The sequence below is a fragment of the Gadus morhua genome, chromosome 12, assembly GCF_902167405.1.
Source record: "Gadus morhua chromosome 12, gadMor3.0, whole genome shotgun sequence".
Classification (NCBI taxonomy): domain Eukaryota; kingdom Metazoa; phylum Chordata; class Actinopteri; order Gadiformes; family Gadidae; genus Gadus; species Gadus morhua.
This window is the reverse complement of record NC_044059.1, coordinates 18,462,984-18,607,162: the sequence shown is the minus strand read 5'-3', so window position 1 is coordinate 18,607,162 and position 144,179 is coordinate 18,462,984. Positions and strand designations below refer to the sequence as shown.

The 144,179-nt window shown below is 42.5% G+C and overlaps 8 protein-coding genes, 1 long non-coding RNA gene and 1 pseudogene across 10 annotated transcripts in view; 7 read left to right on the top strand and 3 right to left on the bottom strand.

Annotated features, from left to right (window-relative positions):
* The window catches only part of dsc2l (desmocollin 2 like), a 21,145-nt gene extending 19,378 nt beyond the window's left edge, over nt 1–1,767 (bottom strand). Inside the window, exons 1-3 of the mRNA XM_030372501.1 lie at nt 1,465–1,767; nt 632–722; nt 1–188 (exon numbers count right to left, since the gene is read on the bottom strand). The exon at nt 1–188 is cut by the window's left edge and continues 9 nt beyond it. Coding sequence (XP_030228361.1) covers nt 1–188; nt 632–722; nt 1,465–1,506 — 321 coding nt within the window. The 5' untranslated portion in view covers nt 1,507–1,767. The remainder of the gene's footprint in view (nt 189–631; nt 723–1,464) is intronic.
* Nucleotides 1,768–15,331: 13,564 nt separating this feature from the next.
* dsg2.1 (desmoglein 2, tandem duplicate 1) lies at nt 15,332–26,409 on the top strand. The gene is made up of 14 exons (XM_030372611.1): nt 15,332–15,614; nt 16,859–16,984; nt 17,188–17,346; nt 18,590–18,731; nt 18,836–18,996; nt 19,237–19,371; nt 19,973–20,158; nt 20,449–20,900; nt 21,074–21,216; nt 21,453–21,674; nt 22,182–22,424; nt 23,213–23,343; nt 23,647–23,958; nt 24,252–26,409. Exons 1-14 carry the CDS (start codon nt 15,561–15,563, stop codon nt 25,434–25,436), a joined length of 3,651 nt encoding a protein of 1,216 aa, XP_030228471.1. The 5' UTR covers nt 15,332–15,560; the 3' UTR covers nt 25,437–26,409.
* A 10,105-nt stretch (nt 26,410–36,514) lies between these two features.
* On the top strand, nt 36,515–36,633 carry LOC115556423 (uncharacterized; annotated as a pseudogene).
* Nucleotides 36,634–49,353: 12,720 nt separating this feature from the next.
* On the top strand, nt 49,354–67,404 carry LOC115555637 (uncharacterized). The gene is made up of 14 exons (XM_030372610.1): nt 49,354–49,602; nt 53,076–53,192; nt 53,338–53,493; nt 53,797–53,935; nt 55,488–55,657; nt 56,237–56,371; nt 56,901–57,086; nt 57,241–57,887; nt 59,841–59,983; nt 60,334–60,555; nt 61,772–62,017; nt 62,435–62,568; nt 63,136–63,453; nt 63,610–67,404. The coding sequence occupies exons 1-14, from the start codon at nt 49,546–49,548 to the stop codon at nt 66,703–66,705; spliced, it is 5,766 nt and encodes a 1,921-aa protein (XP_030228470.1). The 5' UTR covers nt 49,354–49,545; the 3' UTR covers nt 66,706–67,404.
* Nucleotides 67,405–68,749: 1,345 nt separating this feature from the next.
* ttr (transthyretin (prealbumin, amyloidosis type I)) lies at nt 68,750–71,907 on the top strand. Its single transcript, XM_030372612.1, has 4 exons — nt 68,750–68,944; nt 69,954–70,093; nt 70,783–70,918; nt 71,678–71,907. Exons 1-4 carry the CDS (start codon nt 68,879–68,881, stop codon nt 71,780–71,782), a joined length of 447 nt encoding a protein of 148 aa, XP_030228472.1. The 5' UTR covers nt 68,750–68,878; the 3' UTR covers nt 71,783–71,907.
* Nucleotides 71,908–75,409: 3,502 nt separating this feature from the next.
* On the top strand, nt 75,410–85,114 carry lrrc41 (leucine rich repeat containing 41). Of its 2 annotated transcripts, XM_030372969.1 has the most exons (10): nt 75,410–75,840; nt 77,877–77,963; nt 78,413–78,471; nt 78,554–79,325; nt 79,624–79,860; nt 80,105–80,269; nt 82,703–82,801; nt 83,141–83,269; nt 84,292–84,364; nt 84,873–85,114. In XM_030372969.1, exons 1-10 carry the CDS (start codon nt 75,702–75,704, stop codon nt 85,090–85,092), a joined length of 1,980 nt encoding a protein of 659 aa, XP_030228829.1. In that variant the 5' UTR covers nt 75,410–75,701; the 3' UTR covers nt 85,093–85,114. The 2 variants fall into 2 exon arrangements, with proteins under 2 accessions (XP_030228829.1, XP_030228830.1); XM_030372970.1 differs by lacking the exon at nt 83,141–83,269.
* Nucleotides 85,115–88,765: 3,651 nt separating this feature from the next.
* Nucleotides 88,766–94,317, bottom strand: rad54l (RAD54 like). The gene is made up of 18 exons (XM_030371714.1): nt 94,046–94,317; nt 93,869–93,952; nt 93,670–93,780; nt 93,508–93,568; nt 93,294–93,429; nt 93,142–93,211; nt 92,784–92,849; nt 92,550–92,678; nt 92,307–92,457; nt 92,071–92,197; nt 91,632–91,706; nt 91,421–91,551; nt 90,943–91,053; nt 90,533–90,656; nt 90,364–90,442; nt 90,093–90,272; nt 89,537–89,700; nt 88,766–89,205 (listed from the first exon to the last, which is right to left on the bottom strand). The coding sequence occupies exons 1-18, from the start codon at nt 94,046–94,048 to the stop codon at nt 89,004–89,006; spliced, it is 2,004 nt and encodes a 667-aa protein (XP_030227574.1). The 5' UTR covers nt 94,049–94,317; the 3' UTR covers nt 88,766–89,003.
* Nucleotides 94,318–111,034: 16,717 nt separating this feature from the next.
* LOC115555012 (uncharacterized) lies at nt 111,035–120,836 on the bottom strand. The gene is made up of 7 exons (XM_030371696.1): nt 120,794–120,836; nt 120,241–120,377; nt 119,617–119,710; nt 119,194–119,523; nt 118,701–118,875; nt 117,840–117,964; nt 111,035–112,490 (listed from the first exon to the last, which is right to left on the bottom strand). Exons 1-7 carry the CDS (start codon nt 120,803–120,805, stop codon nt 112,176–112,178), a joined length of 1,188 nt encoding a protein of 395 aa, XP_030227556.1. The 5' UTR covers nt 120,806–120,836; the 3' UTR covers nt 111,035–112,175.
* A 3,219-nt stretch (nt 120,837–124,055) lies between these two features.
* On the top strand, nt 124,056–126,773 carry LOC115555989 (uncharacterized). The gene is made up of 7 exons (XR_003978923.1): nt 124,056–124,390; nt 124,548–124,700; nt 124,843–124,986; nt 125,164–125,400; nt 125,511–126,079; nt 126,196–126,272; nt 126,472–126,773. It is a non-coding gene; the product is annotated as an uncharacterized LOC115555989 (long non-coding RNA).
* Nucleotides 126,774–135,925: 9,152 nt separating this feature from the next.
* LOC115555034 (uncharacterized) lies at nt 135,926–141,174 on the top strand. The gene is made up of 3 exons (XM_030371713.1): nt 135,926–135,991; nt 136,152–137,503; nt 141,067–141,174. Exons 1-2 carry the CDS (start codon nt 135,926–135,928, stop codon nt 137,085–137,087), a joined length of 1,002 nt encoding a protein of 333 aa, XP_030227573.1. The 3' UTR covers nt 137,088–137,503; nt 141,067–141,174.
* Nucleotides 141,175–144,179: the final 3,005 nt, after the last annotated feature.

The following is a 144,179-nucleotide window of genomic DNA, read 5'->3' as shown; positions in this document are numbered from 1 at the left end:
ATCTGGAATGAGCTGCACATCCACCCTCCGCGGTTGACCGCGCCCCGCCTTAACCCAGACTTGAAATGACCTGATTTTTGTCACCATGGAGACCACAGCAACCACTATGGTCCCATCCGTGTTCACCGTGAAATGTGGGTCAGAAGAGGAAAGACTCAGTCCAACATCCCCACAGTGATCTAAAGGAACTGGCCAGGGCATCGAAGAAACAGAGACAATCAGGTTGAGGACTTACCAAGTCAAAATACAACTTCATAGATACTAGACCATTCATAAATAAACAAATGTATAACTTTCATGAGGATCCACAATAATTATATTGCTTTCATTTTCTAAATCAATATGTGGCATCTGCTTTGGGTGGGTCTCTCGATATATATATATCATGACATTTGTCACAATTTTAGCTTGCAATACTGCTTTAACATACGCAATAATATCTAATAGATGTCTTAACACGAATCTAGTTCAAAGCAACAGTTAAGAATTGACAGCCCTCAACCACGACTACTACTATTACCACTACGACTCAAAATCACAGCTGCCTGTACAACCAAGACAAGAGCAGGGATCGTGGTAGGTAGGTTGTGTGGACCATGGCATGACATGACAGTTTGGCATAGTGTAAAACCTTGTGTGATGACATAGCCGGGGTCAATCTTCACCGGGACCTGGGATCTGATGGAGCGTGGAAAACAGGACTGAGCAGGTTGAGCTAAGATCTATTTAGGGGAGACAGAGAAAGATGGTGAATAAAGAATAGTTTTTTGTCTATCAAGAATAGTTATTCATGATAGACAAGCACCCATCAAAATGAAATGTATATTCTATATAATTTCAGTAGGCACCTTTATAGATCGAATAAAATATTTTACGCCAGTTTCTTAATAAGGAATGTAATGCCGCATTCCGTTGCATTAATACATTATCTTAGGAATCCTTAAAATGCTCCAGTTTAAAAACCTATCCTGGATGTGTAAATGATTGAACAGCTTCTGAAGGGGGCCATTGTATCTCGTAGATCTGGGTCTGGATAGAGTGTGTGAGTGTGCTGAGAACATGATAAGGAACTTCCCATTACGATGTGGTAGAAACGTGCAGTCTCTGCTAAAAGAGACGTCCACGCTGGCCACTTTAAAACGAGGAGAGCATCTTAAACGGGGGCACTTTATTGGAGTTCAACATGCTTGCGAGCCTACGGAGAAACGTGTGACGTGTAAACTAATGTTTTTCAAGGCAATGCATCAAACAACCCTTCCTCCCCCTAATGTTTGTTTCTGAGAGATTGTCACCGAGTTGCTCTAAAATGCATTGCCTAGCACCCATTAACAACAGAAACCAACCGAACCGGATACGTCGGAGCGAACCAACAGCAACAAGTCGCATATAACGGTTCAGAAGAGCCAACATCCCTTATAGGCCGCGATACTTTTGATGTGTCATAATTGGCTGAGTTCCACTCACCGTGACGATCAGGCAGAAGCGGAATATGCCACCCGGGGCCATCGTGTTGCAACACTGGGTCCGAGTTGTTAGGCACCCTGGATCGGTGGTTGAAGTCAGGGCAAAGTCCTTTCAAGAATGTTGTTTTCCAGGCAAAAGGGCCGATTTCATCGGAGCTCAAGTACACTCTGAGGGCGTGTCGACTCAAATCCGGGGGATATCTTCCCCCGGAAAAGTGAGTTTCACGTCTGACCGGTTTAAAAATGTAGCGTAGTCCATGGGTCTGAGCTGGCCCACAGCTGATTGTAAAACAACTTGTAGACTGCGCCCACCCAAGTGCGCGCTTGAGGCGTGTGTGCGTGTGTGCGTGTGTGCGTGTGTGCGTGCGTGTGTGCGTGTGTGTGTGTGTGTGTGTGTGTGCGTGTGTGTGCGCGCGCACACGCGCGCGCGAGCGTGTGTGTGTGTGGGAGAGAGAGAAAGAGGGAGAGAGCTGGAATGATAAGAAAACATGACTGGTGGACCTTCGCGGAGTGTTTTTTTCATGTGCTTCATTTACAGAAACCTTTCAAAATATCACATCTGGACTTCTTTATTTTTTGTCGGTGAGTGGAGGAACCCTGGTCAGTTTCCCTTATAGTCTCATGCCTGGTCAACACATTGTTTTCCCATTAGAAACAATGCACATACCTTGTCTGAAAGAGTAACAGATCTGACCAACACAATGGAAATCTATTAATAGCAATGTTCCAGTATCCACTGGAAGCCTGGCCAGCATCTTATCAGAAGTCTAACACCTGCAGTACTCTTGAACAAGAGATTGTTCACAGATGTTTGCATTTTTTGCATTCATTGTTGACTGTGAGACAAAACCTGCACAAAAGCATCTGTTTTCCTGTAAGAGTAACATTTTGAGCATGTTGATGTTTGAAGTTCAGCAGGTCTCTCTAGAAGGGGTCACTTGCCTCCTCAAGGCTGATGAGGCCACATTCCTCAGTCATGAGTTATTCTTTTCGTAATAATCATTTGCAATAATTAGGGGAAGTTGGGAGGAGATAACTGAAGAGACATCAACAACCGGTTTGGGTTCATTTGAGTGTAAGCATGATGTAGACCATGCTGCAATGAGTATTTTGGCTACAAACATTTCCTGAATAAATCCAGGGTCTTCAATTCAAACGTCTAATTCCCATGAGTCCTATTTTTCCTTATAACCCTTGTGCAATGTTGGAACTCATCATATTCGTGTCTCTGTGTCTGTTGTCTCTGTTGAGCAGAGGACAGGCCTTCCGGGAGTTCTGGCGGATTACAGAATGGCTGCCTGCCTGGCCAATTCTGCAGCAGTTTGAATTGAATTTAATTGAATTGATAAATGAATGAAGGAATAGTGAACATTCTAGCGGTTATCTATGTCAGTCAGACTCGCACAGGACCATTACTTCTTTGTAGTCTGTCCCTGTTGTTGATCCTTACATCTCTTAAAAGGTTTGTTTCCAAGGACACCAGAGAAAATTAATGGTTAAACACTGTGTGCTGCATATTATGCTCACATATCATCCTCATGATTGGTGCTTGAATGACAATATTACAGTGAGCATTTCATAGCGTTTCTTTAGTTATGTGAAAATGTTCATGCTGAATTCTGTGCAAACTACTGTTGGGAGTGCTTTGTTTGTGTGTGTGTGTGTGTGCGCGCGTGTGTGTGTGTGTGTGTGTGTGTGTGTGTGTGTGTGTGTGTGTGTGTGTGTGTGTGTGTGTGTGTGTGTGTGTGTGTGTGTGTGTGTGTGTGTGTGTGTGTGTGTGTGTGTGTGTGTGCGTAAGTGCGTGCGTAAGTGTGTTAGTACAGGCCCACATTCAAAACCAGGGTGGAGTAGTCAAAGGAATGTTGCATTGCTATGTTATGTCGGGAAAGAATTGCCCCCAACACCTCCCCACAGCCAGCATTCTGCTGATGTTAGCACCTCTCCCTCGCTATCTGTCACACACATCTTTAAGTCTATATCATTCCATTGTACCTCGTCTGTACTGTCACCTGTTCTTCTTTGTGTCGTTAATGCGTGTTCAAGCTCCACATCTGACATGTTATCTCAGTCTTAGTGTTCGACAGTATTGCTGTAGCGTTCTATTTGTTTTCAAATGCTGTACCAAATTCCCCAGGGTGGGGCCAAGGGTGGATTGGATTCAATGATTTACAATGTCCACAATAAAACCATTGCATGAGTGAGGCACTAGTAGAGCTAAATTCATCATTTTTATATAGTTTCTATGGTGCAGAGGGGATATTGTCACCACTCGAGTTGAGGGGGGAGGGAATCCCCCTTTGGAATTAAAATGATCATAATCCTCTAGGTCAGTCAGACTCACCCACAGGACCATTATTTCTTTGTAGTCGGTCCCTGTGGTTGATCCTTACGTCTCTTAAAAAGTTTGTTTCCAAGGACACCAGAGATAATGAATGGTTAAACACTGTGTGCTGCATATTATGCTCACATATCATCCTCATGATTGGTGCTTCAATGACAATATTACAGTGAGCATTTCATAGCGTTTCTTTAGTTCTATACAAATGTTCATGCTGAATTCTGTGCAAACTACTGTCGGAGTGCTTTGTTTGTGTGTGTGTGTGTGTGTGTGTGCGTGTGTGCGTGCGTGCGTGCGTGCGTGCGTGCGTGCGTGCGTGCGTAAGTCTGTAAGTGCGCGCGTGTGTGTGTGTGTGTGTGAGAGAGTGCGTAAGTCTGTAAGTGCGCGCGTAAGTGCGTGCGTAAGTGTGTTGTACAGGCCTACAATCAAAACCAGGGTGGAGAAGGCGAAGGAATGTTGCATTGCTATGTTATGTCGGGAAAGAATTGCCCCCAACACTTCCCAACAGCCCCCATTCTGCTGATGTTAGCACCTCTCCCTTGCTCTCTGTCACACCCATCTTTAAGTCAGACATGTTATCTCAGTCTTAGTGTCTGACAGGATTGCTGAGGGTGAGAAGCTCAGCCATCCGTGAGGAACTCGGATTAGAGCCGCTGCTCCTTTACTTAGAAAGGAGTCAGCTGAGGTGGTTCGGGCATCTGGTAAGGATGCCCACTGGGCGCCTTTCTTGGGAGGTGTTTCAGGCACGTCCAGTGGGGAGGAGACCTCGGGGAAGACCCAGGACTAGGTGGAGAGATTATATCTCAACACTGGCCTGGGAACGCCTCGGGATCCCCCCGTCAGAGCTGGTCAATGTGGCCCGGGAAAGGGAAGTCTGGGGCCCCCTGCTTGAGCTGCTCCCCCCGCGACCCGACCCCGGATAAGCGGATGACGATGAGGATGATGATGATGATGATGAGGATTGCTGTAGCGTTCCATTTGTTTTCAAATGCTGCACCCAATTTCTTAGGGTGGGGCCAAGGGTGGATTGGATTCAATGATTTACAATGTCAACAATAAAACCATTGCATGAGTGAGGCACTAGTAGAGCTACATCAATCATATTTATTTAGTTTCTATGGTGCAGAGGGGATATTGTCACCACTCGAGTTGAGGGGGGATGGCATCCTCCTTTGGAATTAAAGCCATCCGCGTGTGTGTGTGTGTGTGTGTGTGTGTGTGTGTGTGTGTGTGTGTGTGTGTGTGTGTGTGTGTGTGTGTGTGTGTGTGTGTGTGTGTGTGTGTCTTTAAGAGAAAGCAACACTGCCTGAACATCCTCCAAAAGTAGCCCAATCTGGCGGGAAAAACCGCACAATCTGGCAACACTACTGAACGTCATCACGCTGCGTAAATCAATGAGACCAACTGAAACTAAAACTGGGATTCTGAATAAAAGTTTAAATGATATCGAAATTCCGTTTCGATATTATGGAAGCATATATGTAGCAAGATTCAAATGGCAATGCAATTTGCAATTCAATGAGTATTACATTATGCAATTGACAATGCATTATGCAATTTCATAATGTAATTTGTAAATACGTTATTCAGAGTGTATTTTAATATGCAAAGTGACAATGCAATCCTCAATTAAATTTGCAAAAGTTATAACAATTAAAATACAATAACATTTTGTCAAATTCTTTGAGTTCCTTTATTCAAATTGAAAAGCTATAGTAGGGCCCTATGAAATCCGCGATAACGAAAACGCGGACGGAATCACGGAATTGGACAATAAAAACGGAATCAACTGATATTTTTTTAATTTATTTTTTTTATTATTTTATTAAGCACGAAAGTATTAAAAGTAACAAAAGTTACAATTTAAAACGGGCCTGTCTTAGTAAAATAACTGATTTCCAGCAGGTTCCTGTTCTTCAGCACATATAACATGCAACAGGGACAAGGCACATCAGATGTCACATTTACAATATGCAGCGAAATGGAGCGGAATTCGCCATTATTTTGGTGAAATTCAGTTTCGAGGGAAAAGGGAAACAACACAGGTGACATTAACATCACTGAATGTTTAGCAGTCACTCCCACAACAATGTTAAAAAAAAATCCCCGGTCCACCACACAAACAATAGGTCCCGCTCCTAACAAGAAGCCGAAGAAGAAGTTGAAGCGCCCGTAATTCGGTTCTAACCCCAAATTCAGAGCCGAACAATATCCAAAACACTTCTATCACTCAGGTGTTTTGTAGAATATGTCAACATACTATCGATTGGAAACGCAAAGATACGTGCGATGAGCACTTGAAATCCAAAATCCATATGAAAAACAATGAACGCCGTAGCCAGGGCACGCCCCTTCAAACCACAATTTGAGTTTATAAAAAAAGAGTTTATAAGCACTTTAATATTTATGTAATGTTTTTATTTGAAGCACTAAAAACAGTGCCATGTTGTGATGTTTTAATAAATGTAGTCTTCCATCTGATTAAATTGTATTCGTTCGCACTTATTTGACACTCGTTCTGAGGATTTTAAGTGTAAAAACGGAATTAATGAAAATTAAAACGGAAAAAACGGAATTTGGAAAAAAATAAAACGGAATTTGGAAAAAGATAAAACGGATTTCATATGGCCATACTATAGCGTCCTCGTGATTGCAATCCACTTCGCCACGCTCCGTGTGTTGCGATATTCAAATGACATTTCAATCTGCAAAACGAACGCTTTGCAAATATTTGGCAAAACGTTTTGCAAAACGTTTTCCAAAAAGTCAATATGCAAAGTGGCAAACGTATCAGCCAATCAGCGTCTGGGCGGGAACTACGTCACTTTCTATTGCTTCCAAGGGTATCTCCGCGGTGGGTCTCCCGACCCTATGTTTCGCACCCAGTGCCTGTAGCACTTGGGAAATCTTTGTGTTTACCACACTGGCGTCAAAACGTACCAGTGAGGATAAGTCGTCTATCCTATCTCCCAGAACACGCACTCTATCTACTGCATCTGTGTCTTCAACACGATTGTTCTCCACATCATCGGCCAAACTTCGGAGCGTATCAATTATCTCCATTGGTAACCATGGACCTGACACATACGAACTAGAAGTGAACGTGAACAAGGAAATTACGAGCAAGTGACGTAGTTCCCGCCTAGACGCTGATTGGCTGATACGTTTGCCACTTTGCATATTGACTTTTTGGAAAACGTTTTGGATTCCGTTTTGCCAAATCTTTTGCAAAGCGTTTTGCGGATTGAAATGTCATTTGAATATCACACGGAGCGTGGCGAAGTAGATTGCAATCACGGGGACGCTATAGCTTTTCAATTTGAATAAAGGAACTCAAAGAATTTGACAAAATGTTATTCTATTTGTATTGTTATAACTTTTGCAAATTTAATTGAGGATTGCATTGTCACTTTGCATATTAAAATACACTTTGAATAACATGTTTACAAATTACATTATAAAATTGCATAATGAATTGTCAATTGCATAATGTAATTGCAAATTGCATTGCCATTTGAATTTTGCTACATATATGCTTCCATAGGATATTATTGAAGTGTGTGGATTTGTTAAATGGTTTGAACGAAGGTAAACGGTTGAAATTTGACCGAGTTACGATGTCTTCAGTAATTTAAGTGTCAGAATGGGCAGACAGCTTCAATGGGACCAACTGTAGAATATGACGGTTTGAAACTAAAACTGAATCTGAAAAAAGTATAAATGATATCGAAATTCTGTTCAAATATTATTGAAGATACAAACGTGTAGATCTGTTTAATTGTTTGAATGATGGTAAACGGTTGAAATTTGACCAAGTTTTGTGAACCCAGAGGGGCAGGAGCTGTGGCCCACATCCATGTCCCGAAGATTGGGGAGGCGGACGATGCTGAGGCCTTCCTCGAGACCTTCCAGGGAGTGGCCGAGATCTCGAGATGGCCTTGTCAGGAGTGGGCTTACCGTCTCCTGCCACTCCTGACGGAGGAGGCCCAGCTCACAGCCCACAGTCTGCCGGCCGGGGCCCAACGGGATTTTGACACTGTCACCAAGGCCATCCGGGACCGGCTTGGCCTAAACCCCGAAGAACTTCGATGCCGGTTCAGTGCGTTGACATACACCGAGGGGGACTGACCCTTCGTCTATGCCCAGCAGCTGTGGGACTGAGCGAGGAGGTGGCTGGTCCCGGACCAGAACACGCCGGAGGAGGTTGTGGAACAGGTGAACCTAGAGAGGTTTATCGAGGGGCTTTCCGCCAGAACCTCCGCCTGGGTCCTGTACCACCGGCACGAGGGCTTCGCGGTGGCGGTCAACCTAGTGGAGAGCCACCTGGCCCCCCCTCCGACGGCCCAGCGACCACCAACACCGGGCCCGCCCACCGGTGCAGCCGCCCTGCGGTGAGACCGACCAACCCCAGCGCCGAGGGCGAAATGGGGGGCCTCCGGTTCAGAGTCGGCACGTGAATCGCCTTCTCTCCCCTCTCTGCAGATGGGCGCTCAGACGGCAGGGGAGGGGTGTTGGCGGTGTGGACGGCCTGGCCACTTTCGGCGAGAGTGCCCTATGATGGAGGTGGGTCAGGTCGTCTGCGTCAGTGGTGCCCCGTCTCCTCCCCACGGTCCTGGCGAGGCGTACAGTATCCCGGTGAGGATACAACGGGGTACGTACCAGGCGCTGTTGGATTCGGGCTGCATGCAGACCATGATCCATCAGCGCCTGGTGCGATCCGAGGCATTGGTGGAGGCATCGAGCGTTCGGGTGAGGTGTATACACAGGGATGTTCACGAGTATCCCTTGGTCCCCATCGAAATTCGTTATGGGGGGAAAAAGCATAGAGTCAAGGCGGTGGTTAGTCCGAGCCTCACGCATCCCCTGATTCTAGGGTTGGATTTGGCTGGGTTTCCACAGGCTGTTAGGGGGACTACGGGACACGACAGGTAGGGACATGTAAGTCGGGGGCTGTGTTCTGCGCCGATACGGGGGCGTCTGACGCTGTTCAGGGACCGGGGGCAGCGGGAGATCCTCAACCCGAGGTCCCAGCGCCGAGGTTCCCACCGGTGGAGGATTTCCCCCTCGAGCAGTCTCGTGACGCTACCCTACGCTCAGCCTACGACCAGGTGATAGCCGTTGATGGTACTCGGGTACAGCCAGACGCAGTGCTGACTTACCCACACTTTGTGGTAGTTAGGGATAGGCTTTATCGGGTGGGTCGTGACACTCAGAGTGAGGAGATTGTCACCCAATTGCTGGTACCGAGGAGCCATTTGGGGTACGATAAAACACTCAACCGGATAATGGCTCGTTTCTATTGGCTGGGGATTTGGGCGGAAGTGCGCAGGTGGTGCGCCTCCTGTCCCGAGTGTCAGTTGGTGAATCCCCCGGCCGTCCCCTGGGCTCCCTTGCGGCCCCTCCCCCTGGTAGAAGCCCCCTTCGACCGCATTGGCACGGACATTATCGGGCCATTAGAACGTTCCGCACAGGGGTATCGATTTGTGTTAGTCCTGATCGACTACGCAACCCGATACCCGGAAGCAATTCCGTTGCGCAACATCTCCGCGAAGCGTGTTGCGCAGGCGTTGTTTCATGTCATATCGCGGGTGGGAATCCCGAAAGAGATTCTCACTGACCAGGGCACCAATTTTATGTCACACACGATTAGGGAGCTTTGCGGGTTGTTGAAGGTCAAGGCCATCCGCACGAGCGTCTATCACCCAGCAACGGACGGCTTGTGTGAGAGGTTTAACCGGACGTTAAAGTCCATGATCCGTAAATTCGTACACGAGGATGCTCGGAATTGGCATCAATGGCTAGACCTTCTGTTGTTTGCAGTGCAGGAAGTGCCTCATGCTTCCACAGGGTTTTCCCCCATTTAAGTTGCTCTATGGGTGCAAGCCCAGGGGCGTCCTGGACCTCATTAAAGAAAACTTGGAGGAGGGGTCCAGTGACAGCAAAAACAAAATACAGTACGTCATGGACTTGCGTGCAAAGCTTCACTCACTAGGGGTATTGTCACGTGAGCACTTGCACCGAGCCCAGGAGAGTCAGAGATGCCTGTACGACAGAGGGACTAGATTACGCGATCTCACACCGGGGGACAAGGTCCTTGTGCTGCTGCCCACCTCTAGCACCAAATTACTCGCGAAGTGGCAAGGACCCTTTGTGGTCACACGGCGAGTCGGGGACGTGGATTACGAGGTAGCGCGGTCGAACAGGGGCGAAAACAAACTGATATACCATATCAATCTCCTTAAGAGGTGGAACAATGTGGTCCCTGTCGCGTTCGCGATGACGCTACCAGAGAGAGAGGAGCACAGTCCGGAAGTCCCTGCTCCAGACCCCACCCCTCCAGTCAAGGGGAGGATCTCTCGGTGAGTCAGGCGGAGGACGTTGCCAGGCTGCAAAGCCAGTTCGCCAATGTGTTTTCGCCCCTGCCCGGTCGCACCCCGTTAATCACTCATGACATCGAGACGCAACCCGGGTTAACGGTCCGGACACGCCCCTACAGGTTGCCCGTTGTAAGACGTGGTACGGTGCGAATTGGCCACAATGTTAGAATTGGGCGTGGTCGAGGAGTCCCACAGTGACTGGTCCAGCCCCGTTGTGCTTGTGGGGAAGCCGGACGGGTCTGTCCGGTTCTGTGTAGATTACCGTAGGGTGAACGCGGTGTCGAAGTTCGAGTAGAATTTACGTTGACCGACCCGTGGTTTGCTGGACTGCCGGGCGATCGCATCAGAATTCGCCAGGAACGCAGCCTGGGACCGTGTTGGAGCGGAGTTATAATTTATGTTGAAAGACTTGTCTTGTGTTGAACTGCTGGGGACCGAAATAAACAGTCTGCGGATTGCCAACACAAACCTGGTGTCCAAGCGCTCATTGACTCTTGTTAAAGCTAGATTTTCAAAACTGTCCGAAATCAATGTTTACCATTGTCATATATTTTTTTGACTCCAACAACTGCTTTCTCCATACTGGCACGTATCTAAGATAAGAACCTATAGCCACAGGCTAAAAAAAAATATTTTGTTGTGGTTAGATCGTTAAATTAGTTAATAAGCGAATGGATATACTTCCATTCGCAAGGCAAGTAAAAGAAAGGAATTAAGCAAGCTTTCTGTCTGAGCTCCACGTTAGTTTTTAAACTGAATATCTGGCACCCCCTAATGATGGTGTTGCATTATCGACATTGCATCATTAAATATGATTAATGGTATGTTCTATAGAATTGTAGTTTATAATCTGAAGTAAACAAATGTCGCCAATAGAAAATGTGGATAACTATTTCGTAGGACAATATATACATCTCTATAATCATTGGTACGTTTTTTGCCACAACTTGGTTAAATATGCCTTGCATGACATATGACAAATACAGTATTCTCACGTAACCTACTATCAGTTAAGTAGTTTTACCATATTCTGGTAAACTATGCATCAATTTATCAATGTAATCTTGAAGCCAAAATAAATAGTTTATAGTTAAACATAAAATGGTAAGTACAATTATAACAAGCAGCAATTCATATTATTGTTGACATCAAATTATTGAGTTCGTTTTTTTTATGAATATTGTGCTATATCTTGTTATGTCAAAGTACTTATCTTTAAGCATTCTATAAGATAAACCTACAAGATTATTATGACTGTGTGAATGTCATTATTGTGTCAATGTGAATGTTATTATCATTATCAGAAATGGTCAACGTTTTGCAATCTACTGAGGAGGTGTACAAAGTCATGAACTTTGACCTACTAGTTTTGTCTTGCAAAAAGGCAGGTACATTGTTAAACGGTCACGCCTGTCCACATCCCCTAAGGCAGAGAGAGTCATGTATGACTGGAAGTAGGCCTATGTCTCAACTTTTTTCATGGTCATTGCTGGTATGTTCATATGCCTCTAGCTTTCTTGTTATAATCTACCACCTTTTGTGAATTTGCCTGGACACTGCCTTATGTTTGTGAATATTAAGATCCCTTACATGCCATTTTCAAACACATTTGCTTTCCCATGGACATAAAACAGAAACATAAAGCACACACGCAGACAGCTTTGAGTCATTTAATTGATGTGTGACGTAATAGCGCTCCTCTCACTGGAGGTGTTGTCGTTTTGAATAATCTACCTGACATGTTGTTGCACTTTGTAGCTGATTATGTCGTACATGTGTTATCGGTTGTGATGAGAGTGGATACAAATGTTGAACTGAAGATATGCAATACACACACACAACATTTCCCCTCCAACTATTAACATATGTCCGGGCCGCAAGAAAGCTGGGAGATTTCCCCACTTTAAACTCGGAAGGCTGGTGTCCGAGGCATCTGGAACACACCATAAACTTACTAAACACAGGCTCTTTGTTTTCAATTGCTGAGCAGCTTCTCAGATTACAGTAGCAGGTCCACCGTAGCCTAAAGATTGTGTTTCAGGAAGAATGTTCAAAAAGGGGCAAAAGAGGAAGGGAGGGGCATAGGGCAGATGAGGAGAACATGAAAGATAGGAATGAAAAAGAAAAAACCTGCACCATTCATTACGCAGGTCAAACTGTCCTTGCGCTGTGTAAACAATATAGCGCATGTATTCTGAACATTACCTTGCCTTACCTTTTCCCTACCACTTTCTCTCCCTCCCTCTCTCTATCCCCCCACCTCTCTCTCTCTCTCCCTCTCCCTCTCCCTCTCTCTCTCTCTCTCTCTCTCAGAACACCCACACAAAAAGACTGACAACATTGCCGTTGTCAGGGTAACACGCAAATACAGGTTGCAAACCTGTCATGACCATTTTGAAATCGAATGGCTTTGTTCAGTTTCAAGGTGATTTTTCTTTTAGTTTGATTGAATTATTACTGAAAATACATCGTACAATGCAGATCCTATTTGATTACCTTTAAAAGCCTACATCACAAGCAGGCCTCCAGTAGTGCCCTTGGCTTTTGCTTCCCCACACATACAATGTGGGATAGTAAAAACAATAGACTACGGCAGTTAGCAATAGCTTTTAGGAGCAGATCCAGCTAGGTTTAAGGTGTGTCTCTCACTGAGAACTGGTTGTCTTTCAGTGCAGTTAAGCTCCACCAGCAATTCGTTCATTTCCCATCACGGGACATGTCTAAACTCATTGCACCAACTCATATACCCATTGGTTTAGTGTGTATTTAGTGTGTTTTGAGTGAGTATGTGTGCGTTTCTGCGAGTTTGCGTGTGTGCGTGCGTGTGTGTCAGACATCTTGCACTCATTTATGTATGATTCAGTGTTTGCGTGTCCACACAGTTCTGTTGTGGAAACAAATGCCAACGGAAGGATGGAAAGTAAAGGGTGTTACCTGTGGAACCTGTTCTCCAGTATAAATTGTAAGCATGCCAAAATCATGCCCTGGGAGTGTGATATCACACATTTGGGTAAATAAGATAATTGTATGACCAGACTATCATATGTGCGTTGATGAAACAAGCTACCTACAACTCCATAAGATCTGCAGAGTCCTGACTGATCTTCACAAAACCTTTAAAGACCCATCTCCTCCCAGAACCTCTTGTTGACTGACTTCTTCACTTCGAGGTTGTAGCACTATGCAGATCATGTATATAACCTTCCTGAGATGCATTCTGCACTTTTTTTAAAAGGCTTTTTTAACTAAGCCAAACCGGTTTGGATGCGTTTGTTTGGTGTCTGCTAAATGACTACGTAAAGTCAACGTAACTTGGCTAAGGTGTTTTCAGTCATTCAAGCTATACTCTGAGTCTGAATAGTTACGATTTTGCATCGTCTAAAGCTTTTCAGTGCCAAGTTTGATCCTGTGTTTCTCTGTGTGACTGGTAATAAAATACTCAAACTTGAACTTGCAATGCTGATACCATGCTGTCAATTTAGAAGCAAGTAACTTACAGTAAATGTCCTTCAAGGTATACCAACAAGAATTAAACATGTTTGAAAAATGTCTTATAGCAACCAGTCAATATAAACATAGAAGAAACTATAACACATGGCACAAAGAAGCCACTGGCAATTGTTGGGGTTGTTTCAACATCATGTGATTCAAAGCAGCTGACTTTGTATATTTCCACATGCAGTATGCATTATTGGCACTAACTGCCACCAAATGTGGCTGTGCTGCGCTATGAAACCACAGGCACCGCTGTCTTGTTCAGAATTGATATCTATGCTTATTCTTTGCTCTATTTTTGGTTCCATTTCTCCACCCTTCAGTGGGGAATTGGAACCCAGCTGACTACTGCAGGTTTCACATGTAGGAAGCAGTCTGAGATTCTCTGGGCCAAGTAGTCAATGGAGAATAGTTTACTACTTTTACTCTGTGTTTTTTCCTTGGTTTATTATTCCATGGCTTTTCATTTTTAATAAATATATATATTCTCTCTTTGTGTACTAGGCCTCAGAGCGTCTGTTCACACGCATCCTGACTGAAGGATAGTTTCTATTTTCAGACTGTGACTGCCCATTACATATTGATAATATATGCTGCCTTGCAGCATATATTATCCAACACATGCTGCTTGATATGTTGTTGTCCGTAAGATATGAGTATATATTTTATTTGATAGTAGTAAATATTGATATGTTTATGTACTATATTATGTGCAGGGGACAAGAGAGGAATAGGTGTTCACCGAGTTGGATTATATGACATGGTGCTCAGGGCTTGGGGCCTAATGCTAGTTCAATCCGGTAGGTTCCCGATGAAAATGTTACTAGTTTACTCATTAGTTTTCTTCAATAATATTCCATGGCTTTTCATTTCATTTTTAGTGAATATATATGTATACATTTGATATACTCCTAATTCAAGGAGTGCAACTCTTTTTCCCCCTATATTTTAAAATATTTGATAGCTAAACATTAGGCTGTATCGATGTTTTGCAGTGAAATGTACGTTTTTCCTAATACAGTCAAAGAATGATCACTACATTTTATATATAGGTATAAAATTGCGTGAGGCACTCACAAATGATCCAAACCACTAGTGTAACACCATGTGTTTTATGCCCAGGAGTATCTGTGCCAGGCTTTCTATATCTGTTTTTCATCTCTCTCTCTCTCTTCCTCTCTCCCCCCCGCCTCCCCCCACTTGCACGAAACAGTGCCAGGGGTGACTCATCCTTGCCTTTCCAGACACGCCTTCAGCTAGAACCACACCTCGCCACGCCCTTCTTTCTCTTTCTCTCTTTCTGTCTGTGCCAAACAAACAAATGATCAAAGTCAATATTTCAAGTAGGTTTTATGACAAATCCATACCATTGATATGTCTTAATGAATACATCATTAGTAATATTATCATACTGTAAAGCACAAAATCCATCACATTAGGCCTACTTTGGAACAAAATAAGACTAACAAGAAAGATTCACACGCCATAGCATACCCCCCTTCTTTGACGTGACCGAGTTTGTGCCATGCCTGAGGGCCATGATGAATGGCATGATTATTAGATGAGTATGTCTGGATGTTTGAAGTTATCTGTACACAGACTGCTATGCCTCTCTCTCGCTCTCTCTCTCGCTCTCTCTCTCTCTCTGTCTGTGTCAGAGACGCACAAACCCGTTCTGCCCCACAGGTGAGGGTGTGTGTCGAGAGTCCGTGACGCTGTTGACATGACACGCGGGTGTCCTCATATTACCGTCGTAGCATCACAACCTGCTCACACACTCTGCTCGGGACTTCTGCACTAAAGACACAACCGTGGAGTAAGACTGGCAGTGGATTTCCGATTGGACCCTGTAATTTCTTCAGACGTTTATAGGACACCATTTCGGTCATGATTAGAGTTTTTTCGTTGATTTCTGTTTTGTCGGTGTTGGCGGCGCTGGCGGTGAGTTTCTAAAACATTTGAATTGAACCAGAAGTAGCCTAATAGGCTCATGTTTACCTTGATCGTTTGTTCTGTTTCTGTTCAATACGTCTTACATTCAGCGACTTTAGTTATTTAGCCTGTCGATTGATGACAATAAGCGACTTTATCGATGTCACTTCATCGACACGGAATACCTTTCAGGCAGGTTGGTAACGCTGCCTGCCGGAATCCAATCCCTCTCTTCCTGTTGTACGCTCAGTGATAGGTTGCCATAGCAACGCAAGTGAAGGAGGCCTGAAGCCAGAACATAAAGCATATTGTACTGCAGAAGACAGTGCTCAACACGTCCTCACCCAGGGGAAAACAGCAACCCCTGCTTGGATATGTTAGCTGTTGTTCACCGTGTATTCAGACTGTGGTCCATGGTATCCGGCATACTTCTAACGAGAAATAAGGATGGATAATGGATAATTTAGATCAGTGTTACTCAACTGGTGGGTCACGCCCCAAATGTCGGTCAGGGACTGGGTGTCCGTGACCCACATTTGTGTGCAAGAAATGAATAGTCCTAAAGAAATTGATGTGCTTTGAATGCAGGCATGAAAGTATTTGTTTGTTTATGTTTAAATAATGACGTGTATGTGTATGAGCGTTTACTAACCCATTTTCTGATCAAAACATTTACTTGGTTTGAATTGTAGAAAAGTGGGTCCTGACTTAATGAACATGGTCAATTGTGGGTCCCAAGCCCAGAACAGTGGAGAACCACTGATTAAGATGATAAAATGAATGTAAAACTAGCCGCAACTTAATACATAACTTACTTATGCCATGCTACAGATGATATGTCCTTTGACCAAATACCACACGACTTTCCTTAAAGTTGCCACTCCTTAACTTAACCCACAACCAGTTTTTCTTTCCTTTGTCATATTCAACATATCCGTATGTTAGTCGAGAAATAAGCCCTTAATTTTAGGAGTGGCAGGGTGGTGCCAGACATGCCTCAAAGAATTAGTCGTTCAGTAAGTGTTTTGACCAAACAAAGACTTCTTTGTCTGTGTTGAAACAGCATTCTGATACATAGATACCTATAAATGCATCTTACTTATAACATTACCAAGCGCTTTTATATAACATAAGACACAAATAAATCATGACACAAAAATACATTTGTTGCCCAACCAGGGGTCATCCTTATCAAGATGATCTCAATCAAGGCATATCTTAACCTATAACATTCTTCTCCATTTTGGTTGCAGATTCTTGCCGATGTGGTAAAGGGTAATTTCCCAGACCAACTTGTGAGAAATAAAAGAGAATGGATCATTCCTCCAACCAAACTCAAGGAAAACAAAGACTACAGCAGAGAAAAGTATATTGCCAAGGTAGTAAAAAACAGTTAGGTAACGGTCTCTAAGCTCTGACTTGAGTATGTGAGGTATGTTCAGCAGCAGGCTTTAACCACTCAAGCTGGCACTGCCAATTTTAAGATAAATCTGATTAAAATGTGAAACCTGTCATCATGTAAATGTATACTTACAAAACACATTACAAAGACTGCATCAGAAAAATTGTCTTTCTTTTTCAGATTCGATCAGACAACCAATACACCATTGGGGATGTACGGTACTCTCTGCATGGAGTGGGGGCTGACCAGTATCCCTACAACGTGTTTTTTGTAGACGAAAACACTGGATTTGTGAAGATGACGCGTTCTCTAGACCGAGAGATTTTCCATCAGTACAATGTATGTAGCTTTAATGTTCATTAACATTAATAATTTGACATTAGCCCATACATTAACTCAATCAGGTGCATGTCACTCATGTTACATGTACCCAGAAGCGGATCTTCCATTAGGCAAACCTAGGCAAGTGCCTAGGGCCCCAACCAAATCTGTCTTTATTAGGGGCCCCCAAATCTGACCCCCCCAGCCATTACTTATGTAAAGTACAAAAGAAAAACACATTTCTAGTAGAAAAAAAAACAAAAATATCAACATAACGCCAAACTAATGCCTAAATAATATTTTTCGAGCACACATGCCCCCCTCCATTGTGCATTGGACTAGTCCAGAATATGATTACGTAGTAACGCGCGCAGCGCGAAATAACGTACTTCAAACCAAAGCAGAGGGATGCGACTCGGTGAAAATGAAGCGGCGGAATTATGACACACACACACACAAAGTTTTACTCACATGAAATGGTGAAGGCAATAGGGAAAATGGACATTTGAAGATGGAGAACTTAACCACTTGCACACCTAAACACCCCCCCCCCCCCCCCCCCTCTGTCTGTCTCTGTCTCTGTCTCTGTCTCTCTCTCTCTCTCTCTCTCTCTCTCTCTCTCTCTCTCTCTCCTGTCACTCACTCACTCACACTGAACCACTGCTTTGCCTGTCTCTCACTCACTCACACAGCCACTGTTATTCCTGTCCACACACAAAATCTTTTCATTGGTCCTGTTTAAATGTAAATGGTGGTTTTCATAGACTCATATCCATTTTGTATTTTAGTTCTGTTAAGTGCAAGATCATTTTGTATCTCTGGCAGAGAATGGAAATTCTTCTCTCTCTCTCTCTCTCTCTCTCTCTCTCTCTCTCTCTCTCTCTCTCTCTCTCTCTCTCTCTCTCTCTCTCTCTCGTTTGAGTAACAAACATGTAATTTTGGCAAAGGCTGGAGAAATCTGAAACTGATTTTACTGTGGAGAGTTGAGTGGCAGTGCACTATGGGTTTATTGCGATTCTAAGAGTATTGGGATGGTTATTTGTTTTGTGTACGTGTTTCAAAAATGAGGGCCCCATGTCTATATTTTGCCTAGGGCCCCAAAATGGCTAGATCCGCCCCTGCATGTACCCATTGTGTAATAACCAAGTGATTTGATGAAAAATACAAATAAATAAATACGAGTGTGAAAGATAAACGGTGGTTGGAGGGATGAAGCGGTTATATGGATGATTATGACAATTCTTGTCCCAATGTTTTTTAGCTATCCGGCATGGCAACATGGAAAAATGGCACGAAGGCAGAGTCTGAAATCGATCTCAGGGTTGTCGTACTGGATGAAAACGACTGCCCGCCCGTTTTTCCTAAAAGCCAAGATGGGTCGGTCTCTGAACTCAGCCAACCAGGCAAGTGTTTGAAACTCTTCAAAATAGTTTGCAATAAGATGAACTACACAAAGAACAATTGAATGACCAGTCAATTTATATTGACTTTATTCCTATTTTCGCAGGTACATTCGTAATGCAAATAAAAGCAACGGACAATGACGAGGCTAATAATCCAAACTCTCAGATCCGTTACAGCATAATAGCGCAAGACCCACCAGGAGACATGTTTTACATTGATGACCAAGGACAGCTCCTAGTCAAAGAGTCCACCCTTGACAGAGAGGTACACATCAGTATTCCAAGGCAGATATAAAAACATACTGCTAATGTCTCTAACAGACAATAGTATTTGTTTAACATAGAGTTGGATGTATTATGATGAGCACAAGTGGGGATGTCACAGTACAGATGCAAACCTCAAAGCTAGGACAACTTGCTGGAAAGTTGCAGGAATTTGGCACTTTGGAAACAGTGGACAGACTTTAATACTTCTGTTAAATTAAAAGATTGTCTTTGGTTTCAGCATCAAGACACTTACACCCTGAAGGTGCTTGGAAAGGACTTGAACGGTGCAGCAGGAGGGAATGAGGGAACAGGAACCATCGTAATAAAGATCAAGGATGTGAATGACAACGTCCCGACTCTGGAAAAAGAAGAGGTAGCTTTGTTTGATACAAGGCCTTCTATATATCTATAGTCTGGTTGTTGCACTATCTAGACAGCAGAAAAATCTCAGCCGGGTTTGTGTGTGTGTGTCTGTGATTAGCCATTATACACTGTTTCAAAATCGACCCTGCCTTTGACTTGTTGACAAGTGGGAGACTACACATAGATCTATGCTGGATAGATCCGTTAACCAGCCTACCCTTTGGACTGTAGCAAATGTTGCTTCTCTATCCATCATACATCTAGGCGGACTCTTCCATCTGTGATGTCCACGGGCAAGGCAGAATTTGTAATTGCTAATCACTTTCACATCTGGTGGGTAATAGGGCCCCTTTTACACCCATAAACCTTTTGATCAAGGATTACCATGTTCACTTTACAAATAAAGTGGGGTTATAGCTTTGACATAATTGAGACACACACAAACACACACATACAGATATTTCCGTGCAGACCTCTCTATTCTTAATTTCAAAACTTTAAGCACATTGAGACAAAGAAATTGAGTACCGAAATATACTGGGTGGTATCACCTCAATGTTGAATACTGACATTAGGATTGTCCTATTTGAAACATGTGTTTCACCCTGCAGTACTCTGGTAGCATTAAGGAAAACACAAAAGGCGTGGAGGTTATGAGAATAAAAGCACAGGACCTGGACATTGAAAATACTGAAAACTGGGAAGCTGTGTTCGATATTGTCAAAGGCAACGAGGCTGGCTACTTCAGCATCAAAACAGATCCTATAACCAACGAGGGTATCCTCATGCTTGACAAGGTAGGCGATTTTGTGCCAAAAGTTGAGTGTAACTATGCATTTAATATTTGGTTGTACAATTAGCATTTTCCGTATTTGACATAATATGGTGTAAAAATGTTAAATATACCTAACTTACCTTACCTCAAAACGAATATAAAAATCATCAATAGAATTAACTGAACAATACTGATGTATTTAGTCATGTATAGGCTACTATCAATCAATGTCCTAATTTTTAACCATATTTTTTTGTTTTTGTTAATCAAGTTTTTGTATTGGTGGTGTCTGATTTTGTGTCACTAAAATAGGCTGTGGACTTCGAGGACGTAAAGGATATTCAACTAGGATTGGCTGTGAAAAACAAAGCCGAGATGTACGGCGGTGGTGGTGGGTCAGGTGCTGGAGTGGGTTTAGGCGGGGGTGGAGGCACGGGTGGAGGCACGGGTGGAGGCACGGGTGGAGGCACGGGTGGAGCCACGGGTGGAGGTGGAGGTGGAGGTGCTGGAGGAGGAACTGGTGCAGGAGGAGGAACTGGTGCAGGAGGAGGAACAGGTGGAACAGGAGGCACCAGTGGAACTACCTCAACCAAGTCCTACCCAATAAAGATCAATGTTTTGAACGAACCCGAGGGACCACGTTTCGACCCTCAAGTCAAAGCCATTCCCATCTCTGAGGGCGGAAGCACTTTTAACCTTAACGATGTCGTCGGCAAATACCCAGCGATAGATGGAGATACCGGAAAAGAGGCTGAGAATGTCAGGTCAGCACAAGTATATGAACATATTAGATATACAATATATATTCTATGTCTTCCACCCCACCTGTACGGCAGCCAATACATTCATCTGTATAATATTAAGCCTTTTGTATTAGACTACAGGAAATACATTTGTTCATGACAATATTCTGAAGTATTTTTCCGCCTCTTCACAGATATGCAAAAGGACTTGACCCTGGCAACTGGCTAACTATTGACCCATTTACATCAGAGATTAGACTCAACAAGATGCCCGACAGAGAGTCTAAGTATCTGCAGAACGGGACATACTACGCCAAAGTGCTCTGCATTACAGAAGGTATATGCTGCCACCTTGTGGCATTCCTTGACTCAATGATTTAGGTAATAGCGTCATGTCATCAGAGGGATAGTACAAAATGGGATATTACAAAACGGCATGTGATAAATAAAGGGGAATACAATCAAAATAGCAAAAAAATTACAACTCGACGTTATCTGAACTGCAGTAAAAATTATAAAAAGTAGATTGATATTGATATTATGTCCTTCATTGCCTTGTTGTGCCGGTTCTAGACATGCCCTCAGTAACAGCCACGGGAACCATAGCCATCCAGGTGGAGGACTTCAACGATCACTGCCCCAAGCTGACAAGCAATGTAGAGAGCATGTGCACCACCGCTGATGCCGTCACTGTGTCTGCCGTGGACGAGGACGCAGACCCTAACTCGGCTCCTTTCACCTTCTTAATCCTCCCAGAGGGGACCAAGGGCAAGTGGGTTGCTGAGCATTTAAATGGTAAGGGGACCAGGATGGTATTCTAATCATGCCGCTATCCCCCCAAAAGGGGTTTGCAGGCTCATATTTAGTCAGACAAATCAGACTATAGCTTAATATCTAAAGTCTGGGTTATCGAGCAGCGCCCCTTGCAGTTTTTGTTCTCCTGTGCGAATCCTACACACAAATCATGTACATTAACCCCCTAATCCTAAACAAACTCTAGACTAAAAAAACATTGGGACAAGAAAACAATCTTGAGAAGCATCTCCCAATCTGAGGAAGATTTATTTACTGCTATGGATGCCAATTGGGCAGGCATAAAATAGTAACAAGATAACAAAAGTTAGGGGAAAACAGATTGATGGTAGTTAATAATAATCAAATCCTTTTATTAGTGTTATTAATGTTTGATGATGAGAAGTGCTGAGATGAATAGACACGAGACCACAATAAAGCAAAGGTGCTTAAGAGGATAATTCCGAGCTCTGCAACCATAACAACATGAATGAATGCCTGTCCTGGCAGGAACCTCAGCTATCCTGAGGTCTCAGGAGACCATGTGGCCGGGCTCCTACGAGGTGTACGTGGAGGTACAAGACCAGCAGGGCGAGGTGTGCCCCGAGCGGCAGAAGGTGAAGGTGGAGGTGTGCACCTGTGAGGATGGGAAGACATGCGGCCCACTAGGCCTTGGCGGTCAAGTCGGCAAATCGTCAGTGCTGGGGCCGGCGGCCATCGGCCTGATCTTTTTGGGATTGCTCATGCTGCTGCGTGAGTGACATTTACATGGTATAACGTACAGTTTAGCATAACCTTCTTCCAGAGGAAATTTTTTCCAAATTAATTATGAGAAGATATGCCCTACAAACAAAAAAAGTATGGTTTTGAAATCTTCCTTTGCTCCATGGTATCACACATGAAATACCATGAAATGATTTATTGAATCTTAATGATCAGTTTATTCTTTGACACTCAATTCAGTTTTTTTCAAGTTCAAAACACATCACAGGAGCATAGACAGATGTGTCACACTGACGTCCTAATTGACTTTGCGCAACAAACACAATTTGAATCCAACCAGCCTAGCTGGTGTTTTTCAGCCCCACCCTTCCTTCAAGTCCAAACAAGTAGTGCAAAAGTACAACTGCCATGTGTCGGTTGCATTTCCCATGCTGTTGGATTTGGGATATGTGTAGGAACAAGAAAAATTATAAAATAAGCTTAAAGGAACATTACACAAAGTTGACAAATTAACCTACAAGGTCAAATGAGACCACATGATTGATTTTATGACACATTTTTCATGAGTAGATGTTTTGATATTTAAAACACAATTAATCATGCATCTTGAAGAAATGTGTTTCCACATTTACATTGGTTACATACAAATATTCTATTCTATTATATTCTTATTTTACCAACAAATTATTTTGCACAAGCTGCTGACATTGGGATTGAAACACAGAAACTTTTGTCTTGCAGTCCTTAAAATAGACTAACCTGAATAATTATGTGGTACTGATTGTATCCCAGAAACTGATTTTCTTTTTGATCCATAGTCATGGCTCTGTTACTGCTGTTCTGCCACTGTGGAGGCCCAGGGACTTTCCCAGGGGGCTTTGCCGAGATGCCCTTTGACACCAAACCAAACCTCATGACATACCACACAGAGGGACAGGGCGAAAACACGGTAATGCTTGACTTTGTTTGAAACCATTTGCTGCCAAAAGCAGTTTAGGATAGAGTGATCTGAGTTCTTGCAATGACATAGCAACCCAATCCAATGTTATGAGTACCTGTGACAACATATGCTCATATTCAAGATTTGCATGACGTTAGTTTGGCCTACTGCAGATTGGGATGGACTCCAATGTTAATGAAAGTCTTAGGAGATCTCTCCTGCATGATTTGACTTTTATGTAAAGAATAAGACTCCCCATGATTGGACAATTTCTGGAGTTCTAATGTTTATGTTTGCTCTTTGTTTCAACAGGAAGTCCCGTTGCTCAATATGCCAACACATATGGATACTGAGGTTACCAAAATGGCTGGGATGGGAACCCAGCAGCCGCCACCTGATTTCATGATGGGAGGGAAGTTCCAACAATCCACTTCCTCCATGGGAGGTGTGCTCTACCAAGACGGCAATTCCGTATCAGGCGGCTACGGAAATTCGACGTTGAGAAGAGCTCAGGAGGCGAACGGCTACTACTCCGAGTTTGACGGGAGGGAAAGCGCTGCAGCGGTAGAGAAGTTCAGTGGATTCGCTTTACCAGAGAGCTATCTAGGAAACTATTATACACAGGTGAGGAAAAGTGACAGTTTGGACGAGAAGATCATTGAAGTATTTCGAAAAATCCCATTTTACACGGGGATTGCAAACCTCCTTTCCACCATTGATTGCCAACCTGTTGTGGTCTTATTAGTGTGGTTGCAAAGCAAGTCCCACTATTATTATCATGTTTCTGATTATTGTCTGATTATTGTTGACATGTCAGTTTTATTTGTGTGCATGTCTACAGTATTAATACAACATTCCTGAAGTTTTACTGTCTGCTAAAATTTCTGTTCTTGTAAATTGTGTTTTTCTTTTTATAGAAGGCAAGCTTTGCACCAGAAAACCAAGCTGTGAAGGACAGCCTGCTTGTGTACGACTATGAGGGCCAGGACTCCCCTGTTGGGTCCATTGGCTGCTGCAGTCTCCTGGAAGCTGACAATGACCTGCAGTTCCTGGACAACTTGGGACCCAAGTTTAAAACCCTTGCCGAGGTGTGCGGTGGCAAGGAGGAGACAACTGAAGTCAAACCAATGCTCCGCACTCCTCTGAACACGATGACCACTCCAAGAACCATTGACACCACGGCCACACTGAGAAGTACCATCTCTACTCAGCAGCAGCCTCAACCCCAACCCCAACCCAAACCTCAACCATTGCCCCCACCCCAGCCCCAGACGATTACTCAGAACACAGAACACAGAGCGGTTCGGAACACAACCCACAAATCAAAAACCGTGTTGGAAGGTGTAAACTCAGTGGGAGGAGGCATGGCCGGCCAAGGCCAGACGCTTCTGATGCAACAGCCACCTGTCTACTACACCACCGCACCTGTAATGCAGCCAATGCATTACATAATGCAGCCGCAAATGCAAAACACCATGTACCTAGCAAACAGCCCAGCGACCACCAACATGCAGGGAATGATGTTGGTGAATGGAGGCGCCCCCGGAGCTACTCAGGGGCTGATAATGCAGGGCCAGAGTGTGGGCCAAGGTGGCGGTGCTGTGATCCAGACAGGCCCCCTTCCCCAGGGCATGATGGTGGTAGAGGGCCAGGTCCCTGCGGGCTCCCAGCAATTGCTTCAGGGGCAAACATACCTGGTCCAAGGTGGTACACTCAAACATGGTCTGTCGGCTTCCCAAAGCAGGTTGGTGGTGGAGGGGCAGAACATGACCCCCGTTGGCCAGGGGATTCGCATAGAAGGGGGCGGTCGTGCCATCCAAACAGGAAGCCTGCCCCATGGCGTGATGGTGGTTGAAGGGCACGGCGGCTCCCAGCAGATGCTCCAGGGTCATGGACAGACGTACATGGTTCAGGGTGGTTCACGCCAAGGGGGTCTGTCTACCGTTGGCCAAAGCAGGATGGTGGTGGAGGGGCAGAACATCGGTGAAGGGTCACTGGTCCACAACAACGGCACGGCCTTCGATCCCTTGCTACAGATGGGTTCTATCAAATCCGTTGTGCACAAAAAAAGAGTGGTTACTACTGAGAAAATAACTCAGTAAAAAGTGGGATGCTATCGTGAGTCAATATTGATGTTGGAACATTATTAAGCATTCTGGCAAGTTTAAAGTATTCTGGCAAGTTCAGGCAATATAAGTTCTCGTTTTTTATAAGATTTTCAGAGGTTGCAATAAAACTTGGCATGTTTCTTTAATTGGTTGAGGGCAAGTTACAGCATATTTTTGTTGAAATATTTATCATGCACGCAGAGCTAATTCTTGGTATATGTGGGTAGATAATCATTTAATATGTCACATGTCTATAATAAATATAGACATATTTTTTATGCTTTAATCTTTTTAGACAAGGTAAACATGTACTATGCAATGCGTTCGTCTGACTTTTTTGTATTCGTATCCAAGGATTTTAATGGAGAGCATTTCTTAACCAAACCAATGCCTTGCATTGTAAAAAATAGTAGCTCCTGCGTTTTATAATGTCTTTGTACACATTGAAACGTGTTATATTTCATTCATGAACTGAAAGGTGTATTTTAATACCCAAATCAACTGTAATGTAAAATGCAGATCGAGCTCTTGAGCTATGTTGCCTCATCATAAATTGTATAATAGTCATTTCCAAAGCCATCAACAATCAGATTAGAATAAGCAGTTCAATAATGGGAATAACATTCCGGAACAGACGCCACACATTATCCAGCCAATGTGTGCAACAGGCAGTTATTTATAAATGTATTTAACTGTCAATCACAGTTTTGAATCGTTACTCAGCAAATTATGTTTACTGTATGCATATTATTATTTTAAGAATATTTTATACATGTACATTAGTCTATGCTGAACTGGGAAATGTTAACAGCATGATGCCTTTTTTTGTAGATCATTTCTCTAGTTTGCGGCAAGCAAACTAAAGATACATATACAGCTCTGTTACAAAACTTTTTTTTTCAGCACTAAAAAGCTTCAGTAATTTTTCGAATTTTGCCAAATTGCAATAAAAGATAATCAAACTACAGATTGCTATACCAATTATTAGACTATTTTCAAAATTGCTGAAGGGGAACCTTTTTTCAATCATCTAATGATGTTTTCTGCCTCCTGCTCGATCAGTAGAGTGACTCTATCTGGCAGCTAATGTATCTCGCAGCTGATCTCCCCAATGATGCTTGAGTATAGGTTAGTCCCTGAAGGATATACATTTATTGGCAGGGTTTGGAGACTCAGTGAATCCCCCAAAAGCCATGAAAAGTGTTCAAGACAGGGCTTGCACAATGGAGAATACAGCTTCTTCTTAAACTTCATCTCAATGGGATAATGTAAATTGGGGAATACTCCTGCATGTATGCATGAGAAACTAGTACAATAGCATTTTAAGTATGAGGAGTTAATGGGTATTGTTAAAGCCTCGCTGGAGAAGGTAATAGTAGTAGCAGTTTAATTAGCGAAGAAGTCTCTAAAAGTCTGCAACGTAAAAGTGCCAAGAACTTCAGTATTAAAATCAACCTTACAAGGAAAACTCAAATTTGTATAGTAACAGAAACGTATAGGCTAGAATAGATAAATCAATGTCCAGCCCCTCCATGTCACATGTTTTTACCCTTTCCTTTGCCAAGTTACATCAAAGTCACAGGTAAATGAAGGTTGCTGACTTGGTCACATATGGGAGGGGATAGGTTGTGTAAGATGGAACGACTACAATGAGGGCAAGAAATGGGTGGGAGGCAAACAATGTGGGTGGGAATCTGAGAGAAGCAGAGGAGGGTCTAGTGACTATACTTAAAAGGAGAAATTGTTTTGGTGAACAATCATTGAAACCGAGATGTTCCACTAGCAAAAAAGCCTTGTTCACCATCTGCGAACAAATAGAAACATAGCCCTGAGGTGTGCCTGCAGCAGCAGGGCCATGATGTCTTTTCCAGCAAACCTTTTGGTGGTTTATCTGGCTATGATGGTGAGTTTTCCCTTATATTTATCTGATTACATCATTCCTCAGGCATTAATAAAATTGTAAGTTACCTTATTGGTATAAATGGTATTTTATACAATTTAAGATAAATTTAAGATACGAACTTGAAAGAAATGTAAAATACTTTGGATCATTTAAGTTAAAAGTGTGTTATTTGTAATACTAGCCATCAACACTAGCTATATATATATATATATATATATATATATATATATATATATATATATATATATATATATATATATATAGGCCTACTGTTGATATGTTTTATTTATTCATATCAAATTGTATACAAACAATATGAAATATTGTTTGAGTAGCAGTGGCCCCTCCCTGCTCTGAGGCCACTGCAGCAAGCTCTTATCATAGTGGACCTTCAAAATTATTTGCTTTATTTATCAAACCAGGAGAAAAAAAAAAAAGTTGTCAATTCGCAGTTTTGTTTTATACTTCCTTATAGTATTATTTTTATAGAATATTCAGATTTGTGCACCTTTATCTTAGTGAGTTCACTTTGATACACATGAAATATTGATGATGACTTTTTAATTAATATTGAGATAGGAAATATTTAATATTATATCAATGAAAGAATAAAGGCAAGTTTTAATGGTCAGGTGGTGGTTGGGCAGATGGAATAAGGAGGGATAGGACATCTCATGAAACATAACAAAAAATATTCTTTAATAAAAAAATAAAATAATTCCAAATCCATGAAAACAGAAAAACTCTTAGAATTTAGGAAACCACGTGGAACAAGAGACATGACAAAAAACAAAGAACTGACGAGGGAACAAGTGAAGTGAACTGGTATATATAGGGAGAAACTATTGAATGAGGTGGAAATATTGACAAGGAGGTTCAGGTGAGGGGAATGAAGTGATTGCAGCTGGGAGTGGCAGGATCTGTGAACTGAGGGAAAAGTCGAAAGACATCTTTTGGATGGGGAGAATAAAACAAGGAACGAAATAAAGAAAGACAGAACATGACAGTTGAACTATCAAATAAGCACATATAGGGCTATTAATTACTGTTCCTGCAGCTCTCTGGGGCAACCAGAGGTGGGGAGAGCCATGTGCGTGGTGTGTTGAGACGACAAAAAAGGAACTGGATTATCCCAGCGCAAAAACTCAGAGAAAATATGGACTACACGGATAGACTATATGTGACCAAGGTAGGGATCCATTTGTAATGATGATGTATGAGCTGTTTCTCTAATGCCAGGTTGAAAAAAAAGTTTTATTAAAGTCCAAATAGGTAAGATTGAGCCTCTCAAGACTAGAATACTGTCCAATTGTTGTTGTTTTTATTTTTATTAATGATCCACACAGATCTTCCTTTTTTGACATTGCTATTGGCTATTGCCAACTTTCTACTTGCTTTTGGTTCTTTATTTTCAAACAAGCCATTTTTATGTTATCCAATTCTGTAGTCACCAAAGTGACATGTGTGCCTGATCTCCAGATAAGGTCCGACATGGATGGCACCATGTACTACACTCTGTTGGGCCACGGGGCCAGTGAGGAGCCCTATAATCTGTTTGTTGTGGAAGAAACCACCGGGCAGGTCCGCATCTTTGACGTTCTCGACAGAGAGGAAAGAGCTTCTTACATTGTGAGTGCAATCCGATTATGTGAATCAATAATGTATGATCACTATATGACATGATTAAAGGGTTTAAAGGGTGGTTCAACTCTTCGGTTTTCACATATACTTTCTAAATCTCAAATTAATTGGTGCTGCAGTGCTGCCCATCTACTGCTGTGATCAAAACTCATTTCCCGCTAAAACTCATTTCCCATATGTTTTCGCTTGGAAATATAGCAGGCATTTACTTTCTCTGAGAATAGTTTGTCTTCTGTGCGACAGCTCACTGGAGTGACCCGATTCCGCAACGGGACTGTGGCCGAGAGGATCGAGCTGATGATTGAGGTGGAGGATGAGAACGACAACCCACCTGTTTTTGTGCCAGTGCCTGCAGCTAGAGTCATTGAGTCGAACCCAGCTGGTAGGGCCCTTACAAGTGTACCATACAGTCCATTACATGTCGATATATATATATATATATATATATATATATACATATTTTTAGAGCGTGTGTATTTCTTCTGTTCAATGATATCAATGAGCTGTCAAATAGGTTGGAGAGCGTAGGCATTGTGAAAAAACCGACCATGGCTGTTTCCTGACCATTAAATTCTAAAACGAGAGTCATACACACACACACCTACACACAAACACACACACACACACACACACACACACACACACTAACACACACACACACACACACACACACACACACACACACACACACACACACACACACACACACATCACACATCATCTCACCGGCAGATATTTCAGGCACATCTTTGTATATTTAATCAAAAGCTAGGTTCAGTCAGAACACATTGATTTTCACTCCAAACGTGTTGCTGCATGTGGTTGATGTGTAGGCTGTAGAGGTTTTCCAAATCATATTTTTTATTTCCTGCTTCCTTGCAGTAACACTGGTTTATTCAAAGCATAGCACAGCTTCAGTTTTGCTGTGAGCTTTGTTTACAGGTGTTACAAGGTTTAATTACGTTCCGAATTTGAATTCTGAGTAAGAGCGTATTTCATATCCGCCCATCATTTTGTATAGAGAAGCCCTTTTCTGTAAATTATAGTGCATTTGCTTAAAGCAAATCATTCAGTTTGGCTGCAGATTTTAAAACCTTGACTTGCATTACTGTAAGGCAAAATATTTCCATTTGTCCAAACAGGCACTCTGGTGGCCCAGCTGAACGCAACAGATGCTGACAAGATCAACACGCTCCACTCAAAGATTGCCTACAGCATTATAAAGCAAGAGCCCATAGACAGCTCCAACCATTTCTACATAGAAAGAGGCACAGGATTAATCTATGTCACAGATGCAACCTTAGACAGAGAGGTAGGCCAAACTTTCTCAAACTTTTCAAAGGTTCTATAAAGTCAGAAGGCCTTTTTCTAACTTATTTCATGAGGCATCTCCATAAACTGAATGTTAGGGCAGGAAAAAGTGGGAGGGTTGGCACGGTAGCAAGGGTAGAGCCAGCTTACTGTGGTTTACCATAGGGCAAAGCTAATGAATAAAAAACATTGTCAGCTAACGCCGGTGGAGGCAATTTGCGGTTAATACATAATATATCTATAATGTGCTATCCATTGGCGTCCCTAGGCTGTTTTATTCGCCTATATCCGGGGCTAAAGCCCCGGATATTATTTAATTAGACCCGAATATAATAAAAAAAGAAGAAAAAAAAAATAATGGTATATTTACTGGTAACTATGGAATGCAATAATTCAATTCAGTCTAGAAGTCATGAAATGATTCTAGTCACTGATGGTAGTTAGTTATTTTGAAAGAAACATTGGGATTCCAGGGACATCTCAAAATAAAGTAGGCTAGTCCTTCTGGCAAGAGAATAAACTGTTTAAAAACATAACCAGACTGTTTACCACCTCAAGGCAAGGCAAGGCAACTTTATTTATATAGCACTTTTCATACACAAGGCAGACTCAAAGTGCCTCAAGTAAATTAACCTATCCTATCCCCAGTCAGATCTTTATTTATATATATATATATATACATATATATATATATATATATATATATATATATATATATATATATATATATATATATATATATATATATATATATACATATATATATATATATATATATATATATATATATATATATATATATATATATATATATATATATATATATATATATATAACATAATATATACATATACATATATGTAAGGTCTGTCTCACTTGTATTTATTTTACTCTAAAATAACTTGAATGGAACTTTAGATGTTTGGGGATAAGCAGCACAGCAGTCAGGTTGCTATTTAAAGCTATAATAAACTGCGTATTTTGTTTATATAGGTTAGGCATTATGAAAATGTTGCATGCACAATAAGCATACAACATTTTCCTTTTCCCTCTGGGCTAAGCCCAGGATGTTTATGAAACCTAGAAATGCCCCTGGTGCTATCGTCAAGTCATTCAACTCAAGGTAACCAATTAAATCCACCATTCATTTTGTGTTGGCCCCATTAAGATATGAAATAGCATTGAGAGTGAATCATGATCAACATGACACATTTCCAAATAAAACAGGTCATTAGTGCATGACCAAATGTAGGATGAAGAATGTTGCCAATGTTCACTACATTTAAAAAAAAAAGTTTTACTTTTAATATGCAAGTCTGGGTTCAAGCAACACATGTGGCAGTTGGACATTGACCTATATGACACCAAAAAGGTCCTTCAATTCAATGTTTTTTTTTTCCTGTCATATATTTTTGTCTGCAGCGAGTGGGTTTCTATTCGTTGACCATCGAGGGAGCCGACATGGACGGAGCGCCGGGGGGGAATACCGCCACTGCCACGGTCAATATCAAGGTGACAGACATCAACGACAACATACCAACCTTAGAGGAAGATGAGGTTCAACCGCTTTTCTTACCTCTAGATTCATTAGATAAAAGGGATTGGGAGTTAGGATTTAGTGTAAAAGGAATGAATGTTGGTGCAGCCAAGTGTGCTTTCGAATTTAATTACTTTGCTGAAAAGGGTGCTAAATAAATTAGTTAAGAGTCAAATGTTGATTTGATTCTCTTTAAAGATTTTCTTCCCTTTTGTTTTGGTGTCTGCAGTACTCGTGCAGCATTGTTGAAAACGTAGCCCACATAGAGGTTATCAGACTGAAAGCGCTGGACCTTGATGAGGAAAACACAGAAAACTGGCTTGGTGTTTTTGATATTATCACTGGAAATTATGACAACATTTTTAGCATTAAAACTGATCCTGTAACCAACGAAGGAATTCTCTGGCTGGAAAAGGTAGTTATGCGCCTTTGAAAATGTGCAGACCATACATTATAATACTGTGCTAAATGCTTACAAACCGTACCCTATCCGTGATATACTATGTTACTGGGTCACATAATGATCCAATTGACAGCCAACTTGATCAACCAATGAAACAATTGAGTACACCATTGGCCAACAAGTGGCCTATCTAATACATATGTGTTATGCATATTTTGCTACCATGTTGAGAGCATACTTGCATTGATGTTGAAAAAACTTTCAAGTAAAATTACTATGCTACTATATATAAAATACAAAAAAATCAGATATATCTTTTACTCATCATATATTGTGTATATATTCCCACCCATTTCAAACATTACTGTATAATAACTTAATATTAACAGTGCAACCCGGCCAACCTGTTTATATCATTGGAAAGATGAGCTATATGATTTGCATTACAAAATATTATATTTTGTGTGTTTAAATGTGTGCAGTCAGTAATAACGTTTTTGGTATGGCCTTGCTTTGGTAACAGATTTTACAGTATTTATCAGGTTGCTACATTGAAGACCAATACATAGCCTTCGTGATTTTGAAGAGAGCCCTGATATTAAGCTTGGTGTGGTTGTGTCCAACAAGGCTTCACCTGCTGTTGGTTTGGGCGGCACTACAGAAGGGGGCGGGGGACTAGGAGTAGGTGAAGGACTGGAAGGAGAAGGTGGAGGAGGAGTGGGAGGAGCTGGAGAAGGAGAGGGTGAAGGAGAAGGACTAGGAGTAGGAGGAGGAGAGTCGGGTGTAGGGGTTGGCAATGTTGCAGGGGGAAAGGGTGACAGAGTAGGATGGGCAGACGGTGCTGTAGCAGCAAGTGGAGTCGGGGTTGGGGCTGGAGCATCCATTGGAACTATCACATCAATAAAAAAGAATAAGCCAAAGGTTAAAAGTTACCCAGTGAACATAGTAGTGGGAAATAAGCCAGAGGGGGCAGCCTTCACACCCAAAGTAAAGTCTCTGCAAGTCTCAGAGAACCCAGACTCAGATATATTGGCAGAAGTAATCGGCATCTACTCAGCTACTGATGAAGATTCTGGAAAGCCTGCAGAGAATGTCCAGTGAGTTGAACTGATTCCTTGGTGATCTATCACAGTAGGAGACAACTTTAGCTTGGATGGCATAAACTATTTGTTAGACACTGATTTACAGTAGATACATAAACGTACAATTAAGAATTACGAGATGATGGTGATTTGTTTTATTATTATTTATTTATGTTATTACAGGTATTCAGGAAAATATTTATATTTTTAAATGCTTCCCTTAAATACCACAGATATGCCAAAGGTGAGGACAAGGACAACTGGCTGACTGTCGACCCTGTGACAGCAGAGATTCGAATTAATAAGGTCCCAGACAGAGAATCCCCATTCTTGAACAATGGAACGTACTACGCTACAATACTTTGCTTGTCACATGGTAAGTTGACATGAAAGAATGTTACGAATGTTAAAAATGGAAAATATAGATTGCAACAACCCTTTGCCACTCACAAATGGTTCATCATGGTAAATAGTATCTTATGAAAGGGCCTCTTAGTGGATGGGCTTCAGATTCCACCTCTTTGCATGCATTACATCAGTTAATGGTATACAATAGGGCGATCAGGGCTTTTTATAAGATTTACTTGAACTGTTGATCATCAAACATCTCCCTGTTCTTACTTGTCTTATTCTAAGTGGTATTGGTGAAATTATTGAATTAGTTCCCCCTTTATTATTCCACCTTTGTGAGTTAAAGGTGAGGCACTAATCAGAAGTTACACACTGCCATTCATTTGCTTAAATTCCAACCTGGATGTAATCCACTAGACCTGAGAACTTGAGAGTAGAATGACCTTTGGCTGCTTGGCACCTTTAGCCATTGAAGTCGATTTGTGGTCCTCCATGGTCCAGTATAATATGTACCTGTACTTCCACTGTCAATAAAGGCTTATGTATTCACAACCTTGTTTACTTTTCACCAGCCTCAGTAGTTCCGCGGCTATTAAGACAATTGCACTGGACAAGCCGACAAGCAGTTATGTGACAGTTATTGCTCATATTTACTTGTAAGGCCCTTTTCTTTTGAAGTATTCAACAGTTCCTTGTTAAATCTGTGCTTCAACTTCAGACATATTTCATTCTTCAGACAGCAACCTGTTTTGCATTTGTCACAAAACTTGAAAGAAAGCTTTGAGGCCATTTTCCTCGGATTGGCTTTATTCTCAGACTCTAATATGATGCATGTTTTCCGTTGTGTGGCATCACTTTGTATCCTCTCCATGAGTTAACAGAGTTGTTTACCAAGCACAGATACTTGGTGAGATCATTACATTTGAGGGTTGGATGACAAACAAAAGTTTGGACACACAGACCATTAATGCTGACTTAAAGGGCTGTGTATTAACAAATGATTGTTGTTATTCATCTTTTTGCTGTTTACCTATAGATGTTCCCTCCAAGACAGCAACAGGGACCATAGCAATTCATGTGGCAGATGCCAACGACAATTGCCCCACATTGACCAAGAACCTGGAAGACATCTGCTCCAACACTCAGGTGGTTATAGTTACAGCAACGGACAACGATGCAGAGCCCAACGGTGGCCCATTTCTTTTCAGCATTGTACCTAAAGAAACCACAGGATTATGGGGTCTTGAACCACGCACTGGTAGGAACCCTCCATTTAAAATATGCTTTAGACTAAATCAATTATAGTTTTAATTGAATAAGCACAAATTACCATTAAAGGATTTGGAAGGCTTGCTAATACTTCAGATTAATTGTTGATATTTTCTGTGTCAAAAGTTAATTCAGCACATCAACTCAACCCCTTTCAGGGTGTTTGTTTTTTTCAAACAGAAATAAGCAGATACAACCTGTCCTGGATAGGTTGTTTTATGCAATAGACCCCACAAACAAATGCAGATGTTTTGATCATGTGTTTAATTGCCCATGCTCACAGACTTAGATCTAGAAGACACACAGTTTGAATTCTGATTGAATATTAGGGGTAGGGGGAAAAAATATGCAGAGCCCAGGTAAGACAAACAAAACTTATCTTCTATGAATTTCCAACTTCCAAAAATCCCCAAAACTTATTTTCGGGGATTTAAAATAAAGAAAAGAAAAAAAAAGATTAAAGAGAATATGTTTTTTTATTTGAACACGACTCTACTTTCGACACAGTGTATATGCACACCAATATACTGAATTGAGTATCGATTTTTAATAAGAAATTGTTTTGAATTAAGATTCTAATTTTGAATCGAATCATAAAGATTCCTAATGATATACACCTAGCATTTCAATATCACATGCATACATGTATTATCTAGACTGTTCAAGCAAATCGATTTGCTGTGTCCGTATGTCTGAGCATGCGCAGTGGCATGTAAACACAGAATCAACACTTTTAGATTATTCCGTTCTTTGGTGCTATTATTATAAACAACATATAGTCTGGGAGGTTTTCTATGCACTTACCTGTGTTAGATGAAATTAATATACAGCCATAAAGAGCTGCTAAACACTTGTTTGAATAGAATGGATGTCAATGGCTCACTAACTGCCCAATTTCAGAACATGTGCGAGAGAGGGGATGAGGTGGAAAGAATCATGGCTGATTAGCAGCTCGACATAGACAACGTCAACAATGAACCAGGGGTCTTAAAAGAGCGGCCAATACTCTAAGCAATTATGGCTGGTTCAGACTACATGATTCTCAGATATTCCTTCACGATTTAACCTGTCACACTATGTGATCACAGAGCCAGGAAATTGGGCCTTGTCTCGGCAGAAGACTGGCCAAACTACAAGATTCGAGGGTGCGATGCTCTAGAATCTTTAGGCCCTTTCCACACTAACCCGGGTAAATATAAAAACGCACATTCGTAATGAAATTAAACTATCGTTTTCATATCGTTTTCGGAATGTTTTGCATCCACATTCCACACTGAAATGATTTTGATACCAGTGGTTGTCATGGTTACGTGACTCCCGCCATGCCTCTCTGTTTATATTACAAGCGTGATCAGCTGTGATAGTTGCAGTTGATCAGCTGGCTAATCATTTTCACTCACAAGCAAAAGTATGGCTCAAGCAAAAAGTACAAAGGCGAGTTTTCTTTGTATCGTTCACGATACACGCAGCAACAAAGTGTAGATAACAATGGATCCCGAGTTCCTATAGGCATTATGATGGCGGTCCTCTGCGTAGTGCAGTAAAGTTTAGTAAGTAGATACGCGGCTCAGTTAGTAATACGGCCATACCACCCTGAACACGCCCGATCTCGTCTGATCTCGAAAGCTGAACAGGGTCGGGCCTGGTTAGTACTTGGATGGGGGACCGCCTGGGAGTACCAGGTGCCGTAAGTGGTGTCGGGTGGTGGCCAATAGGTGGCACTCTTCACTCTGGCCCCTTTCCTCATCAATCCCGATGCCCCAGTGCAGTGACGGGGACACTGTGCTGTGGAAGGTGCTGTCCTTCGGAGGAAATGTAAAACCGAGGTCTTGACTCACTGTGGTCATAAAAGATCCCAGGACACTTATCGCAAAGAGTAGGGGCTTCCCCGGTGTCATGGCCCAACCAGGCTAATTCGATCTGGCCCCCCTAATAATCCTCCTGTACATTTGGCTGACTCATTAATTCTCTCACTCTCAAGCTGGTGTGTGGTGAGTGTTCTGGCGCAGATTGGCTGGCGTGCACCACCCAAGTAGGTGCTACACACTGGTGGTGAGTTAGGTCCCCCCCTTCACTGTAAGCGTCTTTGGGCCATTGAAAAGCGCTACATAAATATTATGAATTATTATTAATAAAGATGCGCAGATGAGCTGTAATGTCATCCCGATTTTGAGTTGCGTGTTCCGCGTCCCAACAAAAGCCTGTCGGCTCGCTAAAATGTCCATGACCCCTGTTGTCAGCAAACTTAGCCAATGTAGTTTTATTCAAGCCTGATCATTAACTAAAAGCCACATAGAAAGAATAAAGCATCCAGCATATGATTTCAACAATGTGTGAGAACATACGCAGCAGGGCTGATCGCACAGTAGAATGCTTATGGAAAACGGACGAGCGCTGGGCGGAGATTTCCGAAGCAGGGAGATTATAGAAAATATGTCAAATTTGTCAGTTTGCCGTTTGTCTAGTCAATATGTTAACCTACTTATTATTTATTTATTTCAACCGCGATCCGCCCGCAATTCCTCCAAGTATTACTTTTTTTCACGCAATCCACCCAACCCGTGGATTATTCACGGTGTCCGCCAACCGCGCATCTCTACTAGTCTTTACTTTACTAGTTAGTTCTTTACTAGTTAGTAAACACTGCCTGTAAGCTCCATCTGTTCTCGGGATTCCCTCCATGTCAACAATGGATAGGTCATGCGATACCCCCAAATTTCTGGCATGCCAAACTTTCGTCGTGGCATTTTCGAACGTTGCAGGCTAAAAAATCGCATATCGCAAGCATGTCACATTACAAGACCTTGTCTCGTCGCTGACTTTTCAAAATCCTGTACGACTCGCAAATTTGTTTGCGACAAACGAATCGGGGCAAAATCGGGCTGAAATCATGTAGTCTGAACCAGCCATTAAGGGGAAGCATTACACTCAGCTACTTAATCATTTTAATAATCCCAAAATATTGGTTTACTGGTTAATTTAATTGTTGTTTATTGATTTATTGACGCATCACATGTCTTTTCATGATTTTAATGTTTATTCATGTTGCAAAATTTCTGGCGTTTTGCCAACATCGACCCAAGAAGCTTTTTTCTTATCGCAGATACTAGCGCTACCCTGACGCCCTCTGAATCCATCTGGCCCGGCCGCTACACTGTAGGGCTCATGATCCGTGACAAGCAGGGGATGTCATGCCCCGATACCCAACTCCTGGATCTGAATGTGTGTTCTTGTATTGAGGAAAAAATATGTGTTGGTGGAAGTGCTGCCATCAGAGCTAAACCTTCATCGTTTAAATTTGGGCTCTCCGGAATAATGGTCCTGTTCCTCGGAGTTCTGCTTCTACTTTGTGAGTATAGCAGTCAAATAAAATCAGTGGCAATGAAAAAAAAATTACTAGAGTTGAGACGAGATGGTGGAAGCTGGAAATTTTGTTTGTGTAACCTATACAACTCATACAGCTCAGTCCAATATAAGAGACCTTTCCCCAAACGCAAATGAATGCTAATTGTTTCCGCAAAACAGAGCATGCTGGTGTAGAATGAAGGTGTATTATAGTGTTTCTCTCTTTTCTCGCTAATACTGACTTCCCAGGCAGCTAACCCTATTGAACTCCATTACAATTAACCTAAAGTAGTTTTAGATGTTTGGTTGCGTTCGCACCCGGTTGCATCTTGCCGCACATGTAGAGGACTTAATTTGGTTTACTGTTGTCCAGGTTAATAACTTGACACTGCCACTGGCTGAAAGATTTGGGCCATACTGTGTGTGTGTGTGTGTGTGTGTGTGTGTGTGTGTGTGTGTGTGTGTGTGTGTGTGTGTGTGTGTGTGTGTGTGTGTGTGTGTGTGTGTGTCTGCGGGAATCCTGCAAACAACACCAACGATTGTGCATAGTTATTTCTGCCAATGAAGTAGAAAATGCTGGACGGATAAAAATCTACATTAAATCTAAATCTAAAACATACATTAACAGGAATCAGAACCCAGAAATCAAAGTTTGGCCGAACCCTTAAAGTCATCAACCTGCTCGACTGAGGAAGGCTGCCCTCCCGATTCTGGCTGATCTAGAGTGCATTTGCTCCTGGCCACACACTGATCCTGTGGCCACACGCTCCTCCCACAGTCTACTTCCACTATTTCCAATCGCTCTTCACTTCATTCCCATCCTATTCACCTATTAATAGGGAACAACACACCCGCAAACTCCTCTCCTACTTCCCATGGTACCTCACCCCGTAGGCTCCTAGCTGTCCTCTTGGTCCAACAAAACACTATGCCCCCCTGCGACATAGACCCCGTCCGTAAAAGTAATCTGTTATTTTAGTAGATTCAGAAAGTGAGATGAATAAGTGTCGGCAACATGGTTCAACATGGAGTAACTAGCACTGGCATTTTTTGCTCACTCTGCAGTACATTGTTTTTGGTATTGTAGTATGTACTAAGGTTTTTCTATGTTTGGTGGCCATTTTGTTGCAGTTGTAGGTGTGACACTGATCACCTGTTTGTGTGGTGTGCCTGGGACCTTCACTGAACTTCCTTATGACACCAGAGAACATCTGATTGCCTACCACACAGAGGGCCAAGGAGAGGACAAGGTCAATACAAGTGCACTATTGAGACTTTTTCTTTTCCTTTTTTTTTCAAGTCAAAATTCTGTTTATCATCTGTATTATTTGTTAAGTTAACAATAACTAAATTTCAGATATGAACATGGTACTGTCGGTTGAACAGAAACAACATAACTAGATTGTCATGTGACAAACATTTCAAGTCTTAGATTTGATTCACTCAAATAAGTATTTTTACCAACATTATTAGCCAGATGAGTTTATCGAGGTAAACAGTGGTTTTATCTATTTTCTCTTTAACAAACAGAACCTTTCTTGTCTTGATTTACAGGATGTCCCTCCATTGAGCTCTCTGAGCCTGAAAACAGATGCCAGGCCTTTTGCCCACATGGCCAGAAACTATACATCCAATATAACGTTGAATACGACGACTGGCAACTACCAACTGGCCAATAGCATGAAATCTGTTCATAAGTCAAAGTCTTTAGGCAATTTGAAAATAGACAGAGGTAACAAAGAGACCCATCGGTGGGATATGACTTCATTTACAAAGGAAGATGAGAAGTCCTGTTGTGAAGGCATTGCCCTCTCAAATACGTATGTATATGAATACAACTCACAGGTGAGGGATTGCTATAGCCCAGCCACCCATTTTGATAATAGGTAAAAGGTAAACGTTGGTAAAAATACAGAAACATACCACATGGATTTATACATTATACATAGTAACAGGTATGTAACATTTTGTTGCCGTCTTTTCACAGAGGGCTAGCCATTCGCCTGATAGCCATTTTGCAAGTGACATGCCGTTGGTCTACGACTATGAAGGAAAAGGCTCTTCAGTTGGCTCTGTAGGCTGCTGCTTCAGCCTCCCGGAATATGACAATGACCTGAAGTTCCTAGACGACCTGGATTGGAAGTTCAAGACTTTGGCTGGAATGTGCTTACCAGAACCCCTGCATCCTCCAAATCCCCATAAAACTGTTCTCACACACATAACAGGGCAGCTCAAGGCTGAATCTAGGCAGGTTCAGCATAGGGCAGCTAGGCCTGAAGTCAAAGAGTTAAAAACAGTTAACACAAACAATGACATCATCACCAACAGCAACAGCACTAACTTTACACAATCGTCAACCGACAATACATGCTACATCACCACATCATCCACTGTCAAGAGCGCCGACTGCAACATCACATCATCCGCTGTCAAACACATCAACAGCAACAGCACTTACTTCAGAAAATCATCCGCCGTTTATCCGTCCTACGCATCGTCCACTCTCAAAAGCACTAGTAACACTGCTCCACCACCAGGCCCTCGGGCCGCTGTTAGCATGGCTGTGCTCCCTTCCGCCAATCAGCTAGTCATGGTACAACAGCAGCCCATCTTCTACTCCACCACTTCGATACCTGTGGCCTGCTTCATTCAACCACAGATCCAGTGCAATGCCCTGCTGGCAAAAGGGCCAACTGATGGAAGCTTGCCAAGTGTAGCACTATTCAACAGTAACCATCAACACATGGAGTATATCTCAGGTGGAAGACAGGCAGTGGGGGGTATTGACTTTGCCCAGAGCAACAGCAAGGAAAACAGATAGACACAAGGTCAGATCTAGCAGCCAAAGGCATGAGGATATCAGGCTTGTAGTAGATGTAGATCATGGGTATCAGTGCATGGCATCTTCCATGTCAATTGCCGGCAACTCATTGTATGGGTGTTAGATATTGATATTTTATTTTCCTTTACTGTAAAAACGTGATCGAAACTAGAAAATGCATTTCCTGCAGAAAATGCAGTGAGTTGAAAATATGTTTTAGTAAAGCAACATAGATGTTAAGAAATGTTAAATTGTGTGTGTGTGTGTGTGTGTGTGTGTGTGTGTGTGTGTGTGTGTGTGTGTGTGTGTGTGTGTGTGTGTGTGTGTGTGTGTGTGTGTGTGTGTGTGTGTGTGTGTGCAGGGACACAGCCACAGAAAATGTATGTTTGGTACATGAGGTCAAATAAAACAACCCTCAAAATAGTCATGCAGAAAATGATCTTACATTTATGTAGAACTTCAACTTCAAATAATCTTAAAATAACTTAAAGAACATCAACCTTACAGTCAACACCAGCTCGACTAAACATCATGAATCAAATCTCCTTATGACTGGTGCAGAGGTGTGAATGACTGGTGCAGTGGTTTGAATGAATCGAATTGCCCTCCCTCGTCCCTAATTACTATTGGACATTAGCGGCATTTACATGGACTCTTCTGTTCCGATTAGATTTCTAATTGGGATAGATCTTTTCCTATCATGCATCCGAATGTACTGTATATATGGCATGTACAAAATTGGTAAGCGTAAGTTCGTATGCATCTCACGCACAACTGTAATGTTGGTCTGGACTTATATGATATATGTAAGGGATAATGTTGTGCAGAACGCCGGTCATTATCGGGAAAATAAGCCCCAACAGGGTGAACCGGACCCTGATGCGAAGCGGAGGTGTCTTGCTTTGCCCTGAAGGGTATTATTTTCACCGGTCTATTATAATGTATAGACCGGCGACGTCCTATACATTATTACACTTATTACACGGCTCCTTATCAAAACGAAACAACATCTTCACACAGTGTGTCTTTTTACAATTACCATTCGTAGTGTTGATCAGTATGTATTCCGATTGAGGCATATATATGATCCTTTTCTATTCCGATTGAGCAGTTCTTCCACTTCTAATCTAATCAGATGTGTCCATGTATACGCGGCTTTTGTTTTTAGCATTTAGCTTCTACCGGGAGTACACCTGTAGAAAGCACCTAGCCTCTAGCCATATAAACGGGGGTCCCCACAGACAAACGCCCGATGTATAACAATGATATTTCCAATCGATTAATAATTTTAACCTATAACGTAACCGTTTAGGCTTGACATGATGTTTCTAGGTTCAATATTGACGTTGTTTAGGCTCTGCGACGTCTGCAATGGTTAGCTGTGTCTATGGTCATGCCTGGATTTCGTGGAAAGGAACGTTAAAAGGAAAGGAACGACAGGTTTTTGAAATGTAGTGGAGTAAAAAGTTAGATTTTCCCCTACGAAATATAGTTCAGTAAAAGTATAAAGTCTGACAAAATAATGATACTCAAGTAAAGTACTGATACGCTAAAAAGTAACTTAAGTACAGTAACAAATTACTTGTACTTTGTTACTGTCCACCACTGCCTGAGCTGCTATATGTGATGTGTTCTTTTCGATTTTCTAAAAAAAGGTTGACTTCTCCTGTTCTTTCGGATGGACTAGGACAGGCATCTCCAAACGGCGGACCGCGGTCCGGGTCCGGACCAAGTGACGGTCCTATCTGGACCACTGACCAATTTAAAATTATAAGAAAAAAAGAAAAGTTTATTTTTTTTATTTTTATGATTTCACTATACAAAGCATGATTATGTTAGTAAAATCATTTCTCACTGAAATACAAATTGAAAGGCAGAATAGTCTGTAGTACAGCATAAAAACAGCAAAAATCAATGATCTTCACAGAGCAAAGATCATGCACTGACAGAACTCCCCCCCTCCCTCCGTCTGTCACGGCATGTGCGTAATTGCGTCACTCAAAAAGTAGCCAATCAATTTTTTTGTTTACTGAAACAGCGATTTGGAATGAGAAAATGGCTTGCTCGAAAATAAGGAAAGTTGACCCGAAAACAGACATCTCAAAGATGAATGGACTGACCAATAAATGTTCATTCTCCCGCAAGGCAGTACAAAACCTTTGTTGGGTCTTTTATGTGTTGAAACCGTGGCGCTGATAAAAAGCGGGAATATTAAACGGCATTACGAATCCAAACACAGATCCTTGGAGGAAAAAGCATCCCCAGAAGTAAGAGCGTGGAAAATATCCGAGCTGAGAGCTCAGTATGAGAGGTCTATGCGTGTCTTCACACACTCATTTACAGGCCAGCAACATGCAAATGAATGCTCACTTAAGATTGCATGGATGTGGGGCAACATAAAAAAACTTTCAGTGACACGACTGTTGTGAAGGAGTGCTTGAACGCCGCTGCCGAGACGTTACTTGAAGGTAAACAAAGGGATGAATTGTGTGAAAAAATAAAGCAAATCCCAATGTGAGCTGCAACGACAACCAGAAAATCTGAAATGTTATCAGATGACGCACTGTCACAGCTTCATGCGGCTGTTCAGAGTGCCCCATCCTTAGCCATTGATGAGTCTTCAGATGTAACGGATAATGCCCAGCTTTTGGTTTATGTGCGATTGTTTCATCAAGACAAGAAAGATCTGTGAGGACCTGTTGGGTCTAACACCACTTGAGACACTGTTTTGCTTACTTGAAATGAAGGCCTAATGCTCTTTTTGTGTTTATTTGAAATGTAGGCCTGGTGTACCTGTTTTGCTTACTTGAAATGTAGGCCTAATGCATTTTGTGTTTATTTGAAGTGTAGGCCTAGTGTTCCTGTTCTGCTTACTTCACATGTAGGCCTTATGCACTTTTTATGTTTACTTGAATTGCAGGCCTAATGTATCTGTTTTGTTTACTTTAAATGTTAATATGCGTTACTTTGACTTACTAGTTTTTCATGGTTAAAAGTAAGCTATTTGGAAATTGAAAATAAATACATCTGAAAATATAAGGTAATATGCCGTGTTGATTGTATTTGACAAAAGAAGGCTATTAGGACGTGGTAGGTTCGGACCTTTCTTAGAAGGAATTTTTAGTAACTGGACCTTGTTCAATTTTAATTGAAGACCCCTGGACTAGGACAACGTATTTTTGTTGCGCACAACAGAAGTTTATGTTCGCATTGCTTCCGCAGAAAAATCTATTGCAAATGTTAATTTTATGCATACATTTTGTTTAACAGGATAATCAGGACAAGTAATACCACTGTTCGATTTTTCTTTGTTTCGATAATGATGCGACGGACAACTAGGGTGTTTATGTCTGCTTTGCTTCCGCCATATCAATTTGATACATACATTTTGTGATACAAGATAATCATGACATGACATTGAATCAATAAAGTAAAAGGAAGACAAATTTTATTTTCAAAAGACTACTGAAATGATGAGCATGGGGGTTGTAGACCTACAGGAAATGATGCAAACGCACCATTCCCGGGGTTACAGAATGAATAATACTTTATTTTGACTCAACAGATGAGTGGAAAGCAGGAAGACGTTGGAAAGAACAATGCAGGCAAGAAGAGAAAAGAACGAAGCAGCCACACATTTACATTCATATTTAGGGCATTTAGCAGACACTTTTATCCAAAACGACTTAAGTACATTTGTCATAAGAGGGTGAAAAAATATATCACTGTCGGTGCAGTAAGGATGTTCATAGCAAAAGCACCAATAATCGCTAGGTTAACCCATTCCCTATATGCAACAAAGGTAGCTAAGATGCTCCATAACAGTACTATAACTAAATTCGAAAACACAGTAATTGCGTACATTAAGTGTCAGGGCGTACAACATACAACAAGAAGGAGGGGTGGGACGGGATGGCTATGTAGAGGTGAGTCTTGACTGATCTGCGGTAGCTTGTGAGCGACTCTGCAGTTCTTGTAAATTGCAGTTAATTTCGTCTATAAGTTATGCCTCTTTAATTGTTGTACTTTTATTTGACGAGCACCACTCTTATTTTGTTACTCCCTGTTATCGAAGACGCTAGACTTCCTGCTCCTGTCTCGGCAAAAACCACATGCTCACGATGCTACAGAGTTGGTAAACATGCCAACGAACTATTAACATGTTGCATCCTGTGTTAAAACTTGTCAAAGGTTATTTTACTGTGGTTCGCTCCATGTTTTTTGCGTCATTGTATTTCTCGGGTAAGGACTGTAACCGCGAGGTGTGTGTGTGAGGAAGACGGGCTGCTAGCAGGCTGAGCTCAAACTTAGACCCTTGGAAGCAGAAGGAGGTAGTAGGAGACTAATGGTGTATTCATTGTAAAAAGATTGGTCCATTTATTTAAAACTGAGAGAAACTATCATTATTTTTATTTGAATAAGAGCTGCAACTCATAGCGGTTTAAAAACGGTACAATTCATAGCTTAAGTTTACTAAAAATGTATTTGTTCAAGTTTAAAATATGAACATGATTCCTATGTATTATTTACTGAAATCTGGCACTATGGCATTTGTATTTCTGTCCATTTTCATAGTTTTCATGGTGTCAGAAGGTGTTAAAATGCCAGTGGTGAAAGGAGGAGGGAATTAAAGTCGGAACACCAGTTGAAGCTCTCTGCATCCTATGTGGTAATTCCAAGTGGTCAGCTACAGTTCTTACATCAGCAGGGAGCTCGTTTCACCACTGCATTGACCACCTTGTATGCCAGTACCATCATCTTGAATCTGATACGAGCTACAACAGGGAGCCAATGGAGGTCCCGGAAGAGGGGGGTCACATGGGAGAATTTAGGTAGGTTGAACACAAGGCGCACTGCAGCGTTCTGGATACGCTGCAAAGGTTTAATCGCGCAGGCAGGGAGTCCAGCCAGGAGTGGCTTGCAGTAGTCGAGGAGCGAGATAACGAGCGCTTAGAACAGGAGTTGAGCTGCTTCCTTCGTGAGGAATGGCCGGATACTGCGGATGTTGCAGAGGGTAAATCTGCAGGATCGGGCCACCTTAATGATGTTTGCGGTACAGCACAACTGATTGTCCAGTACCACACTGAGGTTTCTGGCAGTTGGTGTTGGAGATACAGCGATGTTCTCGACAGTGACCAGTAGGTCCATGTGAGGGAACTCTTTCCCTGGCATTAGGAGGAGCTCAGTCTTGTTGAGCTTAAGCTTCAGGTGATGGGCAGTCGGCCAAGTGCTGACGTCTGCCAGACATTCTGAGATGCGTGTTGCAATCAGGGTGTTGTCAGAGGAGGTGAAAGAGGATGAATTGCTGAGTGCCATCAGCGTAGTAATGATAGGAAAACCGTGTGATGGAATTACAGAGCCCATGGATCTGGTATATTTGGAGAACAGAAAGGGTCCCAGTACAGAGCCTTGAGGGACACCAGTGTCAAGAGTGCAGGGTTTGGACAAGGAGCCATTCCACTTGACCTGATAGGTAGGATGATCTGGTGGTTCACGTGTTGAACGCCTCGGACAGGTCGAGAAGAATGAGAACCGATGAGAGGGATGAGGCTCTGGCAGCACGGAGTGATTCAGTCACCACAAGGAGAGCTGTCTCACTGGAGTGTGCAGTCTAGAAGCCTGACTGATGAGGGTCAAGCAGATTGTTTTGTGAGAGATAGAAGGACAGTTGGCTAGAGATGGCATGTTCCAGTGTTTTAGAAGGGAAAGAAAGAAGAGATACCGTTATGTAGTTCTGGATGTCGGCGGTGTCAAGGGTCGGTTACTTGAGGAGTGGCTATATTCTGGCAGTCTTGAAGGACGCCGGAACAAGGCCTGAAGTGAGGGGGGAGTTGATAAGGGCGTCGGGAAATAGCAGGATGTCGCTCGAGACGGCCAGGAGGAGTGAGGAGAGGATTAGGTCAAGGGGGCAGGTGGTGGCGTGGTTAGACGTAACTAGTCTGTTCATCTTCGGAGGAGAGAGGGATAAAGTGGGGAAAACAGGTGGGGTAGGGTGTGGGAGGATGGTGGCATTGGTAAAAGAGGAGCTTTACTTAGATAGAAACTCCATCAATAATCAGCAACACGCCCGGCTCAAAGTTATGACCTAGGGCTCAAGGACACTGCCAAGTGTCCTTGTTGTCCAGGTTCTGTAATAAGTAGGTCCCCTACTAATTTCCTGTAGGGATAGATTTATACTATGTAACCTAAAAAGTGTATTAAACCTAAATCCCCTGATTCATATAAAAGAGACCAGAGCTCTCTCTCTCACTCCGAGGTCATTATGTGCCAAAACATACAATAATAAGCCTTTCACACATGAACTCCGGATTAGCTCCAGAACTATCAATAATGCATATATTTAGACGGATCAACAATATCAACAGAAGAGTGGAAAGCAGAAATAGTTTAGAAAGTTTAATACAGGCAAGAAGAGAAAGGAGCAATGCAACTACACTCTGTGCTCCCGGTTGCATGATAGAAACACCTTCAACACATCAGCAACACACCCGATTCTCCAGACTTTACACTATGACAGTTGTGTTAACACATACATGCCCAGTGGGTTTAACCTGGAGATATCCGATTTACAGTGCATGTGTCAAATGTATTTATAAAAGGAACCTTTTGAATGGATTTCTTTCGGAAAATATTTGCGTCAAAATCTGTATGATATAGCCATTAGGATATTTAATTGCATAGAAAAGAATACAATTACGATTTTTAATTGTAACGGCAAAATTTGATTTTATTCAATATTTTTCAAAATAGATTCAGTATTATATTATGTGGTGTATTAGTTGTACTTGACATTTGTGTATTTACAATCATTAACATCAATCACATTAAAAAAGTGAACACTAAGGTTCCGTTTGAAATTCATTTTCTCAGACCCAGGGGGTACTACAACACCACTTTGGGTATGCCTGAAAGGTAACATCTCCAAACAACTTTCTCCAGAGCTGACTCTTGATAGGTCCAAGATTTTATGAAAACAAGCTTACTCCTCCCATAACTGCTGTTATGTAAAGAAGACGTTTTATGGATGAGTAAAGTAAAGCGACCGAGATGCCACAGGGAAGCTTGTCCTGTTTTAACTTGAAATGCATTCTTTTGTAATAGCACTTTCTTATGGTGGATTTTGTATGATCATACAATGAATTACAATAAATAATAAACAAAAAAAGATCAGCATAGGATTAATATTATTACTGCTATTCTGTACAACTAAACTTAATAAAACAAGAATAGTAACACTATGGTGTTGGGTATGACTTTTAATGTTTAGAAGAGAAAAATGTTTAGAAATCTATTCATGCTAATATCTATCGCCTTGCTATTTCTATGTCTATGTCTACCTATTCTTTGCTAAAACCCAACACTCTGAGTCCAAACCAAACACAATGAGTTGTCTGGTGTCAAGTCGTTTTTGCGCGAGTTAAAAGGTTTGAATGTGCTGGGGAACTAGCTTTGTATTGTTTGTATTGTAAACGCAAGTTTAAAAATATCTTTCCAAGATTTTTTGCAGTGGTCAAAAAAAAAAAAGAAGCTGATAGACATGTTGACCTCTGCAGTAAACTGTTTAACCTATACAAGTATGCACAACTTGTTGGAACTTGAACGCTGGGCCGAGTTAAGAAAAGAAGACTGCCTTTCGAAATTCAGACATCCTATACATAATGGTGGTGGTTTTATGAGCTGCGTGAGGCAAGTTCCCACGGCATACATTGGATTCCTCTAGGGTTTCCCACAGCACGGTACGAATTAGGCGGCCACCTAAGCAACACACGCCTGTCGCCTTAACTACAACGTCAAAAATATTGAATTGTAAATATTATACACAAGTATCAAATGATCTAAACTTCATTCACTCTGTGTATAGATGAAGCTGCAGGGCAAAAGTCTGATAGCCTGCATGAAAATAAGCATAAATGGTCCACCTTTAAAAGAGTGCATCCAGGCATCTGTCTTCAAGGCAAATACATAAAATACATCATAATACTAACAGATAAATAATAGATGATTTCTAAACTATGATTTGCACATACATTTTTTGTTGTTGGCATATCATTTTGAATCATGCAGATGATCGAAAGAGCCGAGCCTCAAAGTGTCATGGCTCGAGGCCATCGCGTTGCACCTGTTACACCAGCGACACACCTTCTCGAAGCATGCAGGGGTGTTCCATGGAACGATGAAGGGAGTGGTGGGAAGGGGGGGATGGGGGATTGAACGGGGTGGGTTAATACTTTAGGGGGCTGTACGTTAGGAGTGGTTGGAGCCTCTCAAAGGAGGAGGCCAAGGTTTACATAGGTGTGTCTTAACTTAAGGTGACATTTATTTAAGGGTTTAGATGCCACTCTTTGTGACCATCCCCCAGAACACACAAACAGGATTCTGCAGAGCCGCTGCACCTAAAAGCAGCGGAGAGAAGGACTGGAGTGGTGGATGTTAAGTTGTTATGCACAGGACGATGGCGAGAGTGTTTGGCTTGCTGTTTCTGTTATTCCTAGCCGTGGTAAGTACACATACACGCACAAACAAGCACAAAGATGCAGACATGCACGCCCACACGGACACGCATGTGCACACACACACACACACACATACACACACGCACAGACTTAAACGTCTTAACATGGAATGAAGCCAGTGAAAGAGCAAATGTTGTGTATTGTCAATGGTGTTAAAGGATAATGGTAGAGATTAGGGATTGCATGGGTGTTAGAGTTACATACAAAGTGTCAATGGCCATGATGCTATTGTGTTAAGAAAAGGATTACTAGTAAATGTGTTTGTGATTTAATTTGAAAAATATAGATTTTGAACGAACAGACAAAAAAAGGGCAATTCCACTAGATGAGGGAACATAACTTTTTGTCTGCATTGAAAAAAATATCAAGCATTTTCCTGATACTGCTTCAGTTGTTGTTGAAGTAACTAGTTGAACCATCATAGATTTACATATTATAATGTCACAGACTTCTAGTCTCACATTAAAGGGTAAAGGTATAACCCCACTGATGAATTTCCGACTGGGAAAACAGTATTTTCTCAGTCAGCTAATAACCTTTGCATACGAGTTGTCTTTATCAAACTTATCTAAACCCAAAAACAAAGACTAAAGTTAACTCCTTGATTTTTAGGAGTACAAATAAACCTATGACATTGCAGTAAAACCTTCCGAAAAAGTATTTGCTGTGTTTATTATGTGTTTTATTATAAATCATTGGGCTGTACAGGCTAAATGGAACTATGTGGAGTGGCAATACAAAGCATCATGAATGTTTGCGAAAGTTGTACACTGTGTTCTAAAATTTTCAACACCTGTCAAAGTCTGAAACCCCAAGGCAGAATATTGCCTGAGTAGTTTTCCTCCGTCTCTATGCTTGATTCACTGTCGGCAAGGAAGAGAGTCCATAATTCTGTGCCTTCCAGCCTCAGAATTTTGGCATTACATTTTCCCGTCATGCAATTTAATTGAAAATTGTGTTTTCATCAAATTTACCAGCATTGTAAACCATGGTAAACCCATGAAAAAAGCCATCTTAACCCATTAATCACATCATGATGTCCATTTCATGTATGATATATAATTATCTTAACCCGAAGGATAGTTCTCTTAAGATAAACCATTGCCTAAAATAATCTATCATAAATAAAAGGAGAAGGAAGCTGAGGAATGAATGCAGAAGGAGCACAACAAGTGTTACGGAAGTTCCATGGTTTTTGTTGCATTTGAGCAGTGGCGTCATTAGGCTGTATTATTCGGGGCTAAAGCCCCGGATATTATTTAATTAGCCCTGAATATAATCTTTGGGTAAAAAAACTATGGAATGCATTAATTCAATTAATTCAATCATGATGAAATGATTCTAGTCAATAATGGTAGTTGGTAATTTAGAAAGAAACATGGGGATTCCAGTGACATCTCAAAATAAAGTAGCCTAGTCCTTCCTTCTGGCAAGAGAATAAACTCTGGCCAGTCTGGTTATGTTTAAAATCATAACCAGACTGTTTACCACCTCAAGGGAATTAACCTATCCTATCCCCAGTCAGATCCATATATATATATATATATATATATATATATGTATGGTCTGTCTCACTTGCATTCACATGCACTTTTTTTATTCTATAAAAAAATTATATAGGGTATTCCAGAATATCGGACATTTGGAATATCTTCCGGACGTTATTCACTAATAATTAAATAATCACCAAAAGTCCACATTTAAACGACAAACGACACAAACTAAGTTGCTTCAATAAATGCCATTTATTAAATTAGCCTAGGTAAAAAACACTAGAACTGCAAGCAGTTATGCAGGGGTCCAAGAAGTGTGCATTTCGCCGGCACAACGCAACAAGAAATGTGCGTTTCGCCGGCACAACGCGAAGCATGTGTTTAAAACGCTACCCTGAACCTGTGGATACAAAGGATTTGACTGTGGTAGGAGTAGCGAGAAGTCAGTGTAGCGTTTTCTCGGCGAAATTCTGTAGAAGATATACAATTCCCTCGTTTATTGCGCCCCCTAATGGCGGAATTTTCCGAATTTTTTAACGGACGACATTAAGGTTGGCACCAACATGTGTGTAAAATTTGGACTCGATCCGATGTCTAATTTTGGATTTCTTTGGATTTTTGTTATTCCACGTCTAATTTAGCTCATAAACCAATATTCAAAACGCTACCGTTTCGTCGTCGAAGGTCGGATAATTTCTTTGCGCGTGCGTCTGAAGATGTCGTGTGCAAAGTTTGGTGTCGATTGGTCAAGAAATGTGGGAGGAGTAGGGAAAAAACAGTTTTGCGGTTTTCGCGATTTAGCGAAAAATATTCATAGACGCAAATGGGCATGGCCTGGGCCAACAGATGCAGCAGACTCCAGTGCATCTGTGGGTATAAGGTTTTGGACTGTGGGAGGTTCGGTGTGGGAGTTATAGCCCCAAACGCGTATTCCTTGGTATAGCGCCACCTAGTGGCCGGCATGTCTGGATTTTGTCGTCTGCCGTCACCTCACGGACCTGGATCTAGTCAAGCAATTGGCGTGTCGGCACCATTTACGGTTTGGGCTGTGGGCACACTTTTAGGTGCTGGAATAAAAATCCTTACAAAAACAATAGGGATCCAACCTGTTGGCTTGGACCCCTAACAACCTGTTGGCTTGGACCCCTAATAACAGTCATTCTGGGCAAAATTGGTAAACGGGTAAAAAATAATTAATTCGATAATTGCAATTCTTGCAGGTTACTTTCGGCGCAACTTCATGGCATGGAAGTGCTCCGCTGCTCGCGAAAAGTTGAAGTCTTTCAACCCCGGCCCATGGCTCGATATGCGCATCAGCCTCGTCACCTTTTCCTCAGCTAGGCGGTTTCCGATAGATGTTTTAATCCTGTTTTGGAGAGAAAAGCACGAGTTGAAATGTTTCAACTTTGACGTGAATTTCGCGTGATGACAGCCAAACAGCGTTCAATAGCGTGGCCACTGAGCGACATGTGTATGCATGTGCGGGTGCACTGTGCGCGTTCATGAATGCACGTTCGTGTTTGCCTCCCTGGTGAGCTCGGCCAGGAACCGCTACTGGTTTTCATATGATACTGATTAATTCATACATAAATGCGATCTTCTTTCTTGTTTTTCTCGGACATGCGGGCATTTTATTATACCGGCCATGTGTGCGTGCAATCGGCCATGTCCTGCTATAGCCGGCTAACGTGAACACTGACTCTGATATAACTTGAATGGAACTTTAGATGTTAGGGGATAAGCAACACAATAGTCAGGTAGCTATTTAAGCTATAATAAACTGCGTATTTTGTTTATTTAGGTTAAGCATTCTGAAAAAAATTGCATGCACAATATAGCATACAAAAAATGTGTCGCACATTTTCATTTTCCCTCTGGGTTAAGCCCGGATGATAATGAAACCTAGAAACGCCCCATTCTAAACTACTCTTGTAAATCCAAAGTGGTGTATTATTATCTTCCAGATTCTAGGAACTAATGCCGAGGCAAGTAAAAAAAGAAGGAGGAAGAGGGAGTGGATCCTTCCTCCTGCTATGCTTATGGAAGGAAAGGACTACACTAACAGAGAATATATTGCCAAGGTAAATACATGGACATGCTCAGCTTTGGCTGAATCTCCTCACTGACTTTAGATCACTTACTTTTCCAGCAATATGAATTACCCCCCCCCCCCCCCCCCGCTTGTTCATACTGTTATATACTAAAAGCTAATATTTGGTCAACCAGATCCGCTCAGACATGGACGTAAGAGACAAAGTGGAATACTCTCTTACTGGAGAAGGAGCTGACAAGCCACCCTATAACCGGTTCACTGTAGACGCAGCCACCGGCTTTGTACGCATCCATGATATCTTGGACCGAGAGGAAAGAGCGTGCTACAATGTAAGTTCAACTGGGATCAATCAACCAAAAGACTGAGCCTGAATTTCAGAAAAGTACAACATTGTGATTATTTAAATATATATGAATATTAACTGAAATCTGATTCAAGGCAAAAAACTGGACAAATAACTTAGTTTTAAAAGTAAATTATTATTATTATTTCTGCCAGAAACCAGAAACCACACAGAAGCTCAATCAATGCCTAAATCAATTTTTCCATGAGAAACAAGCCTTAGATCATCATATTTCTAATCTCTACCTTCAGGCTTACATTGTTTCATTTATAAACGTGCCATTTTACAGCTTTTAGGAATAGCCAAGTACAGAAACGGGAGCGAGGCTGAAGATCACATCCCACTGAGGGTCATTGTTGGGGATGTGAACGACAATGAGCCAACTATAAGGTTGCATGAAGGCAACACCACAGAATCCAGTGAAAAAGGTACAGCTGAACTCTACTTCAATCATTCATCATTAAGAAAGCTAGCTGAAGTTTCACTTATGACAAAAAAAATTGAATATTCTTTCTTTCTTTCATGTTTATTTTGAATATGTAGACAAAACAAAAAGAACAAATTTTGCCAATTACACAATAAAGCCAATCAAGAATGAATAACAAAAAACAAAAATAATAATAGTAATAGCAAAAATAAAAAGCAAAAAGAAACAAGAAATAAAAATAAACATTAATGTAAACATATCCGAAAACGAGTGAGAAGAAGTAAAAACTTATGTACTCCCACCCCTCTTATTACTTACTCTGTATGTTTAATAATGATAATAATAATAAAAATAAATGAATATAAAAATGTTATGTTATATAAATAAATATATACATGTAAGTATGTACATAATATATATATATAAAACATACATTTAACAAGTAACAGTATGAATGTGACACAACAGCGTGTATACACAGTATACCTATACATACATACACAAACCTACTGACTCTTAGTGCAGTTCACTATATCCTGTGAACACTCAATTTTTGTACATTCTTTTAAAAACATTGATGCTTGGACATTGCTTATGTACTTCGCTCAGATTGTTCCACAACTTGACACCTGTGATGGAAATGCGAAAACTTTTCATGGTGGAATTACTCATCTGAATTTTGAAAGTGAATTCTCTCCTCAAATTATGCCCCCCCTCACGTTCACTAAACAAGTTTTGAATGTTCAATGGTAACAAATGGTACCTAGCCCTGTACATAGTTATTGCTGTTTGATATGAGACAATGTCTGTGAATTTTAATAATTTAGACTGTAGAAATAGTGGATTGGTATGTTCCAGATAGCCGACCCTGTGAATGATCCTTACCGCTCTTTTGGTAAAATTATTAGTGACTGTAATGAACTTTTGAAACTGTTTCCGTCTGTCCAAATAGCTTTTTATCCAGTCTATTGCCATGCCTCTTATACCAATTTTTTACAGTTTATTAATTAATATATTGTGATTGATAGTGTCAAAAGCTTTTCTGAGGTCAATGAAGATGCCAATTGCCTATTGATGATTATCAATTGCGTCTGTGATTCTTTCAATGGATTCCATTAATGCCTGAGAAGTTGATCTTTTAGTTCTAAAAGCATATTGACTCTCTGAGAGTACATTATGTCTTTCCAGGGATTAATCTAATCTGCTATTAAATAGTTTCTCCAGTATTTTTGAAAATTTAGGCAGTAGTGAGACAGGTCTGTAGTTTGTGAAGAGGTGTTTGCTCCCATTTTTATACAGTGGAATGACCTTTGCTATTTTCATTTGATTTGGAAATGAACCGGTTTGAAATGATAAATTGCATATGTGAGTAAGTGGCTTAGGAATCCCCTCAATGACCAGTTTGACCAGTGACATGTCAATATCATTCAAATCTGTTGATTGTTTATTTTTACAGTTTTTTACTATGTCCAATATTTCCTTCTCTTTATATATACTTGACAAGTGTCCTGCAAATAATATAATTTACAAACACATCCCTCCATTCATTGTAGGAACATTTATCATGCAAGTGGAAGGTGAAGATGCTGACGAAGAGGGAACTGTTAATGCTAAAATGGCCTATGCAATAATAAACCAAGAACCCAAAGGCCATGGGAATATGTTCAATATAGACAGGCATACAGGCAAATTATACGTCAAAGAGCCTACATTGGACAGAGAGGTAAGTGGCAGATGTATCAGACTGACGATGCCGTCAAAAAAAACATTACATTTTTTGCTGCAATCATGGGCTCTATTAAAAGTTGCAATGTCTAAAATTGAGCCCCTCCCAGTAAGTGCAGGAGACTTACAGAAGTTAAAAACTCAATAACATTGTTCTGTCCAATCTTACTGCAGCACAGCTGTGAGAGGTGAAGTAACGTAGCTCTGATGACTCAGTGGCGTGAGATGGTGGGGTTTTAGGAGATTCTTATACATATTTCTACAATTTATCAGATGTGGTTTTACTGATACAATTATTGTTACCCCTATCAATCAGCATTTCCTACAGATGTATCCAGGGAATATTTTGCCACGAGCATGTTCGATAGCTTCTAGTAGGCTACTATAATAACACAATTTTCATCTGTAATCTCTCGTGCAAAGTGGTAGTTGAGATGTCCCTGGAATCCCCATGTTTCTTTCTAAATTACCAAACTACAGAATCAACTATTTGGTCTTTGATGAAACAGGTATTTTGAGATGATGCAGAGAAGTAGATATTTTGGTATAATTAATCTTGTGCCTCTTCCCCTGCCAGACGATTGACTTCTATACACTCACTATAGAGGCAACTGATATGGGTGGGGCTAAAGATGGGAATAAAGGGACAGGATCCGTAAAGATCAAGGTGTTGGACATCAATGACAATGTGCCCGAATTGGAGCAAGAGGAGGTCAGAGGCACCGATATATGCATTATATCATATATACACACATATGTGTATATATATATATATATATATATATATATATACACACACACACACACACACACACACACACACACACACACACACACACACATATATATATATATATATATATATATATATATATATATATATATATATACACATATAAATATATATCCATACAAAAATATCCATAAATATACATACACACACATATACATAGATAGATATATACATATACACACACACACACTGACATCCTCACAAATCCCTGAGGCAGCTGATCTACACTTTAAGTAATCGCAAATCAACAATTTGCTATTTACAAGAGGACATTCAATTACCTTCAAGTAAATTAGACTGTTTATTACTATTACAATAGCAATTACTATATTGGTTTTAGCATTATATTTTAGATGTAACATTAGTGTATGGTATCTTTATTTCTTTAGCTGCTAATGCTTGATTTTGTTTGTCATGTTGTAACTATATGACGTATTTTTGTCCACAGTATGATGGTACAGTGGACGAGAATGTTGCTGATGTTGTTGTGATGAGAATCAAAGCCATAGATAAAGATTTGGAGCACACAGGCAACTGGCTGGCGGTATTTAATATCATCCAGGGAAACGAAGATGGCCTCTTCTCAATTGAAACAGATAACAAAACGAACGAGGGTATCCTTAAACTGATAAAGGTATTCCAAACCATGCAGCAATTCAAATCTAATCAGTTTAAGTTTCAACACATTGCTAGTATTAGTGTATGAGTGCTTGTTAACTAGTAGAATTTGCCTTGTTTTGATACACTTTTTTCAATTGGCTTGTCTCTTATGCCTTTTTATTGTACAGTCTGTGGACTTTGAAGAACTCCAGAAGCTCGAGCTGGGATTGAATATTTCGAATGTGAACCCTTTCATCAGTGGCATTCATGCCGTATCTATGGAGGTGCCAGTGGAGATTGGGGCTGGTGGACCAGTTGCTGCTGGTGCTGGGGCTGGTGCTGGGGCTGGTGCTGGGGCTGGTGCTGGGGCTGGTGCTGGGGCCGGGGCCGGGGCCGGGGCCGGGGCCGGGGCCGGGGCCGGGGCCGGGGCTGGAGTGGGCTTAGGTGCAGATTTAGATGTAGATTTGGGTGTGGATATAGGACTAGATATTGGACTCAATCCTGATTTGGGACTTGGACTGAAACCAGGACCAGGGCTTGGACTAGGACTAGGACCAGGACCAGGGCTTGGACTAGGACTAGGACCAGGACCAGGACCAGGGCTTGGAGTTGGGATAGGGCTCAAACCTGGGGGAAAACCTAGGCCCAAAAAGAAAAAACCAAAGAGCTATCCAGTTAAGATCTCCGTCAACAATATGCCTGAGACCCCCGTTTTCAAACCCAGCACAAAGCTAGTTCCTGTGTCAGAGGACCCCAATTTGATGACAGAGGACGGAGTGATTGTAGCGTACCCTGCCACTGATCCAGACACAGGGAAAAATGCTGAAAATGTCAGGTAATTTAAATTCATACATGCAACTTCCTTCAATCAATTTATCCATCTACCAGTCATTGCCAATAACTTTTCCCCCATTTATTTACTTTTCTTTTTGTTGTTGCAAGAAAAAAAAAAAAAAAAAAAATATATATATATATATATATATATATATTAGTGCTTTCAGTTAAACGCGTTATTAACGGCATTAACGCAAACCAATTTTAACGGAGTTAATTTTTTTATCGCGCGATTAACGCAATTTATATATTATATATTATTTTTTTCTTTGGCTCAAAAAAAAAAGAAACAGTAGCCTGACTGCTATGTTCAAGGCAGTATGTTTGTACGTTCATCGTTTAATTGCACAATGGGCTATTTTTTTGTATCGTCCTGTTTTGATCAGTATATGCCAATGTTGTTATCAATAAAAAAACATTTGCACAAGGCAAGCCGATGCACTTCTCCATGTTGATAAGAGCATTAAAATGAGAAAAATTAATTGGACAAAGAAATCAAGGGATATTTAGCATAAAAATCTTTTTGCGAGTTAACTACGGCATTATTATAAGCGATTAAATATTTTAATCGCTTGACAGCACTAATATATATATATATACTAGAGCTGTCAAGCGATTAAAATATTTAATCGCGATTAATCGCATTAATGCCATAGTTAACTCTAATTAATCGCGATTAATCGCGAATTATTTTTCTATGCTAAATATCCCTTGATTTTTTTGTCCCATAATTCTTCTCATTTTAATTCTCTTATCAACATGGTGAAGTGCATCGGCTTGCCTTGTGCAGATGATTTTTTATTGATAACAACATTGGCATATACACTGATCAAAACAGGACAATACAAATGCAATGTTCCATTCATTCATTATCATTCAAACGCAGAGGCTAGGCATTGACACACGGCTATTGCTGACCCGATTAGGAGAGCTTGGTCTAGATCCTGCCCATATTGTTGGGCAGGATGAAGTAGGATAGGCAGGGTTCGAGTTATGATTCCATCTCTGTGGGGGTCTCTTAAAGTTGTTGACGGGGGGGGGAGACCTTACCGGCCTTGCGCTGAGTTGTTGACGGGGGGCAAGTTAACCCCACTTATCCAAACAACTACCAAAAGGCAGACAAAGCCCCTTTGGTCAACATGCAACCTAACTATAGTAACTGAAGTAATGGACACTATTTTATTTTACTCAAACAAAGATACCTGCATAATAACAATAAGGCAGTGGTTCCAAACACAACATTGAATTGAATTAAATTAAATTCAATTTAATTTGTATAGCCCTTAACCACCATTACAGTCTCAAAGGGCTTAACAGGCCAAATATTTATGACTCCCCCCTGACCCAAACCCCGATACATTATTAACTATCGCCATGCCCATTCAAAATATGCCTGTTCAAAACATGCCTGTTCGGAACAGGCCTGTTGCATGGCCGCCTGTATTGCTGCTGTCAGCTTTCTCGAGGACAGCTCATCAAAACGTCACGCTTGACAATGCTCTTTCTTGGGTCCTCAGCCACACACCCGCCAAGTGTGAAGTCAATCGGATGAAAGATTGTATAGAAAATCTAAAGACAGAGTGACAGTCATACAGAGACTCAGAGATAAAGTTCAAGGCTTTCTAACGTAACCATTAATAGTCAACTACATTCTCACCTTCGCTTTGATATCTTTGAAATCTCTTGGCATTCACCCTGGAATACACAAGCCAATCTCTAGGGGTACACATGGAATGGATAAATGTGCAAAAGGAATTATGTCTATCTGTATGTTAAAAAGGATGTAGTCTAATCGGCAGATTGTTGCAAGAGCAATGTATTTCAAACAGATGCTCATGGCAATTTGGAATGACAGCACTAGAAATTTGAAGAAAATACAGAAAATGACAAAACATAACATACAAAAAATAAATAAATGTCCTATATTACTCAACTGTAAAACTCTTTCCTTTAGATATGCCAAAATCTATGATCCAGACAATTGGGTATCAATTGATGGAGAAACTGCTGAGATCAGACTCAACAAAGTCCCAGACAGAGAGTCAAAGTTTATAGTCAATGGAAGCTACGTTGCCAAGATACTCTGCATGACCCAAGGTAACGTGTTTTCCATCTAATTCAAATAAAGATTTGCTAGGCTAAACTAATTCTATGATATTTCTCGTATCACTATCATGTTTCAAATACCAAGATTTGTAATAGGTGCAGTAAATGTGTGAACATTTCCTGCAAACTAACTAACTCATTATTTTAGAGTTCAGATGGTGTTTACTTGCCAAAATAGTTAACTACCTCTAACATCAAAAAGACTGTTAGATTCAACCAGTTGTACTTTCAGTGTAACATAAACTTGGATTTAGGATTAAAATCAATTGTGCAAAAATTGTGTATGTCATATTAAAAGTAATGAATAAAAACTATTAACTATAATAACTGTGATTCTACAGACAACCCATCTAAGACATCAACCGGAACGATAGCTATTCATGTGTTCGATTCAAATGACCACTGCCCTACGCTGACAACCAGAAAAGATTCTGTGTGCTCTGATGAAAAGACGGTATACATCACCGGCTTTGATGAGGACGTGAAGCCCAATGGGGCTCCTCTGAGCTTTAGAATTGTCCCTGAAGGAACGCGTGGCGATTGGGACATTGAAATAATCAACGGTAAGTACACTTCAAGTCAAGTCAAGTAAATTATGTCCTGCCACTTTAACCATGGTTGTGGTCTCAATTGGCTTTACAATGCACTCCCCTAATCATGTTCCTCCGAAGAGCAAAGAAAAACTCCCTTGCCCTGCATGTTATACTACAAAACCATATTTGTATAGTTTCCATAAAGTTAGACACTGATGGTTGGATATTCAACTTATGGTTGAATATGATTAGGAAATGAAATCATTTGTGACTCAGAAGCCTGACCAAGACCTATACTAGAAACCCAGCATAGGTATCAGAGCCTACACTTAAGTGTATGCTTTAAGTGAAAATGGAATGGCGCCAAAACATGTTCGGACAGGTCTCAGTATGTTACCAATTTATCGTGGGAAATCAGGCTTATAGATAAGACTAGTTGATTGCGTGGCTGTTACACATTGACAATGTTTATAGATCGGTTAAATATCACATTGGCCTAGAGCAAAAAAAAATTTAATTTGTCTCTGACATGCTATGTCAATACACAGCATGTATGGACATTTCAAAAGATATGACGTAAATAAGCACAAATAGATCATGTGCGTTCTTACTATAGGGGGAAGGGATACAGTACTTTAGAGGCACTGGCTAAAATGTTTGACTACAAGACAAATGTTAAGGGTCTGATTTCCAAAGTGCACAGAACAGCTGTAGTCATGAGTAATCATGAATCATAATATATTGTAGGACCCTTCTTGACGGCAAAGTGTTTAATAGTGCATGATCGTGGGAGGACACACTGGGACCATTGGCCAAGCATCTTCAAATAGACAATGAGGAGGATTAGAAAAAAACATTCCCTTTGGGAGCAGTAACAGCAAAGGATTTGAGGTTGGATTTTATTCTGGCTACAAAAAGGTGAGGGAAGTGACCATCATGGATAGTTAAGGATAAGCTTCCATAGGGGAAGAGGACATTTCTGCAAATATGCCAGAAAACTTGCCAGACAAGAATCAACAAAATTAAATAGTTCAAGGCTGCTTAAATTTGAGGTTACAGTGGCAATGCAAATGTTTACTAACGTAACGCCTTTAAGTTGGAAAGAGAAGAAAAAAAAAACTATCTCTAGGCACAAGGCTAATTGAAAGGGCCTTCTTGGGATCGATATTTCCACAAGAGGTAAGACGCCCTAACCTCTCTTTGCTCTTTACTGAATCGTTCATGTCGGTTCTCTCCTTCTCTGCAGAGACCACCGCAGCACTCCACTCCCATGAGTGGCTTTGGCCCGGGGTCTACAAGCTTGAGGTGGAGGTAGCAGATGAGCAGGGCCTATCCTGCCCTGACAATGAGGAATTTGAGCTGGAGGTCTGCACCTGTGGACCATCGCAGCATTGTGTGCCAAAAACAGCAGAAAGAATTGGCCAGACCACATCCACACAGCTCTCTGCCCCAGCACTCGGACTACTTCTTTCTGTTATGTGTCTGCTTCTGTGTGAGTGAACCAAGTGCATTTGTCCTATTTATCATGGGAGAATAACTTTCAATACACAGAAAGAGATTTGAGGCTTGTTTTAACATCCGCTGGAAAAATGGAACATTCATCGATGAAAGACAATAGTGTGCTGTAGGGAGGGAATATTTTTTTCACAATTCAAGCGAACCTTAGAGAGCGAGAGAGAGCGAGAGAGAGCGAGAGAGAGAGCGAGAGCTTCTCTTGAATGATTCTCTCAAACCGAAACCACATAAGTTACATTTATACAGATTTATTAGACATTAAAAACATAAATATTTATTAGAGTTAGCGCTTTAAAAAGTTAGCTCTTTAGAAAAAAACAGTCCTTATAGCTGGAGATAACTAAAATTAATTACATTGCTGGAACATTATCTCATTAAATTGTCTTCTTTGCAGTCATCCCTTTATTGCTCCTGTTCTGCCAGTGTGGTGGCGCAAACTATATCTTCCCCGAACAATTTGCCGACCTACCATTTGACGCAAAAGAGCACCTCATATCCTATCATACAGAGGGAAAAGGCGATGACAAGGTGAGCATGTACTTTGATTGTACAATCCGGCCAAGGAATACTTTAAATACATACAGTGCATTTCAATGCATACAGGAAAGGACATGAAAACCCATTACTGGCCTAAACAGGTTTCTCATCTGACTTGTAAACACAGAAGTGTGGTAACCCGGTTTCTACCCAGAGCGAAACCCGGTTAAACTGAACCTTATCCTATATAGAAAATAGTTTCACAACTCAGCCACGGGTAAATGCACTTAAATACATAAATATAGTTTACACTAGTTGCTCTATGACAGCTTGAAATTCCAGACAATTCCGCAGAAGGAAGAAGCATTTTTTAATTCATTGTATCTCTTTTTTCCTGTTAATTGATAACAAATATATATGCCAGCATAATAATACTTAGATTAATAATATACAACCTTAAATTAATCTGTGGAATGGGTTTGAGATTGTTAGGTTACCAGGCACCCAATCATTATCAATCTGTTAGACTTCTGAGAATAAATTGTTTCCCTCAATTTCCCTCTGATTTGACTTTATACCTATCTATCTACTGACACCGGTCTGTTATGATATCTACAGGAGGTTCCTCTTCAAAGTATCCCAATCATGATGGGGTCACAAAAGACCAAAGGGGCCATACAGGCAAAAGAATTCAATATGGTCTCCTCAACAATAACGGCATCTCATGAAACAAATTACGAATCAAGAACTCACAATGCAAACCAGAGTTTGATGGACGTGGACAATGCTTTTGGTACCTCAAGTGATCCATTCGACCTTCGATATGCCAGTGCATCATTCAGCGGACACACAATGACAAGGTCACAAATGCATGCCTCAGACATGTATGAGGAAATAGCCCTTCCTGACATTTTCCTTGATGACTACTACTCCCAGGTACTTGAACTTGTTGTTCATACAATGGAGATATTCTAATATTGTTATAAAAAAAGAGGCACATTTTTTTATTGCTACATAATAGAGCTCAGCATAGGGAGAGAGATATTGAAAAAAGGATTTACCTCACCATATTTTCCTTTTGTTCCATTACAGAAAGCGCAATGTGCTCTCCCAATGAAGGACAGTCTGTTGGTATTTGACTATGAGGGCCAGGGATCCCCTGCCGGGTCCGTGGGCAGTGGCAGCCTTGTGGAATCTGATGATGACCTGCAATTCCTTGATGACCTTGGAGCAAAATTCAAGACCCTTTCTGAAATCTGCATTCCTAAAATGCCCGAGCCACCTGCATCCAAAGTTGAACATGATTTCAAACAAACGGTTAATCGTACCATTGAGACACCTATTGTAAAGCCAAAAATAGAGCATGGGAACAAGACCATCGATGTAAAAATGACTACAGTAAACAAAATCTCTTCCGCCAGTAATGTTAATATTTCCAAATCATCAAGGAACACCTTAAATACTTCCCGGCAGTCCCAAAAGCAATCACCCTCAACTAGCACTAGCTCTCAAGTCACCAACGTTAAAAACATTCAGTCTGCCCCCTTTTCCCCTCCCGGTCAGATGGTTATGTACCAACAGCAACCTATATACTATGCGACCATGCCTATGATGCAGCCTTTGCAATACATTCCTATGGGCCAACCCCAGCTTCAGAATATGCTATTTGCTGGGTCCGCTACAGGGTCCGTTGGGGCACAGAGTGTATTTGTAGTCAATGGATCTCAGAACCCACTCCCTGGAATGGTGATGAATGATGTCAAAGGCTCTGCAGGCTCTTCAGTAGTCTCATCAAGTGCAGTCAGCCCCACAGTGTTTGCACTACCAGGGAGCCCTGGAAGTCCAAGCTGGAATATGATCGCACCAGGGGCTGGTGGGGCCTATACATTTGTGGAGGCTAAGATCAGTTCAAGTGGGGCACAAGGGTTAAGCCCTTTGTCAGCTCATGGTACTTTACCCGGTGGTGAATTAGTTGGCCCTACAATGATGCAGGGCAATCCAAACTGGAATCTAACTGCACCAGGGGCTGGTGGGGCCTATACACTTGTAGAGACTAAGCTCAGTTCAAGGGAGGCACAAGGGTTAAGCTCTGTGTCATCCCAGGGTACTTTACCCAGAGGTGAATTAGTCAGCCCTACAATTCTGATGCAGGGCAGCCCAAGCTTGAATCTAATGGCACCAGGGGCTGGTGGGGCCTATACACTTGTGGAGACTAAGCTCAGTTCAAGGGAGGCACAAGGGTTAAGCCTTGTGTCAGCCCAGGGTACTTTAACCAGAGGTGAATTTGTCAGCCCTACAACGCTGATGCAGGGCAGTCCAAGCTTGAATCTGATTGCACCAGGTTCATCTCAAGTGTCATCTCAGGGTAATTTGCCAGGAGGTGGCAACTTGGTAAAAGAGGCTGCTCCCCCTCAGTGGGCATTAAGCAAAGCAGCCAAGGTCGGTGTAAATGGCATTCTGCCAGAACATACCATTAGTACAGCGGGGCAAGTTAATTTTAAAAATAATGTAGGGGTTGATTTGGTTGGGAATACAGGAGAGATAATGTTGGAGTCATGTAGGGAAGTTGTGCCTTGTGCTAAGCAGTCAGGGGAAGGCAATTTTTGGGCTCGGGAGTTGCAGATTGCAGAGGCTGAAGTTTGTCCAGCTGACATTAGCCATTCAGTACCAGAAACGTTAATTTCTTTACAAAATGAGCTCACTCCCAGGCCAGTGGATACAGAAGAATCAGCGCAAACTTTTGAGTCTTCAGATACAAATTTAAAGAAAAAAATACCACTTGATAACCCTGTTCATTCCAATACGGAAATCTGTGAACCTCTCGAAGACTCATTAGAATTTAAAGGAATGTCTATATCCGAGCGTAAAACACTGGAAGATGATGTGAGTCTAGTAGTAATAGAGTCAACTCAGCACGTCACACCCACATCTGTCATGGCCGTGTCTGGAGAGTTTAAAGTAAACATTCAGGAATCCCTTTCAGATGTAATACTCCAGGAGACAGAAACACACACACTGGGAGAGGAAAATGCTGATCATGGTTCCCCACTGAATGAAACTATGTCCAACCAACAGAAAAACCAAATACCAGAGGAGCCATGTGATCAATTAACAATTATACAAAGTCCAATTACCGAAGAAGCGTTGATGGGGATCCCCAAAGAAGAACCAGAGCTCTTATTACCCTCTCCGAGTCTCTCAGAAGATGCACCGATTGTTGCAGAAGTGTCCCCAATAGAAGGTTCCTTGGATTTGGCTGATATGGCAGATAGCACATTATTGCTTACTCCAGAAGATGAATTAGGTTTGCCTGTAAAGTACCAAGAAATATTGCAGTATCAAGAAGCTGATGAACATGTAGTAACTAGTGAAGCTAATGAGCTTATACTTGAGAAAGTGCAGAGTAAACCTTGCATCCCTCCAAATTCAAATGATTCCACAGCCTTTAGATGTGCCATTGAATGTGCAGATGATGAATCAGAAGGATTTGAGAATGACCCGAAGAGCAGACAAATTGTTGAGAATATTAACGAAATCCAAGCTTCAGCTCTTGATGAGGGGGTAAACATTGAAGACAAAGCAATCATTGCGCCTCCCTTAAACCAGATAGACACAGATACCGAAAAGGATTCACAGGAGGCTAGCGACAGTGAGGAGAATGCAATGCCTGAATTGCAGTTGGATCAACGTTTAGAAGACAATATGTGCAAAGGTCATGCAATAGAGTATTTTGATGAGGTAAATGCAAAGGCAACATCACTGCAAAATCGGACTCAGTTGAATACTGTCTCAGATGATCAAAGAGAAGATTGTGACAGTGATTGCATGTTAGAATCAGCTCAATTAATAGCTGATGAAAGCATTGAAGAAGAAGTTAAGGGATCCCTCAATGACATGACAATGTTAGAACAATATCAGCACACTGTGGACATTACTGGTATTTGCTCAGAGAAGACTAGCTTAGAGTTGAATATAGCACAAAACGTGGCAATGAAACCCGACATGCACTTATCAATTGATGAGGTGAAAGAAGGCAGTCTGACATCGAAGCTTGACTCCCCAGTTCCCCAAACATGCTCAGATATCAAAGAGAATGACACTAAAATGAATGTTCAGGTAGAAGAGTACAACATGCTGGCAGAAAAACTTGATAGTGATGCTGTTGAATACCAGGAATTACCTAAATAATTATCTCAATCACCAGGTTGTCAGGCATTGATGAATTTGAATCAGGTAGGAGGACGTCAGATGTTTGGAAGATGAAGCAGAAAGAGGTGAACCCAATCATGGTTTGGTAACTGCAAATTATTCTGAGTGACAAGAGATAATTTGCGAAATAATCGAAAGGCCAGCTATAGTTGACACATTGCTGACATTGCGAAAGATTGCCAACAGACACGGGGACAGATTTAGACATTGACTTAGTCGATTAGCTTTAAGGATGGACAAAATGTATAATCAACTATTTAGTACTTTCCCTTTCTCTTGCAATATACAAGGCAATTACAATGTGGAGTTGGAGAAGGTGGTGTGGGTGTATTCTGACTTTATTCTGCATTCATATAATCAATTATTTGCTGGTCAAGTGTGAAGTGTATTGAGTGCCAGAGCATATTTTTTTTCAGTAATTTCAAATTTATTCAGATGTACTTTAAGGGATTTTTTCCATCTTTGTTTTTGTATATCATTTGGTAAACATTTGTGTGCTTGATGTTTCTTTTGTGAAGAATTTTAACTTTGTTTTGAAACAAGTGCCTTTAATAAAACATAACTTTGTCACACCTCTGTGCAAATCTTTACTGCATCGAGATTCTGGTTATTATGCATTTAACTATTTGTGTTCTCGTCAGTGCAAAATGTATTAAAGACTAAACGACTCAAAGTAAATCACAAAGTGCCTGTGCTTTTTTCATTGTGTTGACAACACCTCTAGCTATCCTCACAGACACTGAAGATCGTTTTTCCCTGAGGGCTGTGACATGTTGTTATCTTAGGTTCAGATCTGTTACGCATAACTACCTGCTCCAACAAAGTTCAAAGTACGCCAAGGGGAGTGGTGAAAAACAAAGGATTCTGTCTTCAGAACTGGTTTTTCGGCGTGGTAGAGACATCCAGACGTCACCCAACCATCACAATAATGCATGCATAAGTTAATTTGGCAGTAGCAGTGTCTGCTTTTGTGGTAACTTCTTCAGTCAGTGGATAAAACCAATGAATTAATTTTAAAAGTTGCAAAGAAATGTTAAAGAAAACCAAGTAGACATATTTATTTATATTATTTTCATTTTTTTTGTCTCTATACCTTTTATAGTAATAATAAACTCACAAGAGTAGTAACTTAACTGTTTAGCTTTCAGTCAATTATATGGCAATAGACATGTGCAACCTTCTCAAATTTCATACCTTTCCCATATTTCATAACTCGCATGCATGAACCAAATGGAAAGGTCCAGGCTTAAGTAAATCATTGCTGACTTCAACTGAATTGTACCGCAATCTAGGTCACACAGAAACACTTTTTAACCCGAAGTAACAATCGATGAAACACAACTTATCGTAAAAAAATCATTGCGGTCATCATTCATATTGTAGCAGCTGCAGTTTCTTAATGGGTAACTATACTCTTGTCAAACCAAGGCCATAAATCGTTTGTTAGCAAGGCACTGGAAGTAGCTGGAACACAACCATTAAAACACGACAGACATTAATTTTTTCCAGACATTTGCTGGTATGATGTCAAATACTGAAATAAACACTGCAGGATAAGTGATAAATTGGTGAGGAATGGAGGTCAAGGGCACCGGTTGAGGTAGGTGTGTAGTGCCCAGTGGGTCTATTGCCAGCTAGTCCCCCCATAACCAAAGCATTATTACGCTTTTATATGATAATACACAGACATTAAAATGCTGTTACATTTTGTTGTTCAATAAAATAAAGCAAATTTCAAACAAACAATAACATATATAGGTAATGATAAATGCAGATTGTTAAATAAATGCCGTTATACTATAAGATTTAGCTCTAGACTGCTTGTCATTTATATGCTTACTTGCTTTTCTTTGTATTAGTTTAAGTATCCAATATAATGTGCTAATGGTATATGCTAAGAAATGATGAGCCCCCTATATTTATATATTTATGTTCTAAAATATAAACCCTAAAATATACAAGAGGAGATTTATAAAGAGACCTACTAGTCTGTGTAATCCCTGTGTGGGTATCTGGGTAGGGTATTTCTCACTGATTTCTACAGAGTTACTGGGTAACTGGGTAGGCGGGGGTAGAGATTGGGTACCTTGTTAGAAAGCGGGGTGGTGTTGGAGCGTGTGGGTTTTCATCTGTGGACTTCAGAAGCTGTGAGATGATGAGGCCACTGCTCTGGCTGCTTCTAGCCTCTATTTCCCTTCCCTGTGACACGGCCCCTGTGGTAAGAGTGTGTATTTTTTGTTAGAAAAAAGGGTTCATTACTATAATTAAAACAAATTGTATTATTATAATATACTCTAATATATATGCTTTGTGCGGTATTACGCATGTTTATTTTTGTTTAATTTACTACCATTTTGTATTTCAGTCATTTTCCAACATGATTCAAACAAAGTCTGTCATCACAGTGGACTAAATACGTATAAACCATGTAAAACGTACAATATAATATCATCTGATGCTGTGTATCTATCAAAATGTTGACCTGATCCACTCTCAAGCAAGATAGGAAGTGTTTTGGAATCATAGCCCGTTGTTCAACACGAACATGCAGTTGGTGTTGACATACCAACATTTTAAAAAAAGCGGTGTAGAATGCGTCATGTGAGGCAGTCAAGATCTATGCAATTGAAGGTTTAATGTTAATGTTAAGTGTCAGTTATTTTGAGCATATATCTTTAATTCTCTTTAATATGTATCATGTATCTTCTTCCAAACAATGAATTTAGATCAGGGCAACAGGTGAAAAGGTTGGCTTAACATGTCTTAATAAATGTAACCCTGGTATCACAGAGTCCTTAACCCTTATTGAGAGCATTGCTACTCACCGTTTTTGTGGTTTCGATCATTGCTGAGGAACTCGTTTTGATTTTAGCACAAGCCTGAAGGCTTTTGCTTGTTATTGCACATCACATGACGCATCCAATACAAATAATCTGTCCATAATAAATTATTCAATAAGTAGATTTAACGATCTCTCCGATTACAATAATAAAAGGCTTTCCACATAAAGTTGGATCGGTTCCTAAAATGTTTTGTGTACCACTAAATAGCACATTGTGTACAAGTTTGAGAACCACTGCAGTAAAGAATTGTGTGCTTAACCAAATTGTGATCAATGGATTGTCAATGGGCAATGCAATTATGTTATGTTTAGTTAAAAAAAGAAGATAAATGGGTGTAAATGCTTTCCAAAGCTACTGTATGAGTTGTTTTGTTCGGTGCACCAGGAGAAGCATGGAGAGTCAGATACCACTTGCCCTCTCATGGTGAAGATTCTGGATGCAGTCAAAGGCCTTCCAGCGGCCTCTGTGGCACTCAAGTTGTCAAAGAAAGGCACAGATGGCGAGTGGACACATGTTGCCATTGGGTAGGCTTTAAAATACAGATTGTCCTACTTTAGTCTGTTGCTGTCTAGAGGTTACACAGAATGGCTTTATACATTTAGGCAGATTTATATGTACTGTAAGAATATGTGAGAGGAAGAACTACATTTGCATCAATGAAACAATAAAGGCCACCATTAGTATTTTGTTTTTTAAACCTAAATTTACAATTTATACAGGAGATGAGGATAAAAGTCCATATCCACTCGAATATCCCACTTAAAAATATATGCACTGCACTTAATACATAGTTGTGTGCGTGTAACAGGTGTCATGTCGATCTCTTTATTGAGTTCAATGTTGTCTTCTGCTGTTCTGTTTTATTTTTTTGTTTAGAGCCGTGTGGTCATTTTGTATTTTAATTCCACGTTTTAATTGAATGGAGGTTAAAAGTACATTTTAAGAGTTTATTTAGTTTAGATTGCATTTATTTGGCTTATAGTCATTAGAAAGTAATTAATGTAGCTTTTATGTATAAAGTATGATTCACAGATTTGCCGTCCACAATTAACATTGATGATTAAGTGCCTTGATTATTATTAACTTGTAGATGATAGCAAACATAGAGTTTTTTTCCCCCTGATAGATTCTTGCTAAGTATGGAAGAAAAATATTGAACAATCATATACAAGGTTTTAAAATACAAGATTTTGATCGAGACATGTTTTTGAAGAGTGACAGATGAAACCGGGGAGGTTCATAATCTCATCACGGATCAGCAGTTCCCTGCCGGTGTTTATCGTGTAGACTTTGACACCAAAGCCTACTGGAAGTCGCAGGGCTCAACGCCCTTTCATGAAATGGCAGAAGTGAGTATGACTATTTAAGGATTTAACAAGATATTCAACAATATAAAAAAAAATCTGTATCAATGAACAAATCTTTAAATTCCCCTCATATGGCAAATATTCTAATTGACATACGTTTGCAACATATTGCTCAATAAACCAGTTGCACTCACTGAAGACTCACATGCTCACTGAATCTGGCTTGATCTTTTGGTCGTTGGCCAGAGCCTGTTTGTTCACTGGCCTGGAGTTTATTACCCTGAGCATTTTTTACTGAAGGGGGAAAGCCGAACTGGAAAGGTTCAAAGAATAATTGGGATGACAGACTTGTGATTTATGCATCAATTCACAACAAAGAATACTCTCATAGAAGATGTACTTTTTCAATCCCACATGCATTGGAAATTTGGGAAAACAAAAGTATCTGCACAGATAATCTAACTGTTCTAGTGCGAGTGATCTAAAATGTGATGTGACCAAAGCTTTGTTAAAGGTAATGGAAATTGAGAGAGGGCAATCTATAGATTACACAATTCATGCATAAATAAGGCAGGCTGGAGGTCAGTAAACCATCAGAAGAAACATGTTTGCAGTACAACTTTGTTGACAATACTAACCGTTGTCCCCCAGCAGAATGGGAAAGTAGTTCTCAGAACAGCAGGCCAAAAGTCACTTGCTGGATTCATAGGAATCTGAACTACAGATTTAATTGATGGGTTCATGTTCCCTAACTGACAAGTATTGGGCTTTTTTTATCTGTCTTTGTTTCTCTGTGTTTAGGTGGTTTTTGAGGCCCATGGGGAGGGTCATCTCCACTACACTTTGGCCCTGCTACTGAGTCCATACTCCTTCACGACCACTGCCGTCGTCAGCACACATCAATGATCACTTACAAAAAAAAATGGGTGCTAGTAATGTTTGAAAGCCGTTTGGGACACCTTTATGGAGCTTGAAATGAAAGCTGTAAAGTGTGTTGATTGTCTAAATAAAACTTCACAAGCCAAAATTAAGCAGCAATCATTTGAAATGAATTCTCAAAGATATACATTGTTGATTACAATGACTTAACTTAATTTGTAATTAAGCTACAAATCAAATATCAATGTCAGGTTACAGAAACATACATTGCCTTCTACTTGTAAATAAGTAATAATGTAAACAAATTCCCTTTTAAAAGAAATAGCCAATAAATTGTGATTGTCCTACAATAGAATAGTCTTTCTGTGTTAGAAATGTAGCTAAACTAAAATGTGGAATAGATTCATTCCAGTTATAAAAGTTAACACATAAGAACTATAATCAAATCAAACAGAATATGTTACAGGCCTACAGCAGAGCCTGCATTAGTTAAATAATGAAATGCTTATTGAAATGCACCAGGGCTGAATTAAAACAAACAACGATGGCTACTCCAGCAAGGTAAGAGAGTTAAAATAGGTTCAATGAGCTACCTCGATATTATATATATTTAGGTTGTAACGTGGGATGGTGCAGGTTAAGGTTATGGTCGTTTAACAATAGCTCCGGTCAGCATGAAGTCACGGTAGGCAACAGGTAGGATTATCCTCACGGTACTTTTATTATATACATTGACCATATCAAGCCAGGTCTCAACGGCACCAATTATATTCAAGCATACATGCGTTCAAATACATAGTTCCGAGATCCCTGCCTACACCAACTCATTACAAACTAAATAGATATGAAAAGGGGAGACTTCACTGGCAGACGCCGGTGTTACACCGAATTCTGCGACCCACTGAAAAGTGTGACCCCAGGGGGTGCTGTTGCATATTTTCTGCAATATGCATGCGTTTGAAGCGTAGACAGGCATGACAAAAACATACATAAAACATAAGATCTCCCCCAAACCATTTGCCTTTTTATTAAAGGTGCTAAATAAATACAATTGATTGATTTGGTTAGCATTTTACAGACCCATACAACAATGGATAGGGCGTTTAGTATGGTCCTTCACCGTTGCTTCTTTACCCATAAAAAGCTACAGTCAGTGTTAAATTACGCTGATGAGCATTTCCTATTATAGGCTGCTGTGTAAAATGCTGTTTAGAATTAATGTTAGTATCAAGAAAAGAAAGACCCACCGGAGATTTTATGTTTTATTCATGTTTTTGTTATAATACACACTTGCATGTTTCAGAAAATTTGCAACAGCGCCCCCTGGGGTCACACATTTCGGTGGGTCGCAGAATTCGGTGTAACACCCAGTTAAGGCCTCCACACACCGGCGCCGCAGCGTCGCGTCAAAAAGTCTGCCCCCATTATTCCGGGTGTACTAGCACACACCGGCGCCGACTAGCCGCGCGGCAGCGTTCCGCGCCGCGCCGCCCAACTACTCTTCGAGACAATGTTCTATTCCCGAGCGTCGCCGCCCCTGAAAAAGCGCTTTGTAAAAGCTGGTTTGTACATCCCGGGTCCCGTAGGCACCTCCATATCTACCCCTCACCACTGGATGTCGCCCTCTTTCGTTTGTGAGAAACAATTACGAGAATGGACGATGAGAGACTGGTCGTCGAGGTGGAAAAATATGTCGAATTGTGTGACCAAAGTTCCCGTCATTACAAAGACAACTCCAAAAAGGTCATTGCCTGGCGAGCCATAGCTCTGGAGATTGGATCTTCAGGTGAGAAATCAACAATGGTGGACTAAGTACCCAAACCATTAACCATAATGGGAAATAGACGAAATCAAGTCACATATAATCACACCATGTAGGTAGAAACCAGATTACTTGTAATATATATTTTTTTATTTAAGGCAAGGCAACTTCATTCATATAGCACTTTTAATACATGAAGCAGACTCAAAGTGCTTCACATAGAAACATTCTCATACAATAAAATAAATAAGTAAAAGGAAACACAGGCAAAGCTCAAAAATGCATTGTCATGTATTAACTGTCTCTCTGGTATCAGATCATGCATTAACTGTCTCTCTGGATTTAGGGAAAAATAACATTAAGTATCTCGAGCACTCAAATAAAATACACTGGCTACTGAATCCAGCACAGCAATAACATCACTGTATTTATCCCGAGGGATAAAAAAAAAGTATATATATGCAAAAGAGTATACCAGAGAGGGATAATAACTAGATTATAGGTCATCATATAGGCTGCACCATATGGTTCTGCCATTGCACACTTAGTAGCGAATTGAAATATTGGCGTGCCTCTCAGGATCTGCACGGAGCTCCTGGACCAGATTGTGGCATACCCCCTGTTCTTGTCTCCGTTCATTGATGGGGTGCACCCAAACCCTTCGTCTTCTCCTTGCTCCTTGCAGGAGAAGAAGGGCAGCCCCCCTCTGGCTGGCAACAGTTATTTGTTCTGTTGAAATAAAAAAAACTCAATAAAATGTAAAAGAGCTTGCTCAATTAAAATGGATAACTACTGGCTGCATACATGTAAATGTGTGGCTATGTTAAGGATAGATAGATAGATGGATAGATAGATAGATAGATAGATAGATACTGTATTGGTCCCAATGGGGATCAATAAAGCCATCCAGGAGCTCAATACAATAAATACAAACAATTGGCCTTAAAAGGTGACTGCACTATATACTAAAAAGGCATAATAGAAGGTCCTGCAGTTATTGAGATTGTTGATGCAGTAGATGAAAAATTGCAAAATATAAAATAAATAAGAAATGACAGTAAATAAAACGATAAAGTGCCCTACAAACTAAGTTGATATGATGCTTGAAAACATACTTTCACTGCGCAGATTAGCCTACATTTTTCCAATTATTCAGCCAAAAAGATGGAAAATAAATAAACTAGGCTACAATAGGCTACTCACCCATTGCGTTTCGTGTCTTTGCTGCGGTTGATTGACAGGTGTCTTCCTGATTTTATACTGCAGCGCGGCCGTCGCGCCCGATGTCTATGGTCGCGCCGCCTCCTGTTGGTGCTAGGGGCGTGCTTTTGACGCGCGTAAAATACGCGACGCTGCGCTGCGGCGCCGGTGTGTGGAGGCCTTTACTCGTAGCAGAGCGGAGGAGCACGCGCAGTTTTTCAGGTTCAATGTTAAAATTGCACAACAAACAAAAGGAAGGCGCCACCTAGTGTTACTATATGTTATAGACCTGACTGTTACAATACCTACTCGAAGAAAACAAAACCATCCGATGCATCCTCGATGAAACCATGGACCTATCAAAGAATGATGTAACCATATATATATATATATCTATGGATGAAACGGCCAATTGAAGAACGCATCGAGAACACTTCCGTGTTTTACGACAGTACTTGACTTGATGCGTACTTTGAATTGGTACAGTAGGCCTACTTGGGCTACGACTGATGGCGTTTCACAAGAAAGCAAATACACAAGTACAGAAAATAACGCGAATTGAGAAACATCTCATGTTCCTGGCAGCCATGTTATGAGTGGAAGCATGCACATGTATTTCTTCAATATTATACAATCAGTATTGCACCCCAACATGGAATTATACAGCTTCTAGTGCAGACCTTCCATTTGTACCTGAACGCACCAGTCCCATGGTTGTACTAAAACGTTTATCTCTAGGTTGGTCGTTTGAAATAATTTGGGGTAGCAAACATTGTTTTTTTGTTTGCTAAGTTAACTTGTAATCTAATAGATATCTGATCTGTGAATTGGATACAACGCAGACTACTGAGAAATTATGAAATAGTATTTATACGATACTTCCGATTGCACTTGAAGGGAGCATAATTGCCAAGCGTCAGTAGCATCATAATCACACATCCACGAAGGACACCGTTACTGATGATTGTGATGCCTTTGTGAAGAATGCATGAAGCCTATGCCGAAGAAGTCCTGCAGTTAGCAGCGAAGACTGAGCCCCCGAGACCTCTCTCCAGTCTGAAGCTGATCTGCATCCGTGTGGCTAGTCGACATGTAGCTCACATTGACATGGACGCTCTCATAGGTAGGCTATTTGTCACTGACTCTGTCATCGTCGATATCATTCCTTTGCATCATTAATCCGTGTACAGATGAGCACTGGGACGAATTTTTGAAACACGAGGTCCTGATGGTGATACCAGTAAACGTCAACACAGAGCTAGACGGAGTGGAAGTCGATTACTCGTTTTTAAAAGACGCTACGATACAAATACACTGAAGTGGTGTCTCCGGAACACATTGAATGGGGTGGTCGTGGTTAATGACAACTCTAATGAGTCTTGGGATTTTACCGGTGCCAGCCAGACAGTAAACAATAGACACACTAACTCTCAAATTGTTTGGCGTTCCTTTTTAACAGGTATTACGGTAACAGTGTTCCACTGCAAACATGGGACGTTAAAGGTCCCATGGCATGCTAATTTATGGATGCTTTTATATGGGAGTTAGTGGGCCCCTAATACAGTACTTGAAGACGTTCAAGAAATTCCCGCCTCGTTTCCATATACGTACATTCTCGTATGCGATCCAACCGTCTCCGACCGAAAGTCCATTCATTCCTATGTGATTATCCGTAATGTCCGTTTTTCCTCCGAGACTCCTCCCCTCCGTAAAATTTCTGTCCGGTATGTCCGTAATATACGTTCAAAAAATGTAACTTTCGCCGTCGTTTTACGGAGATACCGTATGAAAGTTTTTATGTTTTTCACAAAACATGTAAGTACCTGGCAGGCCAAACTCCTCGCCGATCTCTTTCCAAGCCTGGTTGGTTTTGTTTTTATCTCTGTATATGTCGATCCTCATGTTCCAAAGTACCGGTCTCCTAAAAGCGGCCATTATTATACGCTCCCCCATCTCTTGTCCGTAAATAAATTCATGTCCGTACATAAAACACTAGCGACTCCTTCCGTAAATTTACGGAAGCACGGATACGAAAAACATACACGTATGTGGGAACGAGGCGTTAGCCTTGGATCAGAATTACAGCCACTACGAGCCAGTCCCACAATGAGTCTTCCACAAACGTGCCATGGCGGGTCAAGGTGGAGAGTGGGGGTGTGGCCCTGAGTAGCTTGCGGCCGCGGTACCATGCGCTAGTGTTTACAGTGGATGTATCGCAATGGCTCGGATTCATAATATCCTCCGGAGGTGCACACAGCTTTTGGCCGTGTTCTAAAACGAGCCTCGTAGTGGGGGTTATCTCGGCGGCCGACATTGAGGAGAAAGGGAGCCCCGGCAGTGGGGCTCAGGTGGGAGACAAACGCGAGCAACGATTCCTTTCTCCTCCATGTCACGGCTCAATCTGGACTTCAGGGAATTAAAGCCAATGTTCCTTACACCCAATTCCTTCTCAACCATGGCCGAGGTAACCCCCACAACGACAAGAGACGTAAGAGAACCGCAGTCTAGTCTTTTCACCAAATGCGTGTTATGCGCCATTACACCAACAGCAGAACTGGGCGGGCAAGGCAGAGAAAGGGGAGGCAACTTGGCCCCTTATGAAGACAGTTGGGGCCAAATTTGAAATCGGAGCGTCTGAGCTTTAATTTTTCAAAGGCAGAGCAGGATACCTAGTTTAATGTCTTTTCTAGCCACTGGGGGACCGTAGGCAGGCTAGCGGAACTAATATTAATGTTAGAAAACCTCATTAAGTGAAATTGTGGACAAATTGGACCTTTTAAAAATGACTTGTATATGAATTGCATAACCTTATGAGAGAATAATGGAAATACAATTTGAATTTCTGCAATGTTTACATCAGATAATACACCCATAATACAAGAAGTAGCTGCGCATCTTACTCAATTATGATATCAATGTTTATTTTCATATTGAAGGATACTTTGTTGATTAAGTAATTTGGGATCAAAATGCAGGATGGGCAGAGCTGACAGTAGATTTTGAGCCGGGATTGCATTATTCATGTACAATCAGTGGTCAATTTCTATTTACATGCCATGATGTGCGAAGATACAAACCCTGCTGAAATCAATAGTTTAATAACAAAAACTATAAAACTGTCTCTACCAAATTGATGGGGGATCGACTCGTCCATCACAGGGCTCCCTGTGTCTCTGATAAAGGAACTTCTGCCTCATCTGAGTATATATGACCTCATAAGTCTCCAGCCAGCCCTGAATCAAAGAGGTACGTGCTTCTGATGAGCTTGATCTGGCTGTTACACACATTGGCACAACCTCACCTCAACACTAGTCCCAGACATGCCCTGAAGTCTCGTCTCACAGATCACCGGAAAGTCTCTTACGCGTGGATCTTCATGTAGATTGAGATAACCGATGTTCCTGATTAAAATATGTTTTTTACATTACACTTTTTCTTTTAATTAAAAACAAAGTCGTTTTTAACCTACCTGTGTAACTGCAAGATCTAATTTAAAGGAGATTCTACATGGCAGATTAATATACTATTTGCATTAAATCATGTACAAATGTATACTAGGTATATTATAATATAAATATGTATGTGACTAATATTTTAATTCCATTGTAATTTTTTATAAGGCCCAATGCATTTGTGTTTACTGACTAAATAACTGTCCATATCTGTAAAGTGTTCTGAATTTGTGTGAATTGTAGGAATATCTACTCAATCAGCCTGGGTTCTGATACTACAAGACATTAAAGGTGCCCACCGTGTAAGTCTAAATCATTAAAAAATAAAAAGTAGGACCTAGCCAATCCTACATTTATCTTAATCTGTCATCTTTTGCTTTCCAGGTTCTAGACTTGCATTCAGAAGATGGAAGTAAGCAGGAAGCAATGGATACATGTTTTCAGTTAATGTTTTATGGCTTCAAATACAAAGGGGTTGCCAAACAAATTTTTAATGTCAATATCACCACCTTGTTCTTGGTCATGGCCAAGTACATCAAACGGTTCTACCTTAGACCCTCCCAATTCCTTCAAACATTTGCCAAAGAGCAGAGAGCTCTGTTGACCATTTTAGAGGGTAGTGTAGACATTGTAGATGTTAAACACCACAAAGATTTGTTGAAAACTGAATCGCAGTTTGCATTATATGTGCTACATAGGCTCCTCGACCACGGGCAGGCCAAAGAGCTTATCATATATGGCCTAGATCCAGCCATGCTTAACTGGATTCTTCAGGACAGGGGATCTCGGCATGCAGATCAGCAGCTGACCTCTGCTCCCAGGTCAATCTTAGTTGCAAACCCAAAAGCAGCAGCTGACAATATTGCAACATGCACATATGTTGATCTGGAAAACGAGGAAGACGTTTCGCCGTGCAAACGCCCAAAGTTGGATGACACATTCCAGGAACGGGGGGCGGAAACACTGCAGTCCCCTGTGGAGCCAGAGCTGCTTTGTCAAGCCTTCGCTCTCTACGGCAGCTGTCTGACCGGCTCGTGTCCCCGTGGACAGATCTGTTCATTGCAGATACGGGAGTGTGGAAGGAGCACACTCGGTGTGCTTGTTCCTTTTCTACCCACATGGCTCTGCCTCCGTTCTCTGACTATACAAAGCTGCTGTAAGTACACAGGAAATAAATATTGTTTGTGTGGACTGGACCGAATGCACAGATAAAACTCGTCTCTTACTATGCTGTCGTTAGGCTACAATGTGGACACAATCTATCAGTTGATATCAAGAGTGAATCCAACTGTTAGTTTAAACAGTTTTTCCTTGAACAGTGGAAGTATGGTCAGGGAACATCTGAACACTTCTGAACCCTAATTTAACTGTTATTATAATTCTCATGTATATGAGATGAATATAATTCATGAAGAAAAAAAAATGATGTATGGTGCTTTCATGTTCATGCACAGGGATCTTCAGGGTGTCTGAGGTGAAGTCGTTGGCCAAATCTCTCAAACAGCTGTGGCAGACATCCAGGAGCTCCCTGGTGGATCTGGGCATGGCTGTCCTGCCCCAGAGCGCCCTCATGGCGCTGCTGCTGGACGCCTGCCCTGGCCTGCATTCACTGTCCCTGGAAATCCATCCGCTGGATGTGGATCCCGGACCACATGGATCTGGGATGACCCATGAGCCCACTTACCCCAAAGGTGAGCAGAGTATAAACAAGATATTTATTTAGTGGATCCCAGGCAGGAAGTTCAGGTAAAATGTTTGAGAAAATAAAATAGCAGTCTTTGCTTAGCTTTTATGATGAACCGAAAACAGCGAACCTTATTATTGGGGTGTCACTGTTTATCAAATTCAGCCTATGATTTTTGGTCAACATAGTAAAAGGAATTAGCCTGTCCTATCAAGTAAAACTAACTGACATTTTTCGAACCATTTGAACAGAGTTGTCTCTAAGGAAACTGTCTGTGAAAGTCCCCCAAGTGATGGCAGACATACACAGCATTACAGCAGTGTTGAAGCACTCTCCCCATCTCACGTCGCTTCACATCTCCGGGATCAGGCTGCCCAATTCCTCTTCCCACCGGGATCTCCTCACTAGCATCTCAGGTATTGTTTGACCTCTTGGTGACTGCATTTATACATTTGTTGTTCATTATGCGGAACACTGTACCCCCCCCCGATACATCTTTGTGAAAGGGAAATCTGGTTTAATCCTTAAAAAGAAAAACAGTAGCCTGACAATCAACCTCAATTGTTTAGTCTGAAGTTGCTTCCTTGTGAACCGTTTTCAGAGACCTTTTTCAGAAGGCTTAAAGGTCCCATGACATGAAAATCTCACTTTATGAGGTTTTCTAACATAAATATGAGTTCCCCTAGCCTGCCTATGGTCCCCCAGTGGCTAAAACTTGCGTTTGGTGTAAAACGAGCACTAGCTGTTCTGCTCGCCTTTGGAAAAAATGGAGGCTCAAGCGCGCTGATTTGGAATGTCTTTAGGTATGTCGTCACAAAGCATCTAAGCTCCTCCCCTTACTCTGCCTGGCCCGCCCAGAGACGTTGGCCCGCCAATGAGACACGACCGTGCGAGCGCCACATGTGTGTGTGAACACACCCTGTAACGCAAGTGTTTCTTGTCGGTTCTTTGACGTCTCTTGTATTTCCACAACGAGACTGTAGTGGGGGTTATCTGAGCCATGGTTGAGAAGGAATTGGGGGAAAGGAACTTTGGCTTTGACTCGCTGAAGTACATGAACTGCGACATGCCGCCGGTTGCCGCGAGGCACCATCGCCGCGAAGCACCACCGCCCGGCAGCGGGCAGCCGGCAGCAGGCAGCGCGCGGTTCAGTCTACTTCAGATTGATGTGAAAGTGGAAGAACCAGAGACGTCGCAGAACCCAACAAAGTTGTTTGTGATTCATAATATCGTCTGGAGGCGCACACAGCTTTTGGCCGTGATAATATGTATTATATGATATAGATATCTATGTATTATGATATTATTTTTTAGATATAGAGCTCCACGACTGTAACGCAAGTGTTGTACACTTCCTTGTTATTTGGATAACCGTTCTGCTTTTGGTGTTATTGCGCATAACACGTCGGACTCTCGTCTCTGGTATTTCTACAACGAGACTCTTAAGCCGCTTTTCCACTGCATGGTACCAGCTCGACACGACTCGACTCGACTCACATTTTTTGCGTTTCCACCGCGAAAACATGGTACCTGAAGTGGCTGCTTTTTCTAGTACCGCCTCGCTCTAGGTTCCAAGCGGCTGAGCCGATGCTAAAAGGTGACGTCGGCAGACGGCCGGCCACTGATTGGCCAGAGAGTGTGACGAAGTCACGAGAGCGACATGGCAACCATGCTGGTAACAGCCATAGCAGAGCCGCAGCCAACATATTCCACTTCTTCAACTTCTTCAACATGCCTGCTAATAATAGTAATGTTATCGATGTCCTCCATTGTTGTTATGTGGGTTCTCTCCATGTGTGGGTTGCGTAGTGTTGTTTGCGTCGCGTACAAAAATACGTCACGGCCCTTTCGCGCAGCCGACCCCGCCCACGTCCAGGAGGTACTATTTGCGGTGGAAAACGACCCGTGCTGCTGCCGTGTCGAGTCGTGTCGAGTCGTGTCGAGTCGTGTCGAGTCGAGCTACATGTGCGGTGGAAAAGCGGCATTAGTGGGGGCTATCTCAGCCAAGGTTGAGAATGAATTTGGGGGAAGGAACTTTGGCTTTGACTCCCTCCAGAACATGAACCACGACATGGAGGAGAAAGGGATCGTTGGCGGCGAATGTCTCCCGCTTGAGCCGCGCTTCCGGCTGCCCGGCAACAATCCCTTTCTCCTCCTTGTCGCGGTTCAGTCTACTTCACATTGATGGGGACGTGGAAGAACCAGGAACGTCGGAGAACCCAACGCGGCCGTTTGAGATTCATAATATCGGCTCACAAAGCTTTAGGCCGTGATAATATATATTATATGATATATATATCTATGTAGGCTATATGATAATATTTAGATATAGAGCTCCAGGACACCCGTGTGTTCTAGAATATTTACAGAACACGGCTAAAGGCTGTGTGCGCCTCGCCGTTGCGATATATCCACTGTAAACAGAGCGCATGGTACCGTGGCTGCAAGCTGCTCAGGGCCACACCCCCACCCTCCTCCTTGACCCGCCTCGCTCCTCCTCATTTGCATTATAGCTACAGACACCAAAACAGCGCATTTGGGGGAAGCTTTATGTGCGACTGGCTCGGAGTGGCTGTAACTCTGCACCACGGCTGAATTTCGGGAACGTCTTTGAATACTGTGTTAGTTGCCCACTAATACCTATATTAAAGAATACATAAAATAGCATGTCATGGGACCTTTAACCAATCTCAAAAGCGATGTTGCTCTCTTTATTTTAGCCAATATTTCTCTATTTCCAAAGAACCTACAACAGCAGAATCCATCGCTTTCCAAGATGCATTGATTAAAGTATCCAACGTCTTTGACAAGGTCAACAATGCAATACTGCTGTGTCTATCTGTTTTTAGAGTCCAACCATCGCCTGCGAACACTCCACTTGGAGGACCTTAACCTAGCTGATTGCCACCAAGACATCTTGAATCTTCTGCGAAACTGCATGTTGGAAGGTAATGGATCGCTCACTTCAAGAAGATACATTATTGATATGCATTTTTACAATCACGTTTAAATCTAGAGGTTGCTTCAAAAAAGGTTTTCAATTATACTGAAGGTACAGCAGTCCAGTGATTACCAGTCAATTATCCTTAACTCTTTCTGAATCTTGATCCCTGATCGGGGTTCACCAGATATGTGATGAAATTAGCAAGATAATATTATCAGGTACAACGAACTTCCTCTTGTTGAGACTAAAGGCTTTTGCACGGTATCCATGACAAACTCAAACTAAACAACAAAGTAAGAAGGATACAATACATTGACATCAGCCTGTTCCCTCTTCTATCCAGAGCTGTCGTTGAAGGATTGCAGGCTGCTCGAAAGGTGCAGTGACAGAGAGTCCTATTTACAACAATTTATAGATTCCCTGAAGCAAGTGCGTTCCCTTCGGTCCCTCGACCTGTCGCAGAATCGCCTCGGTAATCACAATTTGAAATCTTTTTTTTTTTGTTGATTTCTTTAATAATACAAGGGCATCTGCAACAACCTACCAATACAAATATTACTTTCCTTCCCTGCATGAATCCCTATACATCTTGGAATGTCATCTTTATAATTTTTATGAATATTTTGCTCATGAAAAGTTAAAGGATTACTTCAGTGTTTTTCCACCTTGACCCTATTTTGCATTCATTTGGAGTCTTATTAAATAATGTGACAATGACAATTTTATGAAAATCCAGCAAGAACTGATGGCGCTTCAACCGTTTCAGCCTAGTACCCAATGGGTTAATAGCGCTATTTCAATGCATGTCCTCTTAAAGTGCTGGTTTTTGCCACTGACAGGCTCAGATCATTAATGTGTCTGACAACATTCCGAAAGGATCCTTACTGCCTAATTTAACCTTTCTTTACCTCAGGCTTGAAACAGCCTGTTGAAGGAAATTTAAGTTAAGTTGTTGCAGGACATTTCCCTGTCACACACTCAACCCTTCTACCCTAAATCTATATTTTTGATAACACTAAGCGCTTCTTTCTGTAGTCCAACACAACCTCTCTTGCCAGGCCTCCCCCACTAACTCTCCTTTCCACCGTTCTCTTCTTGCAACAACTTAACTTTTGCGAGATTTCAGAGAGACTTCTCCCTGAGCAAGGTTAGACAGAATAACAAACAAACCAGATCAAGCGAAAGGAAAGATGTTATTTTGATGGAAGGGGTACCTTTCACAAAGTTTTCACAACAATCTGAGCCGATCACTGGCAAAAACATGCTATTTTAGAGGAGGTGCATTGACAGGTTGCTGCTGCCCCATAGCATTACATTGCTGCCCGCTTGCAGCTGCAATGGCTGAAGCGCTCTTGCTCAATACTGTCTGCATTTGTCAATTAGATTGAACATGATGGGGGACAAATCCCAATGTAATTCTTTAAGGGCTTTTTAAGGGCAATGTAATTCTTTAAGGGTAAATTAAACAATCCTCATGTCTGCTTGCACCGACAGCAAAGAGCGCCCCAACGCTTGCAGAGCTCTTCACGGGATCCCCTGCCAGTGCGGTGAAAAGGCTGGACATAAGGCAAGTGTTGGAATTATGATCCTTTAGAAAGGCTTTATAAAATAATAATTCCATGTTCAAGACTGCTGAGCAGGGACTGAGAGTCTGTAGCCTTGATAGAGATTTCATGACTGGTACAATCGAAACCACAAAAGTGGAAGCTCTGTGGCATGTGGCGATAGGATATGTTTAGTTTTCAAGTAAGGGAAGCCTTATAGTGAACGGATAAACAAGGGCTTTTTCAGAGAATATATTTTTGCTTTACTCAGAGTCCAACCAGATTTTTTGAAGAGTTCAAGAGCATCACTTAATTATTTTAACCCGATTGGCTGGAGTTTTTTGAACAAAGTAATGCCCATATTTGGGAATCAATTGCTGCCCATTGTGTAATGCAAACTCAAACACGAGGCTAGGATAGGATGGTAGCAGCCTACTTCCAGTGAAATTCAGGGGTGGAGCTCGTCTTCACGCTAGAACCTGATTGTAACCAGCCATTTTCTTCCTTAACTTGTCTTTTGACCCTGGACAGCTCGAACTTTATACAGCCAGCTGAGCTGTTGGAGTTGGGACAGCGGCTGCAGACGCATCCCCCACAGCAGCGACTGACCCTTGACCTCAGGAAGAACCCTTGGGACCGTGACCGAGAGACCTGGCATGATGCACTGCGGACACTTCGCCCACTCTGTGACTTTCAGACTGATGGATGGAAATCCAGAAACACAATGGCTGACCACATAAGCAATATGTGAAACAAAACTGGTGGCCAAATATGTACTCCAAATATGAAAGACCTGTTTTGTAGAAAGACCAATCAAAATGGTTTCAGTTTTTTTGGAGATATTTCAATGAGAATGTGAGGAGCTAAGAATCTGCAGCTCTCACATCCACCCCTTGCTCCTTTTCTTAAAGTGTCCCATGACATGCCACCAGGTGTTGTGTGATTAGCCGTTACAAGTTGTTTTGGAAAGCTGCCCCTTATGACATCACAGGTGGGCGTGTCCACCTAGATGTGACAGATAGATGAGCAACGTTTGCTACAGTCCACTGGGTAGGCTAGTAGACTGATCTATCAAGCACACATCTAGGTGGACACGCCCATCTGTGATGTCATAAGGGGCAGATTTCCTAAACGGCTTGTAACGGCTAATCACACCACACAAGGGGTAAAAATGCAATTAATTGCTCAATCGTTTTTCTGTAATGGAATGGTACTCAGCAATAAAACTTGAATGTTAACATATTGACGACATGGAACCTTAGCATTAATCTGTTATATGAATGTTTAATATTTTATTTAATAAGTTAATTTCAATGAATTTGTTGAGGTCACAGCCTTAAGACAAATGCAGTGTCAATGTGCCTAAGGTCTTTGCTGATGGCACACATTTGTAACAGAATTGAAAAATACTATTTGAACGGTTACAATTGTAGAATTAAACTAGATGTTGGGATGATTTTTGGAATCATTCCAGTAAATAGGGTTTCTGTTGCATTGTACTTTCACAAATCAGACTAGATTAATAACTCAGATCTCATAGCAGACCAACACAAATCTGAAAGAATGTGGCATTAGACTTTATTTCTCTCCATAGTTGTTTTGATCAATGGCCTGGGATCTGTAGGCACATAATTGCGCAGCACAATCTCGGCCAGCAGAAAAGGTGTTCGTCCAGTTTTAAACCAACAACGTGTAGACTGGCTTTCCCCTGTAAAATATCTCAGTAGCGAAACAGGAAGCAAGGCATAACTCCGCCTCTTGCCGTTTCTGGTTTCCAGCCCAGGCTCTATGCCAGTGGTTTTCCAAACTGTGGGGGGCGCCAGAGTTCTTCAGGGGGGGCGCGACGTGAGAAAAAAATAAACCCGAAAAAACCACTGAAAGTCGATGATTCAAATCATCAGTCGTACTTCAACTGTAGAAGTAACATAACCAGTGCTTAATTTGAGGGGGAGCAAGGGGGAGCGCGCTCCGGAAGCTCTGACGTGCGCTCCGCCAGCTGGAGTGTGTGTGCAGTGGCGGTTTTAGGCACGGGCGAACCGGGCAGTCGCCTGGGCGGCATATTTAATAATACATTTCATTTAGAGGCGCCTTTCAAGACACCCAAGGTCACCTTTTGTCATTTGTGGGGGGCGGCAAATCACATGGGTGGCACCTAGGGATGTGTCGGTCGCGACTGATTCGTTACAACGAACGAATCCCGAACGTGAACGACAAGAACTGGTTCCCCAAAACAAGAAGAACTGGTTCTTTGATTCTTTTTTTTTAACATAAACCAAACATATGGTCACGTAAATAAAATATACAAACGAACAGAGCTCCGTCTCCCCGCGACTTCCATTGATTGAGTCTACAACTTTCTCAAAGATTCAGCCAATGAGAGGTAGCAATGGTGTTGGAATGGCACCTGGGTAAACCAATGACAAGGCGGTACCGTCGAATATGCGCGCTTTCTCTGTCTGACGTATCTTGGGTCATACCATTCGACTCATATATCCCCCTACATTTTTTCGAAAATAGACTTGACCTCCATCTGTTTATTGGATAAACGCATTTCCCAATCCCAGGAGTCTTTGCTCCATTCTACGTCAATTTAAGAACAAACAAAGAAATTAAACTGCAGTTCGTATTTTTTATTTATGACCATGCAAGTTCTGTAATGCCTGAACAATGAAGAATTAAATGTAAAGTAAAATAAAATTATAAATGTAAAACCATGAATGAAATATAGAGAGTAAGCAAGTGGTATAAATATTGGTGGGACGTTCGACATACTATATAGCAGGCATCTCCAAACGGCGGACTGCGGTCTTGACTGTCCTATCCGGGCCCACGACCAATTAAAAAAAAAAAAAAATTATAAAAAAAAGTTTTTTTATTATTTTATTTTTTTAAGATGTAATCTGACGTAACGAACGAATCAAAACGAACGAATCAAATAAACGAATCGTTATAGTGAACTGAACTGAAAGAACTAGTTCCCGGAAAAGAATCATTTTGCCCATCCCTAGTGGCGCCACGAGCAGTATAAAAAAAAAATGCGCTGCGTAGCGGTTATCAATGAAGTACGACATAACATTGTGTGGGGAATAGGTACTTTGGCGCCCCCTGCTGCAGGCGTACACCCGTGTATAGATGGAATGAAACCCTCACTGAAGTCCGTAGGTTCACGATACAAACCCCCCCCCCCCCCCCCCCCCCCCCCCCCTCCCAATTTAAATTAAGCACTGAACATAACTAAATCAATTTTCAACCGTTTATCTTCGTGCAAACCATTTAACAAATCTACACACTTGTATCTTCAATAATATCTAAACAGATTTTCGATATCATTTAAAATTTCTTCAGAATCACAGTTTTAGTTTCATACCGCTTCGTTTACAGCTGTTTTCATTGAAGACGTCAGCCCATTCTGATACACCTACTTCTAGACATTCGTAACTCATTCATTTTTCAACCGTTTACGATCGTTCAAACCATTAAACAAATCTACACACTTGTATCTTCAATACTATCGAAACGGAATTTTGATAGCATTTATACTTTTTTCAGAATCACAGTTTTAGTTTCAAACCGGCATCGTTTTCAGTTGCTTATAATAATTTAGGTCACCATAGCAACGCCGGTAAACAAACCCCGCCGAATAGTCGAATCTCTGGACTGAAAAGGCAGATCTGATTCGACTCAGAAAATTCAGAGTCGGGGACCCTGAATGAATCTGTGTAAACTGGCAGTTTACACAGATTAAGATGTTCAAATGTATTTAAAAAAGGTTAAGCTAAAACATGCTTAGATAAAGTTGTTAAATTGTGTTAAGAAATATGTTTAAAAACGCACAAAGATGTTGTAATGTTTCAAAAATATGTTTAAAAAATACGTTTCAAAGATATGTTTCAAATGTTTTAAAATTATGATCAGAGATGTTTAAAATGTGTAAAATAATTAAGATAGCTTTCAAAACACAGGTATTTAGAACATTGGGGGGGGGGGGGGGGGGGCTCAGCTGAATTTTTTTCTCTGAGGGGGGCCCCCCAGCGGTTCTGTTGTAACAGGACTGCTAGATCCCAGATTAGTTGCAATGTAACTTATCGGAATCGTAGAACTCCACTTCCGCTATCTTTTTTTCTCTAAATTTCCACACGCCTAGTTAATTTTATACAGTGCGTTTGTAATAAATTCATTGAAGTGTGGTGAGGCCAATTTCAAATACGACATAATTTAACCTACGTTTACAATCTTTTGGGCAAAATATCAGTTGTGGCAGGCAATGTATAGACTACATGTATGCAAAGCAGCCAACAATGATATATAATTATCTGATATCATTTTGAAAATGTAAATAGATCAGTCAAGTTTGAGGTCAATTGTTATTTTCCATGCTGAACCTTCTCATATTATTAGATTGTCATATGTCACAACATGTAAAATGAGGATCTATACGTTTTTTTTATTAAGATATACTATAGACAAGGGCAACAAATCCGTCACAGAATTTCTTTTTTCAATATTTACATAAAATGACACATGAATGAAACATGATGCCTCGCTTTTATTTGGGCATTTTCTTCAAAGTTTTAGATAAAATAACTAGGCAAAGATTCGATCTTAACCTTTGCATCCTCAAGTGTCCAACTCTGTAAAAGAAAACCTAGGAGCAGTCTGCCCTCACACCAACCCTTTCTGGTCGTCGTGAGAGCGCTGATGGAAGACGAAGGACACGGCAGCGTCCCAGGAGGCCTGCAGCACCCGGTCCCGGAGCCCCCTCTTGTCGGAGCAGTGGTGCCACTGGGACAGGTCGCCGGTGCAGTCCGAGTCCTCTGGGGGCGCCCGAACCTGCCTGCCGTTGACGCAGCGCCGACACTTGAACCTGGCGAGAGGGAGAAAGGAAGGGGAGATGATATTACACTGTTACAGGACTTTACGGAACATGCATCACACCGTACACAAACACCCCTTTAAAAAAAGACAACGCTGGTCTGGTTGATGGCCTCGCCTTGCTTCACTAAATCATCCATAAGCAATATAATTTGTCAAAATCAACTACTTCTACTGATTCTGCCGAAGAGCATTTAGCGTGAGCGACCCGCTTCAAATGTAAACAGTAGCAACAGAGCACTTTGGCCTTTTGGAATCCATGTGCATTTATCTTATAAATAAAATTAATCATTTTAATTAGGAATAGAGTATCAGTGTTTTACTTGTCATGGGTATCGCTGGTCGTCTCCTCATTGAGCAAGAACAGTTCACGCAGCTCGCCCAGGGAGAAGTGGCGCTCTACGTCCTGCTCCTCATCCACCACACAGCTGCTCAGGGCCTTTTTATGGGCTTGCCTCTGCAGAATCTTCTCCTCTATTGTTCCCGTCTGGCACGCACATACAGTCAAATGAGATTATAGCAACAACACACCATCGATTCAGTTTCATTTCCTTAAATTTTGTTTCAGATTTTTTTCAAGTATCTTTTTATCCTACTTTTTAAAAAAAATCGGTGTCAAGTATTTGTGTGTGTGCTGCTCATATAAAGGACACCGTATAATTCCCAATGAAACCAAGTGGAAATACGAAAACATGCTGAAAAGGGACACATTATAGGACCTCTTTCTCGGACGGTATGTAAAATAGGTGCTGGTTTGAGCAGATGAAGAAGAACAGCAATTTTGCTACATTTGGAAAAGGTAAATTTTGCTACATACTGTCAGGTCACGAGACCTTACAATATAAAAGTGTGTTTGTGTGTGTGCGTGGTTCTTCTCACAGATAGCAGTCTGTAGATGTAGCAGGTCTTCAACTGACCGTCTCTCCACACACGTGCCATAGCCTGCTCATCATTGGCTGGATTCCAGTCGGGATCGAACATCACTAAGCGGTTGGCACCAATCAGATTCAGGCCACATCCGCCAGCCTTGCTGCTCAGCATGAAAATAAACTCTGGGTTCTAATGACGAGGAGAGGAGTTACGGGAGTCACACTTAATTACACAGATATTTATTGTGAATGAAGCTAGAGCATGTATGGGTGTAACTCACGGATGGAGTGTTGAATCGTTCCACAATTTTGGCCCTTTTCTTAATGGACATTGTGCCGTCTAGTCGAACATAAAGATAACTACAAACAATAACAAATGAAACACAAGTATTAACCTTGACATTTACTTCATATAACTATTAAAAAGGCATCTTCATGGGTTTGGGTTACCTACGACATCTGCACAGCTTTTCAAACAGATCCAGGGTTTGAGTGTAGTTGGAGACTAGCACCACTTTGTCGCTTGTTGTGGACCTCGTCATTGCCAGAATGTAGTCAAGGACCAACATTTTACCTGAAATAAGGCATCGAAATGTTATGAAATCCTCATCAGCTGTGTGCACATTAGACCATATAAATAACACCCTGCACTTTTTCTCCTTCATTGGGTTTTTTGTAACTAAAATTGAATATGTATTCACATATCCCCACATTCCCCACAGTTAACACTATAATAGGACATGCCAAATTGTCTATTAAAGGGGTTAGGGATAAAAATATGAACATTTATCACCAAATAAAGTGAATACCAAACTTCAGACAACTAATTAGAACAGCATTGTGGTGCTAATAATTCATACCAGAAAGTTGAGGTTCCACAGATTTCAAACTGTATCCGGCAGGGAAGATATCCAACGCTCCTTCAAAGCCCTCCGCACCCTCCATGCACTTCTCGTAGATTAAAGCCGGGTCTGGAACAAAAAAAAACGCTTCTTACCTTGTTCCTCCTTTATATTTGTCCTCTTAATGGAACCTTCTATTTTGTATTTAGATGAGTAAAGGAATGAAAGGCCATCAGAAGAAGGTTGCTTGGTAGGTTTTGGTGGCAGTTACAGCTTTGTCCAGTTTTACTTTGTCAAAAGGGTAAGCTATGCAATATTCTATGTATTGATCCAATATATAAATGCCTATGGTGTATATGCATCTCATGGACATAAATGTTGATTAGGCTGACTTTTGAATGGAATAGTAACATGTATTCCATGTGTCATATATCTGACACTGGTGTAATAGAGAATACAAACGGTAGTGTTACTATGATAAATTGCAAAAACTTACGATTGCACAGTTTCTTGAGTGTTGTGATGGAAGACAATGAGGACACACTTATTTTGCCTTCCTGGAGAGTTTCGACTGGCTTGGCCTGCATCAGAAAACGCTTGTAAAGCTCTGACTGAAGTGGGGTCAGCCTGGAATAAACCAAAATAGACACTGGTTACAACACAGACACACACACGCACACGCACACGCACAAAAACACACACAATACCTGCAGCAAACAACTTGCTCGATCTTCACAGGGAGATACTTGGAGAGAATATCTGACGTTCTCCTTATCAGGCATCTGTTGTGAAAAAAGTGTTGTAGTTAACAGATACATTTTGCTGTATAACCAATTCTACAAGGGTTGATAAGATAAAAAAAAATGTCAGTGACTGTCTCCCCTCTGTTATATTTGCAAGGGACGTCCAGTGGAAGCAGATGGACATGTCAGAGTGCTGGTCAACCATCTAATTCCTGCTTTTTAAACCTGACAACTATAATGATACAATAGCAGGATAATTAAATAATGAATCATTTCATATATTCCACTATTAGTAGCTGGATCAGTTCATTGCCAAAAAAATGAAAATTGAACTGTAAAGTCATTGTGAAAGGTTGCTAAAATGGGCTTTGTGGTTTCATGTGATTTAACTTTTTAAGCTCACCTGTTGACTACGCTGATCAACTCTTTGAGTTTCTCCTCTCCAGCTTGTCTGTCTTTATCACTGGCATCAGCATCTCTACCCTTCAAAATGGGAAGCTCAAACCGCTTTTTAAACTCTTGGGCTGTACCTGTATGAGGGAGGGCAAGGTAAAGACAAAAAATATGGAATTGACAGATATCAGGAAAAAATTAAAATACCCTGGTATGCATTTCAATCAAGTGCACGATGCCTCTTACCAAGGATGCCAGCACTGACAAAGTGCACCAGACTGAAGTATTCGAGCAGGTCGTTCTGGATAGGGGTGCCTGAGATTAGCACTCTACGCTGGGAGCTCATAGCATTGAGAGCCTGGTACGTCTGGTTGTCAGAGTTTTTAAGCCGATGACCCTATAGTTTGCAATGGCAAAGATAATCTCCTAAACAACAGAATCATTCGAGCCGTTACTGTGGATATTTGAAGAAGGCGCTGAACAAGTTACCTCATCGCAAATGATCAGTCCAACCTTTCCCTTGTGTAGGACCTCAGCGTGAAGACGGAAGGTTTCATATGAAATTATGAGTATTGGTGTCGGCACTCTCAGGCCATGCTGGCACATGAAGCTCACTGGAAACCACAAACATCAAACCAGTGTGAAAAGAGGAACATCACAGGTACTTGTACTGACACCGCATCCATGTCCATGCTAACTATATATATATTATTTGCTTTTGACAAAAGCCTTTTCGGGAGAGTTCGGGATGCGTCTCCCCGTCACGCAATCCCACAGAAACTTCACCCCCTGAACACAGTTTAGATTCCATACTTTTTCAATGAAAATACTTAGACTTGGCAGTGACATTTTTGGTCAAATTCATCTCAAATTATTTAAAGAGCGAACAACCGGACAAAGGGATGTACGGTATAGTGAAATATAAAGAAAAACATATTTCTCATATTGGCCTTCAGTAAGCACCATTTGATTATGTGACTGATTACTGGTTTAAAATTGTTAAAATAACCATCATTATATTATTTATTATACATGACATTTACATTATTCTATCGTTGTGACAGTGTACGAATGGCTTTACCTCTCTCTGGTGAGGTCTGAGTACAATTCCCAAGACTGGATCCACAACTACATGCACTGGCATTTTCTCCCTAGAGGTTAAAGACACAATTAATATAAGGTTATGGTGTATATTACATTAAGTACCTGTAATCAGCTGTGTATTTCACTCACTTGTCTGCTTTAAGCATGTCCTGAGTATTCAGCGTAGGGGGCTCATACAGAACCAACGCACCCTCTGCAAATGGGTCATGAAGTGCACGCCTCACTCCAGCACGCTTCAAACCTAGTGCCCTGATTCCCAGTGGACCTACAGGTACAAGCCAGCATAAGTAGCTATGATAGAAGTACAATATAGAGCATAAAATTAGAGTTTAAGGATCCTTACCTGTGTAGTTTTGAATGGGGATCTTAAATGGTTTGGAAAGGATACTTTGGATGAACGCTTCCTAAACAAATATTATGAAAGTCAGTTAAGTTGTCTGATGATTATAGGTCAGCAATCACTGAACTGTAGAACAGGACGTGATAGAGAGACACCAATCCTCACATGCTGGTTGCTGTCTACACACAGAGGAGGGTTGGTCAGCTGCGTTAGAGGCTTTCTGAAAGGGGCGACATAACTCTCTCTGGAATTGCTATCCCCTTTCGTTTGTTTGTCCTGCGGAAAACCAAAACACAATTACATCATTAAAATATAAAACGATAATTGATGTTGTTATTATCGTCATATACTTGTCCAATCCCACCTGGGAAGGGCTCCACTCTTCCTCCTCGGATGAATCATCAGCTTGTTTCCGTTTGGCCACCTGGCTTGGAGCACGACTCCTTCTCTGGGAGCAGATATTTTAAAAGGTTTATTATTTATCGTCGTCAACGTGACCATTGACATACAAATAGAGCTCAATTGTCACCTGCTTCCTCACCATTTTTGTTTCGTCTTTCAGTAACTCAATGAGGACTAAAACAACACTGCATTTGTTAGCATCTCCAATCAACTGTCTATATTCCTGGTAACAGACATTGTTGTCATGGCTTGTTGGCTACCCTTATGTTGGGATTCAATTGAATGCTAACGTTTACATCTGAACTAAACTACCTTTTTAACTTACTACCGTAATAACCACAACTACTAGGAAACGCCACGGACAATTCACAAATCGCGCGCAGTGTTTGCACATCTCTACGGAAAGCCTTGAAGGACAACGGGGATATTTCGCTTTTCTTTTCCCATACCCGTGGCTAAAAGTTCATTAAATTACTCTAATTATCTATGGACTATGGCAGTGGTTCGCGTACCACCACAGAAAATATTTGTCTCCCCAAGTACAACCATTAAGACAGATGTTATAAAATATAACAACATACAGTAGCGTAGGCCTACGGCCCTATTCAGTTACGCACATCTCATGCAGGAGACACATTTAATCTTAAAAATAATATTATTTATTGTTGGCTGTTGTCAGCTGTACAAAGTGGTAGCACAAGAAGAGAGACACGGAAACACATACACACAGCAAGTGAGAACATCATCTCATGATAAATGTATTGTCCGTTGGTGGTTTTTAAAGGAGACATATTATGGTGTTTTCCTAACCAGTAAACCTAGTATTTGAATTCCAGAAAACGTGTTTTTTAAGCTGTTTGCTGGAAATAGCTTGTAGGAAAAATAATATTGTCTACCGCTATGGAGTGGCGAAGTCACGCCCTTTCCGGTAGGGCTCATGGGACCTATGAGATCGAAAAATATGAAGAGAAAATAATTATTTTCTGGTCCCAGGCTTTATATGCCCTGGATAACACATATGTTGTTTGTGGATTTAAAGGATAATTTTTCATGGAAAGAGTTCGACCGTTTATTGTGCATTTGTTCAGATAAAGGCTGTAGAGAAAACACAACGAGAAAGACATAGGCCTACACGGCTCGTATGTGACGTCACGCTCCCTGCGACTGGCGTGGAGAAGACCGACAATCTTCCCATCAGCATAACTAAAACTCTGCACGTGCCCCGACTTATAATGGTTTTCACCTCTTTCGATGCTTTTATCCTTGGAAAAATCGGTGAAGTGGGGCAGAGAGATCGCCATCTCTGTGCCGAGTTCCAAGGGCGGGTGTTGTGACGTATATCATATGCGTCGAGAGCAGCGAAGAGCTGTAGTTCACAAAGCGGCCTCACATAAAGCCTAAAATTATCAAACTTCTTCACGAACATTTTTAGTTTTCTTTGCATGAAAAATTATCATTTAAATCCACAAACAACATATGTGTAATCCAGGGCATATAAAGACGGGGACCAGAAAATAATTATTTTCTTTCCATTGACATTCATATTTTTCGATCTTATAGGTCCCATGAGCTCTACCGGAAGGGGCGTGACTTCGCCACTCCATTCCCCTCTGTTTCAGTCCCTTCAGAATGCATGTTTCTGATGTCTGTAGCATTGATGCAAATGAGCTGCTGCCCATTGACCAATGAGCTGTCAGACGGAACCATAGCATAGAGGAGAAGGGGTTGTTGCTGACTCCTGGAGCTCTATATCTATATTATGGGCTAATATAATAATTATGTTATATTATATAGGCCTATATTATATACGGGTATTTATATAATCTATCTAATATCACGACTGCAATGTTCTTCTTGGAAAGAGGGGTCGAATCCAAAGGAATAGCTTTAACGAGACTTTATTTGTATAAAGTATTTTCGGTATGGTAAACTGATGCTCTGAAGTAAAGAGAGATTGGAGATGTGCCTTAGCACGTGCGAGAGTGTTCTCCTAGCTGATCCTAGCCACAAACCCACGTATGGTAATCGCTGCCGGGAGAGTTCTAATGTTTTCATGGCCAGGTGGGCTTCTTTATGGACTCAGCGAGGACTGGAAGACTTGGAGAGGAACCGGTGTGACGTAATCCTCGGTTTTCCTCGCCTGGTCTGTGATGCTGCCCTCTGTGGCTAAAGTATCTATTGCAGCCTTCAGTAATGTCCTGCTTTCCCTTGTGGCTATGTGTAGTATTTACGGCTTATATATTTGGTCCTACCCCCTATTGGTTAAGTGAGGGAAATACAGCTTGTGTTCCTAAAATACGTAACAGTCCCTCCTTGGTCATCTTAGATGACCATACAATAATATTTTAAATCATAAACACCATTTACCACACCGAAAACATAGTCAAAGTAGGATCAATCATCAACACCATCAACCGTCGTGGAAAGACCTCTTGAAGAGAGGGAAAAACCACTACGCGTCCCCATAATACTGAGACGGCATTCACCTTGTGGGTCTTATTGGAAATACAGGTCATTATTTAACAATACAACAATGAACATAAATCTTGTTAACATACAATCACATGGCCAAACAGCACACAAACAAAACTATCCAAGAAATCCTGAGCTAATACTTTTGGTTATGTGCAACAAGGTCATAAAATATTCAACAGGTGCAAAAGTAACGTAAAAATTGGTGGTCATAATACAATTTTAAAATTTCAAAAGGATTGATAAGCTAACATGGATTTGGGAGGGGTTCAGGTGATCTTCGTGTATTGGTGCGCCGGTTCATGTGGGTGGTTTGGGCATGGATTTGGGTGGTTCAGGTGATCTTCGTGTATTGGTGCGCCGGTTCATGTGGGTGGTTTTGGGCGATGTTATTATTGTAGTCATTGTTTTTTCTGTCGCCGTCGGGTCTGTAATTCATGAACCCAAGACTCGTCCCTCCTTGTCAAGGGCTCAACTCAGAGAGGTTACTCCTACATCATGGGAATCTCCAAACAGGTTCTCCGTTGTCGTGTCAGCAACAGGTGGCCTGTAAACAACCGTCTCAAAGATCAACAGTACCATTATCAATGCAGCGATTCAGAAATAACGGGTTGCATTCGCAACACTATACAATAACAAACAGCCTGGTATGGTTGTTAGAAATGTGTTATTCAAGTAAATCCGGGATATTGATTATCTTATATACAAGCGCTTCTACTAGAATAGTAGAGGTGTTGACTATTCTACATATTACAGCTGGATATGATCGGGCCCCTCAGGTGATGTATCATTCACTTTCATCGGATCATATCTGATCCCCATGTAAGCCTGAATGGCACTTGGCGCTTCTGTAGCGCCCACTGCTGTGGGGATTAGCAGATGCAGTAGCCCTCGTGCACAGGGAATACAACGGCAGCCGGTGACAATTAACACGGTCTCTGCATTTATTCCCGCAACGGGCACTTACTGGATCATGCTCTTCCACCTCCCAAACATATTCTCCATCCAACCTGTGAAAGGGTCATTAATGCCGGAGTTCTCTGCCAATTCTAACCTGAGGGATTGTAATTATGCCAGCAACCCATCCAGAGTTGTGTTATTGGGGATAAAGTACAACACGTTGTGCCTATCATCGCATTTATCCCTCCTTGCTCTGTCAATAACATTTCCATATCTATATATATATATATTCCTTTTAACTTTATGTGTTAAACTGAACGAAGTGTTGCTGATTATGATACATGTAATTTATCTAAACAATATATATATACATAATTTTTATATGGTGGACAAGCAAAACAGAACCAATTCAACTCCTGCCGTTATTTGATCTCCTCATGTGACTGTTACTCCTTGCTCGGCGGAGGCAGTTTATCGGCTCCGGGTGTGTCTGCATCTGGTTCTGGAACTTTTGTTTCTATTGTAGAAATACAAACTCATGTACAGCAGTTAGTTGTTCAAAAACATTTCCTATAATTCTATTTTTAATTGTTCTAATGGAAGTCCATTATGGGACCCTAGAAATGTAAGTGTAAGCATGAATCTAACCGTAAGCATTACGTGCAAAGTTAGCTGTGTCAGAGTGATACACGGTACTCACCTTGCTTCTGGAAACATAGGACCTGAAAATTGTATGCGTTTCAAACATGTTTGTATTATAATTGATCTATTTAGTGCTTGTGCGGATTTTAATTTTTTGTTTTGAGTGTCTCATTCCTTATTCTGAGCTGATTTCAACCTTCAACCTTGATTTAATATTCCCACTACATCCCTCCTTGCGCATGCTTCAGCCATGCGCATTAGAATTAACCAATCCTAACAACGGTGTAGTGCAACCAAGTTGAAGTTCCTTTCCTTAATCATCTGTACATAAACCAATCCATTATGAAGATATATGAAGACCAGTACATACAAAACCAAAGGTCGATAGTTGTGGGTCTATGCAGCCGTCTTGAGACCACGCTGTTAAATGCAGTAAACCGTAAATGTTTCATGAGTCAGATGCGCCGTAACTTATCAGAGTAAAAATAAATATCAGACTATGAGACGCTGACGTTGTAACTAAGTGTTACAGCAGTAGCAGTGGCATTTGAAAGGTTAACCCTCTACTGCTGAATCTAAATTGAGCCTATGTTGTCCCTGGCGAGCAGATGTATTGTTAATCCCTTTCCTATCTTATAAACCTAAAAAGATGAAAAAAAAGGGAAATTAGAAAGTTAAAATTTGTATGTTCAATATCACTTCTTTGTAACCGTATCTGGTTCCAACAGCTACCTTTATTATACTACCCGATTGTCCTACACTATATGCACATCTGGGCATTAAATATAGGGTGATATTCTAAAACAAAACAAAACCTGAGCCTAAAATAAAAATTCAGAAGTTATTGGATAAAGCAAAGTTATTGAAAGTTAATTATAATGAACCATTTTCTAATTATCTTAGTTTTATATGTGATATGTTTTCAATATCCCCTCGTGTATGCAACAGTTGAGTAACCTCCATTATTTTGGTGGCTCTGACACACACAAGAGGACATTCACACATGGTATATGAATCCACCCTTTGTTTTCATTCTATATTTTTATCTCTATATACACATTCTTAAGAAAAGCACGAACGAAGAATAATCATAACATGCGTCAGACCTAAAAATAAGCATATTATTCAACAATTTGAGACTTCAGATGGGATTTCTTCCTGCGGAGCTCTTCATTTTCTAAAGGGTCCGCAGAAAGGTCCGCTGAGTGGCCAGGAGTTCTTACACATTCAGAAGTGTTGCTGAGGACAGCTGCCTCACAACAAACCAAAAGCCTTTGTTAACCATATGGGCATCTAAGTCATCATTCCTTAAGATGTCATAAATATGGGGTTGGCCGTTCCTTATCACTTGCGTCTCTGCGCTTCACTGGGGATCAAGGATAACGGGCCCAAACCAACACTGGACAACAGAGGAACAGAGTGAGAACTGATTTCCACTAACCTCAAAGGATTTTGAACGACCCTGCAGAATAACAGGGTGACAAGACCACATGGGAAAATACAAACATACAAAACTTAAATTTAACATTATCAAAATATCTTAATATTAAAAATCTCCATTGCAATATTAGGCATCATACTTCTGTTGTTACCGTAACGTTGTCAGTTGGGGACAGTCGGGGTTACGTACGGCTGTGCGTTTTGGTTGACCATTAAACTGGTTGTGATATATTGTAATAATCGAGTATCCACTGTCTTGGCGTGTAAAGAAAAACGTAACACGTATATTGTTAATCAAAATTATGATGAATTACGGATTACTTTTATTACTTATGTAATTTAAATGTAAATATTGCCAATTATTAACCATAGATTATGTGAAGACTTTTATTATTTTCATAGTTTGCAATGAAATATATATTGTATTCTTTCTTATTTTGGACCTCGTCAGGTCTGTTGAACTATGCATTTCTACCGCTTGTCCTCAGGATCCTCTATTGGGGGGGACTCCTCTATTGGAGGTTATCCCAGAACTCTTCTAATAAGAATCCCCAGGCCTGGATAACCCCGGACTTCTGTGGACGAGCGGTATGCACGCTATGGACAACTTTAAAGGCTAACCGTTCATGATGTGGAGTCTAGATAATTATTTATATTTTAAGATCACCGTGTAACTGTCGTATAGGGACCTGGTTGATGCAAGACCCCTGGGTCGGTGCCCTTTTGTAGGACTTCTTTCGGTTCTTGAATCCGGCTTTCCTAATTGTTGAATACAAGATAATGCATGCATATTGTGGTACGATATTATATCTATTGCAATCGCTTCAATGGAGGCAATAGTTGACCTTTGAACATTTCACGCAGTGTTTATTCGTATGTAGTAGCTGATTATAGCAGAATTTAACCCATGTAGATTTAATATTCGCAAAAAACGTATTGTAATTGTGTCTACCGCAGTTGAGCTAACTCCCTCCTTGGGCACCGTTTAAAACCATGTGCACCATTTATTAATTCAACATATTATTCTAGCAGTTGAACCCCGTGTCTATTTGAACCAGCCTGGTTCTCTACCTGTCTTGCTACACAAAACGCATGTTGAATAGACAGAAGGGCTCAGCAACCTGAAAAAAAAAATAATTACTGTCAGTGTTTGGCATTCCTTCTTATACTGCCATTGCCTGGAGAGAGAAAGAATTAAGATCAATGCAGAGTGGTAGAAAGAAGAGTGTTTGGCAACTATAATGCTTGTGCTGCCACCTCCTAAAGAGAAAAGAGAATTAATATTTTATGCACAGAAGTAAAATGATGATTGTGGGCAACTGATCGTTGTGTTGCCACTCCCTGATTAGAAAAGAGAATATTTGTAGTAATGTTAACGATTAAAAATGATGAATGTCGGGCATCCATTACTGCTCGGGTTGCCAAGGCCTGACGAGAAAAGAGAAAAAATTTAGTACAAATGCAAGAGATCGGCTACTTGGAAAGCTGGGGGTCGTCTAGTTGGGATTTATAATAGTTATATATATATTTGTGGTACATTTGGAGATGTTGAGATGTAATTGGGAATAATCTCGTGTTAACGAGTAGGGGGCACTACCAAGAACTACAAATATGGCTGCGGTGCATACTACATACGTATCAGCCGACTACAGAAACTTTTCTGAGTTCTATCTGTCCGGCTGAAAACTGTGGTACCTTATAGCTTAAGGTACCACTTAACCGCAATTTGTGTTCTTAATACACTCTGTTTCTGCGCTTTGTGTACATTTATATGTACACAGATAGCCCTATGAGATCCTTGGATGATAAGGGGAACTACAAATAGAAGTTATCATTGTTAAAAATAGCGACAGAGAGAGAGAGATAGAGAGAGGTGATGTGGGAAGGGTGGGGGTTCAATTCAATTCAATTCAATTTTATTTATATAGCCCTTAATCACCATTACAGTCTCAAAGGGCTTTAACAGGCCAAATATTTGTGACACCCCCCTTTACCCATGCCCCCACACGGGCAAGAAAAAACTCCCTTGAATCAGCAAGGAAGAAATCTTGAGAAGAAACGCAGTGTAGGGGATCCCTTCTTCCAGGGATGGTCAGGAGTGCAATGGGTGCCACAATTGGCATACAGGTAAATACATGTACATCATATTAAAATGGTGATGGGGTTCTGGCCGGTTATCCATGAGGAGAGTCCAGGCATCCAGTCCAGCACCCGCAGCACGCTACAACTGACAGAAAAGTGAATTAGAACGGAAAAGTACATAGTGGGAATGTATAATGTAATAAGAAAAGCACAAGCAGACAGAGTAGTCTTCACTACGCATCTGTTGTTTTCACACTCCAAATGCAAGATTGTAGAGGTGCGTTTTGAGCTTCCCTTTGAATAGCTCCACAGAGTCAGCTTCCCTGATCGCTGATGGCAGCCTATTCCATAGAAAGGGGGCTCGATAGGCAAACGCTCTCTGTCCAGCCGATTTCTTTTTAACCTTCGGCAATGAAAGAAGGCCGGCTCCCGAAGACCGGAGAGACCGAGAAGGACTATAAGGAATGATCAGGTCCTTCAGGTACAATGGAGATAGTCCATGCAAGGCTTTATAGGTCAGCAATAGCACCTTAAAGTCTGATTTCTGAAAGTTATTGGTAGCCAATGTAAAGAGGCGAGAATAGGTGTAATATGATCAAACTTTCTCGTTCTGGTCAGCAATCTAGCTGCCGCATTGTGTACCAGCTGTAGACTCTTTATAGTAGAGTTCGGTAATCCCGAGAACAATGCATTGCAATAGTCCAGTCTTGACGAGACAAACGCATGAATCAGTGTCTCTGCATCCACTACAGATAACATTGATCTGATTCTTGCAATGTTTCTCAAATGGAAAAAGGCAATTCTAGTTATACTTCTTATATGCTGATCAAAACATAGTTGAGGGTCAAACAAGACACCAAGATTTCTGACGGATGCACTCTGTGGGATGGCGAAGCCATCCAACCACAGAGAGACATCCTCAAACTTTTCCCGGTCCCGCTTCGAGCCGATAATCATCAGCTCCGTCTTCCCAGAATTAAGCTGTAGGAAGTTTTGTGACATCCAGCCCTTCACAGCAGCCAAACAAGACTCAACCTTTTGAATCTGGGCAGAATCCCCGGAATCTACAGGAATGTAGAGCTGGGTGTCATCCGCATAGCAATGGAAACTAATTCCGAAGCCGCGGATAACGTCACCGAGGGGAAGCATATAAATTGCAAAAAGCAATGGACCAAGAACCGACCCTTGTGGTACGCCAAAGCGCAACTTACAATGCTTCGATTCTGCACCCTCATGAAGCACAAATTGGGTTCTATCTGTGAGGTACGATTCAAGCCAACCAAGAGCCGTACCCCCGAAACCAACATAGTGTTCAAGACGGTGGAGAAGAGTGCTATGGTCAATCGTATCAAACGCAGCGCTCAGATCCAACATCACAAGCATTGTGCTTGTATTTTTATCCAAAGCAAGAAGGATGTCATTTACAACTCTTGTAATAGCAGTTTCAGTTGAGTGGAAATTCCTGAACCCCGACTGGAAAGGTTCGAAGAGATTATTCCTCGTCAAATAGTCAACAATTTGCTTTGCTACAATCCTTTCCTGTACCTTAGACAAGAAGGGCAGATTCGATATAGGCCGATAGTTCCTGACTAATTCAGGATCTAGGCCAGGCTTTTTAAGTAGCGGTTTTAACACCGCAGCCTTGAAATTGGAAGGAACAATTCCTGTTGAAAACGAAAGATTCATAAGCAAGAGGATAACAGGCCCCACCGTTGGAAAAAGATCCTTAAGAACCCTAGAAGGGAGCGGATCCAACACACAAGTTGTTGGCTTTGAGGCCTTTATCACCCTTTCAAGTTCCACCAAGGAAATCGCCTTAAACTCCAAAAGAGTTGCGTCGGAATTCACCATCCTATTTGGCAGAACCCCATCCTGCCCCACAGGATGTGTAGGATTAGCCGCCCGGTAAGCATCAATTTCCTCTCTAATTGATTGAATCTTATTCTCAAAGAAATCCATAAATTCACCTGCCGAGATCGAGGAGCCTACGGTCTGATTCTGTTTCTGAGTGAGACTCCTCACCGTGTCAAAAAGAAATTTAGGATTATTTCTATTCAAATTAATGATACTAGAAAAGTAGGCGTTCCTGGCGATAGTCAGCGCGCCCTTATAGGTGATCAGACTATTATGCCATGCAAGATGAAAGACCTCAAGTTTAGTCGAGCGCCATTTGCGTTCAAGGATCCTGCAATTTCGCTTCAAAATGCGAGTTTCTGCATCAAACCAAGGAGCTGGTTTTTTCAATGTTCGTTTTTTAGTTACGTACGGAGCAACTGAATCAATGGCAACAGACAAGGCAATGTTGAGGTCATCAGTAAGGCACTCCACAGAACCACTATAGTTACAGAGAGGTGCAAGTGAACCAGATAACTTATCTTCCATAGCTGTAATGGTTGCAGGTGTGATGCGGCGACAGCTGAAAGTAGCTTGCTGATCGTCGCAGGGGCAGGATACCACCACCTGGAAGGTGAGCAAAAAGTGGTCTGATAAAGCTGAGGTGTAGGAAGAGACCACTAGCTGCGAAATGTCAACACCGCGGGTCAGAACGAGATCCAACGTGTTTCCACCGATGTGGGTTGGTTGCTGGACGAGCTGTTTGAAGCCAAGCGTATCTGTAATGGACAGAAAAGCCCTTGTGAGGGCATCAGACGGGTTATTCACGTGAATGTTAAAATCCCCAATAAGCAAAATATTGTCTGAATATGTGGCCAAATCAGCTGCAAAGTCAGAAAACTCATCCAGAAAAACTGAATACGGTCCTGGAGGACGGTATACTACAGCTAAAACAAAAGAGTCTGGAACTCGTTTTGCTTCTCGAGGAGCTGAGGTGCAGAGCGCTAGCACCTCAAAGGATCTGAAAATATATCTATTCTTCGGCTTTAAATTAAGCTTAAAATTAGATATCAGGGCTACTCCACCACCTTTCTTAACTTCTCTAGATACTTGGGTGCTGACGTAATGGGGTGGAGTAGCTTCGTTTAAGGCTGGAAACTCATCTGGTTTTAACCAGGTTTCAGAAAGCCCCAGTATGTCGATCTTTTTATCAATAATTAAATCATGGACCAAGAGCGCCTTCGATGAAAGCGACCTTATGTTCATGAACCCTATTCTGAGTACTTCCCTTTTATTATTTTCAGAGGGAGTCTGGTTAACACTCAGCTCTGAAGCGGTCAAGGGGATACCGCGGTTTCGACATACTGGTTGCGGCCCTCGTCTGCGGGTTTTACACCTCGAGACAGCGCGAGGCCGCACCACCGTACATATAGGTACAGGGTTATTTTCAGAGGGAGTCTGGTTAACACTCAGCTCTGAGGCGATCAGTGGGATCGCCAGAGTTGGACATACTGGTCGCGGCCCTCGCCTGCGGGTTTTACACCTCGAGACAGAGCGGGGCCGCACCACCGTACATATAGGTACAGTGTTAATTTCAGGGGGAGGCCGGTTAGTTGTTAGTATTTGATTTGACGTGCGGTTTATCATGCGATTTGCCATGCGATTTTGCACGCCTGTACTAGGTACAGCGTTAATTTCAGAGGGAGTGTGGTTAACACTCAGCTCTGTCATGCAATTTAACATGCGATTTTGCACGACTGTACACATAGGTACAGCGTTAATTTCATGCGTTGCGTCATGCATCATGCAATTTACCATGCGATTTGACATGCGATTTGTACACATAGGTACAGCGTTAATTTCATGCGTTGCGTCATGCATCATGCAATTTACCATGCGATTTGACATGCGATTTAACATGCGGTTTGACATGCCGTTTGACATGCAGTTTTGCACCACCGTACATATAGGTACAGCGTTAGTTACAGAGGGAGTCTGGTTAACACTCAGCTCTGAAACAATTGGTGCAATAGATCCTGGTTCAGCTAACCCATCTGCTGTGCTAGACTCTGTTCTAGACTCTGCAACGTAGACTATCATGTTGCTAGCAGGTTTACTAAACTCCTGCAGCCCAGCGTGCTGTGAGTGGATGAGTCACGCCTGACTAAGACATCTGTCTATGTTTTTTGACATAATTGAGGCGCCTAACCCAGTAGGGTGTAGGCCGTCTCTCATGAGCACACCAGGGCGACCCCACAGGGAGGGCCAGTTATCTATGAAACCAAAGCCCTGCTCTGAGCTATATAGGGCCAGCCAGCGATTTAGAGACAATAATCTACTATAACGCTCATCATTACCCTTATCGGGTAGAGGGCCTGAGAGAATGAATTGATGCCGACACATCTTTCTGGCGAAGTCACAAAGCCTAGCTATGTTGCTTTTTGTGACCTCAGTTTGTCTTGCCCTAGCATCGTTGGTGCCGACATGAACTACAATGTTGTCGAAGCTAATGTCGGGTTCATTCTATTCTCTGGGGAAGAGGGGGGGGGGGGGTCTTTATGAGGGGGGGTCTTTATGAGGGGGGGTGGGAGATAGGGACTAAAGGATGGGGAAGGAATTTAAGGGGTGAGGGAGGGCCTATCTTTAGACAGGCAGGCAGACAGAGAGAAAGAGCGAGGAATTGGGAGTTACAAGATTGTACAACGTTAATTACTTTTCAATATTTCATATTGAAACTGTGGAACAACCTTCCTGGTTGCCCAAAAGCAATATGTCTGTACAAACAAAGTGGATTTACAGATTTATCACATGTATACATAAATATTGTTCTCCCATAGATGTTGAATTCTATTAGTTACAAAACTATAGCCAAAATATTATGCGTCAGAAACTATTGCTTTACCGATGGTTTTCAACTTAATGCTATGGATTTATTGATTCGTAGAGGATGAGGGCACTTAATGAGCGTGCGGAAACTGTAGTTATGAACTAGATATTGATATTTAAATCAAAATCAAACTAAATACCTCAAATATTGGAATGAAATATACAATATAATACTTCCAGCTATTGACTAGTGAAATGTGACAATTATATACCATTGGCTGAATAAGTAACTGCCAAAACATTGTTATCATTTGAAACAGATGGATTTTTAAGGGAATATTTTATGGAGAGAGAACATATTTCTAGAGACAGACAGACAGACAGACAGAGCACACCGGGGGTCCCTTTGTGCAGGCTACCATTGCCTTATCAAAACACCCAGGTCAAAAATGACACTTGTTGCCTTCAATAAGTGTGTGCTTGGAGAGAGATAGAACATATCTCTAGAGAGAAGGAGCGAGATCTGCTATTGTCCAGGTCAGAGGTCATGCAGTCTTAACAAAAGACTGACCATTCAGACCCTACTGACTTGAGAGAGAGAGAGAGAGAGAGAGAGAGAGAGAGAGAGAGAGAGAGAGAGAGAGAGAGAGAGAGAGAGAGCGAGAGCGAGAGAGAGAGAGGATGTAACACTTAAGTTGAGGCCCCCTGTTGCTCTTGAGCAATGGCGTTTGTTTCAGAAAGGGCTCTGACTACAAAGACTGTGGAGGTACGAACAAAGGAAACGCACGTTTCCAAGACGCGTTGTCCCTTTAAATCGTACACCACGTGGTACATCCAAAATGCTGCAGAAACAAACTAGTTCTGGATCTCTATAAGAAGTATGAGATTCCTGCAAGTTTGTCCCCACGGCGGGTTAGCGAGGCACTTGATAGCAGATGGGTTGTACTGCGTAAGTCTACCTCTACGGCTGCGTTCTATACTAACCAAAATTGCACATTAGATGTTACATGAACCGGGCTGTGAGGAATCAATTAGATTTGAACTCCTTGGCTAACGACGGCCAAGCCTCCGGTTCAATATGCAACTTAAGCTAGATTAACGTTAAAAACCTGACCTTTCCTCGCTCCGCCGTAAGAGTTTAGAAGTTTATGGTCGGTAATAAATATACCTTATGGTGGCCCGGCTGAACTCGAAGCTTATCACCAAATAAATAACACTTAACCACAGGTAGTACGTCTCCCACGTTGGTACAAACATTTAGATCTAATCAGGATTGGATACAGTCTATCTACAAACCCATATAAAACACACTCCCAGCCCTTTACTTCGTGAGCTCGTTATTCAATTTCAATCTGTTAGCGTATCCTAGGCCGTTCGTCTAACCGGCTGTATGAATTTAAACCAGTCCGAGATTACACGTCCCCGCAACCAGTCGAAGGCAGTACAAGCTATTCACCTAATGTTACTAATCTAACTATACAGAGTTTAGTCATTGACAACAGGTTCTGTTTACCTTTCTTGTGGCGCCTGTAAGTAGCTTGTACTGCTCCCGACGGCCCCGCGGTCGCAAGTCTCGGTCCGGAACTTTCCAATCACGTCGGGGTCACCAAATTGCAATGTTCTTCTTGGAAAGAGGGGTCGAATCCAAAGGAATAGCTTTAACGAGACTTTATTTGTATAAAGTATTTTCGGTATGGTAAACTGATGCTCTGAAGTAAAGAGAGATTGGAGATGTGCCTTAGCACGTGCGAGAGTGTTCTCCTAGCTGATCCTAGCCACAAACCCACGTATGGTAATCGCTGCCGGGAGAGTTCTAATGTTTTCATGGCCAGGTGGGCTTCTTTATGGACTCAGCGAGGACCGGAAGACTTGGAGAGGAACCGGTGTGACGTAATCCTCGGTTTTCCTCGCCTGGTCTGTGATGCTGCCCTCTGTGGCTAAAGTATCTATTGCAGCCTTCAGTAATGTCCTGCTTTCCCTTGTGGCTATGTGTAGTATTTACGGCTTATATATTTGGTCCTACCCCCTATTGGTTAAGTGAGGGAAATACAGCTTGTGTTCCTAAAATACGTAACACGACCAAAAGCTATGTGCGCCTCGGATGATATTATGAATAATAAAGACTGTGTCTGACGTCTCTGGTACTTCCACAAATAAAGACTCGAAGTAGGGGATATCTCGGCCATGGTTGAGAAGAATTGGGGGGAAGGAACTTTGGCATTGACTCTCTGAAGTCCATGAACCGCGACATGGAGAAGAAAAGGATTGTACTCCGGGAGTTGAGCAGCCGGACTGCCTCCGAGCTCCCCGCGCCGGAGCTGCAGGTGTAGCACCCGATTTGGTTCCCCATTGGAAATGCTGTTCCCCCTCGAAACGCCATGTTAAATGACTCCGCCCACAGGACCAGCCAGAACAACTGGATCCACGGAAAGCCAAGTGGTACAAAATGATTGACGATTTGCGTGAGATGGAATGCGAAAACGCGATTTCCCTATTGTTTCGATTTTCTGTTCTTTAATTCAGTGTTGTTAGTCATTCTTTTTAATGTAAATTAGGCAATTTCATTTGTTGCATTTGTTGTTGAATGTGCTCGGTGAATATCATCGGATCATTGATTTGTGTGAAATCATGAATGAAGGCATTCTGTGCTGCTTAGTTTTTTCTTATAAAATAAATAAATAAATCTTATAAATCATGCATTTCTTTGGAACTGACTCTGAAATGACTCTGAAATCTTGGTTGGACTCTGCTTGTCTGTTTTGTCCGATCGAGGCAAGCACTTCAAATCTTTAAATCGACGCGCATTCCTCATAAGAGGATTGAACCCGTCTCATCAGCGTCTTGGTCGCGAGTGCTACCGCTACACCAAGTGGCTGCATTAGGGATAATATAACCTAACCCTATTATTGTAGACTTTGCATCCCTTCCCGTGTCTGTCAAATTATTTAAAAAAATTATCGTAGATGACTTGAGTGACTTGTGTCATTTCTGTGCGGAGGAAGACACCTTTGATAAAACGGAAAACGTTACTTGGGTAAGTAGCATTATAGGCCTACTGTAGGCCTAATATTGGCGCGCAGCCCCTATGAACCTGCACATATTTATAAGTCAGCCTAATGCTGCCTTCTTTTTTTTTCAGATTGTGTGTGATGCCTGTCTGAGGTGGTTTCACACACACAGTAAATCGGTAAATCGGGGAGTTAAATTTACTCTACGAGTGTTGATTTCAACACTATGGCAGAGTTTATATAATCCTCACTCCCTAGTGTAAAATCAACACTCGCCATAGTGTAAACTTTATAACACCAGGTCAGTGTTATATAATTAACTCTGTCAGAGTTTCATCATTACTCTTAATAGAAACAATTCAACCCCTCACAGAGTACAAACCAGTGTTACATAATTAACTCTGTCAGAGTTTTATTATTACTCTCATCAGAAACAAATCAACTCCTAAGTACAAAATTGAGCAGGGTTAGCACCACCAAAATTGCAGTGGGAAATCAATTAGATACTCATGCTACTATTTTGCTACAATTAAATGAATAAATACACAAACTAAACCATTCATTTCATTTCTTTTATTGACCGCATTTTTTAAAAATTGAATGCACAGGGACAATATATTTACCATTCAGACCATAGGCTGTTTGAACATCGAAAGCCTTGTGCATATGTAGGTCATTCAATGTAATGATAAAGTAACTTTCTTCACCCAAATTAACTTCATATGCATGGAAATGCTCATAAAAACACATAGTTATAAATTCATTAACAAGAAAACACACATCATCTTCAATCAGACAAATTCTAAAAATTTTACAAAAAACTGGTTGCTCATCGTGTATATCAGTGCAAATAACATTTCCCTCCTTGTACTCTAACCCATCCAGTTTGACCCATGTAGTGCTATATACTGTGCTGCTTGTCTTATTTATTGTGGCCAAATATTGTGTGAAATCATAATCAGTGTTAAATACTTTTAAAGGACCTAATTCTCTCCTATTTAATGCAAGGTTCTCCCAGTGATAGCCTATTGCCAATTGGTGTTTCTTAGCCAGGGATTTTGTTATATTTTTAAAAAATTTCAAAGTGTTCTTAAATAACTTGTGCTTTGCCTCAAATCTAATGCTGGACATATAACAAAGGGCCAATTTTGCGCAAACAAAATGGATAATGTGTCATTAAGTGATGTTTAGGCAGCAAGTTACGGTGTGGGTATATTATCTTAAAAAGCTCATGGTGCTCATGAATTAAATGTTTCAAATATATAGTCATGGCTTCAGTAACACGAGGGGAAAACACAATATTCATTATTTGCAACCAAAGTAGCAACATTCGCCAGTTCTGGCTCTCAGCCTCCACCAGATCACCAAAGATTAAGGGAGCGTTCCTCACAAGGCAAAAGGTTTGAATTGAGTTCAGTCTGCCATTGCCACTTGAATCCAGATTCACATTTGTGGGCCTATTTCTTCGCTCCATGTAACCATAGTCAAATGAATAAATTCTTGAAAGAAGATGACCTTTGTTAATAACAGTATCGGAAAGATGTTGAAAAAGCAACTTAAGCTCAAACTGAGCAACTCCTTCTAAAAGATCATGCATGATGTCAACCGAAACATTATTGACAACGTGAAAATACTTCAAAGTATTGAGGGTTGAATCCCTCTTCAGCCCATACACAGACTTCAGTTGTGGGTCCAAATGCAGAGCCCTGCAATGCCTCTCAAAACTATCACCATCACGAACAACAACTGAGGGGTGGTCCTCACTGTAAACCGTTTGAGCAGTCATTTTGTCTATCATACACAACCTGCAATAGTAAGTGCTACTAAATGACTCATTGTAACCAAGGATTGCGTGTATTCCTAAATTATCTCCTATTATTTGAGAAATGGTTCCATAGACCTTTTCACAGGAGATGGGCGTCTATTCCTTCAATTTCAAGAGTTCTGATGTCACGAATCAAAGGCTCAAGAATTGCATCAAAGCCATACTTCTTCACATCTTGACTGTGAAAGAGACTAACTAGGTGTATATTAAGAATGGCAGAATTAAATTTTGGCGGCAGATTTCTTAAGATAAAGTAAAGGCAGCCTAATTTGTGTATAGAATGTTTTGACCCAAGAGGGTTTGCCGTCTCAAAATCATCATAATACACTTGTATTTGCAGAGCATTTTTATGTTTACTGAATAGTGTGTGTTTTTTGAAGTAACTACCATCTTTGAAATCTTCATAAGTGTGTGGGCTTGATGTGGTACCTGCTATGACCTGTTCACAAATATCAGAGTTACAGAACATGAACTTAAGGGTCTCCAATATAGGTATGTAAACGAAAGTGTCTCTAACTTGAACTTGGTCATACGTTCCCATAGTCTTGTTTCGACGGGTATCAAACCGAACTCCAAGGGTAAGTTCAAGAGGCTCAACAGTTCCCCATTTCTCTCTGAAATATTTTACTCTTTTTGACTCAGAATTCAAAAAAGAGAAAGGGTTTTGGAAATATTCAAAGCTTTGTTCAACCTCCTTTGACCCCGGACAGTTTGATGGTAGAACTGACAAAGCACTGTGTTTCAAATGATCATGCATCTCTGTTGTAAATTCCTCAAGGTCACCAACAATAGCTGAGACCAAATTATTAGAAGCACCACCCCCCTGAAGTTTGGCAATTATGGAAGCACACATACTATTGAGATGTTCAGTGGAAGGAACAGAGCTGCTGTTCTCTGATATATCTCTCGTTGAAACTGGATTATTTACTTCGGGCAAGTCTACCTCCATTTGCTCAGAAATATTCTCACTAGGAGGTGAATTGTGGGATACACTACAGTCTGCACTAGTGTTGTTAACTACATGTGTATTTTCCAAATGTTTCCTAAAACCCGAATGAGTGACAAACTGCTTACGACATGTTTCTTGAGAACACATTAACCCTTGCTTTGAGGTAGGATAGAAACCATGTTTAAATTTCAAATGGGATATCAACGCCTGACTGGTTCCATGCAATTCTTGGCATTTAAAACATTTCATCATCGTTAAGGTTAAGCAAATTCCAATAAAAAAAAAAAAAAACTTAATTCAATAGCTTTGCACGGAATTCTCTAACCCTTGGTGATTCTTTAGTTTTTCCAATGTCAATTTTGTATACAGTAGTCTGGGCAAATGTGTAGAAGTTGTGAAGTGCATGATCATATGCCAAATTGAAAACAAAGTGCAATTTAAAAAGATCATCAAATGCACCCACTGCACTTGCTGCCTCACAAGGAATCAGCTTTTTGTCCAAGACAATGTAGAACTGGTCGATCCGATTTTGGTTTCTTCCAACAGCAAGGAGGTGTGGATGATGGTGATCACGTTTGCTGAGAGCCTCTTCAAAACTGCAACAAGACTGAACACGAAAAACAAAAAGGAAGACCAAAGTTACAAATTCATTATAATCCAGTATAAAGTGAGGTATTCAATAAAACCACTGAGCCAGAACCATTTAGTTAAAGGGCAACTTCACCCATTTCACATAAGCTTTGTATTTTTAGAACCCCCCGCATATTTTTGAATGGTCTAGCATCATTCCCTTATTTTCTGGAGACACTGGAGAGATCCGTATCGATCTCCAACACTTCCTGTTTTAGATGACGCAATATGACGATTTTTGCGTAGAAGAAAACAGGAAGTGTAAGAGGGGAGGATTCTCGTAAGACTACAAACACTAGTCCCACCCCCCTCTAGGGGGTGGGACCCACTGACGCTACAGACCTATTACAGCAGTGCCAGTGGGTGGGACTTCACCAGCAGAAACTAACATACACAGCGTCTGAAGCTAAGATAACAGAGGCTGTTGATAAAACTGAAGTACAATGGCGGAGGGTACTGGATCTGACATAGAAGATGGCACCATGCAAAAGTTCACCATTTCGAAAGAAATACAAACAAGGACTACCGTATTTTCCGCACTATAAGGCACACCGGATTATAAAGCGCACCTTTAATGAATGGCCTATTTTAGAACTGTTTTCATATATAGGGCGCACCGGATTATAAGGCGCATAGAATAGAAGATACTGCAGTCAAACGTTTGGGCGAGTACGGCATCCAACATGCCCGGATCCCTCTCGTCATTATCCGAGTCAGCGTCGCTGTTGCCTGGCAGTTCAGTGATTATTCCTGCCTTCGTGAAAGCTTGGACCACAGTTGAGACTGTTATATCAGCCCAGGCATCCACGATCCATTGGCAGATAGTGGCGTAACTGTACGTCCACACCAGGAGCGACCGCTCACAAAGTTTCGCTGCGAATTTTTCTGTTCGCTTTGGTCGCTCAAGTCGCTCATGACGTACAATTCAATTATGCAGACGCATTTAAAGGAGCCGTATGCGTTTAGTAGGCCCTACAGACAGCCATATCAAATAGTGAACTCTCCCATACACCTTGGCCATATTGCCGAGACGGTTTTGCTTGTTCGATAAAGTGCTTCGACAACAAGTAGGACAGTGATTCCCCCCAATATAAAAAAAATCCTAAAATGTAGGCTAATTACAACCGAGAACAAAAAACCCTGCGTGCTGTAGTAGTTGAAATATGTTTCACTGATCTGGATCTGCAAATCATGATCTGCAGTGATGTTGCTAGGTACGCGTCCTGCGTCCCTGACGCATTAAAATCTGAAAGGACGCACTAAACTCACTATCCATGCGTCCCGGGGACGCATCTCATTTTCCCCATGAAAAACGATACATTGTGAACATTAAACAACTCGTGTTTAATCACAGTAACTGGCCAAAGAAACCTTCTTGTGAGCAGATCGGACAAGCGCTGTTTCAACCCACTGCGCATCTACTTGGCGCAGACGTGATCCCCTGTACAAAGTATCGCGACATGCTAATTTAGCCGCTACCAAAACAAATAGCTCGTCACCGCTGATTTCATTTCAACAATTAAAAATACGAACTTCATAGTAAATAAACCCACGTTTCCACTGCTCGATGCTGTGCTCATTCGTGTCGAATGAGCAAATCAAACAGGATTTTTTTGCAATCCTTCTGATTGAATATATGTACATTTATGACAAAATCGTGAGGACTAGGCTTGTGACACACACACACACACACACACACACAAATGTGGCGCTCGCGCGGTAATAGCTCATTGGCGCCACCTAGTGATCATTATGTGCAAATGCACAGCCTCTCATTAAAATGACTTAGGGGTCATTTGACCCCTCTTGCGGCGCTAGGAGTAAGTAAAAATGGCCCGGCGTTTCTAGTGTTAAACATGAACGGTTGAGTACTCCAGCTCTAACCATATCATACCACCATCAAGGAGTTTAACACTATTAATTTAATTTAAGAAATAGAATAATAATAAAAAAGAAACACATTTTTTAAACTGGGGAATCGACTCGGGACCCATTGAATTTCTCAGGGACCCACCCAACTCGCCACCTGTGGGTCCCGGGGACTCACTACATTGAAAACCTATCAACATCACTGATCTGCACTCATTCGTCGCATTCAAAACAAATAGACATTGGCGCACATGGCTAATTTGCATACGTGCACAGGACTGGTTGGCTCCGCAAGGCAAATAATGGAACATATCTATCTATCGATCTATCTATCTATCTATCAACGCGTGTCTAGTTTTAATGTGATGTATTGTGTGTATGTCCAGTCAGACTTGTTCTGTGTGGTCTTGTAGGCTACTGTCCTGTGTGGGACGAACTACCTAAATGGATTCCCGACGATTTGTGTCGTTTGGTATTAATAAAGACTTGACTATCTATCTATCTAGACTATTTAATTAAAAATTATTCACCTCAGGCTCCGTGAATAGTGGGGAATAGAGGGATAAAAGACAAGAGATATATCCCTTGTCATTTATCCCTCGTCTTGCCGATTAGTTTGTTTATGTGACGATTTCAAAAACTTTTTTGGTTTTGTTTAAAGCATGCTACACGCGATTGGTTGGTTAGATTGGTGGCATGTAGAGCAAATTATAATGATTCCCGCTTAAATACGAACGTTCTAGATGTAGCCTATAAATACTCCCGCTTATCATCACTTGATATCCAAACCACTATGGCGTTTCGATCTCTGAACTGAAAAAGGGTGGGTTCGTACAACACCGGGTACCCAGTTACAGCCGCGATTAATACTTCAGCCGACATTTTGTTCAGTGAGTGAATAAAGGTAGGTAGGAACCAAAGTGCCTGCCGATGTTCCCTGGGATCCACGCAAGCGAAGAGCGTCTACATTCCGATTGGCTGTCAGTGTTTGGTCGCTGAAGCGAATAATAGTCATTTGCATAAAGTTAAAAAGTTTTCAACTTCTTTTTGACGCTGTGGTCGCTCAACTTTGGCCGCTGGTAGCGTTGGTCGCTTTGGTCGCTTTGGTCGCTCTTGCCCATAGAAAGTGAATGACTTCCGGCGATTTGGTCGCTCAATTCGCTTCTGGTGTGGACGGACAGTTCGCCTGGCGCTGTCTTAGTGACTTGGTGACGTGATGTTCGCCTTCTTGGCCCCGTCCACACGAAGCCGATTTTTTGGGTGAAACCGCATAATGCTACGGCCACACCAAACGCGTGTAACGTGCCTAACTTGACGCTTGATCATTGTGTGCAGGGTTTCCCCCAGCACTATCTTGTTAAGGCGGCCGCCTTAACAAGACTAGGGCCCCGCCTTGACTACCAATGTATTGAAAAAAATAAATAATAATAAATTGAAAAAATAAATAAATAAATGGCCTGTGGCTGCGCTGGATTTAGGAGTCCGAGGTAGGAAACCCAAACGCCGCCATGTTTGGGTGCATGATAGAGTTTAGATCGGGTTAGATTAAATAATCTCGGATATAAATAACAATAATCGGGTTAAATAACTTCACATGGTGTGTCTGGTGTGTTTCCAGCATTCGTAGTGTTGATCAGCAGATAGTCTGCCAAGACGTTGAGGTTGCTTAGCAACCGGAGACGCTGTCCATGCAAGTGAATGGAGCGTTCCCTCTTCGTCATAACTATCAAACCAAACATCCTTCACATACAACGAGCGAACATGATGAAAGTATAATGCACATTTCTCGCTAAAAATGTTTACATAAACGCATTTAATGGCGTAACTATGTTACTATTTCCACCCAGAATAAAGAAAGATGTCGGCCGTATGCTTCTGTGCAAGCGTTACTACTCTCTGCCGTGACGTCGGGTCAAGCTCCACGCTGATTTGTTCCATTATGGTGCGGCCACACCAGACGCGTATCTCGCGTAATTTTTACGCGAGATACGCGCGTAAAATGTTGCTTGACCATTTTGTGTCAAAAATGGTCACATACGCGCAATACGCGCCATACGCGCATACGTCACTCGCCTAGATGAGTCCATGTCCATGCAAGTGAACGGAGCGTTCCCTCTTCGTCATAACTATCAAACCAAACATCCTTCACATTCACCGAGCGAACATTACGAAAGTAAAATGCACATTTCTCGCTAAAAATGTTTCCATAAACGCATTTAATGGCGTAACTATGTTACTATTTCCACCCAGAATAAAGAAAGTTGTCGGCCGTGGCTGCGCTGGAGTCCGAGGTAGGAAACCCAAACGCCGCCGTGTTTGGGTGATAGAGTTTAGATCGGGTTAGATTAAATAATCTCGGATATAAATAACAATAATCGGGTTAAATAACTTCACATGGTGTGTCTGGTGTGTTTCCCAGCAGATATATAGTCCGCCAAGACGTTGAGGTTGCTTAGTAACCAGAGACTCTGTCCATGCAAGTGAACGGAGCGTTCCCTCTTCGTCATAACTATCAAACCAAACATCCTTCACATTCACCGAGCGAACATTATGAAAGTAAAATGCACATTTCTCGCTAGAAATGTTTCCATAAAAGCATTTAATGGCGTAACTATGTTACTATTGCCACACAGAATAAAGAAAGATGTCGGCCGTATGCTTCTGTCCAAGCTCACTACTCTCTGCCAGTGACGTCGGGTCAAGCTCAACGCTGATTGGGCAACGCGGCTAATCGTCAGAGTCTGACGATTAGCCGCGTTGAATCAGATTAGCCGCTTTTTACGCGAAGTACGCGAGATACGCGTCTGACGGTCAGACGCGTATCTCGCGTACTTCGCGTAGAAAGTTCAATTTTTTGAACTCTTGAAATGTACGCGATATACGCGCGTATAGCGCGTATTGCGCGTATATACGCGCCACATACGCGCTATACGCGCGTACAATGTTGCTTATACGCGTGAAACGCGTAATATGCGCGTAAACCAATGGTTCCCTATGGAAAAAATGGCGATTTTATACGCATAGTACGCGAGATACGCGTCTGGTGTGGCCGCACCTTTAGTAGATGGAACAAGGAGGTGTCCGATAGGCGGAGATGATCAGCGGGAGTGGCCGCCAGCGAAGCTGTGCATGGTGGGAGTTGTTGTCTTCAATCCACAAGCGCCAAAAAGTCACTTTCTGCCTTTTCTCGGTCAAGACGGCACCAAATTAGAATTTTATTTTATTATTCGACTACATATAGGACCCAATTTCAATACATATTCATGCCTCCACCGGTGAAATGCTCCTTTAAACACAGCTAAAACAGCACCTGCTTTCCTAAAATTCAAGACAAAATATCAACAGTTTGTGCCAAATAGAAAAGGAAATGATTGATGATTAATGCAGTTATTTTAAAATAAACAAACTTATCATTGTTAAAATGTAGTGCTAATGTTATGGTTAGTCAAGGTTTTACCTTGTGATAAACAATGAGCCTTTCAGATGCAGCATCTGCACTGATCTTCACAGCCTTCTTGCCGACAGGTTGTGGTGGGAGGAGGTGTATTAAGAGCAGTAGAGTAGCTATATCCGTGTCCCATTCTAAGGAGAAAGATAATTAAGTCTGTTGTCTTCAACAATTAACCCAACAAACTTTAGACATTGTGTAAATCATCTATGGCCCGAGAGCGGTATCGCAGGGTGAGGGCCATGAGAGGGTGCCACAGACAGACATTTTGTCCTTTATAGATAGAAGATAGATACTTCAAATTTGATTCCACATCTCAGAAAAGTTAGGACCAGGGTAACAAAGAGCAACACAAGCTGAATAATGCTTAAGTCAAGACAAGTAAATACATTTCACAGATTTGAAAGGTCAACTGGCTACCTAATTGTGTATGAACTCAGGACAACAGAAGGGCTGGTGTGCATTTGTGACATTAGCATGGGCACCTTAAACATCTGGGTTGGGCAGCTTTTGGGCTGAAAGGATATTATTTTCTATACACAATTACCTTGCTGGTTAACCCAATTGGTTGTTTACCCAACTTGTTTTGCCCTTGATTTCCCCTGTCCCATCTTTTCTGAGATGTGTTGCTCCCATGAATTTGAAATGAATGCATATAATGATATATCCCCCAAAAGAATGAAACTGTTCTTTTTCAATAACTTAAATATTGTCTTTGTACTATTACACATTAACTGTGTGGCTTGTATGTTCTAAATCTCATTTAATTTTGTTTTTATTTACGATTTGCTCAATGTCCCAACTTTTTTTCAATTGCTGTTGTACAGTTTTGTTTGAAACTACAATGAAATATACTGTAAATCTGCTTACCAGCGCTTGGTTCAGCGTCTTGGTTCTCTGCAGACATCAGAAGGTGGCGTACAGTGTGAGTCTGAGTCAAGCATCTTGCTTCTTCAATGATTTTGCATTTGAAGGTGGAGTCCCACTTCTCTAATAACTTGGAGGAGGTTTCCGCTCCAAACAGGAGTGTGAAATCTTGATTTATCTGAGGGGAATCAAACGAATAATTTCAGTCATGAGGTAATTAGCGTCTGTGTGTCCGTCTGTCACCTGTGTCTGTGGCTCGCATATCGCGCTGTTTGTCCGATCGACCTACAATTTTGGATATGGGTTGAGTATGGCACAATGGTGTGCATCCTTGATTTTGAAGTTTTTTGGATGGTAATGGTAATTTTACTTTTCGCTGCATTTTCACGCTACAGCAAGCACACGCTACAGGCAAGCATACGCTACGGGCAACCACTAGTGTATCCAAAAGCAAAAGAAAAACATATTATGTGCACATATTAGCAGATACACGTACCAATCCCTTCACATCCAAAAATCTTGGATACATTTTTAGGACTTCAGTGGTCATCTCTGGATTATGGACAAGCTGATGACGATGCTGAAACGTCTCCCTCATCTTGCTGCGGATCACTGAATCATCACTGGAATGTAGAAGTAACAATATGGCTTCTCTGACTGCATCACCATCTGCCTGTTGCTCTGCTGTGAAACTCCTCTTCAGGCTGGGTCCTCCCTGCAAGGCTCCTTGAGGGCTGTTCTCCGACCTTTTTGTAACTTTTCTCTGCACAGTTTTTAGGCACCATGCCAGATAGCCAGTTCCACTTGCACCATCATAGAAGTGTTCCTGTAAAATCATATAGATCAGATCTATGTCTATCAAAATCAATTGTTAATCATACCTCTGATCATTATACTAGATGAAAAAGAGAAATCTTACATAGCCTTTGGTGGAGAAAGGATCCCTGAGATTTGGAAACAGGGTCACAATGCCAAGTCCGTATTTTTCTCTTTGCATTCGAACTGGGATTCTGCTATGGGGAGTTGGAAAATGCATACAGACAAACATTAGTAACAAAATAGAAGAGCATTTACACAGCCTGAATGCACAGCCTTTACAAAGCGTGACCACGTTATACATAGGAATGTTCAACCATAAAATCTTGTTGAAAATTTTAACTCATAATCTCAACAATATTACTTCCGCCATATTGAGCGAGGGCCTAACAGACTATTTTCATTTAAGGAGAACATTCACCCAAATCCATTCACTTAATTTCGTAACTCATGACGTAACAAATCTCATCCAGTATCATCTCATTCAACCAGGCCTAGCTGTTGTAGTTATAGGCTACAAACTAGAGGACCCTACAATGTACCCACCTCCTCTGAACCAACTTTTTTTTTTTTAAGGCTTGGCCATGTTGAACATAAATTTTAATGTTAACATTGGACATTTTGGGATGCATGACCCGTTCTAGACCCATGAATAGAAACATGTAATGTTTTGGCCTAGTTTAGTCTAGTTTTTGGCCTATTATGCTTTATTCAAAGAAAAACATACCCATGTTTTTCAACCATGTGGCTGACAAGGATATTCACAAGATGTCTTCTTGTGTTGTGTGTCAAGGTCTTGGATCTTCTATACTCCTCTATTACATCTTCTCCGCCAGCATTTTTCTCCAGAGCCTCCTGGACTATCTATAATTGAAAGTTAAACAAGCAAAATGATGAGCATGTAAACACAGAACACAATACAACTTCTTCATACAGACTCACATCGAACCAGCATACTGAGAGGGTCAAATTATAAGATGTTCACTGATGTATATATGACAGTACCATGTACTACAAACTGTGCAGTGGTCCGTTTACCAAAAGCATAGTTGCTAACTACCATGCATCTTCCATAATTACATCACTACCAAATGTGAGTCTGTATGAAACGTATACCGTATGAGTGTTTGTGCATGCACAACTCAAATCTATGGACTCACTTTGGGCAGTGACGCTACAAAGGAAGTTGCTATCATAGTAAGCAACTATGCTTTTAGAAAAGACCCCAGACTGGACAGTTGAAGATTTAGATTAGTAATGAGGGCAATTTTAAATCCCACCTTTTTGGCCATTTCTGCAGCATCATCTGCGGCAAAAGTGTGGGCGCCCTCTGCAACACTGCACTGATGTGCCTGGCTCAAAGATGACATTTCTACATCAAGCGACTGAGCATCTCTTGAAGAGTTTGGTGTAGAAGAACCTGTTGGTGTAAATTCTGAAGAAAACAATTCCTATTTAATTTTCAATTATATATGGATGCAGAAATATATCTCAGTTCATCACACAGACTACCCTTATATTCTCCAACACTTGTGACAAATAACAGGCAACCTGGCAGAAGGTTCCCAGGCTTTCATATCATGCAGAAAAAAAAAGCAGGAACTTTTGTACAACGTAGTACAGAACGATACCTAACGACACTACACGGTTCTTCACGGCACACAGAATAGGGCCACATCTACCATCTTAGCACAGCCTAGGATAGACTTGGAAACACTTAATAACCCTTAAAGTACCTTCAAAATCTTTGGCCAACAGACATATGTTTGGGTTGGCTTCAAGGATGTCATGGATTACTTCTTCATCCACCACAGTATCAGAGTCATCAAGGAACAGCAACTCAATTGATAGAGGGATCCCAAATTCGTTCTTGACTGAAAAAGACACGATGACATTTGATCCCCATCAACTCATAATTGTGAACATTAAGAGAGGTGCATAAACCTAAAAGCAGAAGTGTGCGAGCAACAGGAGCTCTCCTTACAACAGTATTCTTATATCACACAATAGCATACTTAAGCTTTTGGCTGGATACCAGTGCAATGCACAAAATGGGCTATTGTTTGCACTTAATGTCCCTCGTATATGCCCCTACAATACCGCTCTCGACTACAAGCTCTACAAGGTCACATAAAGGCTCACCTTCTTCAATGAAACTTCCATATGAAAATCCAGGCTGTAGTTTTAGGTACTTTCTAAGTCCATGGTATTCCACTTTGAGGAGCATTATGCATAACCTGTTGATAAATCAAACCAAATCTAGGATTTCATTGGTGCAGGAGACAACATTACTTGCAATACTGTTCATTATTCAATAAGACACTAATTGAGCAAACTAATAGTTTGCAATTTACTTAAAGGTTGGGTACGGAATTCGCTTTTTTTTTTTTTTTTGTCAATCATCTGTGGAAGGGTTAGGGCTCGAAAAACTCCAGCCAATCATTTGGATTGCCACCTCGTTGCATTGGACAGTAAGTACGTCAATCAAACGGTCGTACTGCACTCCCCCTCCCCGCGCGCGACCCCTTCGTGCAGTACTCGTGACCCAGAGCTCGTGACCCAGAGCAAGCTCCTGTTTGTTGTTATCCTGCGGTAGCTACTGGAACTAGTTAATCCACATTTGGACCTAGCAGTAGAAGACAATTTCCATGGCAGACAAGACGCCACCATCCCCACCACCACCACCAGCAAAGAGAAGGAAAACTCTTTTTCAGAGAGTAATTGATAATAAAAATGCTGAAAGAGAAAAACTGAAATCAAGAATAATCCTAGGCGCTGCTTTCGAACGTTGGCGGCAATTGAAGGACGAGAAGGGTCTAAAAACCGATGCCTGTGTGGCGGTTGACCTAGTTTCAAAGTTTATACCGTTTATACTCGGTAATACCGGTGTTGAGACGAGTATATTACTCGGTGTGAAAATGTCCACACCGCGGCAACCCTAGTGAAAACCAGGACTTCAATACAATTATATGAAACAAACATACATTTTCTAAAAATAGTAATGATTTATGTGACCGTTTAATGTTTATAACATCTGGTGCAACCATAGCCGCGAGAACGTATTCTCAGCAGGGGGTGCTGGAAAAAAAAACCCGGCCTGCACTAGACTCGCAACTCGTCACATTGATAAAAAGATATATAGCAGCGCAGCTCAATTACACCAGTGCATGCGCGCACAGTTGAAAATCGATCGTTGTGTTCACTTCCTTCACACCATGGTTCACATCCAGCTGCTCACAGAACAAGTTTAGCGCACCACCGCTACCCTCACACTTTTTCATATAACCTTTTTTCAGCACTAGGTCATATGAGCATTAAATAAATGCTGCGTCTCAACATGCCTTGGACAGCAGCGAGGATGACTCGCTTTGCCACGGGCCGAAACAGTTCTGAGCGACCACAGCCAGAGCGAACACAGCGGGGCAGAGGAGTGTCAGGAAGTCTTTGGTGTACACATCAGTACGGCCTATTTGCACTACTGTTTAGTGGCAATGCAGTGTTTTATTCTATGCCTTTTTATTTTCGTATATTATTTCAATTAATACAATTTATTTATTCATGAAATCAAGATCTGGTCTTCAAATCTTTTTTCCAAATATAGGTCGTCTTACAATGGGCAGAGTGGTAGATATAACAGAGTGGCGACACTTCCATTGGACTCCGTTGTAGCGCCTACTTCCGGGGTATGGAGCCTCGAATAGTTCCAAACAACCATTTTACGGCGTAGGAGACCGTTCATTTCCATTGCTGGCCGCCGAGTAACTTCTGAGGTAAATTGATTAAATAGCTACCTCTTTTGAATTATCAACTGTCTATATTGTATCAGAGGCCCTTTATGATGCATATACTGATATTTATTTGTATATGTACAGCGTAATTATATATATATTTGTCTTGGTAGTCGACCGATTGCCGGCTAGTTTGTTAGCTTGATTTCACCATCTGTGAAGGTATCTCCAGGGGTAAATTGATTAAATAACTACCTCTTTTGAATTGTCAACGGTCTATATTGTATTAGGACCTTCTTGATGCATATACTGATATTTATTTGTATATGCACAGCGTAATTATATATATATTTGTCTTGGTAGTCGACCGATTGCCGGCTAGTTTGTTAGCTTGATTTCACCATCTATGAAGGTATCTCCAGGGGTAAATTGATTAAATAGCTACCTCTTTTGAAATTTCAGCTGTCTGTATTGTATCAGGACCTTTATGAGGAATATACTGATATTTATTTGTGTATGCACAGCGTAATTATATATATTTTTATCTTGGTGGGCGATCGATTGCCTGCTAGTTTGTTAGCTCGACTTCGCCGTGTGATGGTACCTACACCAACAATTACAAAGTTCAGTAGTGAATCTAACTTTTAGTTAGTTAGTTAGTTATTTATGTTGGATTGCTAGGATAATTTAGGTTGATTTAAGGACGGGTTCTATGATGCGATAGCTAGTAGAAATAACTGTTTGTTTAATTATATTGATTATTTTTTGTTTTGTAAGAGCCCTCTGCTCTCCTCATTATTTTTTGCTTTTTAGTTGCCTTATTAGGTGAAAAACTCATTATTCCACCAAAGAAAATCAAGTCATTGTGAGATTTTACATGTTTAATACACAGAAATTAGTCTGACTGCTGATCCTGTTGGTGGATGCTGTTGGTGGCTGCTGGTGGTGGCGGCTGATGACGTTTGCTGATGGTGGTGGCTGGTGCTGGCGTTGGCTGCTGGTGGTGGCTGCTGGTAGATGCTGCTTGTTGTGACTGCTGGAATAAGAGGAGGCTGGGGGCTGCGGACGGTGGGCCAGGAATGGAGAGGCCAAATACATCCATGGCAAGCAGTAAGCCAGTTGGCAGTGGCCTAGATGTTATGACCTCAGGTGAGGAAGTCTGCTTTGTTGAAATTGCCTTCTTAGTCTGACTCTTGCTTCCAAGGTACCCCTTATTATGCTTGTTTACCTTCCTCTCAGCCCTGATGCAGTTTGACTGAATCCTTAACCTCAGCCTGATATATATTGACAAGATTTTTTTTTTCAGCTCATGGCATGAGGGAAGGTTGCTGTCCAGACCCATGGCCTCTCTTTCCAGCTGTGCCACTACATTGGAGGACTGCATGAGGGAATCACTCGTCTGAGAACGGAACAGCTGCTCCACGTTCTGCAGGAGAGTGAACACCTCATCGGATGGACGGTATAATGCTCCCCTTTTAAATTCTTTTAATTCAAGTAATACAGCTCTCTCACTTGCGGTGTTGGTGACTTTTTCCACCAGTGCACACTTGCATTCCTCACAGTGAGAAGCCGATAACCCTCTTCACTATGTATCCTGCCAGGTGGTAGAGGACACAGGACTCGGTCTTTGTCATGTCAGGTGGTGATGGGTCTACCAGCTGCTCCACTCTCACAACCTCAGAAGCACTGCAGCTGCTTTTCTGGGTGTCCAGGAAGTCCGCCAAGTGGTCTGATGCATCATCCAGGTAACTGCCAGTATGTGTTGTGGAGAGGAACTGCCCTACAGTGACAGCCCGTAGTGCATAGTGGAACTCCACAGGTGTCGGGACAGAGTTCCTCTGACGTATGCAAGAAAACGTATTTTCTAGGCAGTCCTGTGTGAACCGGCTTGTGAGAACAAATTTGTGCCCTTGTCTCAACAGATCTTGCTGGACCTCCAGAATTGTTGTTGTGGCCATCACCAGTCCAGTCTGGACTGGTTTCCAGCTGCCCTGGGGACCGATCTTCAGGCCCCGAAAAAGATGGATCGAGTCGCGGAGGAAGCTGATGGCCTTTTCATACTCTTCCATCTTGAAATGACTGAGGGCACAAACAACATTGCGGGATGACATGAGGTCAAACCAGTGGTCCATCTTCTCCAAAAACCATGACGTTTTAAGGTAGGACTCTGGTCTGCGCTCCTCCTCCACCATGTACCTCAGGGCTGCACTTGTTGACTTGCTGAATACGTGCATTGCTGAACTCACCTTCATCTTTTCGAAATGGCTAGGCTCCAGGACACCTCTGGACAGATTGGGTGCAAGCTTAAGTGCCATGCCCTCCTGGAAGGACACCAGATCCTTTAAGGGGGCAACAGAGACTTCACTCGATGCCAGCTGCTCCTTTTCCACCACATCCTGTGGTATGGTGATGATGTGACCACGGACAATGGCACTCTTCAAGTTCTTGACGAGATAAGGAACGTCAGGCATGAAATGGAGGCGCTGGCTTGGCTCAACAGGATGCTGGATCCATGGCTTGTCATAGGTCACCCCAAAGGACTTCCACATTGCTCTATTGGGGCTCCCCATGTCTGTGGTGATGTTCAGTACATGAAGCCCTACAGATGCCGCTGCTTCAACAATGTTGATTATGATGGGCCGGTAAACTGCTCCATTGGTGGAATTGCCACTATAGTGGTAAGCCACAACTTGTTTCCACCGGGTTGTAGCTCCAGCCAGCATAAACACCAGTGCATGTGTCGCTTGTCCTTTGTGCTCAGGCAGTGTGACATTGCCAAATAGCCTCCCCGTTCCCAAATGGAGCTCCACGCCTGGAGTAATGGACATCTCATCTAAGGTGAGCACACACTCTCTCTCCATTTCCGTCATACCACCTGCCTTCAGCCTCAGCATCTCTAACACTTCGCCCAAAACTCCTGGCTCCAGTTTTACATGCTGCATCCTCCTTTGCAGCGTCCGGATGTTGGGCAGCGGAATATGCATTCGCTGGAGGGTTTTGTAACCAGTGGTGCCAGCAGTAAATTTAACCTGTATGGCTTTTTTAATTGTCTCCTTTCCCCACCGTATTTGTCTATTTTTCTGTCCAAGGGCTCTAATTTGGTCCGAATTAAACACACGTTTTAAATTCTTGTTGACTGAATAGTTTTTCTTTCTTAGTGCCAAATTGATTCTTTTTTGTTTTACAAGAGCCCTCTCTGCTCGCCTTCTCAATAATTTTTCCTTTTCTAGTTGCCTTATTAGGTCCTCCACAGTCGCCCCATCAGTCCCTGGCGGTCTGGTCCCTGGCGGTCTGGTCCCTGGCGGTCTGGTCCCTGGAGCAGCTGGCCCTGGAGCAGATGGTCCTGGCAAAGTTATAACTTCACTGTTGACCCCTGACTGACTGGCCCTCGGCACACACATCCCTGGATCACCTGCCCCTGGATCACCTGCCACTGAATCACCTGCCACTGGCAATGTGGCCTCTTGATTTCTCTCTCTGTCTCCTGGCATGTCCCTTTCGATGCTCTTAAAATCCACCTCAATTTCTCCCTCAATCTCTGTAAAAATTACAAGGTAATGTTGCTGTTATATGTATTTTGCCTTTGCATTTGCAACTACTGTCATCTCCAATGTAGGAAATGAATTGAAGCGAAACATTTCTGTAATGTGAATTAAATCATCTGCCACAATCAGAAACCAATAAAATGTATTAATGGATCTACCGGCAAATAGTGTCTTATCTACATTGTGTGCAAATCCTCAGAGAATCCCTGCCTTCTGGTTGTGTTCTAAACTGAATGTACAAATATGAATTGGGTAATCTCATTCGGAGTGTAGTCTATCCTTGAATTACATGAAATGGGGAATATTGTTAGCTGCATGGATCATACCGAAGTTTAATTTGGTGCAATATGTGTGGTCCGTTGCACTTATATCCGGAGGCACCCTCACAGAAGGGGGTTTCCTCCTCTTCGGTTTAGGGCGATGGATGAAAATTGTTGGGACGGCATCGGGCCTCAACTTCAACATCCCAACTACTTTTGTGGCTTTGAATTGGTCATTTTCAAAGTGTACCTGTAGGTAGGCTTGTAAGATCAGTTTCCATTGCGCTTCAAATATCATTGGAAATTTGGAAAGTCATAATTCTCTACACTTACAATTATTATGCCCTTTCAAATCCTAGCAAGTGATCTGAACATTACTTACGTTACATAGTTTGACTGTTGCTGACTGTCAGTAAGTTTTGACGGCTGACCATTGCCATCCATTTTTTCCTGCGCTCTTGGTCCTTGGGGAAGCCGTACATGTGGTAACCCTTCTCGGACCGATTGGAGCATCCACATGCTGCACAGCCAACCATGGTATGACCATTTATCTTTAAAATGTTAGTTGTAACCAATGAATCATGACACCATTGAAGATCACTCACACTAATTGTTTAATAAGAAAAATACAATTTCATTCATCCAAGCGTAATGAGTTGTTATTCTTTAATATATTTGATACTTTGTGTGGCTTATATCTTTGAATGATCATGGTAGAACATCTTGAATACTTTGATTTAAAAACAGGTGTAAGGTAAAAGTTAAGGTTAGGCCAGTATGCTAACACAAACGTGAAGCTTTCCCCCAAAAACTTAAAAACGTATCTAATAGCTTTCAGTTGTCCCCCTACAACTCTAAAACTGACATTTACAAATATGCAATAATGCAACAATGCAGTAAAAAAATAATAACTGTCAGACAAATACTTGTATGTGTTTTTTTCATTCATATTTACCATTCAATATTGAAATCTCTGCTGTCGTCCCATAGAATTACATTGAAAGCGCGGCGTGTTTGGAACTATTGAGGCTTACATGAACCACGTGACAACCACGCGACCACCCTGTCGGCGAGATCATAGCGTGTCGCAACTCTCTCTCTCTATAGCTCTGACAATGGGGTTTGTGTTTATATTCGGACCAATACGGTACAGCGGGCGCTCACATGACGTTAAGCATTTCCTGGTGCATAATGTGACGCTTCAGAACCTAAAATCCCGTTTCTCCCCGTTGACACGACAACACATAACCGGCGTTTTCAGAAATCTCCACTTTGGCCGGAGTTTTTAGAAATGATCGTTTTCTGTGATAAGACAGGGCCTCGGACAGGGGGTGTTGCAGCACCCCCAGCACCCCTACTTCCCGCGGTACTGGGTGCAACTTACAGCTGAATGTAGTGCCATGTTGTTAAACGAAAACCTACGCTAGCCTGGCTCGCTCTCGCGCATCTCTGTTGCGCTCGTGCATGATTGCGCGTCCAGGTACTTGGAATGGGTGGAGTCAGAGTCAGCGTTGAAGGAGAAGGGGTAGGACCATTTGAGTTGTGTATTTTCAAAATCTGCTGGCGTTTCGCAAATCGCGTACCCAACCTTTAAAACATGGTCAAACATTAATTCAACATGCTTATCATTAACTAATGCATACACAGAGTTTAGAGAAAATAACATCTACTACCAACCGTCTCCTCGCTGGTCTTAAAAGTTGCTAACTTAACAGCTAAGGCACATGGTTACTAAAGCCAAGGAAATGTGGCGGCACGGTCAACTAGCCTAGCTTTTTTGCTGAAAGTTCGTCCAGCAAAAGCAAATTATGCTACCGTTAGCCTCGCTGGTAAAACGATTGTTCAATTCATAACTACCATTTACGTAAAGTTCACACCAATCCCAGACGAAGTTCTACCACTAACACTAGCCACCACTTATGCTAGCAATGTCTAACCTTAGCTTCATGGCAGCTAGAACCATAGACATATAGAATTATGTCTATGGCTAGAACTAGCTAGCCAGTCATTGAGTTAGGTGAAATTCAATGTGGTAAAAAAAGAAGTTATTATACCAAATTCAAGAAGGTTTAAGATGTTGCTGACTCGTAGTTTATATGTAAAGCGGTTTTCTACATTTAAATTCATAAATCTGATCATACCGAATAATTTACAATATCAGATAGCCGTCGAAGTCTATACCGTTAGTGACGTTAGCGACCTAGAAGCTAGCGCTAGCTAGTTAGCTAGCTACAGAGTTTGACGGCTAACAACTCGAATATATGTCTAAGTGGGTAAAATACGTTACAATGACAACACACAAAATGATATCAAACGATACTAATTGTGTTGGGTGGTTTATATTCTAGCCTTCAACAAATTAATTTTACCTTCAAACTTGCGCTGCCAGCCTTCAACAATGGCGTCCGTCTCTCGGCGTCAACGGTCCTCTTCTTCACCACACATGCAGAAACCGGATGAGGTGATTACTCCGCCCAAGCGTTTTAATATTTACACCCACATAGAACGCTAGGCTGAACGTTTAAATTGCACTATGGGTGAATGTTTTTGGTCAAACAACTCTAAACTGTACACTAATCAACACTAATCAACTCTGAAAATTCTAACACCAAATAATTAACACTGGCCATTTTACTGTGCAGGGTGTGTAGGAAATCCAGCCATGGAGAGCAATTATGCCTGTTATGCATGCCTTCATGCCTGCGTCCAATAAATAAACTACCAAGGCTGGGCAAGTTGACGCCTAATTAAGCGTTAACGCAATCTTGTTAGTTTTTTTACAAATGGACCCATTAAAGCGCGTTATTTTTTATTTTATTTTTTAGGCCTACTTTGATTGTGAAAAGGTTTTGCCCACAGAATGTCAACATTCTTTTTTGTTTTTAATTCTGCTTACTGTAGGCTACATTCAATTGCAGTAAGTGACAGCCTGTTTACAATTCCCAAATCTGTGGCGCTACTTATTTGAATTTACCTCCACTTGTAGTTACTGTTGGTTTACAATTGCAGTAGCCTAAGGGACAGCCTGTTTACAATTCCCAAATCTGTGGTGTTCCGTAAATGTCATATTCAAACCACACTGGGCGAGTCAATAAAACTCCCTTAAGATCACTTGGCCAAGTTATTGATAAGTACATTTGGTATAAATGATAATATGTCATTCAATTTGATATCTCATTCAACTTAATTTTGAGTGAATAAAAGTGTGATTAATCGCGAGTTGTCTCACCAAACAATGCGATTAAAACTTGTAATCTTTGTCCAGCCGTAATGAATAGGCTACATTATTGATGGAGATGGTTTCCCCTATTTTTGTCCTTTAATCGTATTCCTTTGCAAAGATTGCCAATGAATGGTCTAACAAATACCTTCATGAATAACGTGTGTGTGTTATAGTTGTGTTGTGACACTAAAATCAACGTAGCAGACTAGTAGACGACTACTGCCGTACAGCCTGGTGTGAGGTTTGTCCCATTTCGCTTTCCGTACATCCAGCTGTTTTCGATTTGCGTTTCTTTCTCAAGTAAGTACGGTAACATAGCAACTACGCACGGCTCATCAGTAAATCAGCGTAAGAGGGAACAGGAACTGGGGGGGAACCAAATCGGGTGCTACGCCGGCCGCCGTCGAAGCCATCCGGCCGCAGTCCGGCAGCTCGGGCGGTTTACTCCGGGAGCTGAACTGGTGCCGAAGCTAGGTGGCAGCTCCAGCGGACTAGCGGCTCCGGCGGACGAGCAGCTCCGGCTGGGGTAGCTCGGCGGCAGTCTGGCAGCTCAGCTCCGGGAGTAAAATCCCTTCCTACTCCATGTGTCTCCTCTTCCCGACTTCCCTTCGGCGGTGTCATGCCAAATTTGTACCGGCTGCCAAATTTGTACCGGGCGCGTCATCCATACGTAATCCATTCCAAACCTGCCTGGCAGCAGATGATCGCGTCGTCCGTTGCCGGGCAGGTTTCAAAAAACATTCGCGCTTATGTTGCCAAAGACGAAATAACATAATACAGTTAACGGATCGCTAGATAACACTTGTTTTTACTTTATATTTGTATTGTATTTAATAGTTTAATCAAATTTAGCTAGTAAACTGAGTGTTTAAAGCGGGTTTCAAAAAACATTTGCGCTCATGTTGCCAAAGACGAAATAACATAATACAGAAAACGGATCGCTAGATAACACTTGTTTTTACTTTATATTTGTATTGTATTTAATTGTTTAATCAAATTTAGCAAGTAAACTGAGTGTTTAAAGCAGGTCAAGGACGAAATAGCACAATACAGGTAACGGATCGCTAGATAGAAGGTTCGCGAATGTTCGTGAACCTTTCACGTCATTCGACGCGATCGTCCGTTGCCAGGCAACGGACGACGCGATCATCTGTTGCCAGGCAGGTTTGGAATGGATTACGTATGGATGACGCGCCCGGTACAAATGTGGCAGCCGGTACAAATTTGGCATGACAGCGGCAGTGTCATGCCAAATTTGTACCGGCTGCCAAATTTGTACCGGGCACGTCAACAGTTGTCCGTTGCCAGGCAACGGACAACTGATTACGTAAGGGTTGTCCGTTGCCGGGCAGGTTTCAAAAAACATTCGCGCTCATGTTGCCAAAGACGAAATAACATAATACAGAAAACGGATCGCTAGATAACACTTGTTTTTACTTTATATTTGTATTGTATTTAATTGTTTAATCAAATTTAGCAAGTAAACTGAGTGTTTAAAGCAGGTCAAGGACGAAATAGCACAATACAGATAATGGACAAGTGCGAATGAACGAGCTTGAAGGTTCGCGAATGTTCGTGAACATTTCACGTCTTTCGACGCGCGATCATCTGTTGCCAGGCAGGTTTTGAATGGATTACGTATGGATGACGCGCCCGGTACAAATTTGGCAGCCGGTACAAATTTGGCATGACAGCAGCTCCGGCGGGGTGAGCTCGGCGCCAGAGAAAGGGATTGTACTCCCGGAGCTTAGCTGCAGGGCTAGTGTTAAGGCCGATCCATACCTCCGGATCCGGACGAAATTCGTCCGTCGCCCCAAACGTTGCCCCCGGAACTACCCTTCATACCTCCGTCTGGTTTCAGCGTTGTCATGGATGTTACGCAATAAATCCTCTAGAGGGCAGTGACTGTCGTTTCACAAATTAACGGCATCGACAATCGCAAACATGACATCTGTAGAGATGATTTTGCTTTGCGTCATCCGAAATCGGCAAAAAAAAGTGCAAAAAGTGTACGGTGGCATATGTGACTCACCAACCCGCAGATTATCTCCTCATAATGTTGTTAAATGACCAGTTACAACTCATTGCCAAAGCAGGGGGAAAATTAAATAAAAAGGTCAGGTTTATAGTATAATATAAGTATAAAACGTTAAATACAATATATCAGATATTATACTACTCTATCTGTTTTCGCGAATGGTCTGACTTTTGACTCTATACTGCCGCCTCGATTTCCGGTGGTATTGCTCCGGTTCTCCCGGAGCACTCCGGATTCGTAAGCTCAGAGGCGACGGACCCATTTACGGACGAATCACCTCCGGGACCAGACGAAACGGCCCGTATCTGTATTTACCGTAGGGTGTGAATGGGCCTTTACCGGCGCCAGATCTAGGGGAATCTGGGCAGGTACAAGGCCCACAGGCTGGTTTGCGCTGTGGGTAATACGAAGTGGAGAACAACAGTTTTCAATCCCATCCACTTGTGTCAGGGGGGCCCCTGACATGGGGGACCCCTGCCCCCCCCCTGGTCAGATGTTGGCCACCCCGCTGCCACCCCATCCCCCCGACACTGAAAAAAATAGATACAGTATATATCATGAACAGAGACTGTTCTGCCTTCCGTAAGAAATGTATTCTTTCCTTAGTTTGTTAAATACTGCCACCCTGTGGTCAAATTGTGATATTGACGACGCTATAAACAACCGCGAACCTACTTCCGTTTCTCTTCCTGATTCACTCGACAAGGAAAGACCCTGCCGTACTATCACTCTCGCAAACTATCAAATACGTTTGAACTATAGAAATGATTTGTCTGTAAGTTAAAATCAGATCACTTCATACGAGTTTGTGTTCAGATTTTATGTTATGATTCTGATCGAGTTAAAGTGTAAAATGTAATCTGTATCTGTTAGCAATACTAGCTCTCGGATTCCCGTGTGTTAGTAATGATGCAAGACCTCTAAACGTATATATGTTTTTATTTCTGTATTTGTTACAGTTCTACAAAAACAAAGTTATGAAGAAACTAACATCCGATAAAGAAACAAGACAAGCAAGCCTTGTGTACCGGATTCCACTTCTTTGTAAATACTGTTAACTAGCTGTCTAGTTTTAACTGGAACACATTACGAGGGCAGCATAGTAAAAAGACAACAACTCAACGAGTTCAAGCTAAGAAGATGTCGACATCCCAGGAGAATGTCGTTACACAGGGATAAACCAAAGGTGGATCCCGTTGAACAACCACAGGCCGCAGCAGCTCTAGAGCCACTGGAAGACGGCCACGAGGCAAACGTGAGGGAAGACTCTCTCAGTACACCTGACTCCCGGTCACAGTTATCCAAACGGTCCAACGGATCAGCAATATCGTCAGCGGCTGCTAGAGCACGTGCCAAGTCAAAAGCAGCACAAGCCCAGGTGACTTTCGCCGAAAGAGAAGCAAGTGTGATGAGACAAAAAGCTGAACTCGAAGCCAGTCTTCACGTTCTCAGGAGCCAGAAGATGGCTGCTGCAGCAGCTGCAGCATACGAGGAGGAGGAGATTGAAAGCGGGGAGAAGCGCTATGAGCCATACGTCCTGGGTAAGCCTTCCACTGCCTATGAACGTGCAGGCGACTACGTCCAACAGCACTCAGCAATGTTCGGTGGAGAACAATCACCACCATTGCATGCGCAGCTGGACGCCTACAGACCACCGCCATCAACACCTGCGCCGCTGGACTTCCACAGACTACCCCAACGATACGCTGAGGCAGTTGTTCACACAAAAACCAAAGCCAAGAGTCAGCAACATAAAGAAAGAACAGCCACCTCCACCACTTTCCAGTCCGAACCTAGGACCCTCCCCCGAGCCGCAGCCAGCACAAGACCTTGCCAGGTACCTCATGCGCCGAGAACTGGTGAGCTCCGGCCTCCTACAGTTTGATGACCGTCCTGAACATTACTGGTCATGGAAAGCATCATTCCTGAGCGTCACACAGGACTTAAATCTGACATCCAGGGAAGAACAAGCACGGCGACTCCGTTCAGTACACGTTTTAAATCCTGCTGCAGGGCTCCGCATGGTGTGGCAGCGTGTGGAGGAATGCTATGGAACATCAGAAGCCGTAGAACATGCACTACTGGAAAAGATTGAAGTGTTCCCCAAGCTAACCAATAAAGACAATGCTAAACTCAGAGAACTCGGTGAACATCTTGCTAGAATTGGAGTGCGCCAAAGAAGAAGGATACCTACAGGGCCTCGCCTTTTTGGATACAGCTCGTGGAGTGAACCCGATCGTAGAAAAGTTACCCCTACAGCCTACAAGAGAGGTGGATAACCATGGGATCCAAGTTCAAAGAAGATCACGGAGTAGCCTTCCCTCCATTCAGCCTCTTCTCTCAATTCGTCCGACGACAGGCCAAGGTGAGGAACGACCCAAGCTTTGCCTTCAACACCTCCAACAACAATGTGCCACCGAAAGCAGCCATGAAACCCGGCTACAAAGCCCAAGTAAGTGTACATAAGACAGGAGTCACACCCAAATTTAACGACAGCGACACCAGCTCTGTGGAGAAGAGAACAGATGAACCAGACCGTGAGTGTCCAATACACAGAAAGCCTCACCCACTCAGAAAGTGTAAGGTCTTTAGATACAAGCCTATAGAAGAACGTAAAGCTTACCTGAAAGATAACCGCATCTGCTTTAAGTGCTGTGGGTCAACTCAACATATGGCAAAAGACTGCAAAGTATCAATCAAATGTGACGAATGCAATAGCGAGAGACACATCACGGCTCTGCACCCAGGCCCTCCTACATCCAGCGAGAGAGCTCACACGGAGAAGGAGGAAAGCGGGGAGCCAGATGAAGACGCTCCCACAGTCACATCCAAGTGCACAGAGATTTGCGGTAATGCAGACAGCCCACGCTCATGTGCTAAAATCTGCCTGATCAAAGCTTATCCAGCAGGGAGAAGAGATCAAGCCGTTAAGATGTACGCAGTGCTGGATGAACAGAGTAACAAGTCGCTCGCAAAGACAGAGTTCTTCAACCTCTTTGGCATCAAAGCCAGTCCAACCCCATACACACTGAGGACCTGCGCAGGGACAACAGAGACCTCCGGCAGACGAGTCGACAACTTTATGCTTGAATCTATGGACGGAAATCTACAACTCTCCCTCCCCACACTAATCGAGTGTGACATGGTGCCGGACGATAGATCTGAAATCCCGTCTCCTGACGTCGCAGAGCAACACTCCCACCTCCAGCCAGTGGCGAACAAGATTCCAGCTGTGGACCCCGACGCACCTATCCTCTTGCTCCTGGGAAGAGACATCCTCAGGGTGCATAAGGTGCGTGAACAAATCAACGGGCCACACAACGCTCCATACGCTCAAAGGCTGGACCTGGGCTGGGTCATCGTGGGTGCCGTCTGCCTGGGGGCAGCCCACAACCAAGTTAACGTGTACAAAGCCAACGTGCTGCAAAATGGACGAACATCCTTTCTCTCTCCCTGTCCAAACAACATCCACGTGAAGGAGTACCACAACAGCGCACCGCAGCGACACAACCGTCTCTCATCCCCCCGTGATGAAGACACAGGCTGGGCAACAAGCACAGACAGCCTCGGCCACGCAGTGTTTGAAAGCTCCAGAGACGACAACTGACAGCGTTGTCAATGGACGACAAAGCATTCCCGACCATCATGGACAGAGAGGTCTTCCAGGACATCGACCACAGCTGGGTAACACCCTTGCCGTTCCGGTCATCACGACGACCTCTTCCAAGCAACCGGGAACAGGCTGTCAAACGTCTCTGCTGTCTCAGAAAGACTCTGGAGAAAAAGCCAGAAACGAATAGTCACTACATGGAGTTCATGCAGAAAATGCTGGTCAACGACCAAGCCAGCCACGCCAAGCTACAGCCACGACAGGCTACAGTCACGACAGGCTACAGCCACGCCACGCCAAGCTACAGCCACGCCGAGCTACAGCCACGCCGAGCTACAGCCACGCCAGGCTACAGCCACGCCGAGCTACAGCCACGCCGAGCTACAGCCACGCCAGGCTACAGCCACGCCAAGCTACAGCCACGCCAAGCTACACCCTCGCCAAGCTACAGCCACGCCAAGCTACAGCCTCGCCAAGCTACAGCCTCGCCAAGCTACAGCCACGCCAAGCTACAGCCTCGCCAAGCTACAGCCATGCCAAGCTACAGCCACGCCAAGCTACAGCCACGCCAAGCTACAGCCTCGCCAAGCTACAGCCTCGCCAAGCTACAGCCTCGCCAAGCTACAGCCTCGCCAAGCTACAGCCACGCCAAGCTACATCCTCGACAAGCTACAGCCTCGCCAAGCTACAGTCACGCCATGCCAAGCTACAGCCTTGCCAAGCTACAGTCACGCCACGCCAAGCTACAGCCTCGCCAAGCTACAGCCATGCCGAGCCATGCTGCTTCAGCCAGGACACATCCGCCTCACACGCGAGATCCTGAGCACTCTCATGTCTGAGGTGAGGGCATTCATGAATACCAGGCCCCTGGTCCCAGTGTCCTCTGATCCCGATATGCCTGCAGTCCTCACCCCAGCGATGCTGCTTACCCAGAAGATGAGTGCCATCTCAGCCCCTTCTAGGAACTTCCAAATGGCTGATCTACACGGGAAGCAATGGAAACATGTCCAGTGCCTTGCGAACACCTTTTGGAAAAGGTGGAGAAGGGACTACCTATCAACACTGCAAGGCCGCAGAAAATGGACTGACGAAAGGCCAAATGTCAAAGCCGGCGACGTCGTCTTGCTCAAGGACAACCAGCCCACAGAAACGAATGGCCTGTGGGAGTAATCGTTAACACTCTGTCGAGCGGTGACAAGAGGATCCGTAAGGTGGAAGTTAGAATAGTAAAAGAAGGAACTTCTAAAGTGCTTTTGAGGCCTATTTCAGAAATTGTAGTGCTCCTTTCTGAGTAATTTTAGAGGACTTTAGTTGCCACAAACGTGTTTACTGTTGTTTAATGATTTATAGTGGCATAATATAATTATACCAAGCAGGGAGTGTTCTGCCTTCCGTAAGAAATGTATTCTTTCCTTAGTTTGTTAAATACTGCCACCCTGTGGTCAAATTGTGATATTGACGACGCTATAAACAACCGCAAACCTACTTCCGGTTCTCTTCCTGATTCACTCGACAAGGAAAGACCCTGCCGTACTATCACTCTCGCAAACTATCAAATACGTTTGAACTATAGAAATGATTTGTCTGTAAGTTAAAATCAGATCACTTCATACGAGTTTGTGTTCAGATTTTATGTTATGATTCTGATCAAGTTAAAGTGTAAAATGTAATCTGTATCTGTTAGCAATACTAGCTCTCAGATTCCCGTGTGTTAGTAATGATGCAAGACCTCTAAATGTATATATGTTTTTATTTCTGTATTTGTTACAGTTCTCTGGAACCTCTCCTGGAACCGTCACCTTATCGTGGTGGAGAGGTTTGCGTGTCCCTGTGAACCTGAGAGCTGTGTTGTCGGGAGCCTTGTGCTCCTGGTAGGGTCTCTCATGGCAGAGTGGTCTCAGGTGAGGGGCCAGACTAAGAATGGTTCAAAAAACTCCAATGAAGAACGAAAAAAGAGGAGATGTGACCCGGCCCGGAGGAAGCCCGGGGCCCCCGTCTGGAGCCAGGCCCAGACGGAGGGCTCGATGGCGAGCGCCTGGTGGCCGGGTTTGCCACGGAGCCCGGTCGGGCACAGCCCGAACAAACTACGTGGCACCCCCCCTCTCTTCATCCCATGGGCCCACCACCTGTGGGAAGACCCGTTGGGGTCGGGTGCGCAGCCACATGGGTGGCAGCGAAGGTCAGGGGTCTCGACGGACCAGACCCGGGCGGCAGAAGCTGGCTCTGGGGACGTGGAACGTCACCTCGCTGTGGGGAAAGGAACCGGAGCTTGTGAGGGAGGTGGAGCGCTATCAGTTAGATCTGGTGGGGCTTACCTCCACGCACAGTCTCAGCTCTGGTACCGTACTCCTGGATAAGGGTTGGACTCTATTCTTCTCCGGAGTTGCCGAGGGCGTGAGGCGCCGGGCGGGTGTGGGGATACTCATAAATCCCCGGCTGAGCGCCGCGGTGTTGGAGTTTACCCCGGTAGACGAGAGGGTCGCCTCCCTGCGCCTAAGGGTTGTAGGGGGGAAAACTCTGACTGTTGTTTGTGCATATGCACCAAACAGCAGCTCAGAGTACTCGGCCTTCTTGGAGACCCTGAATGGAGTCCTGTATGGGGCTCCAGTAGGGGACTCCGTAGTTCTGCTGGGAGACTTCAACGCCCACGTGGGTAACGATGGAGACACCTGGAGAGGCGTGGTGGGGAGGAACGGCCTCCCTGATCTAAACCCGAGCGGTCGTTTGTTATTGGACTTCTGTGCTAGTCATGGATTATCCATAACAAACACCATGTTCGAACATAAGGGTGCTCATAAGTGTACCTGGTACCAGAGTACCCTAGGCCGAAGATCGATGATCGATTTCGTGATCGTGTCATCTGATCTGAGGCCGCATGTTTTGGACACTCGGGTAAAGAGAGGGGCGGAACTGTCAACCGACCACCATCTGGTTGTGAGTTGGATCAGGGAATGGGGGAAATTTCCGGATAGACCTGGTAAGCCCAAACGAGTAGTGCGGGTGAACTGGGAACGTCTGGAGGAGGCCCCCGTCCTAGGTATCTTCAACTCACACCTCCGGCGGAGCTTTTCTGGCATTCCTGTGGAGGTTGGGGGCATTGAGCCGGAGTGGGCGGTGTTCAAAGCCTCCATTGCTGAAGCTGCGGTGGCTAGCTGTGGCCTCAGGGTCTTAGGCTCCTCAAGGGGCGGTAACCCTCGGACACCGTGGTGGACACCGGTGGTCAGGGAAGCCGTCCGACTGAAGAAGGAGGCCTTCCGGGATATGATATCCTGGAGGACTCCTGACTCGGTTGCAGGGTACCGACAGGCTCGAAGGGCTGCAGCGGCTGCCGTGTCGGAGGCTAAGCAGCGGGTGTGGGAGAAGTTCGGAGAGGCCATGGAGAAGGACTTTCGGTCGGCACCAAAGTGTTTCTGGAAGACTATCCGGCACCTCAGGAGGGGGAAACGGGGAACCATCCAAGCTGTGTACAGTAAGGATGGGACTCTGTTGACCTCAACTGAGGAGGTCGTCGGACGTTGGAAGGAACACTTTGAGGAACTCCTGAATCCGAATAACACGCCCTCTATGTTGGAGGCAGAGCTCGAGGTTGATGGTGTTTCGTCGTCAATTTCCCTGGTGGAGGTCACTGAGGTAGTCAAACATCTCCGCAGTGGCAAAGCCCCAGGGATTGATGAGATCCAGCCAGAAATGCTAAAGGCTCTGGGTGTTGAGGGGCTGTCATGGTTGACACGCCTATTCAACATTGCGTGGGAGTCGGGTACAGTGCCAAAGGAGTGGCAAACCGGGGTGGTGGTTCCCCTGTTCAAAAAGGGGGACCAGAGAGTGTGTGCCAATTACCGGGGTATCACACTTCTCAGCCTCCCTGGTAAAGTCTACTCCAAGGTGCTGGAAAGGAGGGTTCGGCCGATCGTCGAACCTCAGATTGAAGAGGAACAATGCGGTTTTCGCCCCGGACGTGGAACTACGGACCAGCTCTTCACTCTCGCAAGGATCCTGGAGGGGGCCTGGGAGTATGCCCATCCGGTCTACATGTGTTTTGTGGATCTGGAGAAGGCGTATGACCGGGTCCCCCGGGAGAAACTGTGGGAGGTGCTGCGGGAGTATGGGGTAAGGGGGTCTATCCTCAGGGCCATCCAATCTTTGTACTCCCAAAGCGAGAGCTGTGTTCGTGTTCTCGGCAGCCAGTCAGTTTCGTTCTCAGTGGGTGCTGGTCTCCGCCAGGGCTGCGCCTTGTCACCAATCCTGTTTGTGATATACATGGACAGGATATCGAGGCGTAGTCGTGGTGGGGAGGGGTTGCAGTTCGGTGGTCTGAGGATCTCGTCACTGCTTTTTGCAGATGATGTGGTCCTCATTGGATCATCGGCCTGTGACCTTCAGCACTCACTGGATCGGCTGGCGGCCGAGTGTGAAGCGGCTGGGATGAGGATCAGCACCGCTAAATCTGAGGCCATGACTCTTAGCAGGAAACCGGTGGATTGCTTACTCCGGGTAGGAAATGAGTCCTTAGCCCAGGTGAAGGAGTTCAAGTACCTCGGGGTCTTGTTCGCGAGTGAGGGTACTATGGAGCGTGAGATTGGCCGGAGAATCGGAGCAGCGGGGGCGGTATTGCGTTCGCTTTACCGCACCGTTGTAACGAAAAGAGAGCTGAGCCGCAAGGCAAAGCTCTCGATCTACCGGTCGATCTTCGTTCCTATCCTCACCTATGGTCATGAGGGCTGGGTGATGACCGAAAGGACGAGATCGCGGGTACAAGCGGCCGAGATGAGTTTTCTCAGAAGGGTGGCTGGCGTCTCCCTTAGGGATAGGGTGAGAAGCTCAGCCATCCGTGAGGAACTCGGATTAGAGCCGCTGCTCCTTTACTTAGAAAGGAGTCAGCTGAGGTGGTTCGGGCATCTGGTAAGGATGCCCACTGGGCGCCTTCCTTGGGAGGTGTTTCAGGCACGTCCAGTGGGGAGGAGACCTCGGGGAAGACCCAGGACTAGGTGGAGAGATTATATCTCAACACTGGCCTGGGAACGCCTCGGGATCCCCCCGTCAGAGCTGGTCAATGTGGCCCGGGAAAGGGAAGTCTGGGGCCCCTTGCTTGAGCTGCTCCCCCCGCGACCCGACCCCGGATAAGCGGATGACGATGAGGATGAGGTTACAGTTCTACAAAAACAAAGTTATGAAGAAACTAACATCCGATAAAGAAACAAGAAAAGCAAGCCTTGTGTACCGGATTCCACTTCTTTGTAAATACTGTTAACTAGACTTATTTTTCTTATTCAGAGTGTTATATTTCGACATTATGAATAAATATTGCACTTAAAATAGCCCCCCCCCCCGTTGACAATCAAGTGCCTGTCCCCCCTACGCCCCTGGCCGCACTGTACCGCAACGAACAGTGACGCACCGCTCGGTGGAAACGAGGCATACGACTGAGCGGGTTTGTTGGTTCTCGTAGCCTAGACTTGATGGATAACCCCTCCCTCCAGGCTACTCCACAGCCAGGGCTCCTGCTTATTGGTTCATAGCGCAGCCATGCGCCATGAACAGACGTAGGCGGGATCCAGATCCCTTAGCTAGTCAAACCCACTCAGAGGAGGACTTTCCTCTCTCTCCATAGGTCCATGATTGAACCCCATGTTATACACCGGCCGCCAACACTTTAGGGGAAATGAATGGGAGTCAATGGAGGGAGGCAGGGCTGAGGGAGGAACGTCCCCCCTGAAGTAATTGTCAATAGGCGATAGGGGGTGCAATTGTCCCTTTACCGAGGGAACCGAACATTACATATACAAAGAAATGTGTATATTACTGTGCGTTCACACCAAAAGCTGCAAAGCGTTTTGAGTGATAAACGCCCATTCACTTTCTATTAGACATAAGCGATAGGAGCGATAAAACGCTTGAGCATAGCTTTAAAGCTGTAAAGCTTTAAATGAGAGTTGAAAAAAGCTGAACTCTATGCAAATGAGCTAGTAGGTTTCGGCTGTAAATGACCGGCACCAGCCAATCGGAATGTAGATGTCCCTCGCCGGCGTGGGTCCCAGTAAACATACGCGAGAACTTTAGTTCCTTGTTACCATATGAATGAGACGAGCGGACAACCGTTTATCAGTACCAAGCCCCCAGGAACAGTGCATACTTCCGCAATCGACCAGTGCTCAGCGGCCAAGACTGGTATTGCAGCTGTTTAAGCAGTCTGTGGACGGGTCCCTCGATTCAAGGGACCCAGAAGTAGATATCTCCGTTCACTCCAATACAAGTGGGGAATAGGATTGTGTCCCCGCAAAAAATGTCTGGGTATCAATCAAAGGCTCATAATTATCTTTATGCCATGTCCTAAAAAATGTAAGTTTTTTCTTTTCAAAACGCCACCTCAAGCGTTTTCTTAGCCGTTCTCTCTAATTATTTTTTTCTGGAGAAGGAGAGGTGTGCAGCTGAAAGGAGTCGTAGTGAAACAAATGTTGTTTGGACCTAGCATCCGAGAGGGCCTAGTTCAGTGCTCCGTTAACGTGTCCGATTTTTAGACTGGTTCAGCTGCTGCTCAATAACTCTCACGGTCCTCTGCTTGCGATCATTGTGATTCACCATATATTGATCCATTTATTCAAAAGATCAAAAGACAAAGAACAGGTGCATTACGGTATCATTTTATATTATTGTTAATAGTCTAACATTTCAGCGTTGGTATTTAATTTTTAATTTGCTTGTTTGGCTACCTGACAGTTAACAATGTTGGTGTTGTAGTGCCGAGAGACGGGAGTCGGAGGCGGAGTATCAAGCACAAAGTTTTAATGAACACAACACAATAAAACGTACATTCGCAAAGTCAAACCGGAATGAACTGGACGGTCGTTCCGTCCGCTAAAAGGGCCCGTGCTAAACACGCCCCCCACCCATAGTTCCGTGGGTGAATTATGTTAACCACCACACAAGCCCCCCCCAGATTTCTCCCATAGTCAAAGTCCTCATGACGGGAAGGAGCGACGACCCGACCCCGTCTCGAGCGGATGACAGGGGCCGAGGAAGAGTAAGCAGCAGGCACGTCGGCGCCGTCCACCACCCCGGAGGTCCCGGGGGTCAACGAGGTCGCTGGAGTCTCAACGGCCAGCGCGGGGCGGACGTCCCCGGCGTGGGGGTTGCGCCACCTCCACCTGGAAATGTCCACGTCTGGAATTGTCCACGTTAGCCGGCTTAACCCTATCCCAGGAAACGGTCTAAGGCCTACCCCCAACGTCCACCACCAGGCACTTGTCTCCGTGGCTCAAAACCCTGAACGGGCCATCGTAAGGAGGGCGTAGGGGACCACGGTGGGCGTCGTGGCGAATGAAAACATAGTCCACCGTGCGCAGATCGGGGGGCATGCGGAAAGTGGGAGTGCCGTGTTGCGACGTGGGAACAGGCGCGAAAACCTTAGCGGTTTCCAGCAGGGCCTGGACCCCATGGTCGGAGGCCTGGTCCACGCGCATGCAGACGTAATCCAGGCCCAGTTGGACGGCCCCGATGACCGTTCTCGAGAGGCAGTCTGCGACCACGTTAGACTTGCCAGCAATGTGTCGGATGTCCGTGGTGTACTCAGAGATGTACGCAAGCTGACGCTGCTGGCGGGCAGACCACGGCTCCGCAACCTTGGACATGCAGAATGTCAGAGGCTTGTGATCCACGAAAGCCACGAGTTCCCTGTCGAACGCGCTGTATTTGCGCTCCCTGGGGGTCAACTGGCGACTGAAAAAGGCGAGCGGCTGCCAGGCACCATCGACCCATTGCTCGTGCACTGCGCCGACGGCGTAGTCAGACGCGTCAGTGGTGATGGCGATGGGGGCATCGTGCGACGGATGGGCCAACATGGCGGCTTTGCCCAAGGCGGCCTTCGTGGCCTCGAACGCCTTCTCCCTCTCCGCGGTCCAGGCTAGCTGGCTAGGGGACTTGTCCTTGAGAGCCCCGTACAGCGGGCGCATGACGTGAGCCGCCTGGCGGATGAACCGGTGGTAAAACGTCACCATCCCCAGGAATTCCCGGAGCGCCCGAGCCGTGTGTGGGCGGGGGAAAGCAGAAATTGCCTCCACCTTCGACGGAAGAGGGGCGGCCCCCTCTTTGTTGATGAGATGCCCCAGGAAGTGGATGGAGGACAACCCGAACAGGCACTTCGCCGGGTTGATGATTAGCCCGTGCTGGTCGAGCCTCATGAAGAGGTTGCGTAGGTGACCCTGGTGCTCCTTTTCGGAGGAGCTGGCGACCAGGATGTCGTCCAAATAAACGAAAACGAAGGGCATC

Coding starts and splice junctions, on each gene's coding strand:
- dsg2.1 (XM_030372611.1), top strand. CDS start 15,561: ATGATTAGAGTTTTTTCGTTGATTTCTGTTTTGTCGGTGTTGGCGGCG. Junction 17,347..18,589: donor AGATTTTCCATCAGTACAAT/GTATGTAGCTTT, acceptor AATGTTTTTTAG/CTATCCGGCATGGCAACATG. Junction 23,959..24,251: donor TAGGAAACTATTATACACAG/GTGAGGAAAAGT, acceptor TTCTTTTTATAG/AAGGCAAGCTTTGCACCAGA.
- LOC115555637 (XM_030372610.1), top strand. CDS start 49,546: ATGCACAGGACGATGGCGAGAGTGTTTGGCTTGCTGTTTCTGTTATTC. Junction 57,888..59,840: donor AAAAATGCTGAAAATGTCAG/GTAATTTAAATT, acceptor TCTTTCCTTTAG/ATATGCCAAAATCTATGATC. Junction 59,984..60,333: donor GATACTCTGCATGACCCAAG/GTAACGTGTTTT, acceptor GTGATTCTACAG/ACAACCCATCTAAGACATCA.
- ttr (XM_030372612.1), top strand. CDS start 68,879: ATGATGAGGCCACTGCTCTGGCTGCTTCTAGCCTCTATTTCCCTTCCC. Junction 68,945..69,953: donor CCTGTGACACGGCCCCTGTG/GTAAGAGTGTGT, acceptor TCGGTGCACCAG/GAGAAGCATGGAGAGTCAGA. Junction 70,919..71,677: donor CCTTTCATGAAATGGCAGAA/GTGAGTATGACT, acceptor CTCTGTGTTTAG/GTGGTTTTTGAGGCCCATGG.
- lrrc41 (XM_030372969.1), top strand. CDS start 75,702: ATGCATGAAGCCTATGCCGAAGAAGTCCTGCAGTTAGCAGCGAAGACT. Junction 77,964..78,412: donor GCCAGCCCTGAATCAAAGAG/GTACGTGCTTCT, acceptor TGTGAATTGTAG/GAATATCTACTCAATCAGCC. Junction 83,270..84,291: donor CCTGTCGCAGAATCGCCTCG/GTAATCACAATT, acceptor TTGCACCGACAG/CAAAGAGCGCCCCAACGCTT.
- rad54l (XM_030371714.1), bottom strand. Junction 93,569..93,669: donor GTGTAGACAGCAACCAGCAT/GTGAGGATTGGT, acceptor ATATTTGTTTAG/GAAGCGTTCATCCAAAGTAT. Junction 91,054..91,420: donor ACTCAAGAAACTGTGCAATC/GTAAGTTTTTGC, acceptor TTTTTGTTCCAG/ACCCGGCTTTAATCTACGAG.
- LOC115555012 (XM_030371696.1), bottom strand. Junction 119,524..119,616: donor CTTTCTCCACCAAAGGCTAT/GTAAGATTTCTC, acceptor ATGATTTTACAG/GAACACTTCTATGATGGTGC. Junction 117,965..118,700: donor AGACGCTGAACCAAGCGCTG/GTAAGCAGATTT, acceptor CTTTCTCCTTAG/AATGGGACACGGATATAGCT.
- LOC115555034 (XM_030371713.1), top strand. CDS start 135,926: ATGGACGACAAAGCATTCCCGACCATCATGGACAGAGAGGTCTTCCAG. Junction 135,992..136,151: donor AGGACATCGACCACAGCTGG/GTAACACCCTTG, acceptor TCAACGACCAAG/CCAGCCACGCCAAGCTACAG.